Below are 142621 nucleotides of genomic sequence, written 5' to 3'. Positions count from 1 at the left end.
TTTAACTTAACCGGAAGAATGGTAGGCTCTGGCAATGCTGTGCTCACGTCTCCTCGCGGTGCTGGCTGTGGCTGCAGAGTAGCCTCTGTTCCCTGATACGCCGCACACCCTCCAGCTGTCACCGTCCCCGCTCCTCAGAACCCTCAGAATATGTGTGTGTGCTTGTGCTTCTCACGTGCATATTTTTGGTCTGGACGCTGTTGGCATTTTTGTGTTTGTAACTCCCGTTTTAAGTAAAACAATGATAATTTTAAAATGATAAATAGTTCACACACACACACACACACACACACACACACACAGAGTCTCCTAAACACAAAACAGACTAAAGCCCTGCCTAGAACACGACATTGCAGAGGGGGAGGGGAAGGCTGGCTCTTGATCTTCCGGTGAAGACCCCAGTGGCCCACCCTGGTTGGATCCCATCAGAACTTACACGGGCAGATAGTGAGGAATGAGGTGGGGGTGGGGGTGGGAGACGGAACACAAGGGTGATGCCCAGGTTTTTCATTTTGTAATTAGGCGAATGGAGTTGCCACTTACCAATACAGGGAAGAAAGTAAGAAAAAAGAGCTGGGAGGAAAATCCAGAGGTTGGTTTTGAGCCTGTTAAATGTGATGTCCTTATTAGACATCTTTTATGACTCGAATTTTGTTCCCAAGGAAGATATATTGACGTGCTAAACCCCACTACTTCACAGTGTGACCTTATTTGGAAATAGGGTCCTTGAAGATGTGTTTAATATGAGGGATCACGACTCCAACTTCCTTTCTCTCTGTGCAGAATTAGCTCTAAACCCTTCCCACTCAGGGCAAACGGGGGGCACCCCTCTTCTCCCACCGCCCTCCGGCATCCAGGGCTTTCCACAGCTGAAAGTCAGCGGGTTTGTTGTGAGCAGCCTCTTGGAAGGAGAAAATGTCACAGAAAGTCAATGAGCGGCCCGAGTGGGTCCTGAATGTGAGTGGGGGCTGGAGGCAGATGTTTCAGATGAAGACTTGGGGGTCAGGTCCTGGCCGGTGCGACTCAGTTGGTTGGACTGTTGTCCTGCAGCTGAAAGGTTGCAGGTTCCATCCCTAGTCCTAGTGCATGTGACCCTTGGTCTGGGCGCCTATGGGAGACAATCAATCAGTGCTTCTCATTTGTATCAATGTTTCTCTCTCTCCCTTCCTCTCTCTCTAAAAGCAATAAAAAATATCCTCAGGTGAGAATAAAAAAATAGATTTGGGTGTCCGGCGAGGTGTGGAGAGCAAGGCGGGGTCAGGCACTGCAGAGCCCCTAGCCCCCAAAAGCTCACGTTGCCCCCCTCTCCTATTTGTAATTCAAAATAATGACAAAGTAGAATCCAATGTAGTTGGAATTTTTAATGCTCTTTTCAAATTATAAAATAACAAATTCTTTAAAACTTTTCTCTGTGGGTTGATGGGGGGGTGGGAGCTACTTGTGAATGCCTGGGGTCTTATCACAGCCCTGGCCGACTCAACGAGTAGGGAGGGGCCACCTCCCTTCTCTGGTCGCAGTGTGCTTGTGTGTGACCCGGAGCAAGCCACATCTGCCTGAGTCCAGCACCTCATTTACGAAACGAGGGGTTTGGCATAAAGGTTCTCTACAGATGTTTCATAAAACTGACATTTTGCTATTTCATAAATAGAGCTGGTGCTCGGGTTTGTTTTTGCAAGTTTCTCTACCCAGGAGCCTGTGTTAGTTCTTGCTGAAGACAAGCTAACAGACACGAACTGAAAAACCTTATAGTGTTTGCACGGGAAACAAACAGGCGAGCCCATCAGATCTGTCCACATCTGGTGGACTGCGGGCCAGGAAGGGTAGTGAACCATAGTGCCCTTGGATGGCTTTCCCCCTCCGCAAATGGATACACTTTAGGGGCAGAAATGTGTGAGAATGTATGGAACATTCCATTCTGGTATCATCTGGCTCCTGTCCCAATATTATTAGAGGGATCTTATAACAGTTGAAGCATTGTTCCAAGAGGCTTTTTGTTGCTTTCTTCTGCTGTTCAAAAAGTCCCCTTTTAATCTCCAAAGCTGGTGGTAGAGAGGAGGGGGCCTGGGGGAGATCTCAACAGGTTCGGCTTGTTCCCTTGCCTCCCTTCAGCCAGCCCTCTCCCTGCCCGCCCCCTCCTCCTCAAGGCCGAAAGAGAGGAAGGTCTGCGTTGACTTCAAACAGAAAAGCTCTTTCCAGGGGTGTGTGGGAGGGCAGAGGAAGTTCAGGGCGAAAGTGGCCATTTTCCAACTTCTGAAATAGCCTCTGGTGTTGTATGAAAACATGAGAGACTGGAAGGAGGGAAATGGGATTTTTCTCTGATTTATAAAAGCGGTGGAGAGGTGGGGGGCGGCGCAAAGGTTGGGGTGATGGAACTGAGTGACGACCTTGGCTGGCTAGAGAGCCTCCTGTATGCTGGCTGCTTCTCCATTCTCAGGGAGGTGGCAAGAGACTGAAAGAAGCAGGAGTTGTGGCGTTGGTTCAGCAGCAGGCATGTTGTCCTCGGGGACAGTCCCATGGGCTGGCAAGGGTGACACCTTCTCATTTCTCACAGTTACACCATCCTGAGGTAGCGCCTGGATAAACCCTGCTGCCTATGGGAAGCCGGCGCCCTCCCTGGGGTGGTAAACTCCAGGGCTTTGAAACGTCCAGGGAGAAGAGTCTCTTTCCTTCTCTTTCAGTTAGAAATAAGACAAAATAATTTTTCCTTTCTTTTTTTTTAAAGATTTTATTTGTTTATTTTTAGAGGGGAAGGGAGGGAGATAGACAGAGAGAGAGAGAAACATCAATGTGCGGTTGCTGGGGGTTATGGCCTGCAACCCAGGCATGTACTCTGGCTGGGAATCGAACCTGGGACACTTTGGTTCACAGCCCACGCTCAATCCACTGAGCTACGCCAGCCAAGGCCAATTTTTCCTTTCTAAAAGCAGTGTATGCCTGGATATTCCCAGAGGCCTTTGCGAAGGCATAGATGGGAATGGGTGCCTGCTTGCCCCTAGCCCCACAGCGTGGGCCCAGGTCTCCATGCCCCTCTGGGACCTTCGGCAAGGACCCCCCTCTGGGTCTGGGGGGGGAGGGGCAGACCGCCCTTTGGGTCTGTGACTGGCTAGCCTGGACTCCAGGGGAGGGCCTGGTTGTCAAATTTGGCCCGAAGCTTCCAGTGAAATGCTTCGCCAGGTCCCAACGAGTAAAGGATAGAATTCTGGTGAGGCTCTTGGTGTGACTTGCATGTAAGTCCGCTCCTGGAATGTTGCTTGAACTTGTTCCTGCTTTCCAGAATAGTGGAAGTATCCGTCCTCGTCCAGGGTCTCATGGGTTGCGACCACATTGGGAAAGTTGGGGATTAAACAGGCAAATACGCTTCCATCAAGTCACTTCAAAGCGCTACTACTCGCAGGACATGGTTTGAGGCACTTAGTGGCATCACCCCATTAATTTTTCAAAGCAATCCAGGGAGTACAATAGTACCCCCATCATCCCCACGTCTCAGATGAAGAGACTAAGGCTCCGTAGTTCCAGCTGGCGAGTGGTAGAGCTGGGAGTATGGGCTCAGACAAGGCTGGCTTCAAATCCTCCGCTTTTACCATTGTGTCTTCCCTAGTGACAGAATGGATTACATGCCACGTTGGCAGGGACTGTAGAGACCAGCGGGCCCCAAAGACTCCTGTTGTTGATGAAGCAGCTGTGCCTGGGTCAGATTTTATGGCGGTGAGGAGGATGCCTGGGCTCTGCCCTTGCCCTTCCCACTGAGGACACAGTGAGAAGACGGCTGGCTGCGAACCATCACCCGACATCGAAGCTGCTGGCACCTGGATCTTGGACTTCCTACCTCCAGACCTGTCAGGCTCGGCTGAGGGATGGTGGTGAAGCTGTCCAGATCCTCTCTGCCCGGACACACAGACAGTGGACGCTTCTCTGGAGCCTGGCGCCGTTCCCAGCATTGTAAGCTGATCCGGGGTCACTGGATTGCATGCAGGTCTTCTGACGCTCTTCTCCCCCCAGCAGCCCCCTTTTCTGGCTCACTGTAGTGGAAAGAGCAGAGGCTTGGTCCCAAGTCACAGGATTAAATTCAGGTTCTACCAGCCCAGCCGTGCTCTCGGACACTCCTCTGCCTCTCCTGGGCCTCGCTTTCCTTATCTGCAGCGTTATGAGGTTGAAGACAGAGAATGCATGTGTCCCTCACAAGTCCACCGGCCCTCTTGTTTCTGCGGGCTGGGCCACGGCCAGCCTCCACACAAAAGCGAGCTAAGCAGTTCGTTCTTTGAGTCATCACCACGTGTTTCTGCTCTCAGCCCCTCCTCACTCCTTCCACTCCAGCCTCGTGGCCAGCTCGATGCTTCCCTGACATGCTGAGCTTATTCCCACTCCGGAAACTTGGCATTTTCTGTTTTCCTGCCTGGAGTGCTCTTCTCTTAGATACCTGCAGGGCTAGCTCCCTCACTTCTCTCAGTTTTGGATGGAAACTTGCCTCCTCCATGAAGCCTTCCCTAGCCTACCCAAACACGAGTCCTGCTCCCCTCTCACACACCACCCACTCCACGTGTCTCCTTCCCGGACTTAGGTTTCCTTCCAACACGTATCACGTCCTAAGCTCGATGTCCTTCTTCATTGTCTGTTTTCCCCACCACCACATCAGCTACATGAGAACAGATTTTGACCTGTTGAGTTTGCTATTATATCCCAGTGTTTTTTAAATGAATGAATGAATGACTGATGGGGGTACTATATTGTCCAGCTCATCATATTCATTGTCTGCCTTCCGGGCTCCACCCTGGAGGGAATTTCCTACCTGGGGACTTTCCAGCCTCTGAGTATCCAGTTTCCCCTGCACCCCTTCACCTCTTTCCTGCCCCCGGATTTCTAGATATCTCATCATTGACTTCTGCACAGAAATTTCGTTCCTTTGAGTCTGCCAAACATGAGGAAGTTGGTCAAATAGGGGCTAGAGTTCATGAGAAAGCAACTTTTCAAAAATCTTTTTTTCCTCCTGTCCTGTATAAAGTACTTCTCAGAGGCCCAAAGGGAAGTGCCTATGGATAAGTATGCTGTGCGGATGGCAGTGCCTGCACACAGTAGGTGCTCAGGTGCCACTGAGGGGTGCTCGAGATTCAGAGGGGCTCCCTCACCTCATAGCTGGAGATCTCAGGAGCAAGGTCAAGTCTCCAGATGCCAAGTCTCAAATCTGACCACGCCCTGCTCCACCTTCTCTTAGTTGCTGAAAGCTAGCCAAGAAAGTGTGGTGTAGGGTCGGGAGGAGCCGGGATGCACAGAAATGTCATGGGTCACTGCCCAGCCATCTACACTGTAGGCCACACATGGAGGCTTGTTGGTCACGTGGAAGGGGACTGACCAGAGGTGCCGGCCAACACTTAGAGGGTGGAGGCTATGTCATTTTCCCTACACTGGAAGCCATGGCTATGGTGATAAAACTTAAGGTGCTTGATCTACCTGGAGCCTGAGCAGCAAGTGGTCTACTTAATTGGGCCTGCTTTGGTCCAACTCTCTACTCACCTCCAACTTGCTGTGTGTCCTTGAATTACACCCTCAGCCTCTCTGAGCCTTTGGGTTATCCTCTACAAAGATGTCACCCTGGCAAATTTAAACACCAAGTGGTTTTCAGAAATTGAGCTTGCCTTGGATGCAGAAGCCTTTGTGTACAATCTGCTGAGACCTAAAGCAGAAGTGAGAAACAGCTGCGTGTCTGGTGGGTCGAGTTCTCAGTAAAGACGTGGCCATCTTTTGGCAAAGCTTCAGGCACTGATGGGCTTCCTGTGGGTGTTTTGGATGTGAGTGCGTGGCTCAGCGGGGCTCGCCGGTTTTCATTTCTCTCTTGTCAGTGGGAGGATCTGGGGACTCATGTGAGGAAGCTGGAGCCCGTTCTTGACTCTCTTCTCTACCCTCAGGTCTTGTCACCACTTTTGAGCAATTCCACATCCTAGGTTGCCTCCAAGCCACCCACTTGCCTTCATTCCCCTGGACAGCACCCTAGTGCATTGTCCCCATCCCCACAGGCTTCTGCAGCAGCCGCTTGCGTCCTCCCTGGTTTGCAGAGCAGCTCAGAGTGGTGTCTGGAGCCAGACTAGGGTCACTCCCGTCCCCTGCATTAGCCCTTCGAAGCCTCCGCACTGCTGTCACATAAAGTTCAAACTCTTCCCAGGGCTCCCATTGCCCTCTAGGGTCACCTCTCCAGTCCCTTCTGCCTTCCAGTCCCTGAATAACTCTGGCCATATGGCATCACTCGCCCCACCTTTTCCTCTGGTCCTTCGCACATGCTGTTCTTCTGGCTGGAACCACTGTCTTCTGCCTCTTCACTTTGGTGACTCCTGCGTGATCTTTTGGTCTCTCAAGTGCCCTGGCCCACTGTCTCTGTCTGCAGCTGAGATTGCCCCTCCTGGGCTGACTCTGATCAACTGGAGGCATCTGGCTGGAATGCTAGTTAGAGAAGGTTTATGAGACGAAGGCCAGTGGGAAAGAGCTGAGTTTGCAATGGAAGGAGTGGGTGTGTGCCGCCTACCCGGGGCCATCCTGATGTGATCCTTCCCCTCTTCTGGGTCCGGCCCTCCCTTCCCCATAAAATCCTTTGGCCGCTTCTGCTCACACTGACCTCACCGTCTCCAAATGCCTTTCTTTGTGCAAAAATCAGAGCCGCACAGCTCAGCCCTGGATTTGTGGTACTTGTGTTGGGCCTGGCTCCTGTCTCCTGGCCTGACTGGACGCTTCTAGGAAATAAGATTATAGTCAAATCCTCTATGCTCCCATCCAGCAGGGCTGGGAACTGGTTGCCAGTGGCTGGCTGGCTGCTTGCACCCTGCGCTCCGGCTCCCCAGCACCCTGTTGAAGGCCACCTGTTCTCCCCACTGTAGCCCCTAGGACCCCATGCTTCTAGGCTCTGACCTCGGCTCCTGCCGCGGCCTGTCCTGTCGAGCCCATGCTCCAGCTTCTCACTGCTCTCTGCTTCCCATCATTCATGTCTCAGTTCAAATGCCACCTCCTGGAGGACCCTTTCCTGACTACCCCCCTGCTCCTTTGTGACTTTCTAGAACCTCACCCTGGTTTACATTTTTTGTGCCACGTGCCCACTTTCTGAAAGTACCGTATTTTGTCATGTATAATGCGCACCCGTGTTTTTGGCCCAAACTTTCAGGAAAAAAAAAACTTTTGTTTCAATTCAATTTTTTAATTTATTTATATTTAGATACTTTTTGTATGATGAAGAAATTTTAGCATTTATTTTTTTAACATATTATAGTACAAGAAATTTTACATAACAATTACAAAATACAAGGACAGATCCAACGTATTTTAGGTACTACCCATGTAAGTGCATTGTTATTTTTCCCTCAAAAATTTGGAGGAAAAATGTGCACATTTTACACCATAAAATACAGTATTTATTATTAATGCATTTCCTTTTCTTCTTATTCTCTGACTACCCACCCCCAGGTCCCCCCAGGTTTAAGTTCCCTGAAGGCTGCATTTTGCCTCTTATTCTCACTGTATCCCCAGGCTACGCACTGTTGCTGAATGAATGGATGAGTGAGAAAATGAATGAATGAATGAATGAATGCATGCCTAATGACTGGGCAGTCTCTCTTTGAGATTTATCTAGGAGAAAAATAGATAATCACAGGATTGTGCATTCCCCAGGCCTTTGGGATTCTAGTCTCTGGTTCTGTAAGTTCAGGAATACTATACAAGGCCTCTTGCTTTCTGGGAGAAAGCAAAGTGTTTACTAGAAATAAATAGAACAAACACACCAAAAAGAGAGGGGAAAGGGCTGCTGGGTGGCATGGGGGCCGGCACCTGAAAGGCGGAGGAACCCCCCAGCCGTCTTTTGCTGGAAGGAAAGAAGGCGGCTAAAGGCCGTTCAGGGGCTGTATCTGCTGGGGAAACAGTGAGCCCCGTTGGCAGCTGACTCACCAGAAAGGAACAAAAACCCCTCTATGGGGCTGGGAGCCTCGGGCTGGAGAATCCCCTGAAGAATGTTAAGGGGGTTTAACGTTTCTCAGCTCTTAGGGAAAGGAAATGGGGAGTGTGGGGAGCATTTTCCCGTACTCTTTTTGGTCCTAACAAACAAGGCCTGTTCCTCCGTAGAACGGCCCCCCTTTCCTTTGTCTGCAATTTTTATCCTCAGAGCCTGTTGTTCAGCTTATGCTGAAAAGCTGCCTGTCCTTCAGGTCCAGGCAGAAAACTGCTTAACCCGTGATGGCGGTTTATTTCTAATTTTTTCCACCCTGCGATCAGTTTAGAAAATACGAAGTAGTAGAAGGAAGAAAAGTAAAACAACCTACATTCTGAGCGCGCAGAGGCAACTCTTCAAGCTTTTATTTCTCTCGTACATATATCGTTTGCTTCTCTCATGTATGTGTATGAAAATGGGGACCATGACATATATACTGCTTTTTCATTTGACAATAAATTATAAATCATCATGAACATTCTTATTTAAGAATAATTTTTTTGTTTTCTTATTACAAAATGATACATTTTTGTTATTGAAAACTAGAAAACAAAATGAAATGGACAAAAAATAACACAAAGAAATAAAAATATCTGTAATTTCACCAGAGATAATCACTGTAAAATTTTATCTAATTATTCTTTAAAAACATATTCTTAAAATAGAATTATATTTAAAAGCATTTTTATTGAAAAGTAAAAATGCAGTCACATTATTCATTTAGTGAGGACAGGGAAATAGTATCTTATTGACCATTTAAAATCACACATATTTTATATATTACTATGTGATAAGTATATGGCGGATGCTATTGGTCCAGTGAAATTTATTAAGTCAACTTTCCCTTTCCTTTCTCTACTATGAGCCCTATAAAATAAAAGATACCCAGCTTCCCTTGCACGCCCTTCCCAGGGCATGGTCATGTGATTTGTTCTGGTCAATGAGGTGAAGGCAGATACCTGACAAAAGCTTCTCTTCCCAAATAAAAATACAACAACTAAAAAAGAGAAGACTTTTGCTGTTCTCACTTCCTTTTTTTTCATCATGGGATGTGAACATGATGACTGGAGTACAGCAGTCATTTTGGAAACATGAGGACCATATCCATAAGCAGAGGATGGTGTAGCAGAAAAATAGTAGCAACTGTTGATGATTTTCATGATAATCTCTTCAGCTCTGAGCCGTCTGCCTTTGGAATTCATACTGAGTGAGAAAAATATGCCCCATACTTGTTTAAACCACTATTTGTAGGTTTTCTCTTACTTGTAGCTGAATGCTCTCTTCACTGACTCAAGATGCACGATGTTTTATAACATCCAGAATCATTCATGTCTGTCCTTCACCTCTTCATGCTCCATATAAAATTATTAACTCATATCGGACCTTGATGGGGCCATGCACACAGTAACATGCCTAATCCAGCTTTGCGCTTTTGTGTCTCAGCCCATAGCACAGTGCTTTGTGAATGGTAAGTAATAAATATTAGTGCTTTTAACTGTCTGAGTTTCTGGTTACAGAATGTGTACACATTTATGACACTATTGATTCAGACATCTTTACAGAAACCACCAACATAAAAAGTCTTTTTCTTAAAATACTAAGTAGAGCGGTCAAAATGACACCCTTGTACTCTTTGGTTTAAGGGATATTTCCAGCTGCCCAGCTCCCTTCACTTAATTATTGTTACTAGCAACATATCTCAGTCCATGGGCAAAATAACACTTTTGAAAGAGAGGTTGTATTTAGAAAGACCTGGAAATGATGAGCAAGGAGCTATGACTCTGCTCCTGTCATCTTACTGTTATTGCAGATGGAACGTGGCCAATGAGTTGAAATATTCTGTGCGTCCCTGACCTTTGTAACTAAGGGGCTGGTGTTCTTGCCTGCCTGAGCAGGTGGTGGTCAGCAGGCAGCCTCATGGCCAGGCAGACAAAGAGGAAAGAGGGCAGTGTGGTTGCCCAATGAGCCTTTGGGATAAATTGATTCAGGCTGTTCATAGCCCCAAAGCCACTATTTGCCAGGCAGTTCTCCTTGTTGCACAATTGGGCAATGGTTAGGGGTGGTGGCGGAAGCCTTGACCTCAGCCTGTCCACTTGCAGCAGTAGGATAAGAGGCAATTGCTCAATAAGTGACTTCGGCTCATGCATGCATTGGTTGGTTCAATCCCTCTTCTTTAGCCAAGGAGACCAGTGTGATTGGGGAAAAAGTCACTTGAGAAGATAGTCTTGCTGGCTCCTGCCTTATGGAAGGCCAGACGACCAGAAGCCCGAGCCTTTGGTGATTTTAGGAGACATTTGGGTTTTGGCCTCACAGCTAATCAGGTGATTCACTTGAGCAAGAGAAGAACCAGGACAGCCAATGGTAGGGCTCTAGGTTGGAGACGTGCCAGAGGGGAGGGTGGAGCTGGAGACAAGGCTCTAAGGGTAGTTGAAAAGACTAGAATAGAGAAAGCACTGAGCTCCGTTATGTCCCTTCATCCTTCAAACTAATTCTCTTGAAGAGGTTCAGGTTAAATGGGTCATCCTCTATCTAAAGACCACATGTATGGAAACACTGTAGTAATTTTCTATACGGGCAGGTCTACAGAAGTAAAGGAGGAAGATGTGGAGTGAATTAGAAAGGATCACAGAAGTTTGCACATGAAGAGATTCGGAGGTGGTTTAGGCCATGCACTGCCTTTTCTGACACAGAAACTTCCAAGAGAAAGAAAGTGCTGTTCCTAAGGTCACACAGGTTAGGGAAAAACACCTGGCTTCTTTACTCCAGGCCCGGTGCTCCTTCCTACATCGTTTCTGAGCTTCCTTTTGTGTTTCCAATGGGAAATGGCTCCCCACGCCCCTACAATCTCTGAGTTGGGCTCCCATGCTCTGGAAGTCCCTTCTCCATCCCCTCCCAACCTCCATTCATTGATGACTTTCTGTGACTCACTTGGTTACAGACGAGCACATATCACATGGCGGGGCAAGTTCATATGATGTGACAATGTCAAAGTGATATGAGCATGTATCACCAGGTGATCAGGCAATGTCAGCCTGCCCTCTTCCTCAGCAAGGCCTCGCTCTTTGTGGGGAAAAAAAAACTAACATCAGGAAGCAACTTGAAACCCAAACGGGGTGCTTTGTGTGTGCTAAATTACATTGTGAGCTATCTGAAGGCAAGGACTTTCCTTAGTGTCTTCCTTAAGTCCAGGGCCTTGTTGGGGATCTGGCACACACTAGGTGCTCAATACAAACTTGCGGAAAAAAAATAAGTGAGTGCCACAAAAAAATGGTGTGATTCTCAACACACATAGAGGAGACTCCTAGAAGAGGTAGAGCCTGAACCAGGCTCCCAAAACATGGCTGTTTTTGATTCCTCTTTTCATTCGTTAAGTGCATTTAACAAATATTTATTGGGCCTGGCATTCTTCCAGGTGGTGGTGGTGGGGGGTGAGTTGCCACTGTGTATGTAAAGGTCAGAGAGGGTTCACATATGACTAGGGAACTGGTGTCCTGTTCTGCAAGAGATCATAATGCCAGGGGGATCCTACTCAGGGCCCTTTCATCCCTGACCCATTGCTCCCTGGAACATTCTTTTTCCTTTACCTCTCCACACAAACATCCTTGTAGTGAAATTAGACTGGTGGGCTTGTGCAGCTGGGGGTAGGGGGACTTGGGGAGTGGAAAGGTGGACAGTGACACCTGAGTCAGGTGGCTTAGTGTCCCAAAGCTTTGAACCCTAGGCTCTGGCTTTCACGAAGTGGCCCCACCCTCAGCAGTCTTTTCTCCAGGGGCTGAGAACCCCCAGATGGGTTGGTAGCGGGGTCGATCTGCTGCTGGGCTCTCCTGTGGGATTCTGAAACTGTGGGTAATCCGTGCCTATGTGCAGGGGTGGACTCTGGATTGTGCCGTGTTGTGAAGATGTAGCACATTCCACATTCTAGACCGGAAGCTGAAATCTGCTCCGGGGAAGCACTCACTTGTTTGGGAGGGACACTCGGGGGACTCCTTGCTGGGCAGCTGCAAGGCTGGCACCCAGGTGGGATCCCCAGGAAGTCGTGCTAAGTACGTGTTTCAAACTGAGCTGTTAAGTGTTCTGCTTAACAGAAAGCTGTTTGCATTCTGCAGAAACGATTGTGCAACTAACTATTCTGGGGTAACTGTGGTTTAGATACAAATCAAGAGGTAATCCTGGAGGCTGGAAAGATTTGGGGTGATCACAGTACATGAAGAAGGTCATGGCTATCATCAGATTCCAAAAGTGTTAGTTGCTACCAGATGGCAAAGATTCACTTATTTAATATCTGTAAGGAAACTTGGTTTCGTAGGGGCAGAGATGCTTGGGGATTGGCTGACCAGATATACCTGCATTTCTGGTCAGGCAGAGAACATTTACAAGGAAATTAAAGTTATCTAAGATTTGCTTTGCTGATGTGGCACCCCAAGCAGGGATATCTCCATCTTGGGACTGGAAATTTATTTCAACATAGGAAGATCTTATTTGCCTTATTTTAAAAATGAAGAAGATAAGGCGCTTTGAGGGAAAGTGCTTTGTTCAAGGTCACCATGTCATGTACAGCTGTGCAGATCCCCCAGGGGCCCTGATTCACCCACGACAACCTGTGGCTTCAGCACAGAACAGAGCATTCTAGTTTGGTACCGACATTGTTTAGTTGACTCTAGGAGAGAATTTTACAGCAAGTCTTTCAATGTGAACTGAGAGGTCAATGGAATTTATTCCCTGTGCAAGAACATAAGCATAGAAGTGATCTCAGCTTATTAGTGGAGATCAGGAACTTCAACTGTTCAACTACAGTTTGGGTCCTCCAGGAGGCTGGTACTAAAACAGGAGTGGTCCTGGAAGAGCGTCATCAGGAGACCTGTTTCTGAAAGATAGAGTGGGAGGGAGCAGAGGTAGGCAGGCCTTGGACCGTGCTGCAGGTGGGAGCCCTGTGGAAGGGGGACGGTAGGAAGGACTGGGTAGGAAGAGCCTTGGACCACAGTGCAGCTCCCAGGACGTCTCTGCTGGACTGATGGAGGAATGCTGCACAGGCCAGGAGGGGATGGGCTCTGCTGCCCACATCATGCCCAGCCATTGAGCAGAAGTGGCCTGGGGGAAGGGTGGCCTTGCTGGGAAAGTGCGGTAGCCCCAAAGGGGCCGGACCTAGAGGCTGACAGTCAACCATTCCCCTGCAGCTGGTCGTCTTGAAGGGGAAGCGAGCCGTGCCTTTCTGTGGCTGCATGCAATGCACTGTTTGCCTGTGCACCTCGTGCCGGGCACCGCGCTAGGCCTGCAGCCTACAGAGACCTGAGGAACATGGTTCCCACCCCCAGGGAGTTCATGGTCCAGCTGGGAAGACCAAACATGTACACATGAACAAGCAAATATGGGTTTAATGATGGCAAAAGCAATAATAAAAGGAGAGTGGATGGAGCAGTCTGAGATTGCCAGGAACAACGTGTGCCAGACTTTCAAAGAGGGTCCCTGGAGGAACGCTTGGGATGTTCCCATTAAGCACTACGATGGGCGGGTGTACCGGGTGTTCTGCATCATTTCAGCCTTCCCCACTCCCACGTGTCGCCTCCGCCCACTCGGCATTCTCTGAGTACATGCCAGGCACTAGGCTCTCTGGCAGGAAGTGATTCTGTGGGTCCCTGGCTTATGATATTGAGGGGCCTTACAGACTGACGAATCATTTAAAAAAACACAAATCTATAGAAGTACGTGTGGGTTTGTGTGGGGCTCTGATTGGCTGGGATCTTGCCAATATTCACGGGGAGGCACAAACGATGGGCCGCGTCGTTCATTTAGCTCCCATGTATTTGTTAAGCTCTGAAATTCACAATGCAGTAGTAGCGAGGAAGTCTTGTCATTCCATTCATTATGAAAAATAGAACAGATTATAGAAAACATAAGGAAAAAGGGAATAATGCATCACATAATGGACCATGAATACACTCATCACCAAGCTTCAAAAATTCTTGACTTATGGAAAATGTTGTTACATCCGTAGCCTACTCCGCTTCCCCACTCATGCGTGATTCTGGATCCCCACTTCTATAATGCCAGGGACTTAAAAATCCTGACATTATTTCACTTCACTGGTGAATATTTTAGTACCTATCTCTGAAAGAGAAGGGTGCTACTTTTCTTTTAAAGCATATCCACGATACTACTGCCACACATCTGAACTTCCTGAGCCTCGGTCACTTTTCTTATCTATAAACTGGGCACAATGACATCTATTATGCAAGGTGATTAGCTACATTTTACGTATAGTGCTTAGCTCAGCAGCTAGTCCCAGCCACGACCACATTACAATGCCTATGATCTGTGCTAGGAACTGTGGGGGAAAGTAAAAAAACAAAACAAAACAAAACAAACCCAAAGCATGAGTTCTGCCCCCAAACTTTTCAGTCTAACTGAGCAATGTCATTAGCTGTGTGTTGTCTGCTTTCACAGAACACTTTGCATGGAAAACAATATTTGGTGAATTGAGTATTCTCCATAAAACAGAGTGACATTTTCATATGTTCAGAATCTACATCCAAGCAGAAAAATTTAGTTAAATAATTAGCCTTGAAAACAAAGGACTAAAGAGAATCTTAATTCTCAAATTGTTTAATTGTTCTTATGTTGGATAGAAATCAATTACTACCTGAATTTTTAACACCCACACACATACATTCATTTTTCTTATACACATCTACACATAAACATCACACAAGTATACAAAATCTGTCTCTCACACACGTCTTGCATCTTTTATATGAGCTTTTGGTTTGGAGAGAGTTATGACTTTTATATGTTCCAGTGATTGGCTTGTTGAGTGTAATCTTGACAGTCTCATCAGTTCATATTATTACTAATGATTGTAGGTCTCAAGATCTGTGCTCATTCCCTCAGAGTATTAGCTATTTGTATGAAATTCCTGGGACACCTATTCATCAATTAGGAGTGTTTTTATTTCTGGTAGTAACACAGTGTCACGTTAAACCCCTGGTCTCTCAGGGTTTACACAAGTGTGCACCCTCTGCCCTTGTTGAAAGACGATCATTCCTTGGGGTTCTGAGGGCCTTGGGAAGGCCACCTCCCTAACGAGGCTGGAAAAGTGAGGCGCTCATCACTGGCATCCTCCCTCCCAGCCTTGGGAGGTGATGTCACAGAGTTCTGGCCAATGAGATGTAAGCAGAAACCTGCTGGGGGTGGGTCTTTAGGAATGCTTTTGCTGATGAGAGGGACAGAAGCCTGGCGCTGACTCTGCTTACCCCTATTCAGTGTTTTATTATTCTTGAACGTGAGCGTGCTTTGTGAAATGGTGGCAGCTGTCTTGCAAGCAGGAGACAACGTGGTAATCATTAGTGCTATTTGCCAAATATTTCCAATGGTCCTTCTTGGGGGTGCGTCACAGAACTGTCTTTTCCTGCCGCTTTTGAAAATAGGTTTGGTCATGTGACCTCTTTTGGCCAATGAGCTTGGTGTATCCATTCAGGCAAAATTCACACCTTCTTTAGGTGCATCACTCACAGACGTTTCTTCTCCTGCCTCAGCGACTGTGGAAGCATGTGGCAAGCTGGGGCCTGCTCACGCTAGGTCTCTGAGGAACTGTCAGTGAGCAGAGGTCTTCTGCAAATATGTGGTAAACATGTGGCATGTATGGGAATTTTTTTTTTTACTCTCTGACACTTGGCTGTTGATACTGCAGCAAAACTGAGCTTGTCTTGACTGTAAAGGCAACACATAAGGACAGAAGAGCAAGGTGTTGGGTAGCTAACACAATGCCAATAACTGCCTACCTCAAGGCTCTTTGTTATGTGAGAAAAAAATAACTGTCATTATTTTTATAATTATTTATATAATTTATAGAATTTTAATTATAAATTTAAGATCATGAATTTATTATTAGGAATTTATAATCCATAATTTTAAATTTAATTTATATTTATTTTATATTAAATCAAACATAATTTATAATTTAATTATAATTTATAAATTGATTATTATAAAATTATAATAATCAATTTATATAATTTATAACTATTTGTATAATTACTTAAGCCAGTTGTTGAAAGTGCTTGCAATGAGAGTGTTCTTCAATAATATGAAGGCCAGTAAAAAGCAATTCTGGTTTCTTTCTACTCTCAATACTTCTGACATTCGATGTGTGGGATGCTTTTTCCCCACACCCAACAGTTCTCCAGCACCAGCAGGGTGTCCTACAATTCAGTTCAACTCTGACACTGGAGTTAGCATCCAGCAGGACAGGTTAAGGGTTCGGTCCCACGAGACTGCTCCTCACTTCCAATGCCAATGGCAAGTCCAGGCCTCTGGTACTTGGGACTGATCAGCTATAAACTGGGGGTTCCCATAACCCCCTCTTTGGGTTTGATAATTTGCTAGAGAGGCTCACAGATCTCGGGAAAACAGTTTACCCATTAGATTACCAGTTTATTATAAAGGACCTGATTCAAGAACAGATGGAGGGGATGCCTAGGTATGGCAAGGGGAGGGGGAGGGACATAGAGCATCCATGCCGCTCTGGGCACATCACCCTCCCGACACCTCCATGTGTCTGGCACCCAGGAAGCTCTCCAAATCCTTCTGGGTAGGGTTGTTTTCTTTTTTAAATGGAAGCTTCATTACTTAGGTGTGATTGATCAAACCATTGGCCACTAATGATTAACAACCTCTGAGGCGGGGTTGTGCAGCTGAAATTTCCAACCCTCTGATCACTTTGTTGATTCCAGCGGCAACCAGCCCCATCCAGGCTCTTGTCCTCTCACTAACGTACAACAAGAGACTCGGCCTGGCGAGGTGGCTTGGTTGGCTGGTGCACTGTGAGTTCGATTCCCAGTCAGGGCACATACCTAGGTTTCCATCCCCGGGTTTCATCCCCAGTCAGGGTGTGCGTACAGGAGGCAACCGATTGATGTTTCTCTCTCACATTGATGCTTCTCTCTCCCTCTCTAAAAAGAAAAAAGACGTGTTATTTAAGAAGTGCAAGCATTTTAGAAGCTGTGTGCCAGGAAAGTGGGGGCAAAAACCAAGTACATATTTCTTATTATGTCACAGCTTTCGGTACTGTGAGTCTTCCACGTTCCCGTGTTCGGATTTCCCTTTATTAAATTTCAATTTTTATTATATTCACCATTTGTGATAGAAAGATGCATTTGTTGCTGTACTTGCATAAATACTTCTCTCTTCGTTTTGATTTGCAGAATTCAACAGGCACAAAAAGACTTAGTTTTACTCAATTCCTTCAAGCTCACTTGTCCCAACAAGAAAATCATCTTTTTTTTTTTAGGATTTTATTTATTTATTTTTAGAGAGGGAAGGGAGGGAGATAGAGAGAGAGAGAGAAACATCAATGTGTGGTTGCTGGGGGTTATGGCCTGCAACCCAGGAATGTACCCTGGCTGGGAATCGAACCTGGGACACTTTGGTTCCCAGCCCGCACTCAATCCACTGAGCTACACCAGCCAGGGCTGGAAAATCATCTTTAGCAACAAGAAAATGAAAGTCAAGAGAGAAGCTCTTCCTAAGACGAAACCAATGAGAAGATGTATGGTCTTATCTTGCATCTTAGAATTATTTGGAAGTCCTGTTAAAATGCAGATTCCTGGGTTCTGTCCCTAGGGCTTCTGGGGTATTGTCTAGACATCTGTGTGCTTAATAAGTACCTGCAGACTTCTAACATAGGGGTCCTCTGACCTCACTTTGTCTCTAAACTTGGGGAACAGGAGAGAGAAACCCACAAGCCACTTGGAGGACTGGCCCTTATACATGCTATTGAGACCCTTTGGTCACCGTGCAGGAGTTAGTAAGTGCATGTATGTCAAAGCATATTTTGCCTACCTTAGGGGACACACACTGACTGCCCATGGACTGAATTTATCTTGAAATCTGTGTGGATTTTTGGACTGAACAGTATTTAATTCCTTCGAACAGTTGCACATTAAATTTTTTTGAAGATTTCATGTTAAAATCCGTATTTCTAGTCTCTCCTGAAGACAACAAGGTCTGACAACCCTCAGCCTACATTTCTCCAGGACACGACATGGCTGGGGTGGGAGATGTCCTTGGAAGGGGTATGTACCCTGCATCTGACCTCAGCCCCCAGCATTCCCATTAATTACCCCTAACCCGTTTTCCCCGTTTACATTACTTGCTGGCACTAAGACGCTTTTGAATTTGTGATACATTAAGACAGTCTTTCTGCTCAATTGACAAATGTGTGTGTATGTGTGTGTGTGTGTGTGTCTATTTTCTGTCCTTGGGCAGGGCAGATCGAATAGAGTTTTGGTTTATTATGATGGATGTCCATGGTCTCCCGGGCAGTGGGCACCGTCATTCATAGAAGTCGTACAGCTCTCCTGTAGGCTGAAATACCCGTCCTGAGGCCGGGGACTCAGAGGATGACCGCAGTGGGAAAACCACCTGGTCGCAGGAGCCAGTTTCTCCGCTCAGGAGCTGACGTACCACAGGGAGCCTGCCACACATCGGAGATCTCAGGACAAACTTTTACACCGACATGAGGAAATGAAAACCAAAGCCACTTGCACACTTCTCTGAAGGCAGCAGGACACGTGTGGCTAAAATCAAGGAGATACACGTATGCATGTAAACAGATAGGTACTCTCACAGTTAGGTATGTGTATGGATCTCGATGCATGTATGTTGCATATTATTACACATGAATAAGAAAGAAAAATCTTGGAAGGGTTAAAGGGACTAAGAGGCAGCTCGTGAGAGACATAGAAAAATGAATCTAAAACTATCATGCGTGGCAGCATGAAATAATAGAAAGATCACAGGTTTCAGAGTCGGGTGGCCAGAGGCTCATACCCTTACTCCAGTATATGTCAACGGAATGGTCGTGAGCAAGTCAGTCCATCTCTCTGAGCTCCGCTCTTTCCTCTGTGAAATGGGTGTGAATATTCCCACCCTATAGGGTTTTTGTGAAGAGGGAGTGTGACAGGGACAGCACCTACCCAGGACTTGGTCCATGGTAAGTGCCACTAGGTAGTTTTTCATCTCACCAGTCGAACCTACTGATGGGGCTTGTCCTGCTTTGCACTCTGACGGCCAGCACTCCGGGTGCTCTGGCATGTGGGCAGGCCTAACAGTCCTCTTCCACTTCCCAGAAGTGGATCTTGTAGGTAGTGCAGGGATCCAAGGGGCCAGGAACTACTCTTCCTACTTTCTAAGAGTAGGAAGGGGACCGCTCCCTACTCTTAGAGAGCTTTCCCAACAGACGCTTCCCAGCAGCGGTGTGCCTGATGTGTACTGAATTCTGTAAGTAACGGGCCCGAGGAAACCAAATGAAATTGGCCCGACCTTGACACCACGAGTCAAGATCCAAGAGCCTTGAGATGCCTGGATGGATGGTTCCAGACCTCGTTACTTCCACGTCCCTGCTGTCTGGTCTGTGATTCCCGCTGACGGGTAAGGAGCACTTGGTGTTGCGCGTGGGTCACCGGCCAGCAGTGACCACGGAACGCTGTGGATGGCTCGCTGAAAAACACGCGAGAAACAAACACACATGCACAGAGACAAGAGTAGTTTCTGTGGGGAAGTAGGGACAGAATGGCCACCCCCCCTAGTGGGGAGGGCCCTGATTTACCGTCCACACATGCTTTTATTGGGCTCATTTTGCATAATAATTCAGGTAAAGTACAGTACTTATCAGGGGGAAGTAAGGAACTATAGAAAACAAGGAACTCTGCTGGTCTATTGAGTGGGGGTCAAAGAGCTGTAAGACTTTGAGGAACAAACTTCCTCCTTGGACCCCTCTCATTCAACTGAGAGCATTTTAAACAAAGAAGGTTTCATAGTAATTTACATGTTCTTTCTTAGGCCTGATCACCCAGGGAATCTGCCCCTTTTCAGCACAGAGCTGCACCACCCTGTCATTGTTTCAGGCTTAGGTGGGAACTAAGGCAATAAGGAGATTTTCTCCCAGACGATGAGAACTCAGGCTATGTCAAAGCCGAGGAGCGAGGGTCTGTCACCCGTCACCCTCTTTTGCTGCAGCCCCCAAAGTCCTTCTTTTGGGGGGCCTCCCAAAGTGATCGTGCCTGCCTTAGGTCGTTCCCCCCATGGGGAATCTTACCCATCTTTGGCTAACCGACCAAGCTTTTTGGGGTTCAGCAGCAGAAGCAGCATTCCTGCCAGGGAGACAAGCCCTTGTCTCCTTGCTGGCTTATGGTTCCAAGGGCATTCCCTTAGCCTTAGCTTAGGTGGGGGTTTCAGCTTCTGATACCAGTCAGGGTGGTTCCCAACAACTTGGGACTGGAATCTCCAGCTCAGAGGTGACCTGTGGCCTGCCTATCATCTGTGCTCACCTGGCCTGCCGGGCCTCATCTCTCCCTATGGCGACCTTTGCCCTCCTGCTTCCAGGAGATCCCTCTCTGGTGCTGCTCTGCCAGGGCTGCATTCTTGGGGTTGGGACCAGGTGTTGGGAACCGCCCTGCCTGGTATCAGAAGCTGTAACACCCCCCGCGAAGGCTAAGGCTGAGGGAGTGGCCTTGGACCATAAGCCAGCAAGGAGACAAAAGCTTATCTCCCTGGCAGGAGCGCTGCTTCTGCTGCTTCATTCATAACTGAACCCCAATGATTGGTCAGTTAGCCAATGACAGGTAAGATTCCACAAGGGGGGAACCATCTAAGACAGGCACCATCACGTGGGAGGCCCCCAAGAAAGGATTTGGGGGGCTGCAGCAAAAGGGGGTGATGGACCCTCTCCCCTTGGCTTTCACATAGCCTGAGTCCTCACCCTCTGGGAGAAAATCTCCTTATCTCTTGGTTGCCTTAGTTCCCTTGCTCCACCTAAGCCTGAAACAATGACAGGGTGGTGCAGCTCTGTGCTGAAAAGGGTGGGTTCCCTGGGTGATCAGGCCTAAGAAAAAATTTGTAAAATCCTGTGAAACCTACTTTGTTTAGAAAGCTCTCAGTTGAATGATAAGGATCCAAGGAAGAAGTAAGTTTGTTCTTTAAAGTTTTACAGCTCTTTGACCCTGACTCAAAATAGGCCCTCAGACTTCCTTGTTATCTACTGTTTGACCCTTACTTTCTAGCAATGAGTAATGAGCTTTACTTGAATTCTTATGCAAACAAAACCCATAAAAAGCCTCTCCGGAGGGGGAACGGGGCGCGCTCTCCCACCAGAGAGAGTGGCCATTCCGTCCCTACTTCCCCACAGGACCTGGTTGTCTCTGTGCATGTTTTTCTCGCGTGTTGAGGAGCCATCTGCAGCGTTCTGAGGTCACTGCCGGCCGGTGATCACGCATCAGCCAGGCAGGGGACGAGAAGCTCGAGCTCTGTCACCCCACTCGCTCTCCCTGGCTGAAGTTCTCCCCACACCACTCGGTCCAGAACACGTGTCTCTGTTGTTTATCTAGTGAGTGTGCATGTTGTTGCCCAAGTGGCCTCAAGGATTTTGATGGAACGTTCCTGGCCCTGCGACAGACTGGGAAGTGGGCCAGCCTTTAAAGTGAACTCTCCCCACCTTCTCTTCACAGGCTTCTTTTCTCTGCATCTTCAGACTTTCATGTCTCCTCATCCCCTCCTACACCTCCCTGCTGCGGCTTCTTCATCCGGACCCACCCTGACCTGCAGTGGCCCCCTCGAAGTTAAGCTCCCTCTGGGCTGAACCACCAAGACCTCTGCCGCCCCCAGTTAGGCCTTAGGGAGGAAGCAAGCTGGTCTGGCCTGTGTTTGGGAATCACGTGTCTGTCTGCAAATGGTCGAGGCTGCGTTACTGCTTTGCTAGCTCGATATGCCTTTATTGTGTTTTAAATTTTATTTCTCAATTGCAGTTTACATTCTGTGTTATTTTGTATTAGTTTCAGGTCTATAGCAGTAGTCAGATAGTTATACACTTTACAAAATGTTTGCTCTGGTATTTCTAGTATTCATGTGGCACTGTGCATATTTACTACAAAATCATTGACTGTGTTCTCTGCCATTAGATAAGATACTTATCCTGAGCCTTATGCACAGTTTTTAAAAATGTAGCCAATAAAAACTATTTGTTGCCCCGTTACCATTTTTCTCCATAAATAATAGTGAAGCTCTTTTTTTAAAATGTCTTTCTTTTTTTTTTCCCCTCTCCTTAAACTATGCATCTTGGAGGCCAAGATGTAGAACATAAGGGAAGAAGAGACCTGTTTAGTGGGCAAAGAGCTGGAGTGGAAAGAACATGGGACTTAATTCTGACTTCAATTCTTGGCTGGCTGACTTTTGGCAAGTTACTCACACTTCCTTACCCCTTGTGATCGTGTCTTTAAAACGGCAATAAAAAGAATGCTTCCCTTATGCCTAGGGTTCAGGGAGGGTCACGTGAGAGGGGACTGTGGGGGGACTTTGAACATTGGGAAAGCCTGCAAATACGATGCTGGGCTGCTGCTCTGATGTTCTAACCTCGGGCTGGAAAGAAGCCCTTCGAAGGTGAGTTCTTTCACCTGCCGTGCTTCCTTCCTGTTTTCTTGCAGGGGGCTGTGAGTCTGTGTAGGAAAGGGGTTGGACATTTGCACGCAAATGTTCACGGCAGCATCATGTATAACAGCAAAGAGTGGAAGTGAACCCAACTTCCACCAATGGGTGAATGGATCAGCACATTGTGGTGGATGCATGCAAAAGGGAATATTAATCAGCCATAAAAAGGAGTAAAGTGAACCTTGAAAACATTATGCTGAGTGAAAGAAGCAAGTCACAAAGGCCACAAAGCACGTGATTCTATTTGCACAACCTATTCAGAATGGGCAAATGCATAGGAGACACGGAGTGGATTGGTGGTTGCCTGGGGTGGGCAGGGGTGGGGGAGAGTGGGGGTGAAGAATGATGGGAAGGGGTTTCTTTTGGAGGCAATGAAATGTCCTAAACTTGGTCCTGCTGATGGCTAAGTGTTATTCACACAACAAAAGTGTTCTCCTTAAGTTCCTTTAAATATTGACCCCTAATATATCCATACCGTGAAAGGATTTGTTTACGTTTACTCTGGGCCTATAAGAACCTTATAGGGACCTGGCAGAGTTCTTCCTTTTAATCCTTGTAACATCTCTGCAAGGAGGGGGCTAAGTGACATGTTCAAAGTCATGAGGCTAGACACACACAAGGCCATTATTCACTGCCAGACCCGTATAGCCCCTGGAACCCATCCTTTTTATGATACTGCTGTGGCTGAACAGCAATGATAGCATTGGAAGGTGAGGACAGCTGGAAAGGATGCAGAATGCAGATAAGTTGAAAGTCACTGCCAATTAAGGACCCATAGGAAATGTGTGTTAAGCATCTGCAACGTGTGAAAGCAAGTCACTAGGGTCTAAACAAGCTCTTCAGGGTCAAAGTCAATGATTGGCATTGTGGATGTCAAACGTGCTCTCCCCTTGGTGACCCAGCCCTGCTCAGTCCCCTCAGGCCTGGCTTCTCAGCAGCAGCAGGAACTCTGGGCAACATGGAAGAAGCATCCAGGCAGGACGCTGGGTGCCCCATAGGATCCCTCAGGGTACTCAGCTCCAGCCGCTGGGCCAGGTGCCACTGTAAATGAGATTCCTGAGCTCAGAGCTTCAGTCCACAGATAGAAAATCCCCACCAGGCACGGCCAAGAAGACACTACCCGCAGCATCATTAAATTATAACAAGCACTGAAACTCACTCCAGAAGCCTGGGTCTGTTTGTCCTTGCGGTCAGAAGGAAGCCTGTGATTGGCTGGCGGAGATCAGCCTAGCAGGCCTTATCTCTGGCTGGTTATTATTTGATTAAAGAGGCTTCCTCCTGCTGGGGTGTTTCAAAACTGTGCTGGGAGAGTTTGCTGCTGCCTAGGGGATTTTTCTGAGGTTACTGCCGAGCACCCAAAGTCCTCCAGCCTCTGGCCATACAAACAGGCACCCCGTGGAGCTTTTGATTCACTCCCACACAGACTGGGCTGTCTTCTCCAGAGTTTCAATCAGCTCTGCCGAGCACCTGGTTGGAAATAGTCCCTCAGACACCACAGAGACGAGGATACAGGTATTAAAAAAGGTTTTCGCTGGGGGAGGAGGAACCAATTTCTTAGGATGTTATGGCATTAGTGATGGGGTGGTGTGGGGGGTGGGAAGGCTGGACTAGCAATGTGGAAAGCAGGAGAGGCAGAGAATGTGGAGGGAAGAAGTGGAAGGACAGAGAACTCAGAATCCTGGAATCCTTCGGGAAGACCAAGTGAAGGCATGAGTTGCTTGCAGCTGCAGAGGGGCATGGGCTCGGGTGGGGGTGCGCCATTCAGGTCTGCGTGCTTTTGCTCCCCATAAAGTCCTTCCTCATAGCCAGCGGGTCTCTTGGCCACCTTGTCATCCTTCCCTCGGGCTCAGAACCCCAAAATCCTCAGGGGGTTTTGGTTTTGGACACTTTATGAGGAATTGAATTGCTTTAGCTTGAAGCATCATTAAGCCTGGTTTGCAGATGGAACCTGGCCTTCAAAGCCACGTGAGGTTGGCACCGAGCCTCGGGAGGTGGGCTGCAGAGAGAAAAGAGTGGGGCCGGGCACCTCGTTTGTGAGAATGTTTCCCCCTTTCAGATTGGGGCTCGCTGTGCGCTGTCTGTTCCCAGCTCCATCATGCACCCGGCTCAGCGGTGTGGTCTGACAGAGGCCGATGTCAAAGGCTTCATCACTACAGGTGGAGGCTGGAACCTTGTGGTACCAGCAGGACTCTCACCACCTAGAACGATGGTGAAAGAGATGAAAGGATGACCTTTGTCCTCTCTAGTTGTTAGGTTTGGCTGGAGGTGGCCGAGGAAGGAAGGATGTGGTGCAAACATGAGGAAAACAATTTTATTTTGACATTGAACAGAAAAGAATGCTTTCCTGGTAAATGGATATTCTTCAAACTGATTTTTCCCTATGCATTTCAGGTTAAGAAATAACCACACCAACTGTATTTCCTTTCTCTGGTCTTGGTGGCAGTGTTAATTCTGGTGGTCCCTGCTTCTCATGCTGGGTGGGAGGTTACCAGGGCTTTGTCCTCACAGCTTCTCGATGGGATAAAGGATTCTCCTTCCTGCTGATTCCCCAGAGAGCTCCCTCTGTGGAGGCCCCATAGGATTTCTAGAGTAATTAGTCTGAGAAGTTTGTTACAGTGAATCTTGCTCCCCGCTCTCATTTTAAGGGACATGTTAAGAGGTGCAGGACAAGCCCTGTGCCGGCAGTTTTACCTCCTGGCCTGATCCTTCTCTGCTCTTTGGGAAGAACACCCTTCCCTGTCCACCGTCTGGGTGAACGGCCTGGGTCCTGCTTGTCTCTCCAAGTCTCCTTTCTCATCACTGTCCGCCTGTGTCCTGCCCTGGGGACACCTTTTCTTTCGCCCACCATGGTCGACCTTGTTTCATGTTAGTCTCTCTGCTTGGAGCGCTCTCCACCCTGCCCTGGCCGCTGGTCTGGCCAAGTCAACAGATTAGTCAGGTCTCTGAGCAAAGCCACGTCCTCGGGTATTGGAATTCACCCTACTGGGGCAGGAATCACGTTGTCTTACGATTGCATGTTTCCTGATCCATTGCCCCCACGAGACTGGTGGGTCTGTGAAGGCAGGGACCTGCTCCCAGGGAGGTCTCCAGAGCCCAGCAGCGTCTGATGGCCAGCAGACTCACTGGGAATAACGGCTAACATTGACAGAGTGCCTCGTACGTGCCTGGCATGGTTCTAAGTGCTTTCCACTTGTTCACTCAATTCTCACAACCCATTGAACCTGTGAGTAAACTGTGAGTTAAGGCACAACAGTGAATGGTGGACCTGGGAGCCCACACTTTGACTCCCGTGCCTCGCGTGGTGCTTCTCGGAGTCAATGATACACTGATGAAGGCTAGTGGGCTAATGACGAGAACGTGGCAGCTCTCCCACCTGCTCTGCGGGGCCTGTTCACTCAACCGACCTACTGCTCATGAGCCACAGTGCAGGATGCGAGCAAGGCCTTGAGGATAACGTAGTAAGTGGGCACAGATTGGCCTGGGATGCTTTCAGAGCTGCGTTCTGTTCTCTCTGTTAGAATCTGCTTTCCCCATCGGCCTCCCACCTAGCTTTGTAGCCAGGTTTAATCACGCATAGGTTCCCACCTATAGCCTGAAAGGGGCTCCAATCAGGAATCCAGTGGAGCCTTGAAGGAAGTCCTTGAAGAGACTGCATTGGCTAGAGATTCGCAGCGGGTCAGGCCCCGTGCTGGGGGCTTTCCCTGGTGTATCTCCTTTACTCCTTGTGAGACAGTGTGGTTAGCATCATCCTATGTTTTAGAAGTACTAAGGCTAAGAGACCACAAGTAACATGCCCACGATGGTCAGTGCATGAGCTGAAATTCAATTTCCAAAGTATCTAGGCTCAGAGCCTGCCCTTCCCAATCCCAGGCCTTGGAATCACTGCTCCCTGGGGATGGATCCCCTCTAATATTCCTGCCAGGCAGGCATTCCTGTTTCTCTGTTTGCCTCCCCAGTTGCTGAGTGGTCGTCAGCTTCTCATCTTCCCTGAGTAGACCCTGGTCTAGCACCTGGCTTGGCAAGATTGGGCGCCAGCCTGGGCACCCCAGCTCTGAGCTTCCCCCAGTCCCAGAGTGACCCTGCCCCTCTCCTCCTCTCTTGAGGAGTGATCTTGAGGCCTCTGGTGCCAGGGCATCACCATCGGGAAAATCCAGCCCAAGGCCTCCAGCGGAGGGGACTGTCCCAAGTCTGATCACCGTTGTTTGAAGAGGAGTGTAGCATGCATGGGGGGAAGGCTCATTCACATCTCCTGCTGGATTTTGCTTCTTCCACTTATCATTAAAATGACCCAGGCCCCACTTTCCTCATCTGTAAAATAGGCATAACGCTTCTCTTACCAGGTTACTTTGAGAATTGAGGCTCTGAATTTAATCCGTCTCCTTGTGTGCCTACTGTGTGCGAGGCACTGGGGTGCAGTGGGGAACAAGGCAGAGAAAGAAAGATCCCGGCCCTTGTAGAATGGGGGCGGGGGCAGGCATTAAAAAGGGTCACATAAATTAATAGGTCATTGCCATCTGTGACGGGAAAAAGGACAAAGGATCTAATTGAGATGGAGGTGGGGAGCTAGTCAAGAAAGGCCTCTTTGACGAGCCAGCAGCTCTGAGCACCTACCTGACGGGCCACCTCAGCCAGAGTGCGGTAGGTGCTCAGCATGTGAGGCCCTGGTGGCTCAAGCACCTGCCACTCTCCAGGTCCCAGTCTGTGAGTACGGAGTGAGGGGGTTGGACTGAATGGCTCCTGGAGCTGAGTTGCTCATCTCTGGCATTTCCGTTTCGATTCTCCCGACTCGAAACAGGATGGAGCCAGGTTGAACAAGGCTCCCCCGATTCCCTGTCTAGTGCTCTCCTTCCCCAGCTGTCTCCGCTGGTGGGAAGAGGCTGGGTTCAGACTGACAGAGGGCAAAAGGAGGGATTGGCTGAGGCTGTGTCTTAGAATCCTTTTCCCCCAGCACCTCCTTCCTACTCTTCAGCAGGAGCCCAGCATCCTCACTGCCCTGGGGCCACTCCCCCAGGTGAAAACCCCTAAGTCAGGGACTGGGGCCAGACACCAGGTTCTCCATGTCCTCTGCCCCAAGTTCATTCATGTCTAACCTGTGTGACTAACCCTCTTGGGGCAGTGTTCTCCGGCGGTGAGAGTCCACGCACAGGCAGGCCGAGAGGGGAGCGGGGAGCTGAGGGTCTGGAGACGAGCCCGCAGTCTTCCTTGGCTGCCCATGAATGCTCCCAGCCGCCCCCTCCCCCACCCACACGGCCTCCCGCCGGGAGCACAGTGTTCCTTTTGCACCGCACACAGCGCCTTTGTGAGCTCTCTGGGCCTTCGTGGCAGCTCTTCTGAAGGGCTGCTTAGCATTTTTCCCAGACAAAGCCGGGGGCTCTGGGCGGTGATAAGAAGGCTAAGTGGAGGACGAGGAGGAAAGGCAATGGTCAGCGTCAGGCTCCTGAGAGAGTGGTGATGTCAGCACCTGCAATTCTCTCCCACCTTCCCCGGTGCGCCACCCTGTCCCCTTGACCTCCATCACCATCTCTTCATCTTCTCTTCCCCACCTGGGGCTCGCTCTCGCCTCGGGCCCATCCCTACCCATTGCTTGCTGGCCAGGGTGCCAGGTAGAAACTCCTGGGGACATCACTGTTTTAGCCAGTGATTCCCAAGGGGAGCAATTGGGTGGGGGGGTGCAGGGGAACAGGCATTAAGATTGACACTTCAAGGCACACAACTGTCTTCACATGAACCCAGGATTCAAAAACCTCTGTTTGGTGGGAGAACCATAGAGGTTTGATGTTGAGAAGGAAACACAGGTTCCATGTCATAAATGATACAGGAGACCAAGAGCATTTCCAAAGAGACTTGGAAGAGCAAGTATCACCCAAGGCAGATCTCCCCAACAGGTCCTAAGAGGAAAAAATGACAGGATATTGGCAACAGGAAGCCCACCCTCACCATTCGGTTCCCAGAACCCACAGCCTTGCTAATCCCACTAATGTGGAGCTGGTTGAGTAGCATTTTAGATACATTATGGGGCTCCCAGTTGCATGCTGAGCCAGTGCTAATGAAAACACTCCATCACAGCTCCTGGGCTCTCAAGCAGCCTGGGGGGCAGGAGCCCCGTCCCTGCTCGTCCACCCCCTGCCTCTTGCTTAGTGAGCTTTGCCTTTGGCCTCTTCCCAGTGCTGCCGAGGCTGGTGGGAAGCTCAACGGAGGCTGCCTCTGTGCATTGGGCTTTAGCATCCTGGCAGAAATCAAGGTGGCTAAAAACACCGCCCAAAATGAGTCTTGAAAGAAAGCGCCATCCATCTCCCCGTGGGCTGGACTTTCTCTCTGCTGGGAAGGGGTGGTTGCTGTGGAACTTAACCCGGGGCTGCTGCTAATAGTGTGCATGATGTTTTCTTTGAGTCAATTCCAAGAAGTGACTATGAGAAAGAAGGGCCTGGGACAATGGGAAACCTTGGGACTGAGAGCTCTTTTCAGAGTTGGCGATGGGAAAACCAAGGGGATCAATCAGTAGGCAGGCAGGAGGCGGCTGCTCCCCACCCCAGCCCTGCTCCCGCTCAGACAGCTCCAGGAGGAGCCACGGGGGAGGAGCTGAGCCTTTGCTCAGCAGTCCCTTGGTGCCTCCCGGGGTCAGCAGCAGTCCTGACCCCCTCCTGCTCTCTTTGGGGCACATTTTAATTGTCTTGTGGGATGATGCTCAGGGTGAGTCTGCCGGATAGGGTGGAGGGAGGGGGGCCCTCCACTACATCAGCCAGAAACGGTGCACACCATTAAATCACAGAATGCGTGTCCTCTACTCCTCAGGTTTTGCGGGTTCGTGAAGCAGTGCTGTGTGTCCCTGGTGCGTCGCCATCTCTCCTTTGAGTGTCTGCTTGCCACACTGCCGTCCCCACCCCTCATCTAATTAGCTGCCTGACTCAGGGCAACGAGGCACCACTCTCGAGGAACTCAAAGCCCAGGGGAAGAGACGGGTAATTAAATAAGCCACTTAGTGTAGCGTTACAGCGTGGAGAGGGCCACCACGGAGCAGAGGCTTCTTCTCAGGGCAAACGCTGTCCCCCCTGTTCCAGCCCCTCACCCCTCCCGGTCCTTGCCCTGGAATACCTTCTGGGTCCCGAACCCAGTTCTTCTCCAGGATGCTCCCGTGGCTACTCCCAGTGCCTGCCTTCCAGACATCAGACGGGTGCTGGTCTAGGATATTTTTCCTTCCAGCCTAGGGCGATGGGAGAACTAAGGACAAAGTAGCAAAGTCTTGAATGCAGCTATCCGCATTCAATTGGAAGAACTTCCCTTTGTCCTGAGAGTCTCTCCTTCCTGCTGCTTGCAACATTCAAACATTCTTTCTTTGATCAAATGATGGTGTTTTTGGGTGGGCAGTGAACGTGTAGTTTGATTTTAATAATTACGGCTGGGCAGAACCGAAAAGCTCGCATCCCGTCGTGTACTGCCCCGTGAGAGCTCCGAGTAGGGGAAGCATTGTTCAACAAGCGGCTTGTCACCGAGGTTAACACCCGTGTCCAAACCCAGGCACGGGAGCCCCGGGGTGTCTCTCTGAGTGTCTGATTTCAGGTCTGTGGCAGAGACTGGCAGAGCTGATACATTCAAGTTCTACTCACTTCCCCAAGACACTAAGCTGTGTGTGGCCGCCAAATCCTTAAAGAGACACTCCTCTTTTCTTGGCGCCCCAGGCTCCTGTATGTTTAATGCCTCGAGTATCTGATTTCTGGGCCAAACTCATGAAAATCTAAAGGGGAATTATCCGTCTCAGAAAGCAGTTGCAATGGAAATAAAAAACCCTTAGGACCCAGTGTTATCAGGATGTTTAATTTTTCATTGAAATTTCAAGATAAAAGTCAATCTTCAGAGTTGTGTTAATCCAGATCTCCTGCTTCCATGTAGGTGCGGCTTGGAGGCCGCTGGAAAAGATGCCCAGGGTAGCCTTTTGGGGTCCCCTCCATCTACCAGCTTAAGTGAAGGGATCTGGGGATCAAATGAGCTGCTATAACTCAATGATGTCTGCTATTGCATCTCCTTATCCTGTCATTTTGGATATGGTACAGGGCACTGGAGTTCCCCCAGGAGCTTAATGGACTCTTCCTCCCCGCCCAAAATCACCCATCAGGCAGGCCAAGTCCCAATAACACCACAAGTGGGAAAGTCCAAATGCTTGGGCTGCAGGGGAGTGTCTCTGTGTTAAAAGTTGTTTAAAATAAGCGAGTCGTGCCGGGCTTAGCTGTGTAGCAGTGACGGGTACGCTTTACCCATTTTGCAGTATTGGCTTTGCCCTGTGACGGTGATGCCACGCAGACTCTCGTGTTCGAATTGAGTGCTTCTTGAGGTCAAGGGTACATCCTCCTCGTCTCCTTCTGCCTGTCTCCTCTCTGGGACCCAACACAGCTCTTGGCACACAGGAAACCAACAGGTCATTGATGACAACAATCGTGCAGGTGACTCCTATGCTGTGGAGAGACTCACTTGCTAGCCATTTCTACCTTGACTTTGACTTAATGTGACCACATAATCACTAATATTTTTAACTTGCCTGTTTAATTAGTAAAAGGAAATTCTTTCTTCAGTTTGATGATTGGGACCGTTAGTTTGCAGCCCTAAGAATAGGAAGGTGTTAGGTGAAGCTGGTGAGCAGCAAAGGCCTCTGGGTGAGCACTCCGTTCCAGAGCCTGGTCTCCTCGGGTTCCGGAGCCTCCCCTGCCTGCTCAGTGAAAAGATGACCCAGACTGAGGGCCACTTGAATTTGCCTCATGATGTGCGGTTTACCTGGGCTGTTAAGCCAACACGTCATTTCCCATTGAAACCATCTCCCCTGTGGCAGGTGACCCTCTGGCGAGTCAGCAGCTTGAGGTCTGGCAAGAACACTGTAGAAGGTGTCAGGGGACACTTCCCATCGTGACTTTGCCATCAGCGAGTAGCATGGACCTGGACAACTCTGTCTCTCTGAGTCATGGTTGCCTGCTTCGTTTGTAAGGCATGTTCAATTGTATCAGAATTTCTTAACCTCAGCAATCTTATTGAGATCAGGGGTCAAATCAGTTTTGTGTCCGTGAAGCTGTCCTGTGCCTTGTAAGATGTTTAGCAGCATCTTGGCCTCTACTTTCTAGATGCCAGTGGTACCCCTCCCTTCTATTGTGACAACTAAAAATATCTCCAGACATACTCAGATGTCCGCTGGGGGGCAAAATCGCTTCTAGTTGAGAACCGCTGGATCAGATGATATCAACTCCACTTTGATAAACAACATTACTAGTTGTTAATTCATCCTGTTTTATTGAACTTCTACTCTGTGCTAGGCACTGTATTAGGTTTAGCAGTCTAAATATTATTTTTTTACAAATATTCAATTGAGAAAATGCCATTTAAATCCTGGAAATATGAATTAGACTTAGGCTGATGTCTACACAGACATTGAAATAGAGTGAAAACAAAGAGGGGGAGAGAGAGAGAGAGAGAGAGAGAGGGAGGGAGAGAAAGAGAGAGAATATGAATCCCTGGTTAGGTTCTTATTGGCTTCATCTGTAAAATGTCAACATTACCTATTGCTCGCAGGACCTAATGCTTGGTGTACATAAAATCACCTAGATCATAGCAGACATTCAAAAATTAAACTAATTTCCCTCTCCCACACCCCGAGCGAATCAGATCTGTGCAAGACATCAACCTTATCAGCCTCGCTCTGCTGTCTGTAGGAATCTACCCTTATCCCACCACAGGTCTCCAGGCCTCTCTGATCAGGCCAGTGCTGATTTGCCTTCTGGAAAATCTTGGTTTGTTTGAGGAGAGCCCCCAGCTCCTTTGAATCTTCAGATTGTTGATTTGGTCCAACCTTAAAGGGATTGCCTCTCCCTAGCAAAGAAAAAAGGTTCTCCAATAATCAGAGATTTCAGACACCATGGTTTAATGTTTGCTGAAGCACAAGAATGACATCGAGGGAAAATCAAGGATGAGGGGACTCCTGCTTTGTGAGTTATCAGCACTGCTTGCTCCTCTGGAGCCCCCTGATTTCGCCATGGGTTTGAGTGTCTCTCTTGGGTTCGCAAGGGCAAAGGCCATGCGTTGGACATCCGTGGCAACTCCTGCACCGTCTCCTGCAGGAAAACATCTTGGTGTTTCATAGCCTGACATGGTGAGTGGCATCATGGAGTTCAGGGGAAGGGAGTTCGAATCTGCAGTTTTTTTCTTGGGTCAGATGTTGACCAGGGGCTACAGGGCACACAAAGACAGTGTAGTTCTTAAAAAGAAAAGAAAAGGAGGAAGGAAGGGAGGAAGGAAGGAAGGGAGGAAGGAAGGAAGGAAGGAAGGAAAAAGAAAAGGTTCAAGCTCAAATCCCAGCTCTGCCACTTACTCTCTGACCTTGGGAACACCATAGCACCTTCCTGAACCTCAGCTCACATGTGTGTGAAGCGTGCAATCACAAGTGTCCCTCCTCATCGGGAGGTTGTGAGAATTAAGTACTAGGGCGGATTTAAAGCATGTGGCACAATCCTCGTCAATGCTAAATGCTCGGTAGAAAGCCACTTTTATTAATAACATAAATCATCTTAAATAGTACCTCTGAACAATAACAAATATAATAAATATTAAACAGGCAACAAAAAGATGAAAAAAGATGAACATCTGGGTGGATGAGAAGGTAGGAGACAGACTCATTCTGTTGCTAACAAGAAAACAGGCCCTTAAAGGGGAAGCCTGGGCCAGGGGTGCCCAGGACATCACTGTGGGGTAACGGCAGGGCTGGGATAGACCTAGTGTCTCTAGGGTCCCTGGTAGGTGCTGGGTGTTCTGTGCTGGGGCTGTTTTACTGTGTTAAAAAAAAAAAACATTCAGCAATACTTGTTAAAGATGGTCAGGCAGACTTTATTCAGGACCAGCGTGATAGGGTAGGGGCCACTGCCATGGGATTTCACAGTGCAGGAGAGAGGTTGGGCTCAAGTCCAAGTATGACATGAACAAGTGGGATTATAGCCAAGGAGCAGGGTGGAGGCGGTCAGTGGATGGAGAATTACTAAGAAGTAACATTACCGATAAGGGGACTCTGGCTGAACTGACCTAACAGGACAGTTTGCTGAAGATGGGCTAGGGGATCAGACATCACCTGGGGGGATGACAGAGGAGAGGTCAGAGCTCTGGCTACGCTAAAACTGGACTTTTACACATGCATGACCCAAGCACTTAGATGGGCCAAGGAAAAGGTTCAGAAGCCTGAAGGAAGTTTAATCTTTGTCATTTGCTCAAACATGTAAGGCCCATGTTTAGAAAATTGCATAGAAATCGAGGAAAATGTGCCTGTTGGTTTGAGAACCATATGTCGTTTCTTCCTTCTTCAGGGAACAAGAGAAGTGAGTATTTTGTCTCCTGTCTTTGTAATGAGCCAGGAGAGAAAAACAGAGCACTGAGAGGAGGCCTCGCCCTCCCCCACCCGCCCCGCTCTGGCCCGCACCAGCCTGTCACCCACACACAGCTCAGCACTGCAGACACCATTGCCTTTGCCCCTTGCTCCCCACCTTCCGAAATTCAGCCTTTGCCTCCCACCCCAAGCCCAAGAGACCGAGAGTTGGCCTTTTGCTTTAGTTCTCATATTCAGTGTCGCAAGCCACCGCTCTGAATGACTCAACAACTGAACCCAAGAGTGGTCGGTCACCTTCCCAAGGAGGCTGCAGAGCTTTCTCCGACCTGTGAGTCACATCTTACCTTTCACCTCTTGCCAATACCTCTTACGTTTGCTGGGGAAGGAAAGACCACTGTTCAGGCTCAACGTTTGAGAGAAGGAGAGTTTCAACCGCCAGTGACTCGGTGCACTTTGTCCTTCAGTAGTGAACATCTGGGGCTGCTTGGGGTGGAGGGTGGTGTGGGCCTGCTTGAGTGGTGGCATGGGAAATCACGTGATTACAATAGGAATGGAAACTTGGTTAAGATGGAACACCTTATTTAAATTAAACTCTACTATAGTCTTAAGGGATGGTTATAATTCAGTCGAGAAGCTGAATCAATAGAGTCATAAATCCTACCAGGACCTTATTGCTGATTTTGCCTTTTTTAGCTTAGTTTTATCCACCTGCTATTGTTCTTATTTCAAGAGGGCTCACCAAGCACCAAGCACACATGTTAATGCTTTTCTTTTACTCCTCTTCCTCCCTTTTCTCTTTGAAAACCCCTTTAGCACAGCATACAGAATATATATCTGCGAATTATGGCCCCTGGGCCAATGCCTGCTTACCATATTTTGTAAATAAAGTTTTATTAACACACAGCCACATGCAATTTATTTATGTATTGTCTATGGTGGCTTTCATAGCACAACAGAACTGAGTGGTTGCTACGTGTAGAACCATATGGCCTGCAAAGACTTACATATTTACCATCTGGTTCTTTCTAGAAAAAGTGTGCTGCCTCCTGATTTAGAGCATGAGCATCGAAGTCAAACATACCCGGGTTCGAATCAGGTCCTGGTTACTTGCTAGCTTGCAACATGTTAGCTTTAACATTGGAAAAACGGCATGACCCCTCAGCAACCTAATCTGTACCAAGAGAATAACAGATAAACACTTACTTCGGAGGGTCACTGTGAGAATTCAGTGAGATAGCTATAAAAACCTGCAGCCCTGTGCTGGGCACTGAGCAAGTGCTTGATAAATAGCAGCTATTATGATGATCATTCATTCTTGCATCCAACAAATGCATACAGGGAGCTTTCTTTGTGCTGAGCCTGGGGCCTGCATCAGTGATTGAGACACAGAAGGTGCCCGCTCGCATGGGGCCCACACTCTCATGGAGGATATTCACAATGTGGAGAAATAAATCAACAGTTATTTTCCCAGGGTGATAAGTGCCATCAATGAAACAGAGACATATGCAAGACAGTGACATGTTTCAGAAAGGACAGGAAGCTTTCTAACTGAGGAGAGGCCGGAATATAAGAACGGGTCAGCCATCACGTATGTAGAGGGGGAATGTCCCTGGCAGAGGGGACAATACATACACCAGGGATGAACTTGGGATTGTCTGAGAACAGAGAGATGCCTTGGAGATGGAGGCAGAGTGAGGCGGGGAAGAAGGGAGAGGGCGAGGGGGCAGAGCTCAGTGCGGGTGAGAGGAGGTCACCGCTGCAGCGCCTGAGAAGGCGTTTGACTCTTACAGGCAGGGGCGCAATCGGAGGCCATCACGGGGAGGCAATGTAGCCGGGTCCTTGGACTGATTCGGGGACATTTATTGGAAATCTATTATTCTTCCCCTTTGGGCTCTGGCACTGGTGACTGTCAGAAACAGGTGATGAGTGGGGGCCTGGTGAGCTCCAGTTGGATGACAGACAGCTCTTGGTGGCGGGAAGCCCACGACTCCGCCCAGCTGGTCACAGCCGCCTGCCTCACTTGGGCCTTTCTCCTTACAGTACCCCTGACTCACCCAAAAGATCTGGCTGATGTCATTACGCCTCTGAAATCATTCCTTATCAGGAGCCTTTAATGCTTCTCCAGGTGGAGCACTTAAGGTGAAAATCAGTTAATGTAACCTTAAAACCCCCTAAGAAATTTCCAGCAACATAAGACCACCAGATAATCATTTTGTCCCTAGGGTCACTCAGAATTCACAGCTCAGTTCCCATAATTAACATTTCTTTTGTGTCTGAATCCTCCACCAGGCGTGAAGAGCCCCACTGATAATATTTTCCCTGTTTGAGGTTTAAAAGAAAGTGCTAGATACAATCGGTTACTCAAACTGCCTCCAGAGTGGCTATAATAACCGCCATACAGGACTCCCAGTTTCAAAGCACGGCTGCATACTTGGCTCTCTCAAAGGTAAAAGTACACCGTTTGTTTCCCCACCTTTATCCATTCTGAGTGATGACTCCTCCTCTCACTCTTCTCTTCGTTTCCCTCCTCCTTTATCATCATCGGAACCCTTTCTTGGAAAGTACTTCGCTGGCTCAGAGAAGTTAATACTTCCTTCACGCTGTGCGAATACGTGTTTCATCTTGCTTTAGACTTTGTGAAAAGAACCAGATTCAATTTGGCGACCTTCCAGATCATGCTCTCCAACTACGATTCTTAATCTGGGGCCCATGAAGGACCTCAGAGGGGCATTATGAACCCTCGTAAATTGAATGCAAACGTTTATATGCACATCCCCCCCTCCACCCCCAATAGGGGAGAATCTAGATCATTTGATTCCTTGAATCCAAAAAGTTAGGAGCTCCTGCTTCAAAGATTTTACTGACTTAATCAAAGTACAGATGTTCCTCGAAAAACAATGGGGTTACATTCTGATAAACCTATGGTAAGTCAAAATTGTATCTAATACACCGAACCTGCTGAGCTTCATAGTTTAGCCCAGCGGATGTTAAACCTGTTCCGAATACGATATCCATAAACCTGCTGGCAACACAGCATGCTGTGCGGTATTGGTTGTTTACCCACGTGATCTCCTGATTAGGAGCTGCGGCTTCCTGCCACTGCTCAGCATCGTGGGAGAGCATCATGTCACATGTTGCTAGCCAAAGCAATATTGCTATATTGCTAGCACGGTTTCAGCTGAGTGCATATTGCTCTCACAGCACGGTCAAGTCAAAAAATTGTTGAGTTGAATCATCGGAAGTCTGGGACCATCTGTAGAGTTACCAGAAGAAAACCATATGCAAATGTGTAACCCGAGAAGGAAACCACGTTGGGGTTGGAGCTGGGGAAGCCCGTGGTTCTAAAATAACACATTGATTAATTATGGTCTGTGAAGGCAAGGGGGATCGATGCCTGGACCAATTAAGCCTTCCTTTTTGAGGTCGGGACATATTTGTGGACGATAGCCGCAAACATTGTATGGTGCCTACTGTGCATCGGGTACTGATTGTCCGTCGCCTTACATGTTTTAGCTCGCAGTCCTCACAGCAGCCCTACAAAGCAGGGATTATTATTAGCCTTGTTTTACAGATGAAGAAAAGGAGGCACAGAAAGATGAAAACCGTAGATTAAGTTTACAGGCAATATTTCATAGTTCTGGATGGTATAGTTTGTCAAGCTGTAATTAAGGGTTCAGAATAATTATCATTTTGGATGTGTCTGTACAGCACCCATAATTACGGCATGGTGGCCTAATTAATAACAGGATTCCTATGTGTGCCACCTCTGGTTTTGTAAACAGAAGCAGATTGCAGGCCACACTGAGAGGAGGCTATTCTGCTTAATTACAGTTTGGCTGAGTCACTGTGGTTTATGAAACGGGGTTACTGACCAAGTAGAAAATTTTACTATTTTAACTATTATCACCATTAAAACATTTACATGGTACACAAGGCATGCTATAACCCTGTAGGCTTCAACTGAACCTTATCTCTGGGGAGTTAAAATTCATTCTTTCCAGGATTTCATCAATTCATGGGACCTTTGATATAATTGATCTTCTACCTAGATTATATTTATTCAATCGTTAATGAGTAGTTGACCTAGAAATCTAGACAGACTATCTTCTAAAAACATAGTTTATAAATAACCTAGAGTAACACCAACATTGTGGATATGCAGGTTTATTGTAATCCCATCTATACGTATAGTGGTGACTTGGAATTCTACAATTCGTGTACATGTGTCAAATTTGCATGTGTGTTCCAGTGACTTATGTTGGATAATGCAGGAACCCTGGACCAGAACTGAGAGCCTCTGGAAAAAGTAACTAAAATAACTGGACAACTGGGGCAGATGTTTTTCCAACTAAGCAGGAAAGGATGTGCAACAAGAATGAGTGAAGCCCTGGCTGGTGTGGCTCAGTGGATTGGGCACCAGCCTGCGAACCAAAGGGTCTTCAGTTCGATTTCCAGTTGGGGAACAGGCCTGGATTGCAGGCCAGGTCCCCAGTAGGGGGCGCACAGGAGGCAACCACACATTCATATTTCTCTCCCTCTCTTTCTCCCTCCCTTACCCTCTGTCTACAAATAAAATAAGTAAAATCTTCCAAAAAAAAAATGAGCACAGTATAAGTCACCCTGGATGAGAGGTCAGGCTCCACTGACCACCCAGTCAGTTCTATAGCGAAGTAGGGGTAGATCAGGGGATTGTACTTTGTGACCCTACATTTTGAAGAGTCTATTGTTCAATATCTTGCTTTCATGTCCGAGGTCATCCTTGCAACAAATGTAAAGTGTTCTGTGGAACAATATGGTGATGATTATCAGAAAATATTTGCTTAAAGACACAGTCCATTGGCTTATGCTTACTGAGGTTTGCTTTGTACCAGGTAATTTAGACAACTGGAACCTGGGTGGATGATATTCTTTACTTTCGAAACCTTTTCTTTGGGGAAATCTGTTAAGTTATAGCTAAAGACAGTTGTAAGGGGTATGTTTAGAACTTCTAAGACAATAAATTTTCCAAAAGAAAATTTTGGAGCCTGTATGTCCCTGATATGCTAATTTTTTTTTTTTTTTTTTTTTTAAAGTACTCTGCCTGCCTGGCAGAGCTCAGTGGATTGAGTGCGGGCTGCGAACCAAAGTGTTGCAGGTTTGATTCCCAGTCAGGGCACATGCCTGGGTTGCAGGCCACAGCCCCCAGCAACTGCACATGGATGTTTTTCTCTCTCTCACTTTCTCCCTCCCTTCTCTCTCTAAAAATAAATAAAATCTTAAAAAAAAAGTATTCTAAAAATAGTCTTAGTTGAACTTAGATTGATCTTCCTCCCAACCAGACTTAGTTAGTAAGGTTCCAGCTTCCTTCAGACTCATTGGAAAAAGAACGGCCTACGTACAAAGTAGTTCTGCTTCTCCTTGTCCTTTCCATGTAATCATTTTTGTTGACAAAGGCCAATCCTGAGGGAGGGAAAATACAGTGAGTCCGTCTTCAGCCGTGTCTAGCTTTCCCCTGCAAATCCCTTCCTTCACATTCACTGGGCAGGTGTGCTTTGGCCTCCCAGCCTCTGCTCTGCCTTGGGCTCAATAGCAGCTTTCAGTTCCAAGCTGGGCCACAAGACATAATCATGTCTTGTATTTAGACATCTAACAAATAGATCTTGAATGTGTGGCTTGAATGTGCGGCTGGATCTTGAATGTGTGGCTGGATCTTGAATGAATAGGATCTTGAATGTGTGGCCCCTGTGTGGCTGGTCACCACCGGAGACCCGGGCCCCAGTCCTCCTTGGCAGTTATTTCGGTTGCCCCTCTGCTCTGGCCCAGGGAGTGGCCGGGGTGGGGGAAGGAAGTCTACTTTCTACTTCTCTGTCACGCTTGCACACAAGGTTCCCTAAGACCTACAGAGTCCTGAGCCCCCCAAACTCTGTGTTTCATGTGTTCTACTTCGAAGGCTTCTATTCCTAGAGCCAACCTTGTCCAGGACTATTTAATAGCCATTTACACACTCCTTTGTTGCATTGTTACCTAATCATGTCTTGTATTTAGACATCCGACAAATAGATCTTGAATGTCTGTTTTGAGCAAAGCGCTGCACATGTTAGAATACAGAGGAAGGAATAAGAAAAGTCAAGAGTGATACTTAAGAGAGAGAGGTAGATATTAGGTGATGATTCTATAGTTAAGTATTCAGTTATAATTGTTGTCACAATTGACCCCCCAAGTTCCCATGGGGGGTAAAACATAAGACAGGGGGGTCTGACTTAGTCTGAGGGTCAATAAAGGTTTTTATGAGGAGGTGAGATTTAATTACGAAGCATGACCTGGAGAGAAAGCAGGGGGCTCTGTGGGAGACCGCCACTGGCAGAAGAAGCACTTTGTGTCAGGGAAGCCCAGAATCCGTCTTTCTTTTCTTTTTTTTTTTTTTTAAAGATTTTATTTATTTACTTTTAGAGAGAGAGGAAGGAAGGGAGAAAGAGAGGGAGAGAAACATCAGTGTGTGGTTGCCTCTTGTGTGCCCCCTGCTGGGGGCCTGGCCTGCAACCCAGGCATGTGCCCTGACTGGGAATCGAACCGGCAACCCTTTGGTTCACAGGCCCGTGCTGAATCCACTCAGCCACACCAGCCAGGGCCCAAAATCCGTCTTTCCTGAACTGAAAGAATGCCAGGGTGGCCAAAGTCAGAGAAATAAAGGGCGAGTGGGAGGGGATGAGGGTGGTGAAGTTAGCAGGAGTGGCCAGGCATTCAAAGCCGTGTTGAAGACTTGAGTCTTTGTCCTAAAAGCTTAAGGAATGATTGACAGGATTTTAGCCAGTTGGCGTGGGGTCAGGCAGGGATAGGGGCATGTTCGACACTGTCAGTGTTGCATTTTCAAGTCTTCATTCTGGCCAAGGTGTGGGCTATTGGGGAGCGCGGTGAGACGGAAGCAGACACAAGGATTCCAGGTGCTAAGTTGCTATGCCTCCCAGGTAAGATGGTAATGACCTGGACTAGGACAGTGCAAATAAAGAGGGAGATGAAAAGAATGATGGGTTTCAAGCTAATAAGGTAAAATTGTTAGAAGTGTGTGTTGGATTGGATTAAGAAGAAGTTAAGAAAAACTCCTAGGTTCTTGATCTGCTAAGGAGAAAGTATGGAGTAAAAACAAAAGAGGGTCTTGAACCAGCAAAAGAGGTCAAGAAAAACCTTCCAGGTAAATGGAGAGAAACCCAGGAGGGCATGGGGTTGTGAAAGCTGAGAAAAGGCCTCGCTTCTTAACCCCTAGAGCCTGAACTTGCCCCACGAGCCATCGGTACCCACAAGTCTGACATCAGGTTACACAACAGTTGAAAGGTTCTGGGAAAGACCTGCCCGAACCGTGGACTAGATTGTACACGTTCACATGCAGTCTAGTCCACGTTAGGCCCCCGCTTCCAGAAGATGAGATGCTTTGCTCCCAGCCAGCCTCTCAGCTCCACAAAGCACACTGGACAATACCTCCCCAGAACCACCAGTGACTTTCAGGGAAGTGGTCTTAAGCAGTATTCAGGAATGAAAGTTTTTCCTAAAAGACAAGTTGTCTTCAGACATACAATTCTGGGCATGACAAAGACACATTTTTATGATGCTCTGTAGGGTAGTCTGGCCTGTTAGAAGTAACTAAATCGCTTCATTCCGGATTGGGGCCTTAGCTTTACCCAACCCAACGAGAAGGTCCACTGAGGTTGTTCTGAGAGTCATGGGGGTTGTTCATAAACGTGTAGTTATCTTGTTTGGGGTACTTGGAGGGATTGCACTTCTTCACCCACTTGGTTTAGGTAATGAAATGGGCGTAGAAGTGATGCATGGGTTCATAGCCGGTGCGTGGTTCACTGTTCTCCCTGTTCCCAGGCTCAGCAATCACGGGAGCGGGGGGCATGAGGGAGACCCCTCAGCGACCTGAATGAACAGAGCCCCTAAATAACCTGCAGCTGATTTGCACCACAGAGAGAAACAAACTTTGTGTCTTAAGACAATGTGACATTTGTTACTGTGTCATAACTTAGCCCCCACTGACTGACACAGAAATACTCTTCCCAGAACAAAGTAACTTTAAGGGCTCACGTGATTTCCAAAGATTTTAGAACAAGTTCTATACCAGGATTCCATCTCAAAGGCATAAGATCTCTCTTTTTGTCCTCGGAGCCTCTGCAAGAAGGGATGAACAACAATTCTAACAGCTACTGCTTAGTAAACCTTACCGTGTGGCAGGCACTGTGCGAATTACTTTTTATACGTTATTCTATTTTACTTCAAAATAATGCAATAAGTAAGTGGACGTTGGCTTTTCTACTTTAAAAATGAGAGAATTAGACCTTAGAGAGGTTAAATAACTGGCCCAGGGTCACATAGCTGGAATGTGAGAGAGTCAAGGTCGGAATGCAGGGCAGAGCCCTCAGACATTCTTCTAAAAAGACTCAGGGCGAGCTACTGATGTCCCGACGAGCGACTCAGTTTGTAAGCCGACCCTCTGTGAGTACTTTATGGAGTGGGGTTAACATTAAGAAATGCTTTCCAACCCAGGATCTGGAGGCCCAGTCCTAACTACTAGGCTCTCACTTACGCTGCCTGAAAATATACTATTTACGTGTTTGGACTCCAGAGTCAGCCAGAGGTGAACTCACACTGGAGTTCTGCCTCTTCTTTACCACCCCCTCTCCCTGCACCTCAATTTCCCCATAGGAAAAGTGGGAGTGGTAATAGTTCCCAGCTCTGGGAGCTGTGAAAGGATGGGCCCCTCTTTTGCCTGCGGACCCTCAGACCCACTCCCCATCCTTCTCTACCCTACTCTGTGCTTGAGGGATGGGGAGGCTTAACCCATTCTTCAGGCTGCCTTGCTGTTGGCTCCAGCCAATCAAATCAGAGGGGCTGGCAGCTCACAGAGGGGCAGAAAGAGGGAAAGGCCTGGGAGGGTATCTTCTTATTTCTCACGTGACATCTCCAGCCATGACAGACAGTTCTGTGGACTCGGCGCCTTCTAGGCAGCCCCTGTGTCCTTAGTCCCAGCTGTCACCTACAGGGCTCTGGCCTCTGGCTCTGTGAACAACCTGGATAGCCACTCTGGCCCTGCTGGAGGGTCGTGACCCCACTACTCCAGGGAGGGCAGTAATCTTCTGCTGTTGCTGATCTCCGGGCTGCCTCACCCTTCCCTTTCACTCTTTCTGCTCTCCCAAGACCTTTCTAAGTAGGTCTCATTTACTCACTTTACTTATTAAGTCTGGCGTGGGCTGTCAGGCGTGGGCTACATTTTCCAGATTGTACCAGGGCTAGTACAGAGGGTTGCTGGACATAATGCCTATGAAGTACTTAGGACAATGCTTGGCATATAGTAAGTGCTTAGTGAATGGCAGCTTATGAAACGGCTTGCTTACCTCTTCCCTACATTCTGTGCTGCCAGTTTGTCTCGGACAGGTGCCTGCCTACCTCCATCGTAGCTCTTGGGTCACTGCCCATCCCTCCTCCTAGTCCCTAGGCCTGACCTTCTGTTTAGGTTCACCCTTCTCTAATATTTGCAGGGGAAAGGGCGTGTGAATTCCTTCACTACATTTATGACACATGTCACAATTTTATTTTATTTTATTTTATTTTATTTTATTTTATTTTATAAGACGTGTTACCCTTGCCTGAGAACATTTTTTTTCATTGTTTTTAGAGAGAGAGAGGATGGAAGAGAGGAAGGGAGAGAGGGAAACATCTGTGTGAGAGAAAAGCATCAATTGGTTGCCTCCTGTATGTGCCTGGACCAGGGCCTGAACCCACAACCTAGGCATATGCCCTGGCCTGGAGTCAAACCTACCACCTTTCGGTTGTGGGATGATGCTCCAACCAACTGAGCCACACCAGCCAGGGCCGCAGTTTTACTTTCAATTTTCCAAACTTCTTACTGTGGCTTCTGCCCTGCCTGGCCCGTCTGGCTTCCCAACCCGTCTCTCTGCCACCTGCCCCTTGTGCCCCTGCCACTTCAGCCCACAGTGCTCCGTCCTCTCTTTCCCTCAGCCGCTGCCCTCCCTCAGGCTTTGGCAGGGATCATCTCCTTATTTTGGAAAGCTCTCCTCTGGCTTCTTCCAGGCTGTCCACACCCCGGCCTCCACGTAGCTGCTTCCTCCTTAGTGAGGCCCTGCCTGGCCCTTATCCAATGCCGGTCCCCTCTGTTATTCTCTGTGACAGGTGATGTTTGGATTGTCCCTGAACTTCTACATTTCGCTGTGATTTCATTTGTTTACTTGTCTGGTACTTTCTGCCTCTTGTCTCCCCCCCAACATGCCGTAGGCCACTGGGTGATTCATTCCACAAAGGCAGGCTCTCGGTGTGATGGCTTCATCTGGGCACGCTTAGTGCCTGACAGGGTGCTTGGCACAGAGCCGGCTGTCAGTCGGTGTGTCATGAATGAATGGGTGTTCAAACCATCTGTCTCCAAGCTGCTCATGTCAAGGAACCCTGGAAGTCCAAGGGTCGTCATTTTTGGGGTTCCCCTTGCCTCCCTTTCTCTGGCACCGTGTCATGCAGGAAGCCCGGAAACAGAGGCTCCAGCTTGGTTCGGAGTGGTCTCCCTCGTCCCCGCTCCTGGCCCAGGCCCTGTGTGGCGCGCGAAGCGCCATTCCCTCCACCACGTGATCAGCCAGTGAGACCTTTGCTGAAGGTTCCCCAGACTCCAGGTTCTTCACCGTCCTTCACCCTCCTTCTGAGACTTGCCACCCCCAAGGCCCCGCCGTGGAGGACTTCCAGACAGGGACCATGACCAGAACTTCGGCCCCCTGCCCCTTCGCAGTGCCTGGGCCACTCCGGCCTCTATGGCCTTCTCCAACACTCCAGCTCGATTCCGCACAAAGACAACAGGGGCCCGTGTAGCCTCTGCCTTCTTGGCAACCATCCCCAGCCAACAATTTCTCTCTCTCTCTCTCTCTCTCTCCCCCTCCCTCTTTTTTTTTTTTTTTTTGACTTTTAGTAACAAAAAAAAAGACTGTTAATTGAAATTACCCAACATGCCTTAAGGGCTCAGGGAACCTCAGAACTTAAGCCACAGAACCTGGCTACATTTCTAGGAGAAGGAAAAAAAACCCCACAAAACCTTTCACTTCTTAAGAATAGACTAAAAATGGTTAAAAAAAAAAAAAGAAAAGAAGATGGACTTTAATTTCCCTGCTCTACTAGCCAGCAGATCCAGTGCTCAGACCCCCTTCCAGCACTGGTGTGTTCCCCGAGGCCCAGCTCAGGCCGGGCGTCTGGAGGCCCCCCAGCAGGGCTGTGCTTGGGGACCCCTACCTGGTTCCTGCTGGCCTTCCTCCACAGAGCCGGGGGCGGGGCCTGGGGTGGGGGCTGGGGTGGGGTTGAGCCTCGACTTGTAGCCCATCCCGATGGACTTGCCAAGACAGTTCCCCCTGGAAGTCTGACTGCGTGCTGCTTGGCTGATTTGAAATGTCTAGCTTATTCTACTTGGTAAGGCCGCTTTCAGTCCAGCTGAAGTCCTTGTTCTGCCGCGAATGTGGTGGAAGCAAGCCAGCCAGATTCCATTTTCTTCTGGCCTAAGGCTCTTGCAAAACAGCAGGCTCTCAAGTCACTTCCACTGCCATCCACTGGCAGGACACTCGGGCAGGGACTGTCCCTTCACCCTCTCTGTTTGCCTACACATGTTCACGTTAGTCCAGAGGCCAGAACGGTGCCCAGGATTACACGCGAGTCGGGAGTGTGTTTTCCTGGGAGCAGCACCAAACAAGACCGCAGTGGCTTAAACACAGATGCGCAATGAAATCTAGAGTCATGTGCTTGGAGGGGTTGGGTTTGGGAATTAGGTAAGTTACAGCGCAAATAGGTAAAAGAAAAAAAAAAAAAGAAGAAGGAGCAGTGCCAAATGTGTCTGTCTCCGTTTACCAGGAAAGAAAGACTTCCAGAAGTCCTCCCGTCTGACATTCTCTTAGGTCCCATCGCCCAGAACCGGGTCATAGTGACCATCTTGGATACAAGGGCCGTTAGACTGTTAGAGCACAAAATGATTATAATTGCCTTAGATATTCAATTCATTTTTTTTTTCTCAGGGCCGGGTGAAAGGTCACCTAAACAAAACTAGGATTCCGATAGCCGGGAAGTGGGAGGGAATGACATTGGACAGACAGGTCTCAGCGCCATCCCCAAATTGACTAAGTGAATTCTAGAAACCACGGGCAAAGAACTTGATGCTGATTTTTGCAACTCTTTGGAGACAATTATTAAACAAGAGTTGTGGAAGTCTCCTTGACTGTCAGCTCTAACAGAGAAGGTACCACGCCATCTCCTTCGTTGCTCTATTTACAACAGGGTGGCCGGCACACAGTGGGTCCTCTATGTGTATTTATTGAATAAATGAATGAACAAAGGAATCTGGAGGAAAGAAGATGATGAGAAGAGCATGGATTCAATACAAATAAGTCAGGCCAAACTTACTTTATTCCATTTAAGAGTCTTTGATAGCATGATTGCCGTCTTTGAGATGACGGCATGTCATGGGATTTCAGCAAGTCAGTTCCTAACGTTCCTCATAATATTCTCAGAAAGAAATCCTCTATACACAGGCCGAACTGTAGCAACTTGGATAAATGGATCCAGGTACGTTTTGACCAATGAATCTGGGTCAGTTGAAGGGAAGCCTGTTCACACAGGTTAGTAAAAAGGCAGCATCAGTTCTTAGCAGAAAATAGGTTAATATGTGAAATAATATAATGAGAGACAGACTTGGCTCCAATTCTTTTTTTGTAATTTATCATTTTAATAATAACTTTTTAATGTCGAAGGGTTTCTGAAACATGAGACAGGAATTAATTTCCAGCAAGCTTCCTCGAGTTATTTACATTTTTCTTTCTGTTTGGTGGGGGCTTTCCATGTAAGGGTAGGGGTCAGTGGAAGTCTTTTCCATGTTCATGACATTCAGGAGGTATGATCCAGTGGGCACGTTGTACCTTTGGGAGAAGTAGGAGTGACTGAAGGTTTTCCCACCTTCTTCACATTGATATGGTTTCTCTGCAGTCTGCACCCTTCACTTTGTGATTTTGAAACATTTTGTTACAAGTGAAGGCTTTCCTCCAGCATGAATTCTGTGTAGGCTTTTCTGCATTGTCTGCATCTGCAAGTGTTCTCACCCGTGCGAGTTGTTTCATGGTTGTGATGTGAACTGTGGTAAATGAAAGTTTCCCCTCATCCCTCACACTGATACAGTGTATTTCAGGTGTGCATTTCCATGCGTCTTTGAATGCTTCTGCAAGAAAGGAAGGCTTTACCCCAATGCTCACATGCATAGGGTTTCTCTCCACGACTTGGAGCACCTGAATGCTTTCCCACACTTTTTACATCTGCAGGGTTTGCATTTACATTGTGCATTTGTAACACACCAGAACGTCTGAAGGTTTTCCCACATTCCTTGAAGTCTTCCACCTCTCTGCAGTGGGAGTCTTTCAGGTTTTGGAAGATGACTGGGAACACTAAATGCTTTACTACGTTTTTTGTTTTTTCACATTCATAGAGTTTTCCTTCTATAAATTTCTCACTAAGTATTGCTTTAGCTATAGCCCTCAATTGATGACGTGTTGGGTTTTCAATGTCATTCTGTTCAAAATAATTTCTAATTTCTATTGTTATTTCTTTTAAACCATGTTATTTTTAGAAGCATGTTTCCAAATGTATGGGTTTTTTTTTTTTTTTTTTCTGGATACCTATAAGCTATTGATTTCCAGTGTCTATTGTGGTTAGGATATGTTTTTTTTTTTGTATGATTTGAATTCTTCTAAATCTACTGAGACTTGTTTTATGGCTCACAACATAGTGCATCGTGGGAAATGTTCTCGGTGCACTTGGAAAGAAAGAGACTCTCCTACTGTTGAGTGCAATGTACAGTCATAGTGTCTGGTGCAGTGTTCTTAATGTCAATCAGGCCAAATCGGGTGATAGCATTGCACAAGCCATGCACATCTTTTCTGATTTGCTGCCTCCTTGCTCTGTCAGGTACTGAGAGAGGGGTATTAAAATTGCTGTTTATAATCATTAATTTTTTTCTATTTCTCCTTGCAATTCTGCCAGTTTTTCATCCATATGTAATGGAAGCTCTTTATTAGATGCATTTTTAAAATTTAGTGGGGTAACACTGGTTAATAAAATTATACAGGTTTCAGGGGCACAACTGTACAACAGAGCATCTGTGCACTGAATTGTGTGTTCAGCACCCCAAAGTAGTTTCCGTCCATCACCACTTAGCACCCCACACCCTCCTCCCTCTCCTCGGCCCCCTCCTCCTGGTGATCATCACACTGTGGTCCGTGCCCATGAGTTTTTTTTTCTTTTAGATGAATAAATGTTCAGAATTGGTTTTCCTCCTATGGACAGACTCCTTTGTCCTCATGGAACGATCGTCTTTATTTCCGGTAACATTCTTTCCACCAAAATCACTTTGTCTGACATTAACATAACCAACTGTGTTTCTTTTGATTGTCATTAGCATGGTACATTGCTTTTCAGTCTTTGACTTTTATTTGATGTGATCACCGGCGACAGTGACCAAAGAATGCTACGGATGGCTCGTCAACACACGAGAAAAACATACACAGAGACAACCAGGTTCTGTGGGGAAGTAGGAACGGAATGGCCACTCTCTCTGGTGGGGAGAGCGTGCCTGTTCCCCCTCCAGAGAGGCTTTTTATTGGTTTTGTTTGCATAAGAATTCAGGTAAAGCTCATTACTCATTGCTAGGAAGTAAGGATCAAACAATAGGTAACAAGGAAGTCTGAGGGCCTATTTTGAGTCAGGGTCAAAGAGCTGAAAAACTTTGAGGAACAAACTTACTTCTTCCTTGGACCCTTATCATTCAACTGAGAGCATTCCAAACAAAGCAGGTTTCACAGGATTTTACAAATTCTTTCTTAGGCCTGATCACCGGGCAACCCGCCCTTTTCAGCACAGAGGTGCACCACCCTCTGTCATTGTTTCAGGCTTAGGTGGAGCAAGGGAACTAAGGCAACCAAGAAATAAGGAGATTTTCTCGCAGACAATGAGGACTCAGGCTTTGTCAAAGCGGAGGGGCGAGGGTCCATCACCCCCTTTTGCTGTAGCCCCCAAAATCCTTTCTTGGGGGCCTCCCACGTGACCGTGCCTGTCTTAGGTGATTCCCCCCTTGCGGAATCTTACCCATCATTGGCTAACTGACCAAGCACTGGGGTTCAGTTATGAATGAAGCAGCAGAAGCAGCGCTCTTGCCAGGGAGATAAGCTTTTGTCTCCTTGCTGGCTTATGGTCCAAGGCCACTCCCTCAGCCTTAGCCTTGGCGGGGGTTACAGCTTCTGATACCAGGCAGGGCGGTCCCCAACATTTATTTGCCTTTATTTTAAAGTGATTTTTTTTTTAATACTCAGCAGTTGTTTTTTGCTTTTTTTCCTAAAGTCTGACAATCTGCCTTTCAGTTGGAGGTAAGTATTACTTACATGTTTGGTTTTAAATCTAACATCTTGCTGTGTTTCTCTGTATCCCATCCATTCCTTCTTTACCCTCATTTACTGATTTCTTTTAAACTCATGCGAGTTTTCTTTTAATGATTCTACTTTACTCTCTTCATTGATGGATCAGCTATAGGAGTTAGAGTATCCATGTTATCGCAATTTACCTTCAAATATATTGGACCACTTAAGGCTTAGTATGAGAATGTTACAACAGAATACTTGCCCCTTTCTGAGTGTTGTGCTGTTGTCATATGTTTTACTTCGACATATGTTACAAGCTGCCCAACATACTGTTGATTTTTGCATTAGGCAATTATCTTTGAACAGAATCTTGTTAAAGGAGAAAACCTTTTATTTACCTACATATGATTTCTTGAGATCTTAATTCTTTTGTGCAGGCCCAGCTTTCTGTTTGATTGTATTTTCTTTCTACCTGAAGGATTTTAACATTTCTCATACTGAATGTCTGCTGGTGAGATATATATATATATATTCTTTCCGATTTTGTATGTCACAACATGTCTTTATAGACTGACCTTTTTTATCAGTACTTTAAAGATGCTGCTTCACCGTCTGCTTGTTTGCAGATTTCTGATGAGAAGTCCAGTGTCATTTTTACCTTTGTTCTTTTGCACGGCAATGCCTCTTTGCTCCTCTATGACTGCTTAACAATTTTTCACTTTTCCACTGGTTTTAAGGAATGCAATCGAGATGTTTCTTGGTGTAGTTTCCTTCATGTTTCCACTTAGAGTTTGTTGAGCTTCTTGGATTTGTGAGTTTACAGTTTTCATTGAAATTTGGAAAGTTTTCAGCCATTATTTCTACAAATATTTTCTGTCCTCCCTGACCTCTCCTATCATATTTCTCCTTTACTTTAGGGAATCCAATTGCTTGTTTATTAAGCTCACTGATACTCTGTTTATTTTTATCTCCATTCTTTTTTTCTCCCTGATAGACAAGTGCCCTGCGCTGCCGCCTGCTATATTTATTTTGCCTGGTGTGTTTTAGGAGGAGAGTAAACTCAGTCCTGGTTGCTCCATCCTGGCTGGCTGGACTAGATCATTTTAGGTTATTGTGGTTCTGTTGATAAGAAAGTTTGCCAAGGGTGTCACTTGTTTCCAAAACAACTCCATTAAGCAACCTGGAGATGTGCAATCCACATCTCCTATAAGTACAATATACTCTTGTGCAATGGGTGTTACGAGTCCCACAAATGAACTTCACGTAAAACAATCTCCTTTTCCCGCGCGGTTTACCTTTTAATTCCTATAATGTTTTATCTGCTTCATTTTGCCTTACTTTCTGTTGAGCAGTGACTCAAATCCTGAGGCTTTTTTTTTGTTTTTGTTTTCTCCCCTCTCCCTTCTTTTTTTCTTTTCCTTTTTTGGTCAGGTACCAGTGATCTGTACATAAAATTTTATGATGTTTTGGCATTAGAATTTATCTGATTCTGGTTAGCAGAGTCCTTGAGTACTTAGGTGTGTGCTTGGAGCTAAGGAGCATGGAGGTTGATAAAAACAGGGCCTTAAACTTCAAGATATAAATGTGTATGTGTGTGTGTGTGTGTGTGTGTGTCTCCATGATTGTTTTCAAAGGGGCACACCTGCATTTTGGGATCAATTTAAAATGGAAGTAGAAAGTTCAAGAGAAGGAATTCCTGTTTTTCTTCTTGTTCCCCAGCTCCAACAAGTGTGTACTGAGTGCTTAATGCTACAAAGCACTACAGTCTTACCTAAGAGACTGAGGCAAGTCCCTGACAGTGATGAGGAGTTCATTATCTTGTGGCAGAATGACACAATGGATAGAGACCCAAGGTGTGGCACCACAGTAAATCTGTGCGGCTTCCCAGGAGAGGATCATTAGTGAGGGCTGGGGAGATTAAGAAAGGCTTGGAGACCTAGTTCCAGAAGGAACAAAAGAAGGCAGGGAAAAGTGTTGGCATGAGCACAGTTAGGAGTAGGACTGTTGCTGTGGTGCCTGAGGACAGTCAGAGAGGTTGGAGCAAGGGGCTCCTGCGGGAGAATAGTGGGGAAAGTGGAAGCCTGCCTGTGATTGCCTTCTGTGCCAGGCCCAGGCACGTGGGCTGTCGGAAAGCTCTGGATGGTTTTTGATGGGCGGGCATGACCCAAAGGCGTGTTCTGAAGAGACGCTTAGGGTTAATGTGTGCCAGGGAGTTGAGGACTGGTGGCAGAGGTGTGAAGGTAGGGACTATTTCTTAATCATCTTTGTATTCTCAACTGCTAGTTCAAATGTAATGATTGCGGCTTGAGTGCATGCAAGCGGTAATCGATTTCTTCCTAATTTACTGATGCTCTGGGTAAGCAGTGGCCTTGTCTACAGCAGGAAAAATATTGTGAAAGAACCATTCTGTCCCCAGCGTTACTTTGAAGGGTTGAAGGTAGGCGAATTTGGGTCAGATCTTTCACGACTTACTTGCTTTATTTTTTTTTTTCATTCCTCATTTTCTTCCTTTAAGGAAAACACACTCAGCCACTGTTACAGAAATTACACAACAGGGCCATCCCCAGTCCCCACCTACCCCATCCCTAATAAATTCTACAGTCTTACAAAGCTCTTAACAAGGCGGAACACACATGTGCACAGAAATTCACGGCGCTTGGATATACAAGCTCCCAGCTGAGCAGTTTGCACAATGCAAACTTAGGCACACACGCTCACGTGAGTCAGCGCCGAGGCAGAATAGCCACTCCTTTGGGCACGCACACACCCTGCTGAGCCACCGAGGCGCACACTCCTGTGCACCCACTCTCCCCCGAGACCCGCACGCCGTGTGCGAGGCCCCGGGCCACCCCAGCCCAACGGCCTCGCGGCTGGCCCGTCATTCCCGGGCGCCCGTTGCGTCACCGGAGCGCGACACTGCAGCGAGCCCCGGCGGAGACTTGAAGGGCCGGCAGCTGCAGCCCGTGAAGCCGGCGGAGCTGCGAGCGCCTGCGGCCAGGGCGGCGGCGGGCTGCGGGGGGCTGCAGGGGCCGGGAGCGCCGGGACAGGTGCGTGTCGCCTCTGCGCCGGAGCCCCTGTGACTCCTGCAAGTTGCCGGACGGTCTGTGTCCCCCGACCTCTCCTCCGAGTTCGGGGGTCCCCCTGGGAAATGGGTTCCGGCTAGTGCCGGAGTGGGGGGTCGGGACTGTGCTTTTCCGGGGGATCAGGTTGGGGCCGGGCTTCTTCTGTGGACTCGGTGCCCTGCGCGCTCGGACGGGACGCGGGGCGCTGGCTCCGGCGTTGCGGCGGCAGGGATGCTCCGGGACGGCCGGTGCTGGGACTTTGCGCGGACAGGCGCTCGCTGAGAGTTAGACGCAGTGCGAGGCTCTTTATAGGTATTTTCCAGTCCTCCCAGCATCCCAGGAGGAAAGAGCTATCATATTATGCACATTTTCCAGATGGGGAAACCAGGGCATCGGAGTTAACCGGTGTGTCTGAAGCCCCGCTTGTGGTAAGACGGGGATTTGAACTTGGGGACGTTTGACTTCAGAGTTGCCCTCCTGCCTCTGTGTGTTCCAGAGCCCACAGTTGGCTCCCCTCAGTCCGTAGTCTGGCACCTGCGATTTTCTTTTCCTTTTTTTTTTTTTTTTTTTAAACTTCTCGACCTTGGATAAACGCTGGAGGGAGGGAGGGAGGAGCGAAGCGTGGATTTTCCATTGGCACCAGACGCTTTCTCTTCCCCTCCTCTGGTCGCTGGGGCCAGCGCATCTTCAGTTTCTCTGGCAGCACCGGGCTCCCCCTGTTGTGGCTCCGTGAAACCGAGAGCCGAGTTGTACTTTATACAACAGAAGAGCTTTCATGCCACGTGCATCGCCTTACTATCCTCTTCCTCCCGCCTGTCGTGTTCGATTGTGAACTTACGTCAAAAGTCAAGGACGCATATGGTAGTTATGCCAGGACACGTTGTTGCAGCAAACCCATGTGGCGATTGAGAAGGAGTCAGTATGACCTCGAAGGAACACTGTTAAGCTGGGATTGACCTTTTAGAGTTTCAAAGGAATGCCAGGTGAAAAATAGCCAAAAGCCGTCTTAAAAATAATTCTAAACTTATTGATAGAAGTTTTTATGTTTTAGGTTCATATCTGAAAGTTTCATGAACTTTCTTTAGCTGTTCATTGTTCGTGAACATTTTCCTGTAGGGTAGGCAAAGACTTGTTGAAAAGGGTGAAAACTTATCAAACAGATATTTCATAAAGGGTGGTTTTGTTTTAGGGCTTTGCAGATGCCCTAAAAGTGCAAATATCACGTTTAAGGCATCACAAGAAAATTGAGAGCTTAATTCCACTTAAGTGGGAAACTAGCGGTGCCCTCATCACCTGTACCCTCTTTGCATTATTGTATAGTATGTCCGACCTAAAATTCCCAGCGCAGAACTTAAAAAGTTATCTAATTATGTGTGTACCTAATGACTTATATTTAATTAAATAAACACATGCCTTCATTTCTTCCAGAAATTATTCAGTTAACACAAACGAAGTCATTTTTTGTCATGTACCTGAAATAAGCTATTATTTACTCTTACAAATTCATAGCTGTTTTGTTTAGGAAATCTAAAGGTACAAAGATTGATTATTTTGAAATCAACTCTGCCTAACTGAATTCATAATAAACACATCAAAGTCCATTTTTACACTTTGACTGGACCTGGTGGAAGTCGGTCAGTAGTTCATCTGACACCCTCTTACGGAGCAAAATCATGTGGAAGTCAGAATTTTGAGTTCTGGTATTTACCCTCTGGAGTCCTCAGTAACTTAAATGGTATATGTATTTTTTACAGCACATGGTTTAGGAGTCACACTTTATGTCATGGATGAATCCGCACTGACCCTTGGCACGATAGATGTTTCTTATCTGCCAAATTCAGCAGAATGCAGTGTTGGCCAATGTAAACATGCAAGTGAGGAGTGGGTAAGTTTCCGATTAAAATGTGGATTAAAGTGGTCAGCCTAAAGACGTTCATTGCAATATTGTTTTTTTCTCCTAGATTTAATTTCTTTTTTAAATTTTTAAAAATTTTTTTAAAATTTTAATTATTGTTCAAGTACAATTTTTTTATGAAGGTGGAAATGCTGGAGCCGACTGTATATCGTAACTGGGAGGAAAAACTGAGTAAGAAATTTAACTACAGACATATTAAAAAACAAAATACTTTTGAATAGAAAAAAACCTACTAATATTTGTTTAGGGTGGTGTCATTATAAAGGTATTTTAAAAATGTTTCTGCATCTATTTTCCATACTTATATCTAATGAGTATAATTTTTTAATGAAAATGAAGTTTACTTAAAAAAATTAAAAATAGGAAATAAATTTTAGCATGAACCCAATCCAAAGGGCAAATGTTATCTCATGTTATTTTCTCTAGTTAACATAATGTGGCATGTTTAAAATATTTCTTGAACACTATCTGCTTTATATAAAAAATGATTTTTTTTTTTGCTTATTTTTGAGACTGCAGTATCAGTAGAATTTGAGCAACTGAGGAACTCAAAGTTAGGAAAAAAATGTTTAGAATGGAAGAGCAGAGTTTGGCCCTAATTGTACAATACAGCTATAATTTCAATTTCAGCCTTTACACTTTCTTGTTAGGATAAAGGAATGTTCTGTAAGTGTATCTTGTTTTTCATTTCAAGCAAAATAGTTTAAGCTGTATTGTAACAACTTGCTCATTATGTAAGGCCTTGGTAAATCGTTCTTCTGTGGGAGTGTATGCTTTAGGAGAGAGTAAGATTAACTCTTAACATAGGGATCCAGGAGTTTGATTTTATTCATCTCGCTATCGTGCAAGGCTGTTTGAGCTTTGCCAACGTTGTTTGAAAATCCTGAATGCTGCTTTGAGTGTTCAGTGTGTTTTGCCAGCTTTTGCTATTCTTAGGTCCTCAGCTTTTGCTCTTGTTCAAAGAGCTGACCTCAGAGGGAGTACTTTGAATGGAAACCACTCTGAGAAACACATAATTATACCAACACCCAAAGAAAATGTCTCATACGTTTCTCCTTCAGCTGGAATACCCTAGTTTTAGAGATCATGTGGACATGTATCATTTTCTTGCCATTTAGTGACCACTTTTTCCTTGGTATCTTTTAGGATGAGTGTGGTTTCAGACCTACAGTCTTCAGGTCTGCAACCTTAAAATGGAAAGAAAGCCTACTGAGCCGGAAGAGGCCATTCGTGGGAAGGTGTTGTTACTCCTGTACCCCCCAGAGCTGGGTAAGAATGTTACTGCTCATCGATCAACCTGTAATAACCCTTGAAATGCATGACACAGATTTCCAACTTTGTGTGAATTTGGTATTGGGCAAATGCCAAATAGAGTTCATTCACTTTTAGAATTTTTTTATTCTTTTTTTTCTAATTTCTGTTTTTAGAATTTGGAGCTATATTTATAAACTGAATATTCCAAGTCAAGATGCTGACTCAGTCTTTCATTCATGCAGTCAGTAAATGTTGGTCCAGGAGTTGATGCTCAGTGAGATTTGGGTTTTTCAGCAGTTTTGGTATGACATCACGGGGAGAGCAGATCTTGCTTTCGGTTAACTCTTCCGAAACGTTGGTGGGAACCTTCACGTGACTTCTAGGTGTTGAACTTGAGCTCTGCGGCTTTGTCCTGTGTGAACCTCAGTTTCTGGGGTGAGTGGGGCAGGTGTCCGCTGACCCTGATAGTGAAGACTGGTCACGGAAAGCTTAGGCGAAGACTTTAAATGCAGTGTGTTTGGGTTTGTTGTTTGTATTTTGGTGAAAAAAACCCCAAAACAAAACCCACAAGCCATGCAGAATCTTCCACATTAGGGTGTCGGTGCTGACATTTGGGAAGAGGTGGTTAGACGAGAGGCTTGCTTCTGGTGGCAGGTTGCCAAGGGGATGCGCGAGCACAGGATGGTGGACTCGGATGTGGCCGTGTCCTAAAGCCGCAGGGTTACCCATGAAAAGGTGCGCCTGGATGCTAAGCTCTCTTTGAAGTGGGTCCGTTATCACGACATAGAATTTCTTCCCATAAAGGGCCTGTCATTCGTAGAGGTTGCTCGTAATGTGTGTGACTAGGTAACTGTATTGAGTGAATGCTTTACTCAGGGTTGGCTTGGCAGCAAGTAGAATTCTGAGTCTGGGATAAAGGGATTTCCTAACCTGGCAGAGATTCGTGTGGGACCCAAGCAGTTTATGTTAAATATGCCTGAGTGTGTTGATAGAAATATTTTCCTTTATTTTATTTTATTGTTGTATCCTTATCTGAGGATATGTTTATTGATTTTAGAGAGAGTGGAAGGTGGGAGGGGGAGGGAAAGAAACCGGGGGTGCGGTGAGAGAAAGGGAGACAGAGGGAGAGAGAGAAAAATCAATTGGTTGCCTCCCACACCTGCCCCACCCAGGGACTGAACCTGCAGCCTAGGTATGTGCCCTGACCAGGAATCAAACCTTTCTATGTATGAGACAATGCTCCAATGAACAGAGCCACCCGGCCAGGGCTAAATATTGTCCCTTTTAAATCACAAGTGCTTTGCTGCAAGAGCTTAAGAATTTGGGAGCATTGAAGGATCGCGGAAATTTCTAGTGTAGGAGTAAGGCCAGTTCAAGTTAATAGGCCAATAGAAATAGAGATTTAAATAGAAGATCATGTGGCTTTTCTTTTTTTTTTTTTCAGATCTGTCATCTCATCTAATTGTAATTTCGAATGCTTAAAAAACTGAAGTAATACCTTAACTCTAACGTGTTATTAAGTCAGGAGAGAGAATAGGGAATTATTTGTGGTGGTGATGGTTTGGGGCAGGGATTGGTGAGTAATACAGATAATTGATTCTTGCCTAAATATAGTACCCGAACTGTAGGTACTATAGTACCTAAATATAGGAGCCGAACTTCATCTTAAATTCTTCCATGGCATGTTTATTTAACATATTTGTTTGGCAATATTTTTACTGTAATTTTTTGATATTTGTTACCCTTTCTTTGAAATCTTATTTCCCTTTTCTCTAAGAAGATTTCATGTAGTATTTTTACATGTTTTTTTTTTAAGATTTTATTAATTTATTTAGAGAGAGGGAAAGGGAAGGAGAAAGAGAGGGAGAGAAACATCAGCGTGTGGTGGTCCCTCATGTGTCCCCAACTGGGGATCTGGCCCGAAACCCAGGCATGTGCCCTGACTGGGGATCGAACCGGCAACCTTTTGGTGCACAGGCCCACGCTCAGTCCACTGAGCCACACCAGCCAGGGCTATTTTTACAGCTTTTGTTGATAATACATTATCTCAGCATTTATTTGTGCCAAGTTTACCTTTTGTTCACATTATGTTACAGGCTTTTTCTTTTCAGCAGGTATTGCTGGATTATCTTTTAAGGTTACCTGTAAAGAGAATGACCTTTAACCACATGTTATCTCACTAAGTGGAACCCTTGTTTTAAAGGAATAGCAAGACCATGCTCTTTGGAGCAAGATCCAGGATTGAATCTTAAACTCATGTCAGCCTCAGTTTTCCTGTTTCTAAAATGGGGATAATAATTCTTATGTATCAGGACTATTGGGAGGTTTAATTATCTAATTATAAGTGCATGTCCCTTCTTTTTGTTAGTAATGCAACTTTATTTGCAGAACAATCACACTTTTATTTCAGTGACAGAGCGTGCCACCAGTAGTATTGATTGTAGCCTAACGCCTAGCGTCAGTGCCACGATACAAAGTATCTCCTTGGTATATTGTGGGAACTGGCCGTGAATCCCTTCCCTTGAACTTCAAAGATTAAGTCCACATTTACCCCCGAAAGTATGCACTCACTTGGAAGTTTTCAAATAGTAGTGATTCTCCTGTTCAGTTTGGAACGTCTGGTATGTTGGTACTCACGTGAAAATAACCACTCATTTCTCTACATTGGTTTTGTTTTTTAAAAAATGTGCATGTCACTTTTAGCATAATCGTTTTCTATTTTGGCAACACTGAAATCTCCAGCATCTCTGCCAATGACTGAAGCACGCTGTAGCTCCGATTCTGTGGGGTGGGAGTGTGGGTGGGGAGTGGGGCAGGAAAGGGGGAGGCACATTTCCTTTGCAAGCTGTTAAGGGTTAATTTTGAGTTTGTGACCTTCTCTAAAGGCTAAAAGGCCCTTTTCAATAAAACATAATCTTTCGTCATCACTTTGACGCCTGAGGTCATGCTTGAATTCTGGAAGTTGGCGAGGACCGGCCATGTGGGCTCGCCAGCAGCACTCCAGTTGTGTGTTTACCTCTGTGTTTGTTTTGTCTGCCGCAGGATAAGTTTTTCAACCCCAGCATCCCGTCTCTGGGTTTGCGGAATGTTATTTATATCAACGAAACGCACACAAGGTAAAAAGAAATTTCTTACACTTCTAGTACACCTCAGAAGAAAAACTCCATTGTAACTAGTGCACTTTAAGATGAGTCTCATGTTTTTGAGAGTGAATAGAATATGAGCTTCTGACACAAGCGGCTTTATCTAAAATTTGGAAACAATATAACCACCCAAGAGACCTATTGTTATTACCACTGCTGTAGTTATATAATAAACATTTTCTGGAGAGTGCAGATATCACTAACAGCTTTCTCTAACATATTCATGTATCGATTTTGCATCCGAAGTATTCTAAATTGTGTTAAAGATCTGTCTGAGGACAGGTGTAGGTTTGAATGTCTTACGCTTTGTTACGACCAGTTTATACTTAAATAAAGGATAGCTATTTTGTGCTTAAAAAAAGTAAAGCTAATCTAGAGTTTTAGAGAATATGTTCCTCTGTTGAGCAAACGTTCTTTAAGAAATTATTAGCTTAAGACTTTTCTTAGGATTCTTACTTCCAAATTCCAGGCAAATGGGGAGAGGCTGTGAGGCCCCGGAGCGGAGAAAAGAGGCTTTGTTCCTGTGAATCTAGGCTAGGGGAGGAGACCGGAGGGTGGGGAGGTGGTGTGAGTGTCTCCGAGGCAGGGAGCAACGGCAGCCAAAACTGCTGCCAGTGCTTCTGAGCCTGAGAGTGAGTGAGCAAGCGCCTGGCATCAGTAAGCAGTAAGCTCAGGTGATGAGAAATGCTTTTGAATTCTTATGAAAAACGGGTCCAAGAAATGAAATGCTTAAATGTTGAATCTTTCTGATGTGATGGTCTGTATTTTGATGACGAGGTCACATGAGCATGACAATATCCACATGTATGTTAGTTAAGATTTTTTTTTTTAAATTCAGCCAAACTGAAGGGATGTATTTTTCCCATTTTCATGCTCCCCTGTCTTCTTTCTTCCTCCCTCCCACCTCCCCCTCTCTTAAGTTTAAAGGTGACAGGAGAGATTTTGGTTCATTGATACTTCTTTCCCTTGCTTGACATGGTTAAGACCCTAAGAAAAGAGATCTCATAGGGTCTCCTCATCATGTAAGTTCACATTTAATGTAAAAAGGCAAAGGGTCCACGTATTGCCCTCAGTTGGAGGCAGTCAAGAGAAAAAAGCTATGTTGACAAGACAAAGTGAAATTATTCAGAGTAACAAGCTGCCTGTGCAGTTGAGTTGGCTTTTTAGCTCTTCTGCGTGCTACAGGAAGCAAAGCCTGAATGTCTTTACACATATACACAGCTTTCAGTCAGTTGCAAAGGGGTCTCATAGAGAGTCTGGACTTTGTGCATTCCAGTCATAATTCTGAAACTTTTCACTGAGGAAGGAGGTTAGAGTTAAACACCGGACATACTGGGCCAAGTTTTCAGAGAATGCAGAGAAAGGCAAGGAGGAAGGAAGAGAGAACGTCGGAAAGGAAAGATGAAGGAGCATGTGAGTCATAAACAGTTCTCCCTCAGATTACTTTTCCTTGCTCCAGGGCTTTTCAGAGCTGATGCATTTATAATTGAAATCTGTTTATGTGCACATCGTTATGGTGGGAATGGTAATGAGGTGTTATATAATCAGTATGAATGGTATCAGAGCATTGCATAATGGTTTGTAGCATTCTTATTCCGGGAGGCCTGTCCCCAGCCTCCTCATCCAGATGACACAGAGTCGCTGGGAGGAGTGTGTCCCATCCCTTAGCCACGTTGAATGTGTGTGTGTGTTTTATTTTTTAAGAGCAAGAACTTTTCTGGCTTTGTGAGCCCACAATAGAACCTTAGAATTACAATGACAGCAACTACAAAATTAGCCCTGGATGGTAGGAAGAGACTTCCAAATCATCTTTTATAGCACATAGCTATAGCTATAAGATGTATTGTGCATGCATATATATATATATATATATATATAATGATATATATATATATATCATTAAATATATTCACTTCTTTTTTATGGCATTATAAAGTATGATTTTTTATTTCTTTGTTTTTGTATTTGGGTTATTATTTTGCAAAATAATGCTATTCCAGCATCGATACACAGATTCCAAGTTTAAGTTTTAGCTGAGAATACATGAAAGGCATTGGGAATGAAATTGTTTGAGCTCCTAAGGAGAATTTGCTGCATGAGAAGCCCAGTCTCGGGGGTAGACGAAACGAGGCCTTGTTTTTACTGGAGAGCAACCCCTGTATGACATAAGCAACTCATTTAAAATGTACTAAAGTACTTCTCTGTTGAATGGCTTTCACATTGTAGGCACCGAGGATGGCTTGCGAGGCGTCTTTCTTACGTGCTTTTTGTTCAAGAGCGAGATGTCCATAAAGGCATGTTTGCGACCAATGTGACAGAAAATGTGCTGAACAGCAGTCGGTAAGGGTGATAGGGGAGAGGCGGGGATGGTGATAGGGCGGGAATGAGGAAGTCATTTCCTCTGTTAACTTGGAGTGCAGAGTGTTCGACCTTTTGGTGTCTCTGGGCCACACTGGAAGAAGCAGCGTTGTTTTGGGTCACACATTAAATACATTGCGACATGTAATCACAAAAACAAATCTCATGATGTTTTAAGTGAATTTATGACTTTGGCTTGGGCCGCACTCACAGCCATCCAGGCTTGGACACCCCTGCTTCCGTGTCTCTGGGACTCTGTCTCCAGAAGCATCCGCGTTGCCAAGTTAAATATTAAGCTCCAGAGGGGAACCGAGGAAAGGCAGGACAGGTGGCTTGGGTGAGCAGTGCCCTGTGAGAACAGCAGTCTTGTTTCATGGGTGAACACATCAGTGGGTTTCTGATACATGCACAGATTTCCCGAGTTCTCTGTTACATGTTTTGTGAGATGAATGTTAAAGACATTGCATTTTCTATTTTATAGCCAAACGAGATGTGAGTTTGGTCAAACAGTTATTGAGCACCTAGGCACAAATTTTTATGCTGGAAAGTCATTGTTAGGAGTTTTCAGAGAATAAGATGTTGTCCTAGCTCTTTGAGGAGCTTGCTTACAAATTGAAGAGACTGGCCTGAGCTCCGATGGAGTGGGGATATGAATCATCCTAAAGACCAGGCGCGAGAATACGGCCAGTTGGGGGGGGTGTGCTGGAAGAAGGTTGGTCTCTATTCCACCTCATGGGTGTGGCCTGTGCTCCACATCTGCCTGGACTTGGGCAGCTGGAGGTGGGTGGATTGACAGATGCCCAGCAATGCAGGCCCTGTGTGGTGGTCGTTAAGGCCTGAACAGTGGTGGCACATGATAGGTACTCAAATATTTATTGAGTGAATGAATGACTATTTGATAGTGGAGGTGTCATAATCACGTCAATTGCTGGTGAAAACATCACTGGCCAGATTGAAATAAACGCTACCCAAAGGATAGACTTAGGGTGATCCGTGTCCTGTGGGGCTGGTCTTTTCGTGTAAAGGGATTGTGGGGCTGTGTGGAGTTTTGCTGTACAGTTGTCTAATAGTAGCAACAGCAGGAGAAAACACAATTCTTGAAACTCCTTGGATTATCACATATTCTGTTTTCTAGGTAAAAACCTTCCCATGTGTTTTATGCTACCCAGGTATTTTCACTAGAGACCAGAATGTTAGAAGTGATTCAAGGAGGCTTAACCGCATGCATTCTTCCCTGCTTCACGTGGAGGGTTTATCAAACGGGACAGAGTCTTCCCTTTGCCCTCGCTGCTACTGTTCTGTGCCGATTTCCTCCTCTTCAGCTCTGCCTTTGAAAAATCATTGGTTTGATTAGAAAACACTTGTAAATATATTTATGTCCCCCTTGTATCCCTCCTAGGGAGTTTCACATACAGTTCTAAAGGTCAGAATACAAATGACTAATTAGGTCTTCAGAAGTAAAATTAGATACTACTTTGGCAGTGGGTTTTGGATGCCTCTGAAATACAAGCCTAAATGGATTATCTTCCTTTCCTCTCTTCTGCTAGAGTGCAGCTTTGTGTCTCTCACAGAGTAACCGGAACATTGAAATTCACAGAGCATTCAAATTAAATTCCTAAATTGGTCTTCCAGAGTCCTCAGGGGTTCATTGCTTTAGGAATATGATATCTTTAATATTTAACGGGCAGGCAATGAAAAGACTTTTCAGTTGGGCTTACTCTCTCATGTTACCACGTATTAGAGAGAAGGTACATTTCATTTTGTGATTTGTAGCTATGGTTTACAAAACACTGAATACAGAATGTAGCATGCAGCCAGCTGACTTGCCTGTCTTTCCATTTTCAAATCAGGGTGCAAGATGCCATTGCCCAGGTGGCTGCTGAATTAAACCCTGACGGTTCGGCTCAGCAGCAGTCCAAAGCCATCAATAAAGTGAGAAAGAAAGCCAGAAGGATCCTGCAAGAAATGGTTGCCACTGTCTCACCAGCAATGATCAGGTACCACCAGGCAAGGCAGAAGTTTTCAACAAGAGCCGTCTGTGTTGAGCAGACAGGACTGAACCATTGGTCTTCCTTCCCCAGCCCGGGGCGCTTGGTCCCAGATGTTTTAACACATTCTGTTGTTAAACCCGACTCCTCCCTATGTTCTTACTCAGCTGCTGTGGGAGGGGGCGCTGTGGGAGGCTTTCAGGGGTCTTATCCTCTGCTGAATGATAGCAGTCGTATTACTGCTGATATTTGTGCTCTAGACTAGTTGTGAGCCGGCTTTCGCATACCCGTGTCTTAAAGGAGGGGTTTCCTGTCATTTCTGCTCACCGAAATATTCGCCAGTCTAAAATGTGCTATTAGAGTGAAATATAAGATTTTTGCCCATAATAAATGGATACTTTCATAAGTAGTGTACATGTAAAGTTGGCTGTTTGATTCCACAATTCAGTTATACACATGCATGTACACACAGAGTTGCTTGCAAGCACTACACACACACACACACGCACACTCACATTCTTCTTTCTTTTGTTTTTGTTTTTACTTTCAGGCTGACTGGATGGGTGCTGCTAAAACTGTTCAACAGCTTCTTCTGGAACATTCAGATTCACAAGGGTCAACTCGAGATGGTTAAAGCTGCAACTGAGGCAAGACATATGTGGATCTGTCATTCCATCTTCCCCACGCTTGTAGAGTGATTGTAGAATTCTTTCAGAAATGTTCTCTCGTCTACCACTGTGCATTGCAACCCACCCGGGAGCTGTGTTTGTGAGGAGGGGCAGTGGGGTAGGGGGACCTCCCAGCCGTATGCAGGATTGCTGTAGTGAGTTACCTTGCGACAATTCTGGAAATCAGGTAGAACGGTCCCTACTTTATAAATGAGGAAAGAAAGGCTCCAATAGATGAAGAAATGTTTACCAGTCATGGCTAACACGTGACTTGCCCAGGATTTCAAACTGAACCAGGCTTGAGTCTAAAACCTAAGCTGCCTCTCAGGGATACAGACTCACCCTGAACGCATCGTTACTCTTCTTCGTTGATGTTTTTTCTGTAGTGTTTTTTAGCTAGATAAATATTAAATTGAAAGAATTCAATTGAATTCTTTCATGTGGAGGCTTTCAATTGGGAAAGAATTCGTGTTATTGGGAAACATTTTTAAAGACTGAGTCACTGGTTAGCTAGTGTTTGAGTGACTAACCAAATCTGAGATTGTAAAGTGTGATTGAACTTGACCTTGGGCATTTTTCCTTCCACTAGACGAACCTGCCCCTTCTATTTCTTCCGGTCCATCGGTCCCACATTGACTACCTGCTGCTCACGTTCGTTCTCTTCTGCCACAACATCAAAGCTCCGTACATCGCCTCCGGCAACAATCTCAACATCCCCATCTTCAGGTGAGGCTGGCTTCTCTTGTCGTTGGATGTATGGGAAAGGTTATAGTCTGAACTTGTGTGTGTGTGTGTTTTGTTTTTTTAATTAAACCTTTTAAAAAAATTTTTTTTAAAGATTTTATTTATTTATTTTTTAGAGAGGGAAGTGAGGCGGGGAGAGAGAGAGAGAGAGAGAGAGAGCAGAGAGAGAGAGAGAGAAAGAAACATCAATGTGCGGTTGCTGGGGGCCATGGCCTGCAACCCAGGCATGTGGCCCGACTGGGAATCGAACCTGCGACACTTTGGTTTGCAGCCCACGCTCAATCCACTGAGCTACGCTAATTAAACCTTTTAACATATGATTGTAAAGATGTTAGGGTTTTTTTTTAATTTTCATTGTAAAAGTAATGCATGTTCATGGTGAAAAATTTGAAAAATACAAAAAAGCATGAGGACATTCACCATTAATTTTGTGTGTTATATGGGACACTTGGTGAGCTGTGAGTCTCTAAACTTTATGGGCAATATGTACCAAATCGATACGAGGCCACTGGAAAGACAAGATAGCAAGTTACTGTATCAGGCTTGGCAGTAGGGGGGTAAGAGTGGAGAGCTGGGGTGGTGCTGATGGTATAAAGGTAGCTAAGAAGAACCATACCTGATAACATCCATCTTGTCATTTCGAAGAGCTAGAAACCTGCAATGACTACAGTGTCACATGAAGCTGTGTATTGACTGGTTTAGAGGTTTTCGGGAGGATGAAGTGCATTCCATTCAGAGGAAGTAGTATGTGAAGAGGCAGAGAGACTCAACAGCGTGGTTTGCTTAGGCCACAGCGGCTGACTCAGTAGGTCTGGGATGCCGGATGCATCGGGAAGGGTGGAGGCTGGGGGAGGTGACTGCAGACTCACTGAGGACTAGCTCAGAACAGTTTCTCAGCCCAGAGTTCAGAGTGTATCCTGTACTTGAGAAGGGACACGGTCAGATTTGCATCTGTAAGCTCATTGGGGATTAGAAGGAGTGAGAACAATTCTGACTCTGTCGCAGTAGTTCGAGCAGAAGGGAATGGAGGCTTCAATTACAAGCACAGCAGTGCCATCAGACAGGTGGGTGTCGATTGGAAAAGTGTTTAGCAAGCTGAATGCACAAGAGCAAATGCTCGTCCAGATGCAGGGCTCACCAGAGAGGGACAGGGGAGTGGAGGGAGGAATACTCCCGGGTGTTCCCCACCAGGGACCTGGGTAGGCGGGACAGCTGACCGCCCACCGATGGGGAACTGGTGAGGAAGGAGTAGGTGTAGCTGGTTAGGGAAATTGCAGTTTCAAACTTCAAAGCATAAAGCATCAGTGAAATCATCTCTGTGAGTGGTGGGGAGTAAGGGGCTGAATGGAGAGAGAAACTGGAAGGGAGGTGGGCTGGCAGGTTGTGCAGGTCGGGCGCAGGTGGGGCCTCGCAGAGTGGCAGCCGTTACCTTTGCGAGCTTCAAGGTCTGATCCTCAGCCCCCCAGTCCGAGGAGCTCATTCCTAATCGCATAGCTCAGCGTTCTGAGGCTGAGCAGGCCACGGGAACCACTGACAAGAAGCCGCCCACTCGTGAGGTCAGCCGACACTCAGCCATGCCATGGGCAAGAGCGAACACGATCTTAGACCTTGCCCTCAGATGGCTCCTCATCTAACGGGGAACACAGGCAGGCAGCTGGCTGTCACCCAGCGCGTGTGACCCCCCAGGGCAGACATGCTTTCCCAGGGAGTGATGTCTGTGTCCTCCCAGTACTGAGGGGCCCACGAAGCTGAATTAGAACGTTATCAGAGAGTCGCTGGTAGGCTTAGATTTGGTGCAACATTGGGGTTCTAGGGAAGTCTTGCCCCGTAATGGTTTGCCTCCTTTGTCATCAGAATAACTCACATACTCGTTCTCTCCAGGTCCTCCACCTGTCTCTTGGCAGTACTTGCAAACACTGACAGTTTCTCGTAACCCAACGGTCCTCAGCATACAGCCCCCCCAGTCACCGTTTAGCCCGCTGTTCCTTCAGACGGGACAGACTGTGGGTGGCCAGGCCTGTTCGCCAGCACCTTCCTCTTGTCACGTGCCAGCCGGCACGCTCACAACCCACTCTTCAGCCAGGGTTACTTCTGTGGCTGGTTCGCCTCCTTCATTATGAACTTACTTTGCATAGTTTTACTCCCAAAGAGCAATATTAAGCTCTAGGACCGTCTTCCTGTTGCCTTTGTATGCTGACTGTAGAAGACCTCGAATATATGTGTACACATACTCGCATTTATAGTTATATCGACGTCCCTCTCTTTGGAAAGAATAGGAGGAGTCTCTGAGTTTGGAGAGGTCGACATAAGTACTAGAACATTTCAAGTTCATATCCAAAGTCAATCCGTGTTGCAGAAGGAGACGTGGGGCTGTGGAAAACAATGGTTTCACTCCGGTGTGTAGGCGCACGGAGCAGATTCTTGCTCCGTGTTTCGACAGACGGTTGTGCCCGGTCGCAGTGTGAGGACGCTGTCCTCCCTGCACGGAGCCGCTCTCGGAGCAGTGCTTCCTTGAGAACGTTTCTCCGAAGCGGCCTCTGTGGCAGCACGCTCACTTGGTGGCACATGTGCCACAGGCACCTTTGGGGACGTCTGACCGTCAGTGTCTTGAGACCCTGGACAGGGTTTTAAATGTAACAGAGTTTCATAGCCCACATAAACCTGTAGCGTCGAAGTTGCAGGGTGCTGCATCAGACGGGCTTCTCTGGGCTCGGGGTGGACGGGGTAGAGCCTCAGCCCGCGGAGCGACCTTCTAAAGACCGATGAATGGTGTCAATGACCGAAACGTCAACATCACGGAGAATGGAAACATGTCCGCATTCTCACCATCAGCAGCTTCAACAACGCATGTGATTTATGTTCGCGTGGCAGATGTCTTGAAGTGACTCGGGATTTGAGTGTCCCCTTTACGTTTTCTTGGTGAATACTTAACGCATCTTTGACTTTCTAGTACCTTGATCCATAAGCTCGGGGGCTTCTTCATCAGACGGCGGATGGATGAGACGCCGGACGGACGGAAGGACGTTCTGTACAGAGCTCTGCTGCACGGGGTACGTGTCCCCGCCGACTCCCCCTACAGCCGTGCGGCGGTTGTCACCGCGGGAGGAAACGGGGGCTGGACTGAGATTTTCAGTAACAGTTGTCTGAGGAACTATTTGATTGGTCATTGCTTGGGTATGGCTTTGGTGATTACTTTTTGTGATCATCAAAATATAGCATTAGAGGAGCTATCTTGTTATTATTTATGGGAGTAAACTATTTTGTCAGTAGTGAAATTGTGTGTGTGTGCTTTTTTAAGATTCAACTCTGCCGACCCTTTTCTAAGACCGGTGGTCTCGAATTCATGTTTTCCTTTCTTCTCTATCCCAGCACGTAGTTGAGCTGCTGCGACAGCAACAGTTCTTGGAGATTTTTCTGGAAGGCACACGCTCTAGGAGTGGAAAGACCTCCTGCGCGCGGGCAGGGCTTTTGTCCGTGGTGGTAGACACTGTGCGCACCAACACCATCCCCGACATCCTGGTGATACCTGTGGGGATCTCCTACGATCGCATTATCGAAGGGCACTACAATGGCGAACAGCTGGTAAGAGGACTTCCTGTCCAAAATCTTCTTTGCTTTCAAGTCCGTTGCCTTTCCCATTAATTAGGAATGTGTTTGGTGCCACCCTGTTGCAAAGCATTGTAGGAAACACGGCGTGGGTGGGTGTGGTGAGTGGCTTCCATCTCCTGTGTCAGCGGACGGTGGTGCTGCTGGGGTGCCTGCCTGCACCAGGGGAGGTGACAGGGTCCGGTGTGCCAGTGTTGTCTCTGTCGTGGGACTGGGGAGTGGAGGAACACTCGGCGCTGAGTTGCCCTCTCCAGTGGGGGGTGGGGGGGGCATTGCGGGGCTTGTTTTCCCCGGGGCTTACTCTGTGTGTGCGGATTTAAGTTAAGCCTGAAGGACTGGTGGGCTATGGTGACAAAGCGGCTATAAATTAAATTAAGAAATGGCATTAATGTTTTTGTAAACTCTTAATTGAAGTAAGTATAATAGCTTTAGAAAAATGAACGCACAAATCATAAGCACGTCCCTTGAATTTTCACAAAGTGAACACACCCATGTAACCAGCACTGAACTCACGAAAATATGATCAGGACCCTGGGGAGTCCCCTTGTGCCCCTCCCATAGCTGTCCCCCCAAGGGTCACCACTTATCTTGGCTTCTTAAGGAATAGACTAGTTCTGCCTGTTTTTGAACTCCATGGAAACGGCATTGTGCCCTGCTCGGTCTTTCTGCATCCGGTTTCCTTCGTTCAAGCCGGCGTCTATGCAGTCAGTTCATCCCTGTCGTTGCCTTTCCTTGGAGCTTGTTTATCCTCACAGCTGCACAGTGTCCCGTGCATGAGTGTACCACAGTTACCTGCGCTGCTGCGGAAAAACAGTTTGGTTTCCAGTTTGTGACTGTGATCACTCGTGTACACTTCTCTCGATGGCCACGTGTGTGCCTCCCGTTGGGCACGTCCCTCAGAGTGGAATTGCTGGGTCCTAAAGCCTGCGTGCACCCAGCTTTAGCGAATACTGCCAAACAGTCTTCCAGAATGCTTTTACCAGCTCACCATTCCTGCCGGCATTGTGCGAGGTCCAGAGGAATTTAGTTTTGTTCTTATTTAGTGTGGAAGACTTGGGCAAGGTACCTGTTTCAAGCCTACTGCCCCAAATGCATCAGAAGCTCAAGGGCACTTGATAATTGTAGCTTTTAAAAGTTAAGTGATAGGCCTGGATTATTATCTGTCTCTCTGTTTTGAAATTCCACCTCGTGTTTGTAGGTGTCTGTTCTGAGTGTGTATTCCACTCACCTGACTGTCTCGTGGGGTCATATCTGAGTCTTGTGTCCATTATGTATGGCTGTCACTGTGCCTTATGCATCTTAAATACTCAGTAAATGTTTACTAAATGAATGAGCTTAAAGGTCGCTCTGGGGCTGGATCTGACACTCAGCTGTCTGATGTGAAGTCTCTGGACTCTGGTGATCCTCAGACCTTAGATAAGCGACCTCTTTGACATCTTGTTTTTATCTGAGAACTACAGAATATGTGTAACTCTTCAACCTAGGTCCTTTGTGTCCTTCATTAGCTCGCAGTAGTATTTTTGTGAATGACATTATTGAATGAGTGTTAAATGATTTGTTTTTCATTGACCAAATGACCTCTCCCAATGACATGAGTACGGCTTTTATAACCTTTGCATGCTAAATATTTTCTGGCAGGTCTTCATCAATGAATACTTATTTTCCTTGTTCATACATGCTTTTTTTTTGTTTGTTTGTTTGTTTGTTTGTTTTTAAACACAGCCTCTAGTTTCCATAAAAACAAAAGGAAACAAAAACCCTGTTCTTTGGCTAACAGAACGTTTGTGTATGTGTGAGCTTTATTTCTTACCCTGTTATTCTTCCAAAATTGGAATTTAGGGGAAACCGAAGAAGAACGAGAGCCTGTGGAGCATCGCGAGAGGCGTGATCAGAATGCTGCGGAAAAACTACGGGTGCGTCCGCGTGGATTTTGCGCAGCCGTTTTCCTTGAAGGTGAGCGTGTGTCGCACGACGCTGCTTCAGGGCGCTGGCGCGGCGGCATCGGTGGGTCTGGGCTCTCGCCTGCCTCTGCTCCCGCTTCTCTCGCCTCAGCTCCTTCTGTAAAGTGAGGGCTGTGCCAAGAGTGGCCTTTTCTACATGTTTCTACCTGTCTGACGCTTGTTAACCAAGGCCAGTACATACCTGGCTTTGGGAGATTTTGGGTTCAACACTTATTGCTATTTTTTTTTAATTCGTGAGAATTTTGCATGTTGTTATATAATATACCAGTGTTTTATATTGTGTTTTAAAATGGCTTTTTGGGGGACATTTGTCAAGACATGACCCCTAAAAGCTGGGCACAGGTGACAGTGTGGGATGATGCTGTGACCGACCAAGTGGAACCTAGGACTCGTACATGCTGGGGGGTGGGGTCGCCCTCATGGGGAAGCCTGGGCCCCCTGCGTCCCCTGCGTCCCCAAAGTTGTGAATTCCGGAGGTTTTTGAGTTGGTTAAAGAGAAAGAGAAGAATGGGTAATGGTCCTGCTTCTCCTCCTGTTCCGTTTCCTGGTTTCATTTTAAAAGATTCTGATTGCTGTGCTAGATGCTCTCTGGCCTTACGGGCTTTTGGCTTAGGAGTGTCCACATTTCTCACCATCTTTAAAACTACTGTGCAGCATCTCTGTCTCACCGTGATTGGCCTTGGGGTTGAGGTTCTTTTGACTGTTACGTGACCCTCGGGTTGTCCGGTTTCCTCTAAAAAGCCTGGTTATGCCCGTTATCACTAATAATAATATTGGGAATGTTAAATAATTTTTTGAAGATAGGAGAAAAGTTCACTTTTCTCCTTTAATGTATAAAGGGGATTTTGCTGAGGCATCATCCTGTTCGTTGTATTTTCAACCCTTAGACTTGGTGCGGGACGACGCCCTGTGGTTGTACTGGGCTCCTGGAGGTAGTTTGGGCTGGGAGGGTACCCCTCCGGCTCTGCAGCACGGCGCGTGTTATGCAACAACCCCCTCTTTGCTTTTTGACTATTGAGTATGTTTTACATATGTTTATGTAAATGAGACAATGAGAGCGAATGTTTTCCTTCCCCAGGAATATTTAGAAAGCCAGAGTCAGAAACCTGCGTCCGCCCCACTCTCTCTGGAACAGGCGTTGCTACCAGCCATACTTCCTTCAAGGTGAGGTTTGTGGGAATTTGCATATTCACTAAACTTTCCAGTGTCTATTATTTTTATGTATCAGCACTGAAAGAGCTTCTGCTGTCCTCAGTGCGGTGGCTGCACCCAGGTGACTGGAGTACAGCGGGTGGAGCATGGAAGCAGCCTTCCCTCAGGTCCAGGGCAGCTTGAAGAGGAGCATGCGTGTGCTGGTCTTCACTTTCTAGCTCAAGTGGCTTTTATGAAGGCTGTTGAAGTGGTGTGCTTTCATAGTTTGGAGGCTTTCGATTTATTCGCATTATAAATCTACTTGATTTTGTGAATCAGGCAGGAGTTCTTGTTTGACTTGTGCTTTTTACCTGAATTCTTTTTGATAGTAACCTAGATAGTAACCTAGATAGTAACATTGTACATAAGTGCACAGTGCCAGAGGTCTTCTGTGTGAATTTTTCAGAATTCAAAATGAATCATACCTTAGAGGAGTTGAATGTGAAACCTTTCCTTTAATGTGTTAGAGAAACTGAATATTAAACCTTTCCTTTAATGCAATCAAATGTCAAATTTTCATAAACATTTAAAAATAAGGTATCTTGCTTCATGCGCGTTGTTAGCCAGTGGGTTTTAGAATTGATGTACTAATAGACTGTTTAGTTATAACCGAAGGGTGTGTTTTGGCCGGGAGAGTGTACTACACATAACAGTATATCATGAAGGAAAAGAACCCACGGAACTAATTATTTGTGGTTTAAATTTAGAATCTGTAGTAGTTTACAGTGTCTGATACATTTACACCTCAGGCCCACGTAGTTTGCTCTGTAAGAGAGTGTGACTGCGGAAGTCTGACTTTTAAGAGGCCTTTTCAGACCCAGCGATGCTGCTGACGAAGGTGCAGACACGTCCACCAACGAGTCCGGAAACGCCGATGAGGAGTCGCTCCGGAGGCGGCTGATCGCCAACCTGGCCGAGCACATTCTTTTCAGTAAGTGCTGGAGGCGCCCTGCCGTCCTGTCCTGCGGTCCGGGTCGGGCACGTGCGCTGCGGACCCTGCAGGAGCTGGGTCCGCCCGGTTCGGTTCCACGTCAGGCTGCAGCACCTGGTCCTAGGTGGCGGGGGGTGCATCGCTAGCAGGAAGGCGGCACTGTGAGGTCCGAGGTAACTGAGGGCAACGTCTCACCATTGCCTTCACAAAGCATTTCGTATCGCCGACATGACTGGGTTGCTCTTCTGCTCTTGAATTTGTTTCCTTGAACTAACCTGTAGTCAGCATCTAGGTTTACAGTTGCCTGTCCCTTTCCTCTCTGACCCCGGGATTGGTTATCAGCAAATACCGAGGAGCTGCCACGAGTAAAGCCTTGTTTTTAGCCAGGGGGATACAAACTGTGGGATGAATGGTTCGGCACTTAAAGAGCTTCTGCTGTTCTCAGTGGGGTAGCTGTACACAGACTATTTACGTGGAGCGAGTTGAACGCAGACGCAGCCTTCCTTAAGTTCCAGATGGCAGTGTCGTGTCCGGCTGGAGAGGCTGCTTTGTCGGCCACGGCAGCCTCGTGGTCCCGTGGTGTGCAGGCCACATCGGACCTTCCCTCTGTTTCCTGGGCCCCCCTGCCCGCCAGGTCAGAGTTGCAGCTCGGCCTGCCAGCACTGGGTGGAGGCTTCCTCGCCTCCTGCGGCTCCTCCCGCCCTCGCCGCTCTCACCTGCTTGCTGCTGGACCAGAGCTTTCCCCCCCAGCACATCTGACGCGTCTCTCTCCCGCGCCTGAATTCCAGATGCTACTACAAACACTACATCCTTAATGTTGGGAAATTGGGAAATAGGGATAAAACCCACTACCAAGTAACCAGGGCGTTGCCGTTTAGTCTCTGAAAATCTTTTTCACAGTTTTATAATTGTGTTCTTTTCCATTTATAACACAAATATTTACTTATTTATTTTTAACAAAAGCTTTACAAACATTTTTAATGGCTATAAATATAATTCTGGGTACTGTTTTATTTTTTAAACACTAGAGACAGTATCAATGCGAGTGAAGTATTCGTGAGTTCATTATCATCTCAGAAAACTCACAAATGGTGTGTTTATTTCGGATTATCCCACAGGCATTGTCCTATTTGGTTTTTATGATCATAATGGCCTACAAATTCAGAGTATGGGGTTATGGACTAGCGTCATTCTCAGATTTATTTCTGTCCCCATCTTCCCCGCCTCAGAGCCGGCGGGAAAGAGGACACGGAAATGCACTGAGCACCGTGACGGTGGGGCCCGCGGCGGGCCAGCCCCTTCCCAGCTCACTCGGCCTGGCGGACTAGCCGGTGTTGCCATTTACGGAGGGGAGGGGAGGCTGAGGCTGGGAATTTAAGATACCTCCCCCAAGTCATGGCATTGGTCAGTGTAGAGGTTGGGCTTTGAACCCAGTTTCTCTGACTTTGAGCCGCCCCTCCCCCGCACCTCCGTGAATACCTGCGGGAGGGGTGTAGACTTACGGTGCAGCAGACTGCGGCCAGGGGCAAGCCCAGGGGCACGACAGCAGGGTATCCTTGTGGAGCTTGCAGGACAGGCTTATGCTTTCGGTCTTGGTGTTTCCATAAAGGTGTCTCTCGGTCGTTCAGTAACTGAATTCCACTATCCTGCATGCAAGGTGGGCCTGCCTCAGACTGAATGCTGTTATACAATGAACAATGATCTCTAATGGCCCAGAACACGCTATAATGTGGTCACTTCCTCCTGATAAATCACCTTTATGGGCAATGTGGTAGAAGGCTTGTAAGTTGTAAACACTCCTGTTTAAGACTTAGGGACTTTGAAAATGTTTAGTTATATTTAAAAAAAAAAAATGCAGATGGCCCTGGCTGGCGTAGCTCAGTGGATTGAACGTGGGCTGCGAACCAAAGTGTCACAGGTTCGATTCCCAGTCAGGGCACATGCCTGGGTTGTAGGCCATGACCCCCAGCAACCACACATTGTTGTTTCTCTCTCTCTCTATCTCCCTCCCTTCTCTCTCTATAAATAAATTTAAAACAAGAAATCTTTAAAAAAAAAAGCACAGCTGAAGCTCTGTGTTTGCCTTCCAGCGGCGAGCAAGTCCTGTGCCATCATGTCCACGCACATCGTGGCCTGCCTGCTGCTGTACAGACACAGGCAGGTGCGTCCGCGGGGCGGGGCGGGGTGGGGTGGCATGAGCCGGCGGGGGTGGCTGTGCTCTGTTGGGCGTTTGAACGCCGGGTGTGGGGTATCGGTTTCTTGACATTCTGGGGGACCAGCGTTTCCACCAGTTTTTTTCTCTGCTTTGGTGTTTTGGCCCTTTGTCTGTGTGTGCCTACAGGTGGCTGCAGAAAGGCCAAGGCAAGGAAAAAAAAAATCCTCGGACAGCCCCCCGGCCTTTTGGGAAGCAGGTTTTCCACTGTCGTGAGACCGTTTCTGCCTGTTTCTGTAGGGAGTCGATCTCTCCACGTTGGTGGAGGACTTCTTCGTGATGAAGGAGGAAGTCTTGGCTCGTGATTTCGACCTGGGGTTCTCGGGAAATTCAGAAGACGTGGTCATACATGCCATCCAGCTGCTGGGCAATTGCGTCACCATCACCCACACCAGCCGGAACGATGAGTTTTTCATTACTCCCAGCACGACCGTCCCATGCGTCTTTGAGCTGAACTTCTACAGCAACGGGGTGCTGCACGTCTTCCTCCTGGAGGCCATCGTAGGTGCGGTGGGCCCCGAGGCGTGTTCCCAGAACATACACGGGCCCAAGGCGCAGAGTGGCGCCTGCCTCTGCTTGGGTGGCGGCCCCTTGTGTGAGGGAGTGCGTTGCTGTGTTTTTAGCTTTCAAATAAAAATATAGTCTGCTGTATTACTACTTATAGCTCATTTTCACATCTACTATCCAACAAGTAGTTCCTGAGTTAGTGCGTAGTGTGATAGCGATGACTCAGGGAGAGAGGTGCGGCGGCGTCTTGCTCTCCAGGAGCTGACAAACCGGGTGAGAGGAGCCATTCCCACGGCAGTGACGCGAGTGGTGGGGGCTCACTCGTGACCAAGGGGGACAGTGGAGAAGGAGAGCGGAGGGGACCGAAGGCCCCGGGGAAGGCATTTGGCAGAGCTGGGATCACATGGACTCATGGGAAGTGAATCCTGAAGGGGGTTTACTGAAATTCCTCCAGGGAAATGCAGATAATTCTTTTTTTAAAGATGTTATTTGTTTAGAGAGAGGGGAAGGGAGGGGGAAAGAGAGGGAGAAAAACATCAATGTGTGGTTGCCTCTCACGTATCCCCTACTGAGGACCTGGCCCGCAACCCAGGCACATGCCCTGACTGGGAATCGAACCGGTGACCCTTTGGTTCACAGGCCGTTGCTCAATCCACTGAGCTGCACCAGCCAGGGTGCAGATCATTATTTCTGACGTAACAACCTGGTGAGGTTATCCAAGTTATCCGAGCCAGTTGAAGTTTTTCTTGGCGCACTAAGGCAGCTGGTTTCACCGATGCTTTCCTTTCCTCAGCCTGCAGCCTTTACGCAGTCCAGAACAAGAGGGGCGCGGGCGGGCCTGCTGGCGGGCCTGCTGGCGGGCCTGCTGGCGGGTCCCCCAGCCTGATCAGCCAGGAGCAGCTGGTGCGGAAGGCGGCCAGCCTGTGCTACCTGCTGTCCAATGAAGGCACCATCGCTCTTGTAAGTACCAGATTTTCGCGTTGCCTGTTCTCTTTTTCCTAAGCATTTTTACGGACATCAGCCACCTTTGTTTTTTCTCTTAGAGAATTTTCTCCCTGTGGCCGAGGCTTCCCGTTCATTCTCCTGCCGGTCCCACTGCTCTCCAAAGCAGTCTGTTGTTTGCTGCCCAGGTGTGGGGTGTGCTGTCAAAGTCACTGCCCCGGTGACCCTGTCGTGCACCCGCGATTGCGCCACATTCTGCCTCGGTCGGACCCAAGGTTGCCGAGCTCTTATCTCGCAGAAGGCACTGGGTCAGAGGCTTGTAAATAATTAACGCGTCCGCTCGTAGATGGTGGAAACATAGGAGATAAGAGGCAGGAACAGCCTTGAAAAGCAGATGTGCTCAACCCTTTCTTACTTCCCACGTGGGGAAACTAAGGCCCAGTAGGACTCAGGAGCATTTTATGTTATTTTCAAGCACTCGTTGGCATTTATAATGAGGCACACGTATTAAGCAGTAGAGAGAGATTTTTTCCTCAAAGCAACCCAACAGATAGAATTCGTGTTTTATTTAAAGTCTAGTGTTCTCTCCCATCCACTTGTACGGATGTGTCGTGGGACATTTGTGAGTGAGTATGAGTGTTATGAGCACAGCCCTCCTGTCCTGCATGGTGGCCTTTGCAGGTGGCATATTGGTGGCCCTCGGGGGATGGGGAGCAGGGAGGGTGGGTAAGTCTGCCAGGGTTGCCTTCGTCCTTCTCCTGGGTCTGGTGGAGTTATTTTACTATTGTGTTTCCTCGTGCACCACCGTTATGTACCACATTTACTCCACGAGAGTCCTGGGGAGAAAACGTCTTGCAAAGGGAAAGAAGTAGGTGGCGGGGCCTGACAGGCAGCCCTGTGAGGCCTGGCTCTGCCAGGGGAGGGGGCGAGACTGGGCTGGGAGCGCCTTCGCAGGTGGTGCCACGGTGGGGGCTCTGCCGTGCAGGTGAGTGAGGTCTCTGCGGGGCTTTTCCCACAACCACACGTATTTATCAGGAGGGGCGGGCATTGGAAGTCTTAGGACGTGCCCCGTGGAGCGAGGTAGCTCGTATCATGGAAGTACATGGCAGCAACCTTGTACAGTGTTTTTCTGTTCTGAACAAAAGAAGTGTAGGACTCTGACATTGACATTTATTTTTATTTATATTTTTGATTTGATCTTTGTATTTTTTAAGAGATTTTATTTATTTATTTTTAGAGAGGGAAGGGAGGGAGATAGAGAGAGAGAGAGACATCAATGTGCGGTTGCTGGGGGCCATGGCCTGCAACCCAGGCATGTACCCTGACTGGGAATCGAACCTGCAACACTTTGGTTCGCAGCCTGTGCTCAATCCACTGAGCTACGCCAGCCAGGGCGATCTTTGTATTTTTTCCCATCACTATTTAGTCCCCTTACTCCCCCTCCCTCCAGCAATCCCCACACGGTTGTCCATGTCCATGGGTCTATTTTCCTCTTTGCTCTATCCCTCTACCTCCTCACCCCCCCAACCTGTGCTGTCATCTGTTCTCCATCTGTGAGTCTGTCCCCGTTTTCCTTATCAGTTCAGTGTGTTCGTTAGATTCCACATGTGAGTGACACCATATGGTATTTGTCTTTTACTGACTGGCTTATTTCACTTAGCACAATGTTTCCCAGGTCCATCTGTGCTGTCGCAAAGGGTAATATTTTTCTTGTTTATGGCCGAGTAGTATTCCATTGTGTAAACATCCCGTAGTTGTTTTATTCACTCATCCATTGATGGACCCTTGGCCTGCTTCCATGTCTTGGCGATTGTAAAGAACAGTGCAGTACGTTGGCGTTGACATTTAAATGTCTTTCCTTTTCAGCCCTGCCAGACATTTTACCAAATTTGCCATGAGGCAGTAGGAAGGTTTATCCAGTATGGCATTCTTACAGTGGCGGAGGTAAGAGAAGTAGCTTTTCTTTGTCTGTCTTTGTTTAATTTCTCACTCTTCATTTCCTTGTCTTTTCTACCAATTATTTTAACCAATATAACAACCAATTCTATTAGCCAATAATTACCTTTGATATACAGTCAAGTCCAGATGAAGAGGAGAGAAAATCCAGAATGAGGAGAATAAATGTTCTTTGGGATCGTTTAATATTTTGGTTCCTTTTGTGTGACTGCTGTTGTGTAAAATGTGCCTGGACTCAATTCCAGGCATCATCCCGAAGTTGCTGTGTGAGGAGATGTTTTCTCAATGTGCTTGTCGCTCGCAAGTGTGCATTTTTCTCTTTTGAGGTTTTGTTTTCATTGTGGTAAATTTAGCAGCATGGTTATGACCTGGGGAAGCAGATCTCAGTTTAGAAAGGGTGCAGGTATCTGTAGTTGATGTGTCTGGTAGCTTTCCCCCAACCCCTTCTTTCCTCCTTCCTTCCCTCGCCGTTTCCTGAGTGGTTCTGCGGTTGGAAGGGGAGGTGGATTGGCCTGTGACGGGCCAGACGGAGAAGGGCAGGGGAGGGAATGCGTGCAAACTGCGTGGCCGGGGCCCTGTCGGCGGGGTGTGTGCCGTGCACGTTGGTTCACTGCTGGTCATCTCGTTGGCACAGCAGGACGATCAGGAGGATATTAGCCCCGGTCTTGCTGAGCAGCAGTGGGACAAGAAGCTTCCCGAACGTTTGTCTTGGAGGAGTGACGAAGAAGATGAAGACAGTGATTTCGGTGAGGAGCAGCGAGATTGCTACCTGAAGGTACTTGGGTGAGGAATGCTGGTGGACGTTACACTGATGGGTGGAGGCCGAGGCTGCCACTAGTTAATGAGGCTCCAAGAGAGTGGGATTCTGGTGGCTTGGTCACACCTACAGTACCCACAAAGCACTGCAGCTCTTTCGACCTACTGAATAAAGGCATGCAAGCTGTTTGGGTTGAATTAGTACATTGAATTGTGAGTATAATTAAATGGAAAAGGAAACAAGCGCAACTTCAGGAAAGCGAATGTCCTGGTTGATGCCTTCATGACCCTCTCGCCAGAATAGACAGGTGCAACCTGCACGCACACCTGCATACACACCTGCGTGCACACCTGCTTGCACACCTGCTTGCACACCTGCCCTCATTCCTAAGGGGGCGGTGTTTTTGTTCGGTCACTGCCAAAGCAAGGCAGTGCCATCCAGCTACGGTGGAGAAGTCAGCAGTCAGCTGCCACTGGCTGGCTGCTCTTGCTGAGCATTCTCGGTCTTGCCATCCCTTCTAAAATTTTATGCTTCCATCTCTTTGCCTTGATTAATACAAGTCCTATCACAGGAGGAAATTCAGACTTTTAAGTTTGATTGTCCCTGATTTAGAGAAATCAGTTTTGTCTAATTTGTAATTTTAGAGATGAATAATGATGACTGATCTTTCTGAACACCTGAAGTGGATTACTTTCTCTGGAGTGGGATGACTCCCCTCGTTTACACACACACGGAGTCGGGAGGTGTAGCTTCTGGAGATCCCCAGTGACATTTAGAAGATTTTTCCATTTGGGCTTTATTAGTTCCAGGATGGGGCAGTGACCTAGCCTGGCACACACCCGAGGAGCTTGTCTGAATATGCCTGTTTTGGGGGGACAGTGAGAGCCCCCCATCACCACCGCCACTTCCCTTCCTCTGCTGGATTGTGGGCTGGACAGCTGAGGGCGGCAGGAAGTGGGGACAGGGAGGGACTGAACTGATCTTGTGGTCTTGTCATGCGACCTTGCTGTGCCCTTGAGTGACTGTCAGCCAGGCTTCCAGCCCTGTGGAGTCTAACCCTAGGACTGGCTATTGTCAGTGATGACAATACGTCATAATTATGTCGTTCAAGTATGACGGTTTCTTCTAGCCAGATGCTCAGTGAACACAAACCTCACAGACTGTAAAAGTCAATGATTATGAAAAAGAATGCTTTTCAAAACCGACAGTCATTTCCGACAGGGGCTCTGTGCACACGCAGCATCAGGCTGGTCCTGGGCAGTGACAGTGCGAGCCGCCTTCTGAAGTTACTGGGCCCCCAGGAAGTCCCTCTGTCCATGAGTCGTTTCTTCGGTCCCTTCCCCATGACCTGGTCTCCGCTCTTGCCCAGGTGAGCCAGTCCAAGGAGCACCAGCAGTTCATCGCCTTCCTGCAGAGGCTCCTGGGCCCCCTGCTGGAGGCCTACAGCTCCGCCGCCGTCTTCATCCATAACTTCTGCGGCCCCGTGCCCGAGCCGGAGTACCTGCAGACGGTGCACAGATACCTCATCACCAGAGCGGAGAGGAGCATCGCCGTCTACGGTGCGTGGGCCGCTCGTCGGGCTCCTTGCAAACCGAGGATCGTTCGATTGCCGGAATCGGCTCATTGTAGGAAACCGTGGGGGGAAACATTTGCAAAATCGTCCTGACCCCTCACTCCGTAGTCCCATCTTTTGTGGGACCCATGGACGGCGCTGCACGTTGTTGTTGGCTCGTTCTTGTTGCGCTGTAGTAGCCCACTGTGTGAACACCGAGTCCTGCTGGTGCGTTGTGATCTCCGTGGGTACTTGGGTTGTTTGCCGTTCAGAGCTACTGCGAATAGTGCCGCTCCGCACGAGTGTACGTGCGTGCGTCTCTGGGTGAACGTACGCACGCATTAAGTTGGGTGCATATCTAGGGGTAGAATTGCCTGCTCGCGGGGCGCGGTGGGTCCTGAGGATGCTTCGCAGGTGGGTGGCGCTTGGTCTGCACCTCCACCAGCGGTGCCTGTTCGGCTGCTCCCCATCCTGGCCAGCACTCGGTGTTGCCCGCTGAATGAGAGACGTGATGGGCCTGGGGGTAGCACTTTATACAGTTATGGCTTAGAACTGAAACCACCTTGCATCGTGTTTAGAGACAGAGCTCTCTAGAGATGGCATTCTGTCTGGAGACGTGTTGGTCTGATCCAGATCCGTATCTGGAGAGATCTCTCTCTGAAGACACAGATGGATCTGGTCTGGATCTCCATCTAGCGACAGTGTCCCTTTGCTCTATAGATGAGGAGACCGTTCAGGTCACAGAGCTAGTTAGTGGGCCCGCCTGGCTTTCGAGCTCTCTGGCCTCTGGCCTGTGCTCTTTCGGGCTCCACCGCTGTGGGGACCATCTGCGCCGTTTCAAAGGGTTCCCACACACCCCATTTGCCTCTCACAACACCCCTGCCAGATGGATGTTTTAGGTATTTCTCCTTCCCTTTCCTTCCTTCCTTCCTCCCTCCCTCCCTCCCTCCCTTCCCCTCCCTCCCTCCCTCCCTTCCCCTCCCTCCCTTCCTTCTTTCCTTCCTCCCTTCCCCTCCCTCCCTCCCTTCCTCCCCCCTCCTTCCTTCTTTCCTTCCTCCCTTCCCCTCCCTCCCTCCCTTCCTCCCCCCTCCTTCCTTCCTCCCTCCCTCCCTCCCTTCCCCTCCCTTCCTTCCTTCTTTCCTTCCTCCCTTCCCCTCCCTCCCTCCCTTCCTCCCCCCTCCTCCCTCCCTCCCTCCCTCCCTTCCTTCCTTCCTTCCTCTTTCTCCTCATTCTTCTCTCTCCTTCTTTTTCTTAAAAGATGACCCAGAAGGTTTAAAGCAGCAGCAAACCACCGGAGACCTCATGGGTCACCAGCCGCAGCCACAAAGTCTGACCTCAGCTTGCAGACTTGCCCTCATCCTCTTTGTAGCCTCCCCGCTTTCTTGGGTGGGTCTGGGGGCTTGCTGGGCCTGAACGTTTGACAGATCTTATTCTTCTCCACAGCTGAGAGTGCCACATACTGTCTTGTGAAGAACGCTCTGAAAATGTTTAAGGATATTGGGGTAAGTGTCCACCACTCACAGCGTGAAAGCTCGTGCCAGCTTCTGTTCCCCCTCTGTGTAGATCGAGTCTGTCTGCGCCCCCTGTGTGCTGGGGTGGGGCACCCTCAGAGGAGCAGTTTCTGCTGGGCTAGTCATGGAGGCATTCCTGGGGACGGGTGGGGGCATGTTGAAGGTGAGACCCATCAGGACAGGTTTCTTTGGAAGTTGCAGAATTTTGCTGGTTCTCAGCTTCATTCCAAAACTGTTTATACATAATGTGTCAGTGTGTTTGGAGATGGTTCTGCAGCCTGGCGGGGATGTTCACTGTGCCTCACGACTCCCAGTTATTTCCTTGTGTTCACCAGTGGTGCGAGAAGTGTCTGCAGCTGTCCTTGACTTTCACACGGGGCGCGTGTCCTGTGGAGCTGCAGTGGCCTTTAGGGCTGTGGGCGACTTTAAGACCAATTGTGGAGTGCACGCACTGGCTGCACCCACTGAACCCAGCACCGCCCGCGACTGCCCCCCACCCCCCACTCGCAGACACGTGCAGTGCGTGCTCTTAAAGCCAGGGTATGGGTTACATGCCTTCCTGCCTTGGGGAGGTCTAGGACACAGGTCAGAGTTGGTGACGGAAATGTCGCCTGTTTTGCTGTGTGTTTAATGCAATCTAAACTTCCTCTCCAGGTTTTCAAAGAAACCAAACAAAAGCGGGTGTCCATTTTAGAACTCAGCAGCACTTTCCTACCTCAGTGCAACCGGCAAAGACTCCTAGAATACCTTCTGAGTTTCGTGGTGCTGTAGGCGATGCTGGCACCTCTGGCAGGTGAGGGGCGTGGACGCCCCGGCGCGGCGCGGGCTCCGGCCCTGCTGGAAAGCGGGGGGTGCCCTCGTGTGGCCTGGCTGCCCTGTCGCGACGTGACCTCCTGGAAGACAAGTGCCTTCTCCCCCCAGGGATCCAGGGGCTCCCCGGCCCGAGGCGGCACGGCAGCCCGCAGGCGACGCTGCGCGGCCCTCTGCCTGCGCGTGCGGTTCCTAATCAGTAGGTTACAAAGTGAAATCTCAAAAATGATTCTGGAGTTTATGAAACTCTCACGTTTTAAGTGTAACTGTTAAGGACTAATTACTGTGAAGGACAAAAAAATGTAGCTGTATTCTGAACGGAATCTAGCGTGGTGTACTTAATGCTGTCAGGCAATCCACTGGTATATTTTCTCATTAACCGCTCATCTTCTTTTACAAGTAATTAAGTCACCCACTTACTGTTTTTTTTCCCCCCAGTTTTATCTTTGTCAATAGAAGGTACCTTTTACACAGGAACACCCTGCACCCCCAAGCGCTTCACGAAAGAACGGGCCGGCACACCTCACACCCAGGCACCATGCTGCACTGTCCTGCACAGTCAGATTCAGACAGTGTGTGACGAACTACATGAAAACACAGTGTTCGATGAGGTCAGGGACAGAGGTGATGTGATCGACAGCTAACACCAGGAAGCACAATTTGGCTGGCATGATTCAAGGTGAACCTGGCCAGAAAACTGACTTTGTACAATTTTGCTCATGGGAAAAAAGTGCCACTGAGTTTTCATTGACCAGCAAGTATTTAGGAATGACTTCTGTGTCATGTCTGTTTCCTCTCCCACCCCTCAGGGGTGCCTGCCTCTCACGGGGGCGGCTGCTCTTTGGAGATCCTCCAGCCAAGGAGCAGCTGTCTGGACCTTACTAGTTCCGCCCGACGGGCCGTGGGCAGGACTGTGCACGGAGCCCGGTCCAGGCGACTGGTGCCCATGCGAGGTGTGCGGTGTGCAGTGCGGGCAGCACTGGTGGGGGCCCTGCTGACCGGTGGATTGCCGGAGGCATTTATTGTGGATCTTAGCTTTGAGGAAAAGTCGTGGCCCTTTAAAAATTTAGAGGCATTGTATGCCCCAACTCCGACACCATGTAGTGGCGGATCGTTGTGTCAGCCTGTCTGTCTGTCCCTAGTAGGCGGAGCCTTCCTTTTTGGGAGCGGGGAGCACACGTGTTGGCTAAGTGTGGTAATTGTGGTGATTTCTTGAGGATCATGTGATAGTGAAACGTTTTCCAGCAGCTCACTTCCTCCTCTCCGTGGTCTCATGGAGCGAGGAACTTTTCCTAATGAATACTGCATCTAGTCTTTGCATTTAATATAAAAGTACTGAGAATGAAGTTTGTACTTTCATAAGCTTGTATTGTAAACACTAATCGTATTTCATGAATACTCTGTGTGTGGGGGAGAGAGCAGGACACTGATTGATACTTCACTTTGTCTAAAATAATCTCATAGCAATAACGGGGCCGTGGTGGCCCCCCACCCCCCTCGGGTCCCCCGCTGGGGGTATGTTCCTTTCTGACAGGGACGCCTGCACCATGTAAGCCATGGTCGTCATCGTTGCGGCTCTGGCGTGGAGCGGGGCCTCCACCTTGTAGCATTTCATTTCCCTCACTGGGGGTCCTGGGTCCGGGGATGCACAGGGAGGCTTACCCGTCCCCGAGTGCATTCCTCCTCTAGGCCAGCACACCTTGCACTAGCCTCTTCTCTTCACCCCCTGAATGAAAGACCCAGGAGTCCTCAGACCAGCCCTCGGCTCTCTGGGATGTCAGGGTTGGGACTGACTTCCTCGTGGGCACCGCGGCCCTGCTTGCCACTGCTGCTGAAAGCTGCCGCCTCCTGGCCGGGCTGAGCAGGGCGCGGCAGCTTCTCCGGCTGCATTTCCCCTCGCGGTAGGTCTGTTTTCTGGAAATCTAACCAGATGCTTCGAGGAATGCAACCTGTGATCCCCTAGCTCTCTCGCCACTCAACTCACTGTGAGACTAAATATGCATGCTTTTTTTGTAAGTAACTGGTGCTTTGAGAACCTTTTTTAAGGAAGAAAAATCCCAACCAAAGGCACGCCCCCTCCAGACCAGCTGTCCCCCCGAGCGAATGTCTCCACAACTCATCCTCAGTGCCTCGTTGCCGAGAACACACGTGGCGTCCCAGTCCGGCTTCCAGGTAGCAGTTTTGCTTCAGAGATTTATTTTCACTGTTTTCCAAAAGCGAATGGCTTCCATGTAAGATTCAACAAACAAATTAGGTGCTTGTAAATAATGTACTACAGTTTACTCTCTTGCATTTCTCTGAAACCGAAATGCATGCCTTCTAGGGAAAGACTGTGAGTCAAATTAAAAACACAAATAAAAAAAAACCCGATAGTAAACAGTGGGGAACAGCACTCCTTCCAGATGAGAGTGTCCCAAGTAATTCAGAAGAGGGGAAGGAATTTTTTGCTCTCTTAAATTTTATGGGAAACACAGGGGAAGAGCTAGTGTGGAGCCATCCCGCCGGGAAAGAACCCCACGAGCCAGCCTCCTCCGCTCAGGGGGTCTCCGGGAACCCTGAGGGGGAAGGAGGAGCTGCGTGGGGGATCGCCCTGAGTGTCAGCCCGGAGGTGGGATTTGCCGTCCCCTGGGCGGGTGGGGGGAGCATCTCCCATAGTTCCCGGTGCAGTTCGAGTGCCCCGTGCGGCGTCTGCAGCGGTCCGGGGGAAGAAAGTGTCACTGGTGACGTCAGCGTGGACGGGGATCCTCTTCCTGAGACCCCACGCGCGGCAGCGCAGCCAGGCTCAGACCTGCGAGTACCGAGCCCGTGTAACCACCCGGCGTTCCCGCACGTGGCTCCCCAGGGCCTCTTCCCCCCTCTGGGACTTCCGGGAACCGGAACTCTCATTGGGTTCCCTCCGGAGACACCAGGCCGGGCAGTCACTAAGGTGGCACGAAGGCCGAATCCGTGTGGATTCTGCACAAAAGTCACGTTGGACGGCTGTGCGTTTCCTCCCCTCGGGACAGGGAGCACGGAGAACCGCAGGACGGGGGTTCGAGCCTCTCCTTTGACGGGAAGGTCGGCTCTTGGCCATCCCGGGCTTTTTCACTACAAGTAGCAAAACTAACACAGAGATTAACTGGGGTAAGTGATTACGATTTTTATTCCAATTTAGATACAAATATTGCACAATTGAATGTACAGTAGATTTTTATCCACGGGTGGTTCTAGTGTTCAGCAGCGACAGGACCTATTCCTGAAGTTTATAAGACTTAATTTGGAACGTACATCTGTTTTTTAAAACACTCTTTTTTGGAACTTGAGACTTGGCAGCTGGCATTTGAGTTTAATACAAACTAATGACTGCATTTTGACTTTATTTCTGAATACGTAAAGCCCAGAAATGCCTTGATGGGAGGTGTTGAACTATTTGCCTGTTGCACAGAGAAACATTAAAATTGTGTGAAAAGTTGCTTTTACTGTGAAATTACATGGCGTGATTTTGTGAGCGGCACTCATTTGGAAACCTTGATCGATTTTTATGAGTGTTCATGTATTATAAGAAGCACAGAATTGTAGTTTTGTTTTAATAAACCAAAAAAAAAGTGAATATCTTCTTGATGTCTTACCTTTGTCATTAAGTTTCCTACCTAAGTCATTATACAAACAATTGTTCTTCTTTGACTTGACACAGAACTGTATTACAATGCTTGTGGGGAATCATCTGACACAAATCTACGTGAGAACGTGCGGAGTGTGACTTTGTCATCGACTCGGAGCTCCCGGGATGGCACCGGGCACTCACAGAGGCAGGCGGGTGCGTGTGGGCTCCCGCGCTCCGTAGCGCGTGTGCACGTCGCAGAGATCCTTTGGGTGTCTGTGAGACTTCCTGTCCACTGGGTGCCTCTGTCGAATCTCTGTACATTCAGTTTATGAAGATATGTACTGAAGGGTTTGATTTTCCCTACTAACACATAATAACTGCTCAGAAACAGTGGTTGACTTTTCGGTAAGCAAGGCGAGTGTGAGAGCACTGTTATCTGCAGATCCTTCAGAAGCACCCAGATGCAGCCTTCGCTCAAGCGCGCGCCCCGTGCAAGGGCTGCCCCCCGCCTGCCCGGTGATGCCCTCTGGGGCCTCTGGGTGCAGGGCAGCCTGACACCCGAGGCCACCCCGTCCGTTCTCCGCTGGCCTCTCCCCCTGAGCTTTATACCTGAACCTCCGGTTTTCCCTGGGAGCTGCCGTTGCCAAGACCGTGCCCTCGACGTTTGGGGCAGTCGTGTTTTCTTTCGCTTGAGCAGCTTTTGCTGCCCCTGAGCATGACCTTCACTTATCACAGCAAAATTACAATTTTACAACCACTCTCTCTAAGTAGAATGAATTTTGAAGACTCATTTCTCTATTTAAAAAAATATAGTTATTGATTGATTTCAGAGAGACACGTTGATGGGTTGCCTCCTGATGTGCACCCCAACTGGGACTGAACCCACGCCTCGGCGTGTGCCCTGAGCTGGCCCCGAAGCCGAGACCTCTCGGTTCACAGGGTGACGCTCCGCCAACTGGGCCACACCAGCCAGAGCTGGAGCCTAACCTCTCAGGGGCTCACTGGTTTTAGTCTTTCCTTGTTTAGTACTTTGCAGCCTGTCTTGTGCACGTGCATTCAGTCACATTCTGATGTTCCCCTGTGACACACACAAAGGCATCTTCTTGACTGTGGTCCCCCCACCCCGGTGGTGTCCGGGCCACGGCCGGGCCTCACCCAAAGGCTCCGGCTCCCTCTCCTTCCCCCAGGACTCCATTCTGCTCCCCACCTCCTCGCCTCCTGGCCCTTACCAGGCGGCTCTGGTGGTGTCACTGGATCCTGTGTTTTTTTAAGTAAGTTTTTGTCTGGAATTTGTATTTCGTATATGAAAACTTCCAATTTTTGCATACTGGTGCAACAAACTGTGGATCATGTACACTGGTTCTCTGGGCCATTTCTGTCTAGTCAGCTGCCCGCTCCCGTCTTCTGACCCAGGACAAGGCGGTTCATGAAAGGGTCCAGGTGCTCCTCCCAGGAGCCAGAGGCCACCCAGTGTTGGGGGCAGGTTGACCTTGACCCCGCTCCTGTGAGTGAAGCCAGTTTTAGGAGGACCCTGGGTGATGCTGGACCGTGCAACACTCGTCTGAGTCAGCCCTTGATGCCCGGCTTGTGGCCGTCCCTGCCACGCCAGGAAAGCGTGTGTCAAAACACGCCAGGGTCGCCACGCCAGTGGGCTTGTACCAGAGTAAAAGCTACGTAGGACTTGGAGTGATTAGAATACGTGAGTGAGCAAAGTCAGTTTCCGGCCTTCTGGGAAAACACCTGGCCACTTCCTGTGGCAAGTTAGTTGAAAATTAGAAGGAATAGAACCCGCCCTCAAACACCTGAGGAAAGTCCTCAACTCACAAAGCCAAGATCAAGACCTTGGTGTGAGGTGGCCGAGTAAGAGCAGGTGTAGACACCTTTCTCCTCGCTTCTCTCTGGGGTCTTCGTTAGCCGGCTGGTCCTACACCTAGGTCCTTGTTTGCCTGCAACGGTCCCTTCACAATGAATACAAAAGCCCCCTTTAGCTGTGGAAAGAGTCTAGGTTTGGATAATAGAACACACACACACACACACACACACGCACCCTTGTGTTTATGACCTGAGAACTTCAACCGTCGTCCAACTTACTTGTAAGGAAATGTTTACAAACATCTAATTGTGGCTTCTTCAATCTTTGCACTTCTTGGTGGGGGGGGGGACATCAGAGAAACAGCCCAGGGGTTCCCCCCCAAGGACAGTCCCCACTGTACAGAGTCCCAGAAAGCCCACCTCCTCCGGTACTGTTGGAAGAGTTGAGGCCAAATTCACATGCTTCGTTATTTTTCCGTTGTTGCAATGGTGAGCAAAACATCCCCACTCCTGTTTGGGTGACTGCTGTGCGTGGTGGGGGAGAGCTGCCGTCTCCCTCATCAGGGGACGGCGGGACAGCCATCGTGAGGGATCCCATGTGGCTGCCCTTGGTAGCCCAGAGGCTCCCAAGCCTGTTCGCCAGAGCAGCAGCATCTGCACCACCTGGGAACGTGCCAAAAGAGCAAGCACTTTAGGCCCCGCCTCAGTGGCCAGCACACTGCTGTCGTGGGCCCCTGGTGATACAATGCACAAGCGGTTTGAGAGCCCCTGCTCGGGGCACGCGCCTTGGCGAACACTGGGGCTCCACAGTTCTGCACGGCGTGCCCAGGAAGGGAAAACGCGGCGGGGGTGGGGGTGGGCAACCAACGCCTCTTCCAAACTGGCTGCTTCTCAGAGAAGCATTGACGCCACCAAGTGAACTGGACCGGACGGGGCTCTGAGATAAGGGTGCTTGGACCCTCTAGGAATGTCCAGATGCTTCCACACTGGAACATGGAAGTCCTGACCCTTGTCATGGCCTAGCCATCAGTGTAGATGACAGCGCAGCCTCTGAACTGTGTGACTTGTCCTACGGGCGCTTCTCAGCCCTCGATCCAGGAAAAGCAACACTGGCCCAAGTTTTATTCTGTGCGTGTTTTATGTAGTCTTCTTTAAAAAAAATTAAAGGGCTATATAAAGGAACAAAGCAGGGAGAGCCTGGAGTTTGGGGGCTGGGGGAGGGCCAGCACACCTAGGACAGAGTCTGGCCCCCTCGCACATGTGCGGGAAGACTCTGAACTAGTCACACCACCTCCGTGAACTCCTCTGTGCTGTGTGGAGAGGGTCTCACAAGGGATTTTTGAAGGAGCAATTAGGTGGAACGAGCGTGTTTTGCAAGTGTGAGTTACAAGCACAGGGTATTTAGTTTTCACTGTTTCCTATTCAGGACAGAGCATTTAGCTCTGAGAGTGGCATTAAGAGTCTCCTAGTAGCCAGCCCTCAGGTTTTACAGAGGAGAAGACCCCCCCCCCCCCCCCCCACCAACACCCATGCACACACTCGGTGATAACAGTCTGGACCAGAAGCACCACCGTTTGGCTTTTGGTCCCAGGACCACCAGCCAAACAGAATGTGAACAAATACGTACAATGTTGGGCTCCTGTCCAGTGAGGCAGAGATCATCCATGTGTTTGGAGTAGGAACTTGGAAAGTGACAGAATGTGGTGCAACTCGAGGGGAGTTCACCAGCTCCAGCAAAACACCGTGCTAGGCATGCTCCTACCTGGGATGCATTTGTGCGTATAGAGTGAGGCATTCATCGGATGATTCTTGTATGTGCCCTGACCAGGGATCGAACCCACAACCTTGTCATGTGGGGAAGACGCTGTAACCCACTGGACACCTGGCCAGGGCTGCTACAAAATAATTTCAAAGTCTGAAATGCATTATTATTTAACGTAAGAGCCTGGCCAAGTCTTTAGTAATATGAGATTTATAAAGTATGCAAATTAGAGTTAGTAACTGGTTATGTGACTTTGGCCAATCCCTTGATTTTTCCCATTTGTAGATTGGGACAAAAAAATAAAAAAGGATCCCATATCTATCACTGGAGTGCTGAGAAACCCAACCGAACCCGTGGGTGGTGCTTTGAAAGTATAATTTGTTCTCTAAACATAAAGACAACTCCAGTCATGGTGCTGAGTTTCTCGGGCTGGGCGCTTGCAGGAGATTCTGCAGGACCCAGGGTGTTCCCACACCCCTTGTCTGCCTGTTTCCAACCCGTGCTCCTGGGTGAACTTGAGGCTTACTTCAGACCACACACCTGCCTAGTCTGGGAACTTCGAATCATCCAAGAAATGAAGTCAACCCACAAGATGTCAGAGGATCTTTCTAAACTCCACAATTGTAGTAACATTCTAACTTTTGTTAAGACTAGGCGAGCATTTTACATGGAACAATGGGTTTGGTAACAAATAAAGGTCCTTCCCTCAGGGCTGGGACCTGGTAGTTTGCTACAGTTTCCTCTGCCCCACGCTCCCCGGCACTGAGGTCACAGGGTCATGGAAACATTGGGCTTGCGCTGTTTTATTTTGTTATTTTGTTTCAAAATAGAGAGCAATGTTTTAAAACGCATGTCTTTGTTACAAACGGACAAGAAAGCCGTCTGAGGCTGCAGATGGGCAGGCTGTCGTTTGCGGGGACAGTGAAGCAGCACACACGGAGCGTGAACTAATGGCCTGCTGCGGAGCCAGCAGCCATGCAGACCAGCCAGCCACTGTCCACGTCACAGAGGAGGTGGCGGGGGTGTGCAAGTCTGGGCAAACATCTCTGGTTTCTTAAGAGAAGCACGACCAGCTTGGCCCTCAAACACCTGCACTTTCCATAGGACCCTGGGGTTTCCTTGACCTTGGGCTTCTTTCAGAGTGTTTGAGTTCAGGATCTGGGTGTGGTAAGTCCCCACAGGCACCACATTTGGGGGTGGGATAGGGATGAGGGTGGAGGGAGAAATAAGAAGGGGGGTGATGCCCTAGGCAGTGGGGCTTTCCAGTTACCGCCATTGTTTAAAGCCCACCTCCCAGGACCCACGTGTCTGCCCCAGGAGCTAAACCTGCCCAATGGGGACAAAGAAGCCACAGCTGCTGGGGGAGGGGAAGCCAGTGCTGGCGCGGAGGGTGTTGGATGGGACTGGGACTTCGGGATGAGGAATGGAGGGCCGTGCCCTGGAAGTCAGGGGTGAGTTTATTTTCATGGCTTTCTTAGGGCACAGAGCCCTAAACTGCCAACAGACTGGAGTGTGGACAGGTAGGTCCCACGCCGGAGACTGGGGTCTTTGGGTTAACTGCCTTGGTGACAAGACTGCCGCTGAGGGGCTTTTGCTTTGTGATTCGGTGCCTAAAATCCGGCTGAGGCTGCCTGGGTTCAAGTCCCATCTCTGCACTCGCCAGCTCTGTGTCTTGATGAGCTGCCTCCGTATAACAAGGGGATGTACACTGAAGTAATGAATGCCCACGACACACTCAGCACCAAGCCTGGGACACAGTGAGCACGTTGTAAATGTTATGCTGTTCCGTGGGAGCCTGCGTCTTTCCCCCAACTCCGAGAAGTTTCGGCAGGACCCTGTGCTTTTTCTGCCTCCACCTGCCCACTCGCTCCCTCGGCCAGGGTTTCTGGAATTCTCTGACAGATGCCGCTGCGGAGACGGGCAGCCGAGTTCAGAAGGGGTGCTTTGTGCCTCTCGGCCTCCTCAGCCTTCCTGAGGTCTTGACATTTCAGAGCGAGATTGCTTGAATCTGGCCCCGCCTGCCCCAGGACGCAGGGTGTGGCCACGCCGCACATTCCAGATGTGCCCACCAGGTGGCGCTAGAACTCCATCCAGGGCTCCTAGACCCAGAGCTGATGAAAAGTTTGGCCACCGCCCAAACCAGGGGACTCAAGTGTGCTTCCTGGGAGGGCCTCGGGGTGCTCCTTAACAATGGGGCTTCTTACAGACACTTGGGACCTCAGGATGGAGTCTCCGAGTGGAGGAAAGGGAAGGGAAGAGACAGGAGTGGGGACGGTGGGAATGAAGGGCAGCCGTGGAGCCCCAGGTCCCTGATCCTCCCAGTCTGTGTTTCCTGTCTGCTGTGCGGCTGGAGCAGAGACAGGAGGTGACAGGGCCTGGGGAGGCCTCTGTCTCGGTCTCATTTCTGTGAACTTGCCTCTGCCCGTGGCCGTGTGCTGGTCCAGGCCTGGCCGCTCTGTCCCTCCCCCTGGGGTGACGAGGTGAGCTCCCCTCAGGTCCCCACAGCACCCTCCACCTTCCAGTCCTGAGCCCTCCAAGACGACCTGTCCTTTCTTTGCCGTCACTGTTCGCCGCCATCAAACCCGACCACTCAGGGTGTCCCAGACCCACCCTCCTTCCCTCCGCTGTGCCTCTGCTTCTGCTGTTTGTCACCTGGAAGTGGTTGTCCCTTCTCCTGAACTCTCGTTCCACAGTCCTGTTCGTTCACGCGTGGCCGTGTTTGCTGAGTGCCCACCGACTGCGGCCAGGGGCTGGAGGCACGAGGAAGAGCATTGCTGACACCCTGCCCCTCCTGCAGCTGGTGTTCCAGGTGGTGAGGCGGGCTCAGGGGGTGCACAGGCGTGTGCACAGAATGCTGGTTGGGGTGGGCGCAGCGCCCAGCACCAGTGGGGGCTGTGGGTGCGTGACTGTGGGGTGTGGGCTGGGGCAGCCTTCTCCCAGGAAGCTGATTTCAGCTAAGAGCCTGAAGGTGGAGGTACAGCCAGCTTTGCGAAGGAGGCCAGGAACTGTGGACGTCCCTGCAGAGGCAACGGTCTCTTTCCCTCCTGGCCTGTAGAGAAGCTGGAAAAAGGCTGAAGCCCGGCAGCCGGGCCCAGAGGGTGCAGGGGGCACGAGCAAGGGAGCCATGACGGGGAGATCACCCAGGGGTCCGCCCTTTGAAGGGCGTTGCTGCTGGTCTGTGGGCAGCGGCCTGGAGGGAAGGGGAAGGGAGGAAGCTGCAGTGCAGAGAGAGCCACTGGTGTCTGGGACGCAGGTGGGGAGGTGGGTGGATTTGGGTCTGTTCTGGAGATGGATGGGCCGGTCTTTTTTATCACAAAGGGGCGGGGTCCAGAGTCACAACGAACACCAATGTCAATGGCAAAGGGGCGGGACTGAGCAAGCCAGTTCTGTGTGGGTGCAGGAGGGCCAGTGTGGCATGGACAACTGATTTGGCATTTAATTGATGCACTCACAGCTCCTTGAGGGCAGGGACCGTGCTTGGCTAACAAAGCATCCCTGACATACATTTCCTGGGGTGGCCTCCCTTGGGCAAAACGTGCACAAGGATGTGACACCGTTGGAGATATGGGCAGTTATGGGACTGAAGCAGACCCCCTCGCTGCCTGCCACCTGCTGTCCCAGGAGCCCTTCGGGAGGCTGGCAGTGGTTGCAGAGCGTCCTGGGGTAGGGGGAGGTGGGCCATGGCTCTTCTTCTATCGGCTCTCCTCCTTTGCTCTGCTCCGCGCCCAGGGCTCCACACCCCACTGGCCCCAGTGCTATTACTGCAGCAGTGAGCTCAGATCCTTCTTCCTCCCCTTTATGGCTCCTCGGCCTCCTCTTCCCCTGCAAAGTGGGGTGCTGATGGTTCCAAGAGTCCTACAGTTGGGGCTACCTTGCACAAGGGGAGAGTGGGTGCCTCCCAGAAGTGCCCCCCCGGCAGCCTCTGTCACATCTGTACGCCACTCCTAGCAAACTTTGCCAGCGGTAACGTGACTCCCTCCTGGTCAGGCCACCCTATTAAGTCTTCCTTACGGTGTCACCTTGTGCCTTAGTAAAGCTGAGGTCCCTGGGCGAGCTGGGAAAGGCTGTGGGGAGAATGTGTAACTTTGTGTCTGGATCTGTGGGAAGATGGGGAATGGCTGAGGAGGGGCGGGGGGGGGGGGTTGGGGGGAGGCGGGAGGGATCCCCACCCCCCATGCACGCTCAGGGAAGCAGGTCCCAAAGCTGGAGGGTGCAGGTGGAGCCCAAGACCCAAGGCTGTTCCATCCACTAGAGGGCGCCTGCACCCTCCCGTGAGCCTGCAGGGCTGGTGCCTGCTTCCTAGGTGCTGATAGTGGGAAACAGCCGTGGTGTCTTGGAAACTTCAGAAATACTGCAGTGCCTGGAACCGGTGCCTCACCCCCGCCCTGCCCCCCGCCCCTGCACCATTGCACCCCTCTCCTCCCCTCTGCTGCTCAAATGGGGCTGCTGTTTCCTTGAACATCTCACAGCTCTGGCCCCACCACTGCCGGCGTGACCTTGGGGAGTGGGGACCCCAAGCCAGGGCCCCTGGGACTTCGGTCTGCCATGATGGACATCAGAGGGCTCCCGGAGCCGGCCCCGGTGTGTGTAGTTGGGTCCGCCTGCCCCGGAGGCTGTCGGTACCCACGGCCTCCTCTCTGGGTGGTGAGTTTCCCGGGAATGGGAACCCCCTCTTCAGGGCCCAGCTGGATCCTGCACTCAGAGCTCATGACATCCCCTGCACCCGGGCGCCTACTGCGAGTCAGCTCCTGGGGAGCTGCTGGATGAGGCTGGGGTTCCCCGGGGCGGGACAGTGAGTGGGTGAGAAGGCGGTGCAGGCCAGGGCTCAGCTGCTCTGCAGAATGGGCTCTGCAGCTGGGGACACTGAGTGAGCAGCAGGAAGGGGAGGGAGGGGAGGGGAAGGGAGGGGGAGGCAGGGGAGGGCGGTGAGCCGCTCTTGGGAGCACGGAGGGGGATTCTGACGGGGCAGAGAGGCCCTGCTTCCAGCGGAGGGTTTGGTGCTGTTGCAGGACCCAAACACCCACCCGCGGTGACCGCTCTGCTCCTGGCAGGCACAGCCCACTCTCCCAGGCTGCTTCGGGCCAAGGAAGGTTTTCCTTATTCCGCCCCGACCTTCAGCCACGGGGCCAAGCTCTCTGGAAGGGCCATGGAGACTGGGCATTCCGGGCCGCAGGGGCCTGTGCGCTCCCTGAGGTCGGAAGTGCCTGACAGCTGGAGGAACAGGGCGCCCTTCCGCAGGGCCTTGGCTGGCGTGATTCTCCCCGCCAGCACCTCTGGACGTTGCCCTCCTGGGTATGGAGCCCCCTGCAGGTCTGGTCTGGGTTTGCCGCCCACCCGACTAACGGGGGTACAGGCACGTGGGCCCGTCGACGTTTTCTGCTCCAGCAGATTCAGCGTCTGTTCCGGCCGCGGGGGACGCTCGTTTGCGGGCCTCCAGCAGCCGTTTCTCCTGTCTGAAACAGTCCCTCACTCAGTTCTCTGTGTAATGGGCTGGTCTGAGTGTTAAAATATCTGGTTGTAATGCCACTAGCAGATGATTCCCATCATCCCAAGGGCCTCAGTGCCGGGCCCCGTGCGGGGCCCAAGGGCGTGGAAAGGAGGGCGAGGCCAGAGCGCTGGAGGTGGCGAAGGCTCTGGTGGTGCGGGTGGATAGAGGGGTCGTGTTGCAAACATGGGTACCCCAGAAACCGGGAGGTCGTGGGCAACAGCCAGACTTCCGTCCCCTGTGTTTGACAGTGTGACTGTTAGCGCCACTTAGTGCGTCAAATAATTGTTTGAGTGCTGAGGACAGCTCGGAGTCTTGATGGGAGGTGCAGAAAAGGCAACGGGCCATTACGACATAAGGGTGATGGGGCACCAGAGCCGTGCGCCGGGGGAGGGGTTCAGAGTGACTCAGAGGAAGGACTCCCTTGGCCGAGTGGGGTGGCCCAGCAAGCCTTCTTGGGCGTGAAAAATAGTTGAGTCCTGGGGGAGCATGATTCAGTAATTTGATGCCCTGTGAGATTATCCCAAGAGAAACACACCAAATGCAAACAAACAAACAAACAAACAAACAAAGAGCAGGAGCCCCTGACAGTGGCGGAGCTCTGGCAGAACACCAGTCCCTGCAAGGCAGCCGTCCTCACCCCAGGGGGGCACTGGCTCCAGGCACTGGCTGGGGGGCCCCACTGGTCAGTGGCAGAGCTGGGGGTCTGCTGGCCACAGGTCTTTTTTTTTTTTAATTCTGTTCATCATGGACCACTCCAAACGCATGCAGCAGGGGAAAGAAGCACGTCACCCAGCCCCAGCTCCCTCATCCAGTTTCGACAATGGCCACCTTCAACAGGGCCAGCCGGCCACTCCTCCTCTGTGCTCTCTGCCCCCGGCTCTGGGCGACTTTTGGGGGGGTCCCCAACACCCCAGCATTCTGTCCAGGAAGATGGATGGCATCAGGCAGCTCTCACGGATATTGGCTCTTTTTAAAAACATAATCACGACATCGTCATCCCCCGTGAAAACATCAGCCATCGTTCTCGTCAGGGTTCGATGTTCAGTTGCCTCAGCTGCTTTTTTTTTTTTTTTTTTAAACAGTTGGTTTGCTCAGGTCGCGGCCCCAGTGAGAGCCATACCTTGCAAGCAGTCAAGTGTCTGATGTCTCTTTTGAGCTGTGGGTTTCCTCCCCTTCTTCTTCGCCCCTGTGCAACGTACTGGTTTCAGCCACCGGGCCGGTTATTCTGCGGTCCCCACCAGGCTCCTGCTGTTGGCACCCTCCGGCTTCTGCGTGTCGCGTTCCTCCGTCCCTGTAGTTCTTGTCAGCCGGAACCTGGGTCTGGAGGTGCGACCTGATTCAGGTTCTGTGTTTGCAGAGCTCTTATTCTCACAGCACACGGCCGACAGGCAGCAGCCTGCCGAGCAGTGTGCGCACGTGTGTGTCCCCGTGTGCACACGCATGCATGCAAGCCTATGGGCTATTCCCTCCCCTCTTTGCCCGCTTCCCAGAAGCCACTGCTCTCCAATGGCCACAAGCCCCTCCCGAGTTGACAAAGCTGCTTCAGGGCTACTTGTGGAGGAGTGGGCAAGGGGAAAACAGGAACGTCCCCTTCTCTGCCCTGGCTGGTGTGGCTCAGTGGACTGAGTGCCGGCCTGTGGACCAAAGGGTCGCCGGTTCGATTCCCAATTAGGGCACATGCCTGGGTTGTGGGCCGGGTCCCCAGTTGGGGGCACGTGAGAGGCAATCACATAATGATGTTTCTCTCCCTGTCTTTTTCCCTCCCTTTCTCTAAAAATAAATAAATAAAACATTTGGAAAAAAAAGTGCCCCCTTCTCCAACCCAGTCCCCTGGGATGCTGCCTCAAAGACTTCGTCTGCAGTGGGGACAGAGTTCTTTTTGAGGTCTGCACTCCAGTTTCTCCCCTGCCTCCTTCTGTTACCTGTATTTTGACTTGGGCTCTTCCTTGTCGGGGACCCTAGAAGGTCTGAGGACCCAGCACGCCCTTCCTGCTGCCCGGATACTCGGCCCTACCTCTCTGTCTAAGCCGAGAGGTTAGACGTGAGCTCTGCTCCTGTCCGAAGGTCTCGTGGGCTGGGCTGATGGGGAGGTCTGAGGTGCAGCCTGCCGCAACAGCGATCCCGCCAAGCGCCCCCTAGCGGTCCCCATGGATGCCCCTGAGACGCAGGAGGGGGGCCCGGGAGGGCCAGGGAGCCGGGTCTGCTCTCGCCCCTCCTGCTGGATGGGAACCACTCGCCAAGCCAAAGGCTGAGCCTGGAGCTGCCAGCTGCAGAGTGGGGACGGGGGCCTTGTGCTCACGGCTCAGATCCCTGCCCTGGGAACAGAGCCCTCTGCTGTGCAAGCCGCCCATCGACGCGGGGATTAGGGAGGAATATCGGTGGGGTCGTTTCATTCCCTGGAACTGTGTGTGGTCAGTGACCAGCCACCCGGGTGTCCAAACAACAGGAGGCATTCTTGACCCCTCTCCTTTGTCACTCACATCCAGTCCGTGACCAACCGTGTCAACCCCACTTCCCAAACAAGTTCTGAGTCTGTCTCCTTCTCTCCACCTCCCCCACCCTGCCCCTGCCAAGCCCCATCCGGCCAAAGCCCCGCCCCGCCAAGCCCCGCCCTCCATCACCTCCCCAGGGCCCTCCCCCTCTCCTCTTCCTCACCCCAGTCCATTCCGGACACTGCAGATTTCTGAACACTGACTTCGGACACCGGTCAGACTTTTGAAACATAAATTCTATCACACCCGCCCCTACCTGAGTCCTGTAGCGGGCTGAATCACAGCCCCCAAATTCCTATCTGCCTGGGACCTCAGGATGTGAGCCAATCCGGACATAGATTCTCAGTATTTGTGATAAAAAAACGAGGTCGTACCGGATTCAGCTGAGCTTTCAGCCCAGCGATGGGCGGTCTCACGAGGAGAGGAGAGGACTCGGCGGGGACAGACCAGAGCGACGCCGACCAGCCGAGGGGCCCCGAGGACTGAGGCACCGGGCCCGGGGGGAATCCCAGAGGGCTCCTTCCCGAGACCCTCCAGAGGGAGCCCGGCCCGCCAGCACCTTGGGCTCAGGTTCGACCCTCTAGGACTGTGAGAGAACACAGTTTTGGTGTTTGAAGCCACCCCGTTTTGGCACTTGGTGGTAACCATCCTAGAAAATTAGTACACGCCCTTAGTAGTAAATAAGAGGCATTGCCAAGTACACCTGGACGTCCGCCCACAGGCACTAGCGTGCGCCCCCAGCGCCACCGTGGTCTGGCCTCGTGGCTCCCGTCACCCGGCCTGTGCCCTCCCCACGCCTCACCTTCCCGCTGTCCTCCTGGTCACCCCAAGGTCTCGGTCAAGTGCCGGCTCCCCAGAGCACCGCTCCGCCCCCCGCCCTGCTCTGCTGCAACTTGGGTCATGCCATCCTCCTATCATCCTGCGTTTAGCTTCCTTCGTGGCACGAACTATCAGTGAAAACTTGAAACAGATGGCATGGCCGTTCCCTTACCGGCTCGGGGGCTCCTGGTGGGCACGCGTGGCTGTCTTGTTTGTGCCGCACGCCCGGCTACCCCGCGGCGCCACAGACTGTGTCTGGCACCTCATGGCTGCTTCACAGATAATTGTGAGTAAGTGGACCCAGTGGGCTCCCGGGAAAATACGTCATGAGATGAGGTTGGACACGAGGGGGGGGGGGTGGCAAACCATAGTGAGTAGGGCGCGGAGAGGAGGGGAGGCCTGGGGTGCAGAGAGGTCAGAGGTGACCCAGCCCACAGTCCCTGGGGGTGGGGGGGACAGATGGACGTTGGAGAGTCAGTGCCAGCTCTCTGTGTTACATTAGGGTGACAAATGCTTGTCACCATGTGCCTGTCTCCTCTGCCCAATGGACAGAGCTTGGCGCTGCTTGCTGGTGACGCGTGCCCTGCGTTTGGCAGGGAGGGCCTTTCAGCTCCCTGCGCCGTGATTTGTGGCTTCCAGACAGAGGGCTGGGGACCAGGACCTACAGGAGCCACGGACCCTTGGGGCAGGGACTGTGGTGACTTCCGTCCCGAGCACAGCAGATTGACGGCACAGGCGAGGCGCTGGGGCCTTAGGGAGCACCCGCCCCAGCTCCAGGGTTGCAGATGACCCCCAGGCCCTGGCTGGGCAGGCGACTCGCCCAGGCTCCGGCGTGGCACCCTCTCTGGGGCAGCGCGGGACCAGAACCCAGGCCTCCTGGGCTGTCCTCGCCTCCCCCAGGCCTTTCCTCTTAGCAAAAGAGCAAAAACTGAGCAGAGAACCCCTCACGGGCTCTGGCAGGCTGGCGCTCGAATCACTTGATCTGACCCCACGTTTACTGACTGGTAGTAAAGGCGACAGTTCTATTTTAAAATTAAACTTTTCCAAACTTCCTGGCTTTTCTGCCATCCTAGCCGGTGCTGGCGGGTCCCTCTGTCCTTCTGCAGCCCCCGCCTCCACCTCCATGGCCCTTTGGTGCTCTCCTGGGTGGGCACCTGAGGGACGGGGGTGGGGGAGGCAGCGCAGGGCGGCGTGGGGCAGAGGGGACCTGGGACCTCACGCACCTGGCCCCATGTCTCCTTAGACTGCCGCTCCGCCCAGGTGAGGCCTGATATACCCTGGCTTTGTGCTGGGCAGCACACAGTTGGTGCCTAATGGAGGCTGACTGTGGCAAACACAGCCGGGGCTGTGTGAGTGCCTGTAGTTCGTTCGGATGGTTCTTTGGGTAACTTACCCACATGCTACCTCACTGTGGTCTCCCTCACTTGCTGAGGGGTAGCACCTCAGAGCCAGGAGGACCCTGGAGCCCTGCCCTGCCCCCCACCCACTCATGGGGGGAGCCCGAGACCATCTTCGAGTCTTCTCTTTCCTCTCCTCCACCTGCGGTCCATCTCCGAGAGCTGAGGGCTTGATCTCTGCCGTCCGTCCGTCCGTCCGTCTGAAAGCCCCTCGGCTCTCCCTGGCCTTGGCCGCTGCCTCAGCGTGGGCCCCACCGATGCCCAGCTCCTCAGGGAAGCCTCTTTATGGGTCCCGGATGCCACCCTGGTCTCCCATAGAGTCCCTGTCTCACAAAGCAACTTGAACAGGGGTGGTGCCTTTAAGATGAAGTCTCTCAGATCTTGCCACGTCTCTGCTTAAAACTGCCCGTGGCTTTCCACTGCCCTTGGAGTGGAATTCCAACTCCTTCCATGGCCCACAGGCAGGGCCCACCTGTGTGGGTAGGTTGAGAAATGGGTTCCGGGTCAGTGAGTCTTTCTGAATCACCTGTGACCTGCTGGCCCCCCTCACACGCCCCCTGGGTGGGGCAGAGGGGCGTTAGCATCACCTCTCGCTCGTGGCAGTCCCCCTGGGCACAGGCATGGGTGTTTCTCTCCCCACCCTGTTGGCCTCCAGGATGACTTGGGGAATACATTGGTTAGAAATGGCAAAAAAAAAAAAAAAAAAAAAAAAAAGGAATAACACTTTTCCTTTGCTGGGAGTAGACAGGATGGAGGAGAGACAAGGGGCTGGTTTCTGGAAGCAGGAACCTGAGCCGGCCATGACATTCTGGCCTCGGTGTCCCGCACTTGTTAGCAGTGACCGCAGAGGTCGTGGGGAGGTTGGTGGATTGCACATTACAGCTCGCTGTGGGGGTGTGTACTCTCTGGGCCTCAGTTTCTCCATCTGGAAAATGGTTTCCAAAGGGCACAGAATCACTCCTAAATTCCCCCGAGTTCGTGGTCACGTCAGCTGTCCCACGAGGCCAGGGGATTCGGACTCCCAGATGAGCCCACGGGGTGGAAGGTGTCGGGATCCGCTCCCGTCCCTGCCCTGGCTTCCTGTCACTCGTTTCCGGTGCAGGCTCTTCCACAAGCACTTGCTCCGTGTCTTTGGGCAAGATGCCACACGCCTCTGAGCCCATCGCTCACTTACCCTGTGGCAGGATCCTATGTTTAAAATATTAGCTGATTGTTATGTTTTTTTTCCCCCTCTTGGTCCTTCCTTCCGTCTGTCAGCGGGAGTCCTGCCTTTCTCCACAGGCCTCCCTGTGATGGCACACGGGAGATGAAGAAGGAGCTCTCTTCCTGGCTTTGGAGTTTCCGTAGTCTAGACCCTCGGGGAGCCACAGAAAGGACTCAGGTCAGAGGGAAAATACTTAAAGGAAACAAGACACAGGAGAGCAAGTCCCCCTTCCACCCCTATCCCCAAGCAGCGCTGCAGGCGGTGAGGCACCTGGAGGGGATGCAGGGGAGGGGTAGGCAGGGAGAGCCCCCGAGGGGCCTGGCTTTGTGCTCCCCAGGCCGCGCCCGGACAAGGGTCGGTGTTGCCAGGTGTGTCTGTGGGCCAGAGCACAGGGGAGACTCGCGGCCGTCTTCCAGGGCAGCACCAGGGCCTTGGGGAGAACGGCTTCCTAAGGAGCAGCCTGGGTAGCCTCACTGCATCCTCCGCCCAAAACGCAAAAGGAGCAGGAGGTGTTTCTAGAAGGGTCCTGAGAACGACAGAGGCCGCAGGGGCAGGAATGGGGATGGCTGGGCAGTGACCTGCATGCAGATGAGCTCAACATCCAGGTGCCTTTTCTTCCTCCCCCTCCGTCCCCGCTCCACCAAACCTCAGCATTGCACCGGCCTTCCAGAACCTTCTGTGCACCCTGAAGGAAAAAGGAGGGTGGGCCCGAGGTTCATCCACCACCCTCGTTACATAAAAAAGAGTATTTTTCACACCCCTGGCCGATGCAAATTGGAGATTGGGCTTAAAAATTGGGGACAAAAATGCAACATAGGGTTTAGAACTGGTGAGAAATTTGGCTTGGAATAAAAATGCAGAGAGGGAGAAGGAGGGAGAAAGAGAGAAAGATTGGAAATCATCCCCCAGCCAGGGGCAGCCCAGCTGGTGGGCAGCAGGTGGGAAAATGGTGGTCCGCAGAAGACCAGCCCTGTAAACAAGGCTGATGGCAACCATGAGAAACCATCTGCAAGTTTGCCGAAATGCTGGCACCCGAGCGTGGGGCTCTGAGTAATCCATCTCGGGAAACACGGAGCCATGAACTTGTTAAACGGTATCCGCTGGAGACCTGTGCAGCTTACACGCAGCCATGAGCGGCAGGGTCTCTGCCACTGGAATGCCAGATGGCGCGAGCGGTGGCGGCGGTCCCGTGGTCCCAGTGCAGCGAACAGGGCCTACGGCAGATGCCAGGTTGGCAGCTCCCGGGTCAGCAGCACCCACGTGGCTGGCGCGCGAGAGCATTCGAGAGATGCATCTGTTCCCGTTCAGTCTGCGGGAGCCGCTTTCTTCCTTCCAACGTCCACTCGCCTCGGAGCAGCATCTGCTCGTCAGCCCCCGGGGAGCCCGGTGCCCCTGCTTTTCCCCACCTGCAAGCCCCAGGCTGGTCCTGGCTGGGATCGAGGCTGTTGCAGCCACAAGTTACATGAGACAGTGGGGCATGATGGATGCGCGAGCTCTGGGCTCTGAGGGACTTGAAGCCCAGTCCTGGCTCCATCTCTCTGTGTGGGACTACGGACAAGTCACTGAAAGCACTTTCAGACTCAGTGTCCTCCTCTGTCAAAGGGGGTACCTACCTCATGGAACGGATGCAAGGATTCAGTGGAGTAACATAAGCCGTACTTAGTTCAGTACCTGCTACCTAGTACTTAATACCTAGTCATGAGTGTAACTTCAAGACCACATCCAACCATGCCCATGAGGGCTTTACCTAGCCCTTGACGTAGTGACAGCCTCTGAGGCACAGACACAGCCTTGAGTCCCCACAGCACGAGAGCCCAGCATGTGGCTTTGCTGGGGTGGTGGAGGGGCCCATACTCTCTCAGACCACGGTGACCTTGTCCTTTACGCCTGTTTCCCCCACTGCTCTCGGGCATGCTCTTTCTTCCTTTCCCCAGAGCAAACCTGAGCGAGTCCCAGCCGCCCCTGACGGTGGGAGGAGCAGACTCTTCCCAGGCAGAATTGTATTAGAAGTTTCCGCTTCCTGAAACCCTGTCCGTCGGGTAGAGCCTGTTTCCAATTACTTACCTACCCATAATTAGATGAGGGCCAGTGGAGAAAACGGCTTTCAGGGGAGCCCCTGGCACTGGATTGGCTTTGGAGCTTTTAACCTCGTTATTAGTAATAACTGTCTCGGGATGAACTTTTGACCATGCGCTCAGCAAACATCATGTGCCCGTCTTCACCGGAGTGGCGGGGCGTGCGGGGTCAGGGGCTGTCCAGAAATAGGGAGGGTGGAGTTCACGGCCTCGGTGATGCTTGAAAACCCAGTTCTTCTCCGCATGCCTCAGTTTCCTCATCTGTAAAATGAGACAGTTAAATCCTATGACCTCTGGGGTCCTTTTTACTGCTTTTTTGAACTCAAAGGCTTTAGGGAGAAAACTAAACCACCATGATCTAGAGTAAGTTGCTCAGAGAGGCAATGACCAAGCAGCGCCCTTTGGCTTTTAAAATCTCTTCTCCAGAACGGACCTTGGACGGGGCCTGCTGGGAGGGAGGGGCTGAGAAATGACTCCCTAGGTGGACACAGTTTTCATGAGAATATCCATTCGTTCTGAGGGTGCTCCAGATTGGACTTAATCATGTCTTCCTAAGTAGTTCTTAACCTTGGGGCTTTTCATGAGAGTTACCTGGGGAGCTTTTCAACATTTTGATGACCAGACCACACCCAGGAACAATTGTAACAAAATCACTGGACGTGAGATGAGGCGTAAATTAATAGTCTGTAAAGACTGCCCACTGATTCCATCACGTGAGCTGGTCTGAGAACCACCACGGGAGAACAGCACGTGGTGCGTTTTCACGTGGATGTGGGATCACTGGGGATTTTGCTCAGATTCGGACCCCGATTCAGTGGGGCTGCCGTGGGACCCGAGAGTGGGGCCTGACAAGCTCCCAGGGGGTGCTGCTGTTGGCCACTTGGAGGAGTAAGACTCGGCTCCGCCATCTGGCCTGCCGTCAGAAACTCAGGTGCAGATGTCCGTCCATCCGGGACACTGACCTGCTCACCTGCATCAGCAGACGAAACCGGAAGAGTGGGTGCACCTCATCAGGTTCACCGTTTGCCCCTCTTCAAATGGACAGTCTTCAGGGGCTTGTGGTTTAAGAAGGCGGCATGGCTATTGGCCGGTGGATTTTTAAACTTTGGGACTTGAATGTCCTGCCCGCCTCAGAGATTGTGGGGATTCACCACTTTAAGGCTGGACAGCATCGGAAGCTCCTTCCTGTGGTGTGGGAACCGCCCACTGTGCATCTCACCAGGCAGCCTTGTTACCAGTCGTGGGAGCTGGCGTGGCCAGATGATATGCTGCCCCAGGGCAGCCTGGGAAGGGCCTTGGCCTGAGCTTGGAAAATGGAATGCTTCTGTCCAAGACTTGGACAGAACACTCTGAGTCGACTCATCATCCAGCCTTGCTTGGTTCCAGGTGCACCAATGAATCTGTGAGTTACTCTATACCCTTCCAATAAATGTGTCATCTGTTCAAATGGGCTTGATTTCTATTGTGTGAAACCAAGATTCCTGATTGGTATCTAAGGTTGTTGCTGGATCAAGTGAGATAACCCATGTAGTGACTTTAGCGTTCCACCCAACATAGAGGAAACACCCAGTCAGTGTTAGCTGTATTGATGGAGAAGAAGAGGACGTGGGAGGCATAGGGTGGGGAGAAGAAGGAGAAAATGGGCAGGAAGCCGAGAAAGGCAGCACTGAAGGGACTTGCTTTCAACAGCGAGATCAAGAAGAGTCCTCTAGGGATATGCCACCAAAGCCCAGGTCTGAAAAACGGAAAGGAGACAGCCATGTGAAGGTCACATTAGAGGGGACAGCATGTGAATGAGCTCTGGGGAAGTGATGAGACTAGAACATTCCAGGAATCGTTAGAAGGTCACTGGGGTGGGTGCGTGGTGACTGAGGGAGCTAGGCATGAGTTCTGAGTTAGATGGTTTTTCTGGGTCAGAGCAAGGAACTGTTGTGTGACGTGCAATTCTAAGAACACTGTCCCAGCATTGCCAACCCCTGCCCCTCCTCCCAGCCAGGGATCCCCTCTGGTAGACCCCCAAGGTGGGCCGGCCATCGCACTTCAGAAATTTGAGACAGAGCCTGGGGGCCTGGGTGGCTCCTCTGCAAAATGGGGGCACGTGTGGTGTTCGTCTTGGGGGTGCATCCTCCACCCCCTCGGATGGGTTCCCCTTCGTGCAGGCTCAGATGCTCACGACATTCATGTGCCTGGCTGTGGAAGTCTTTCTTCAGAAGCTCCCTCTGTCAGTCGGTATGGGACAGGCAAAGCTGCGTTCACAAATCCTCCCCAAGCTCAGAAGCTTAACACAGCAGATGCGGCCTCGCAGCTCTCCAAGGCAGCTGTCCTCTGGGCAGTGTCCTCTGGCTGCTTTGATCTTGCAGTGCCACCATCTCTTCATGATCATCCTTGGTCACCATGGCAAGAGATGAGAGAGATGGAGGGTCAAACACCAGCTCTTTAAGGTTGGCCACAGTCCCTTGGCCAGGACTGGCCATGTAGCCTTACTGAGATGCCAAAGGGGTTGGGACTACCTAGCGGATGACATGAAATGTGTCATGTGTGTGGTCATTTCTACCACAGCCTCAAATCAAATCCAGCGGAGTTTTTTTACTTTAAGAGAAACTGACATTAAAGGCCAACACTTTATACTTGCTGCTTTATCGTGATTAATCCTTACCACAACCATATGAGATTCAAAACTAAAATCATCTCCACTGTCATATGAAGAAACAGGGTTTTGGAGCGTGTATTACTTAGAGCTTGTGGTGGTTAATGTCAAGAATCCAGGTCCAACGGGTGTGGGCAAACAGAGGGAGATTTATTCATATCAGTAGAATTCCTAGGGACTTGGGCACAGCTGGATCTAGGATCTAAATGATGTCATCAGGGCTCCAATTTCTGCTGCGTTGGTGGGCTTGCTTGGTGTGGCAGCCCCAGCAGCTTTAGGTTTATGTCTTCTCAGTTTTAATTAGAAAATAAAGAAAGCTTTCCCTTCTCAGAGACCTCCATTCCAAATCCCAGGACCAAGCAAGCTCCCCTGGTCTAACTTGGGTCGTGGACTCTGCTGACTCAGCTGCTGTGGCTGGGGGTCGGAATGTTCTGACTGATCTCCTGGGCCACGGGCCCACCTCTGGAGCTAAGGATGCGGGGGTAGTCGGGTACCTTCAATCTCAAGGGAAGTCATGGCCTCATTACATGGAGAAGAAGCCATGTATGCTCATAGGCCAACCAAGAACCCAAGTGAGTAGGCAACTCCTTCCGTGGATGTCAATAACTTGCATATGTTTTTGCAGCTCTTGAGTGGCAGCGAAAGACTTTAAGTCAGACTCTGTTTGACTCTGAAGCTCATGGCTTTCCCTATTGCTCCTCTAGCACCATGTGACCTGCCACGTGACCTCCTGGGCACACGGCTCACCCGATGGAGCCACGGTCTCTCCAGCCTAGTCCGTTTTTACAGAATGTTCATGTGATGTGAGAGGCACCTTCTTGCCTTTAGGGGAACACGTGTCAGTCCGGATGTTCCCTCGCATGAGGGTGATTACAGTGGAGTTCTGGCTCTGGTCGTGGCGTGCCAGGAAGACCCATCCCCTCCCCATTAGGAATTTGGGGCACAGGTGTGGGTAAGGGCAGAGAATTTGAGAATACTTGAGGCCCTGAGATTTACCGTGTGTCAGCGTGTCCTTACTGTGCCTGGCATAGGAAGCTCTGATGGCCTTGTCAGCTGGAGTCCCCTCAGGCCTTCGGACTATGCAGGAGCCACTGCTGCCTTGAGATGATGGGACAGGGGCTCACCGCTTACCGGCTGGGAGGTTGGAGCCGGCACCTCTCCTCTGGCCACCTCCTCTCTCATTACTGCAGAATGCACCTCCTTACCTCCCCACCTCCTTCCAGCCAGCCTTTCCTCCCCCACTTCCTTTTTATAGGATTTTGATTAAGATGGAAACGAACAGAAAAAATAACAGTGACCAACGCTGGAATTTTACCAAGCATGGATTTTCTTTCTCTTAATGATGTCAGTTTCCTCCCTGTGAAAAGAAAGGTTTGGACTGAGTGACCTCACCGGTCCCTTCCGGTGTTCAGGGTCCCCTCCCCCGACTCACCACCCCTTTCCCCCTCAGTGCACAGTCTGGGGCGTGGCAGAGAGCCGTGTTGGTCCCTAAAGCAGCTTCCAGGGTTCGTTCTCTGCAATTCCCAGCCCAGACAGAGGACCGCGAGAGGGAAGGAGGGTGTGGGTGGGTCTGGAGAGGTCCTGGGAAGGCCACTTTCCAAATCACGGTATGTGGGAGGACTCCTGTTAAACCACCGTCGGTCCCCCTGAGAATCAGCAGGGAGCCCCCGAGAGCCTAGCTTAGTAGGTCTGGGGTTCAGCTCCAGCATGTGCATTTCTAACTCGTGCCCCAAGCTCATGCTGGTGCAGGCAGCCCCAAAACCAAACCTCAAGAGAAGTAGCCATAGACCAGAGTGATGTGGCCTCAGTGTCGTTGACATTTGATTCAGATGGTTTTTCGTTGTGGGGAATCTGTCCCGTGCATTGTAGGGTGTTCACCTGCATCCCTGGCCTCCACACACTAGGTGGCAGTAGCATAACCCCCCCCCCCCCCCGTTGGTATAATCAAAACTACTTCCAGACACTGTTAGTTGTGCCTGGGGGATAAAATCGCCCCTCTTTGAGAACCACCGCTGCAGACAGCAGGACTTCTACCTGGGACCCGCCGTTGTATGTTCTGATCAACCCACGGATAGGCTGCTGGAGGAGAGGGATTCACATCATTGATGAGGAACAGATCACCTTCAAGGGAAGCCCGGGCCAGCCCACGTGGGGGGCGTGTTTTTATCCCGGTGACAGCCCGAGGAAGAGAAACGGATGTCCTCTGAGGCATCCCTCGGGTGTGATCTGCTGTGTTACCACCTAAGCCACACACTCGTGGGACAGGGGGGACCACCGACGTCCCCCAGCTTCCGAGAGGCCATCTGGACTCCACGAGCTCTTGGGTCCACCAGGCTTCTTCCCCGTCTTGGGCAGTCAGCACCCCAGCAGTAAACGTGCGACCAGACTTGCTTTGGGCCCAGCGCTGGGCTGAGTGCCTTTTGCGCATGTAATCATTTTCGGTCTTCCCAGCAAACCAACCTTGTAATATGGCCTTTATTATCATCCCCATTAAATGAGAGCAGTGTGTTAACCAGCATGTCCAGATGGCTGACCTGCAGTTTAAACTTGGACAGTCTGACTCCAGAGATCACATGAAACTAAACTAAAATCACCTTTGACGGGGAAGAGATTTCAGACCGTCGATGAGATTCAGGGAAATACGACAGGGCAGCTGATGGTGACTCCCAATAAAAGGGTGTTGCAGAGTGTTTTGAACAGTGGAAGAGATGCTGGGAGAACTGGGTGAGGTCCCAAGCTGCCTGCTTTGAAGGGGACTGAGGTGTCACTGCCCTACGTACAATGTTTCTTGTATCTTCTTCAGTAAATGTCTCTCTTTTTCATAGCGCAAGGCTGGGTACTTTCTGGACAGTCCCTGTATGTATATTTACATGTCTCCTACCCATAGCCTGGGAAATACACCTCAGTCTTGCCCAAACCCCAGGAAAATATGATTTTAAATGAAAACACATTATAATAAAAATTAAGGGATTCCTTTTTTAAAAAAAATCATTACCCAAGGATATGTTTATTGATTTTTTTAGAGAGAAAGAAAGGGAGAGAAAGAGACATCAATCAATTAACTGCTTCCTGTATGTGCTGTGACTGGGGATTGAACCTGCAACCTTTAGGTGTATAGGATGACACTTCAACCACCTGAGCCACCTGGCCAGAGCAAGTGATGCTTTTTGAACTAAGCTTCCCTGATTGGGGACCAAGATACAGCAGACCTGAGCAGCTTTCTGCCCCCTCAGGGAGTGGTGTGGTGGGGGCACGGCGGGGGGGGCATAGGTATGAAATCCCACCCAGGGCGTGTGACCAGGTACCTGCTTTTCCCATGTTCCTGTCTACCCGGAGTTTTGGGGTGTCTGGGAGTGAAGGGGAGCAGCACAGGAGGACAAGCAGGACACCGAGCGGGTCCAGGATGTCTGTCTACATTAACCTTCTCCGCAGGGGGGTTTAGGCAGCTCTGGGTTGGATGGGGCTGTGAGGGTTCCCACCGGGGCCTGGGCTTATTCCCTGAAGATTGGTGAGTGGGGGAAGTGAAGGCAGCGACTCTCCTCCCCAGAGTCAGAAACAGCGGCCTGTTTGGTTGGACATGGGTCTCTTCCAGGACCCTTAGCAGTTCTCAGCTCTGCTTACCTGTAAACAAAATACAAACAAAAGGACCCCACCCTCTATTCATTTTCTGATGGAGCTGTACATTTAATCAGGAAAAGACAAACTGCTCCGTGGTCTGGAAATTAAGGTGTATACCTTCTGTACATGTCACCTGCATCTGTCTTTGAGTCCAGAGGCACGTGTACGGAAGGCGATGCAGCCCGTGCATTGCGCATCTCGCAGAAACCCGTAACCGCGTGGCTTTCCCCAGATCGGTGCTCTATGTCACAGTGTGTCTGTCGTACACACCAACAGGCCTTGCGTGTCACTCGGTGCTCGTCAGGGAATTGACTGGTAAGAAATAATAGAGAAACTCTTCCTATGAAATACTTGTTATAATTTCCCCTGCAGGGAGACAATTTTATTATTTAGTTTGTGATGTCATCATCTACGATCCTAATAGTGATTTCACCCTTGTCACCCCTCAGTGTGTCATTTGAGTGGAGAAGATGGGCTGTGATGGGCAGTGACACTTATTTCACCGGAAGAGTGTGGTGTATGAGTGAGTGCAGATCCCTGGATTACTGAAAGGATGACCGTTTTTTATTTTACAAACCGTTGGAATAAAAAAATAAGCATCAGTTTTTCTCTTGGCGAAAATATTCCAGATTTCTTTGTGTGTTTATTACCCGGGCACTATCTTTTGCCGTGTTTCTCTTAATGTTTTATGTCTGGTGTTGTGGAATCTTAAAATGTTAGCTCTGCAAAGTACTTTGAGATCACCCTCAATGGGAAGCTTCTGGAAAGATTTATAGTCTCTTATGATTTGCTATGTTCAAAGTTGGAGGTACTTGACCCTAACTTTGACCCAAGAAGCCAAATGCATTCTTTCTTTCCTTTTTTTTGCCCCTCCCTTACCTCCCTCATGTAAGCTATACTAAAGAAGTCACTGGCCACCTCTCTCTCATTTCGCCTGTGGCCTTGAGCAGGAGCCCCAGCCGTGAATGCTGCTGACATCTGTCCTGGGCTTCAGGCATCCCTAGAAAATGGCACTCAGTGTGTGCGGTGAATCAAGGCTGGCATAAGCACACGACCCCAGACTAGTTCTGTTTTATCAAAGTATCTCTACTACTCGGCATAATAAGTTGTATTGAAATACTTCCCAATTCTTTGACGGCCTTTTATTTTTCGTTTAAAATTTGAGTCTTTTTTTTTCTTATTGTTGGTGCTTAGATAATGTGCTGTGCAATTATCTCTCTGTCGCGTTCATTTTGGTTTCATTGCCTATTTTGTACCGTAATGGAGCAAGTCGGCAGAAGACTACGTGCTTTGTTTGGGAGTGTTGTGTTAAGCCATCTCTCATAACTTCATAAATTATTTGTATTCCAGGCAATACTGCGGATACAGTCTTCAGGCACTAACTCCTTCCCGATTCCCCTGGAAATTACTTAAAAACCTAACTCCATCCACCCAGGACTGGAGGGCCCTCTGTTTGGTTCAATTTCCCTTTCCTTTGTCTCGATGAGTGCTTTGCTGTGTTGCATAAGTTTTATGTTTGCCTCAGCGTTGCCATCTTCCAAGTACTCTCCGAGTACTTCCAGGAAATCTGCAAATCCTTGACACTCGCAGGTTTCTGAGCTCTTGCTGTTGACGGGATTCTAGACGCCCCGAAGCGACTGCTTTGCGAAGACAAGACCTAGAACTGTGTGTCCCGGAGGCTGGTGTCGTAGAGGGAGGTTCTTTGCCGATACAGGTGCCTGAGCGACTCCAGGTCTTGGCGTGGACTCCCTTCCCCAGCAGTGGAAGATTCTAGAGACCTCTGGGCAACTTGATTTTCACTCATCTTTAGGCATATATTTATGGAGTAAATAATAGTTGATAGCGCAATATGTGAATTCCTGGGTTGGTGGTGGTTTAGGTCACTGATTCCCGGGAAATGCCCTCAGAAACTGATTCCTTTGGCTGAGGCTGGGGCCTGAAGAGGTATGTTCTTAAAAAGCTCCCCAGCCAGTGCTCCTGTGTAAACAGGGTTGGAAGCCAATGCAGCAGGACAGCGATTTTCAACCTTTTTTATCTCATGGCACATAGAAATCCATTACTAAAATTCTGCAGCACACCAAACAATACATTTTTTGCTGATCTGACAAAAAATAGGTATAATTTTAATTCATTTACATCGAATGGCTATTGTGTTGGCTGTTGTCTTTTTTTTTTTTTTTAATTTAATGATCTAAGGGGAAAGCTGTCAGTACCCCTGACGAAATAGTCAGGTATCGCATGTTTTAAGAATTCTTATGCCACTCTGGTTGAAAGTTGCTTGACCAGGAGAGGCGTCAATCCTTCATAAACACCCAGTGCAGGTTAAAAGACTTGAATGACTCCCCACTGCTATTAAGAGAAAGACGAACCCTTTTGACATCCCCAAACCAACACCTCTCACAACCAGGACTCCGCATTCCCACTTCAGCCTCTTCTGGTGCCGCTCTCCTTTCCTTTGTACCTATTTCGGCCTCTGGTGTGAACCGCACTCCTCCCTTCCATGACCTGGGGATTCGCTGTTCCCTTGGCCGGAAGCTCTTTTCCCCTCCCTTGCCCCAGTGAACTCCTACGCATCCCGCAGCTCTTAGCCCAGCCATGGTTTCCTCAGGGAAACTCTTGATACCACCCGCTTCGCTCTGGACACACACACACACACACACACAACTAGATGAAATCCCACCATTACTCACTCTTATGGTTTCTATAGTTCCATCTCTCCCTGATTTAGGTGACTCTTTGCCTAGTGCCCACCCCTCCAACAATGCTGTGATGAGCTCCGTGATGGCGGGACCCTGTCTTCTTTGTGCTGAACCCCTCCTTGCAGCGTGATGCTGGCAGGTGGTCGGTACTGGAGGAAGTCGTTGGGTGAGTGGGTGAAGGAGAGGCTTGCCACATCGTGTGTCTGTCACATTGACTGCTCCGCCATCAGCATGGGGAAGAGCCTTTACTGAGTTAGAATTAAATGAAGTGTATTCATTCCTGACCAAATGCTGTGCAGAATACTCTTCCACGCCAGGGTTTCTCAACCTGTACATGACTGACATCGTGGGTGGACAAGTCTTTGTTGTGGGGTCTTTCCTGTGTGTTGGAAGATGCCGAGCAGCACCCCTGACCTCTGCCTGCTAGATGCGAGGATAGCCCCAGTTTATGCAAAACAGAAGTGTCTCTAGGCTCTGCCAGATGTCCCCTGGGGTCAAAGTCAACCTTGGCTGTTCAAGGCCACGTGGGGAGAGAGACCAGGGTCAGAAGTAACCGTGGCTACTCATGGTGGTGGTAGGGCTCCATCACAGCGAGCTGCTCTGCTTTGGGCTGCAGGGGGAGGAGGAGCCTGGCCATTGCTCAGTTTATCACAGACTAATTTCTGGAGAAATAAAAGAACAATTAGAAACTGTTGTGTCCTATCCGGAGGGCTTTCTACTCTGGGCCCCTGACGATTTAGGGTATGAGATAACAAAGAAGCGTGGTGGCAGCGGCAATCGCTACAGACTGGGTTTTGTGGGCCACTTCATGAAGAGGTCTGGGGCAGCCACAGGTGCCTGGGGAAGGTGCGTGCCTCAGAGCCCTCCCGAGTCACAGTCCAGTTTTGTGTCATCTTGGCAATGTCTGGCTCCTCAAAGGTGTTCTGCTTAACTTGTCTCCAAAGTTGGCCAATCGTCAAAAGTATAAGGAGAGCCTTTTAAGAGGCCTCGGATGGGTCAGGATAGGAATCTGAATGTGTGAGGGACCCCTCAGCAATGTGACAACCCTCCGCACTTTGGAGACACGGACCTGAACCACCGACACTGCCTGAGAGCCTTTAGCCAGTCCTTCAAGGGCCACCCCAATAACATCAGTGAGGGATTAGGAGGTGAGCTCTGTGCTGAACAGTCAGTGTTTGGGGTCTATGCGTGTGGGGCTACCTGAGGGCTGTGGAATGGGCCAGTGTTTGCTAAAAAGGCATTTAGACATTTAAATGTTTAAATGATATTCAGCCCTGGCTGGTGTGGCTCAGCGGATTGAGTGCCTGCCTGTGAACCAAAGGGTCGCCAGTTTGATTCCCAGTCAGGACACATGCCTAGTTTGTGGGCCAGGTCCCCAGTAGGGGGCCTGTGAGAGGCAACCACACATTGATGTTTCTCTCCCCCTCTTTCTCCCTCCTTTTCCCTCCCTAAAAATAAAATATTTTTAAAAAATAAATGATATTTAGATCAGGGACAATGCCTATACTACCAAAGACCTTTATTATCACAGTCCATTGAAATTTTTTCAGCTGCCATGGGGAGTTCTCAGTTTTACTCTCTCTCTCTCTCTCAAACACACACACACACACACACACATTTTCTTAATATTTTTATTTGGGGAAAAAAGGGGAAGATGTGAGAAGGATAATCTAGGTGTTTTATACCAGGCAAAATTTCCCTCTACACTGAAGTCTTTGAAGAGTCGAGGAACAGCTCTCCAACAACGTTCTGCTGGCATCTGGCCCACCTGCGGCCCTGATGGGGGTGTGTGTGGGATCCGGGTATGTCCAGCTTTGCCCTGGAATCTCAGGATGGTCCAAGAGGGAAGAAGCAGAGAGAAGAAGGCGAGAATTCATGTTCCCAGTGAGCTACTGGGTTTATGCAGCAACATTTCTTCCCACCTTCCAACTAGCACTTCCTGACGGTGTAGCGAGGTCCGTTTGTAAGAGTCTGTTTAAAAGATGTCCACACGGGTCCAAAAAATCATTCTCCCAGGGAAGGAGGTAGTCATGTTTCTTACTGCAGACAAATTGGAGGAAGGGGGCTTAGATTACGGGGCACGAGTGTGGCACAGATGTAATTGTTTGGAGGTGATTGGAACAAAACTAAAGTGCACTTTCCTGGGAGCTCAAGGGCATCAAACGGCCTTTCTATGGCGGAGCGTCCGGCGAGTGCTCCCTTGGACACGAGAGTCCGAGTCCTGAGCTGTTAGTCCGGGAACTGGGTCCTTCATTCGGGTGAGCTGCCAGCACCGCGGGGGCAAAGCAGCTGTTCTAAAAACCCTTCACCCTCCAGAAGGTCTCGTCCAGCTTTATGGAAATGGGTACTTTATATCTTAACGCTTCATCTTACCACAGCACTTAGCCCTGTGGTTGTTGTTGCTGATCTCGCTGGTGCCTGAGGTTCCGACAATGACTGTGTTTCATCGGCAGGAATGCAGATTGGCTTTAAACGCATCTGGGTTTCCCCCTTCTGTCAGCTCCAGTGTTTGGAATGGTCGACTAAGGCGTAAATTATTGTGGATTGATGTGGCGTTGAGCATATGTTTGCCCGATGCCCGAGAAGATTAACTGGGAAAATACTTGGGGAGCTCAACCCAGGACCATGGGGCCTGGGTCTCTGGGCGTGTGAGAAGCTGCTTGACTATATAGTTTAGGTTGGTGTTTAGGGCTTGAGCCCACACTGCTGGGCTCCAATCCAGCTCCATCGCTTTTAGCTGTGGCAGATTGAGGGCCTTGCTCAAACCCATGCCTTGGCAGTGTGCCTTTGCTCCACTCTTGGAGGGGTGGACTCTGTTTTCCTACCTCACGAACATGGGCTAGCCAGGTGACCTGCTCCGCACGCAGGAGAAGTGACATTGTGTGAGTTCCAAGACGAGGCTTTAAGAGTTCTTACATGCTTCTTCCGCCTTCACCATGGACACTGCTTCTAACCTACGGACAGGCTGGGGCTAACCTGTGGGGGCCTAACAGACCGTAGCCAGCCAACCTTCGGAAACAGAGATGCCTAAAGCATCCAGAAGCATCGACCTGCTGTGGAAGGCAAAAGCCGAAGGAACCTGGCCCAGAGGAAGAAGAAATGCATGCCTGAGCCTTGCTTACATTTTCAGGGGTTTTTGTAACTGCAGTAGTGAACTGCTACATCAGTGACGTGATCATGGACACGTTGCTTCATTTTTCTGCTGAACCTCTTCCCTCAACTGTGAAATGAGTGTAACAATGTTATCTCAGAGCAATGCTTGTGAAGCTCAGTGCCTTGGGCGTAGCACTGGGTTGACCAAAAAGTTCATTTATTTTTTTCCTGTATGATGGCTCTAGTAGTGCTCAGTTGTCTTTAACTTCATTTGAAACACTTTTGTTGTATTGTGACAGCTGTCCTATTGGTGTGCATTAAAAAACTTACCAAAATTGGTGAATTTTTGTGCAGCCATTTTAATACTGAAGATGGAAGAAGATACATGACATTTTCGGCATATTATGCTTTATTTATTATTTCAAGAAAGGTAAAAACGCAACTGAAAGGTAAAAAATAAGATTTGTGCAGTGTATGGAGAAGGTGCTGGGACTGATCAAATGTGTAAAAAGTGGTTTGTGAAGTTTCTTGGTACTACTGACATTTTGCCCAAATAATACTTTGCTGTGGGGCTGTCTGATGCACTGGAAGGTGTTTAGCAGCTCCCCTGGCCTCTCCCCACTAGAAGCCAATAGCAGGAGATAGCTGCATACTCAAAATACCCAAATCAATAAAGTTACTGGTGGAAAATGAAAAAAAATGTTTTTGTTTTATGGGAAAAAACATAATGGACTTTTTGGCCCACCCAACAGAGTAGTGACTGTGCACCAGGCCTTATATTGGGCGCTTCCAGGACGTAAATGTCCAGAGGACACAGCTCCTGTGTCCGGGAAGCTGATGTTTGCGTGGTGATGTTTTGCACTGAGTGTGCATTTTAATCACCTAGAGCTTAAAAAAATAGTGCTGTTTGGGCTCCACCTCGGTCTGATTAAACCAGAATCTTGGGATCGAACAGGGGCACTGGCGTGTTTCAAATGTCCCCCGGCTTTGCCTAGTGCTCAGCCAGGGTTAAGAACCGCTGACTTGAATGGCAGATTCTTTTCACATCTCACGTAATACAACAGGCAGAGTGATTCCAGAGTTGGTTAATCTCTGGCTCAACTATTTCAGGAACCCCTGTTACTTCCACATTGTTTCTCTGCCATCTTCACTATGTTGGCTTCCGCCAGAGTCTCATGGTTGCAACATGGCTGCAGTGGCACCAAACATCATTTCCATATCAGATGAATCATGGGATGTAGAAGAAATAACTTCTCCATATACATATATATTTCTTCTTAAGAGTGACTAAAGCCTTTTCTAGAAGTTCCTTAGGAGATTTTCCCGATAACTTCTTGTCCAGAATAGTGTCACATGAGTAAACCTAAACCAGTTTTTGGTGAGGAAAATAAAACTATTGTGATCTGCTGAGATCAACTTATGACTCTCTATCCTGGGGCTGGAGAGGCAGACACTCTGAGGCTGTGGCCAAGCAGATACTGGGGACTTTTCCAGGAAGGAATGAGAGGGTAGACATGATGGATGGATAGCATCTGGCAGGAGAGGACGGGCTGTGCACTGGGAACAAGTGAACCTCAGCATCCCAGTGACTTCGCACAGCAGAAGTTGGCTCTGCCATCAGCAAGCCTGACGCAGGTTAGATGGCGTTGTTCACCTGGTGACTCGGGTCCACGTTCCCACGTTCCTCCATCTCGGCGGACTCCACCTCACCGCACGACAAGGGACAGAGTGACAGCAGAGGCACTTAGTCTAACTTCCTCAACCCAGAAGTGACACCTGTTACTTCGGCTCACTGTCCGTGCACCAGAGCTCCCCTGGCCCTGACTCCGTGGAAGCCTGGGAAGTGCTGGGGGGACGCACAGAGAGTTCACGAGCACGGACCGTCCCTGCCACGGCCGGCAGTATGCCCGAAGTGCAGGCCGAGGAAGAAGAGGGGCACGTTGTCTGCGTGTGCACTTTTTGCTTCCAGTCTTGCTGGAATCTCATTATCTCTGCTACAGAGATGGAAATACCAGTCACCACGTGCACGGATGCATGAGGGATGTTTTAAAAACAGCTTTTAAAATTTTGTAAAGAGCCTCTGAGCACCTTAGCGGCAGGAAATGCGTAAACATTTGGTGTCATTACCGTGCTGTTTGATGGCCCCGGAAGTCAGTCGTTACTCAGCGCCGCGCACACATCCGGACGAGACAAAAAGTGGTGATACTTACATGCAGAGAGAAAAAGGGCGCTCCACAGCTTTGCTCGGCTTCCTCACGCCTCGCTTCCGCAGCCCCAGAGACCCATTTCTCAACACAGTCAGTCCTCCTCCGAGCCCTTGAATGACTTTCAGAGAGCCATCATGCTGACTCACCTGCTTTTCCAGAGCAAGGTGGGCCGCGGTTATTCACAAACACAAGTGCGTTTGTACATCTGTAGGGCGGTGAATTGAGTCTTGTCATGGAGAGAGACTAGAAACGCTCCCAGAAGGAAAAAGTATGACTTCGCCTCTCTGTAGCACCTAGCCGGCGTGGTCCCCGGCTTACAATAAGAGCTTTGCAAATCCATTGACAGCCAAGGGATGGACTGTAGCATCTCTAGGGCTGGAATGTGTACAATTCCTGGAGGACTTTTAGTAATGCACCACAAAGGTCAAGTTTGCTTTGTCAGCGTGTGAGTTCTCTGGGGATTCAGGATGGCAACTTTCCCCCAGGCTGGCGTCAATAAATAGCAGTGTACAGATGCTCAGAAAATAGTAAGGATTTTGAAACAATGTTGCTTCCCTTAGCTGAAGGTCATGCATCTGGGGACATCAACTCTCCAAATGCAGCTAAGAGGCAGGAAGTGAGCAACAAAAGACTTTTGGAGCAGATGGAAGACATAAGAAAACTCTTGTGTTACATTTCCTCATGTCAGAGCTCCTTAGATTCTTATCCACGGCCGGAGGACAATAATTTTACCCAAAGTTCTCAAAGAAATGACCCTGTGGCCTCACAGGGTGTTAGAACAGCAGTCAGTACAAGCCTGGTTCAAGAAGCTAGGGTTCCTATGCAGTGACTGCACTCATTTTCAATGGCAATACGGCTCCAACTTGATTAACGCGGAAATAGGTCCACTCTCTGTCCTTGAGGACCAAGGCAGTTAGTTAGGGAGCCACACATGGAGTTGTCCCTGGGTTAGAGAGGCTCCCGTGCTCATGGAGTGTGCAGTATGGCAGAAGAAAGAGAAGAATCAACAGTAATTGCATGATGACAGGGTGAACAGTGCTGTGATTGGTACTGGGGAGGACCAACTGCCTTAGCCTGGGACAGTCCGCCAAGGCTTCCTGGAGGAAATTCGGTCCAATAATTATTGTATTGTATTGTGTGGTGTTGTAGCTACTTTTCTCAATTTTATTGTATGACATCACATCATCAATATCATTGATTAATAATTCATTATAATTAATAATAACAGTAGTAATGCATAAGCTAGGACCAAGGGAGGAGGTGGAAGGCAGGGGTTTGGGGGAAAGAGAAAACTCTTTGGGACAAAGGGATTGCTTTGGAAAAGGTTTCGGAGAGACTGCAAATGCAGAAAATGATGAGTGGTCAGCCTGGCCTGCAGTTTTTCAGAAGGGAACACCGGTGCTGCTGGGTGTTAGAATTTTGAGCTCTATTTATTTTTTTCTGTGTGCCTATCTATATTTTTTAATATATCTAATAAGCACATTTTATTTGCCAATGGAAAAAATTCTCTATACATTTTGTTTGCTTTGAAGATAAAGTAAGGCGTGTTTGTTGTTTGGATATTAACTTGGGTGATTCAGAGCTTGCGTTCTGAATATTGCATGCAAATCTCACTGAAGCACCATGAAATGAACACAGTGAGGGGATTACAAAATTATCCAAGGCTTTATTTAGATTGCCAAAGGAATATGACTCTCTGTATTGTGTGTTATTTTGGATTGTCTACAGGAATGCTCCATGCATTTTTAAAGATTTTATTTATTTATTTTTAGAGAGCGAGGAAGTGAGGGAGAGAGGGAGAGAAACATCAATGTATGATTGCCTCTCGTGCGCCCCCTATTGGGGCCTGGCTCCAGGCCAGGCACGTGCCCTGACTGGGAATCAAACCAGTGACCCTTTGTTTGTAAACTGGCACTCAATCTACTGAGTCACACCAGCCAGAGCAGGACTGCTCCATTTTAATATGAAGTGGGACCCTGGAAAGGACCTATGTCACAGACTTCCTCTGTCTTTTCTCTTTCATGAAAATACAAGATCTGTATTGTTCTTTGAAGATCTTTATCCCCTTACTTGGTGGAAGCTGATGGGTCCTAGAAATCCATGGGAGGCCTCTGGGCCCCAAGCCCTTAAAGGAAAAATGTAACTGAACATTGCTTTGGCTTCTTCCAAACAGCTCAGACAGCTCCAGTTCCTCGCTCCCTAAAGACTGGCCAGGCTGGTCTTGTCCTGCCCAAAGGATGGTGACAGTGGCAGCTGGGCAGAGCTGAGGAACTGGATGGTAGGTGCCTTTGTGTGCCCTGTGGTCTTGGCACTAGTAGATACATCCAAAAGGACCAGCCAAGAAGGAGACCATTACCTGGAGACCACAGTGTCTGCACCTCAGGTATGAGCGCGACTTACCTGAATCAATTTTTCCTGTCTTCTTGCTCTGCCGTGTATGTTGAAAATGAGCAAATACAACACGTTGTGGGTAAGTGCTATGGCTGGGGAATGATAAAGGGCTGTGGGAGCTTCCAGGAGGGAAACCCAATCCGGACCAGTGGTGGTCCCTCCCCCAGGGAGGGTCTCGGACCGCATTCTTCCCCACAGGAGCAGACAGCTAGGATGAGGAGCGAAGAGGAGCAAGAGCTGGCCAGGTGAAGGGGGTAGGGAAAGGCTGATGGTGATAGCTTCGAGGAACTGGAATTAGTCAGGTAGGATCCAGCTTGTTGCCACGAGACAGGGGGTCCTACCTAAGCGGAGGATGAGTGAGGCGAGGAGGGGACAGCTCACCACGCACCTCTGGTACTATGCTCAGGAATCTGGATTTCCCCAGGCCGGTGGGGAGCTGGGGAGGCTGCACTCAGACGTGCATTTTAGAACGTTCATTCTGACTGCAGGAGGCCGAGAGGCTGGAGGAGGCAGGGAGGTCCTTGGGGGCTGGGGATGCATTCGGAGAGTGACGGTATGATCTAGGCTCAAGTCACCCCACAAATACAAAAAAGCCAACCTTAATTCATTTAGTCTCTCTCTCAAGGAATTGCAATTAATGCAAACAGATTAGATTCCTTGTTTAAGACTGAGTCATTCAGCCTGGCTGGGTAGCTCAGAGGATTAAGAACATCGTCCTGATCTACCAAGGTTGTGGGTTTGAGCCCCAGTCAGGGCCCATACAAGAAGCAACCAATCAACCAGTGAACGTGTAAATAAGGGAACAACAAATCAACATCTTTCTCTCAAATCAATGAACTATACATTTTTAAAGATTTTATTTATTTATTTTTAGAGAGGGAAGGGAGGGAGATAGAAAGAGAGAGAGAGAAACATCAATGTGCGGTTGCTGGGGGTTATAGCCTGCAACCCAGGCATGTACCCTGGCTGGGAATCGAACCTGGGACACTTTGGTTCCCAGCCCGCGCTCAATCCACTGAGCTACACCAGCCAGGGCTAACATTTTTTAAAGAGAGTGGTGATTCAGAGAAATGTAGACACCGATCGAGGGGCCTTTCTAGAAACCACAGGGAAGCCTGGTGCTGGCTGAGCAGCTCTAGGTCTCGGGCTGGTGGTGGATGCAAGAGAATTGCGATATTTACCTGCAACAACCGGGCACAGAGGAGGAGCTCCGCACCTGTTACCTGCGGTGGGGCCCCTGCCTGGGAGGCGGTGGCGGCTCCGGGGCTGTAGAGTGACAGCAGCGGACCCTGGAACCCGTTTGAGCCTCAAGCATGGCCCCCAGGCCGAGTAAATACATGTTTATTTTATGTTTATATTTTATTGATTATGCTGGTACAGCTGTCCCAATTTTCCCCCCTTTCCCCTCCTCCACCCAATACCCCTGAGTACATAAATAGTGAATAGACAGGTAAGAGCTTTCAAAGTTGTGTGATAAAGACAATACTTATTTATTTATAAGAGTAATAAGTTCAGGGTAGTTTTCTTTGTGGATGTGCTCAAGTCAACAAAGTTAAAAGCATCCTTATCGTTAGGTGAGGCTCTGAGAAGTATTTCGTCCTGCAAACATCCTCATACTGAAAGGTTAAGAACCGCTGTTTTGAAGGGACCCTCAGTCCCAAGATGTCACCTGATCCTGATTGATCAGATTCAAGCAAACCCAAGCAGGCGGTTTTAAGGGGACTTCCATGAAGAACGGGAGCATGGTGGGTGGACAGAGCCAAGGTTCGAAGGTCTCAGTCCTTAGTTCTTCCTGCCCCTCCTTCTACTTTAGCGCCAGCATCTCTTTTCCTTGCAAGGTGCATGCATTCCTTACAGACAGCATACGTGATTCCACCTAATTAGGACTTCAGCTGGAGTGGCTGATATCCAGATACGATTTCACAGCAAGCCTGTACACTCTCCTGACTTGATTTGATGATGATATTAACAACTGTAACTAATGCAAATACACCGTGAATAACAAGAAGCTTGATGCTTATGGAGCCTTTGGAAGTGAGCTTCTGCCAGTTAGTCCTGCAGGGGTTGAGCATACAGATTAAGTGCAGAAGGGGCCACCCACGTGCAGGGAAGCAAGACAGGTGGGGAGGAGAAAGCGAGTGTAGCTCTGTCTCGAAGCAGGGCTTTGCACCAAGAGGCCATGCCTGTCCATAGTAGCTGACTGGTAGACTCACCTTGGGAACTTTTAAAATGCCGATGCCTGGGTGCCAGCTTGGCCAGGCCCAGTGAGAATCTTCAGATTGTGGAGTGAGCATCTGCATTTTTTAAAGCTCTCATTGCATTCACCTAAATAGGGTTGGTGTCCCTGGGAGGCTTGGTAAGACTCAGATGGAGGGGCTTCACTCCCAGAGTATCTGACTCAGCGGGTCTGGGTGGTGCCTGAGAATGTGCATTTCTGACACATTCTTCAGTGCTGCGGTGGCTGCTGCTGTTCCGGAGACCACACTTGGAGATCCACCCGCTGCTCTAAGCCGCTAGGATATCAGTGTCAGGTGGGTGTGAGTCTACAATCCCATCCTCTCGGGGCCTCGAGTCTTTCCTCCCACTAAAAGTGAAGACCAGAAAAAGATGCCCACGAACTCTCCTGGGACCCCTTGAGAAACGCAGGAACTGGAAACCTGGAGGACAGAATCTTAGCCCTGCATTGTCACTGGCAGGTGATGGGACTTTCAGTTGCTTACTCTGTAAGGTGAAGGGGTTGAAAAGCTAGATTTTTACCAATGCCGTTTCCAGGTCTAGTTAGTAAAGCTGTTTACCTTCCTTTTCTTTTTTTTTCTTTAAGGGATAGAGGGTGGAGTTTGCTTTCCATTGTATCATGGTCTGTAATCTTCCTTTTCTTGCCTCCGCCTCTAACATCTGGTACCTCTGGGGCTGTGACCTTCCAAACGGCCTGCCCAAGGGCATAGCTCAATTCACAAACCTGAGAGACATTCCATCAGCCTCAGAGAGTAGCTTCTGTGTCTAATCCACCCTCTTTCCAGCCTCATGGGGTTGCAGAGCAGCTGACGCCTTACTAATGATCTAATCTAACTCTTTTACTCAGATAGAACGGTCTTGCTTCAGAGAGCTTGCCTTCCCCTAACAGGTCAAGTCCACTCAACCCGGAGCCTTTGCTTCCATCGTCCCTTGCCCAGTACGCCTTCTTTTCACATCTGAGCTCTTGGAAGTAAGTACTATGGGTTCCCAAGGCTGTTAGGATGTCGAGAGCCACCTTCCATGTCCCAGGCTCCCTCAACCAGGCTGAACTGCTCTCTCCTCATGCCCCCCGTGCTCTGTGTCTCCCTGGGAGTCTGTATTTCGTTTTGCTCTGTGTTATGGGTTTGTCTCTTTTTCTTGAGCCCAGGGAGCTCCCTCGAGGGCAGAGGCCTGTGCCAGCCTTCTCTGACACCCGAGTGCCCAGCACAGTGCGCCGACGGAAAAAGCAATCGCTGGGGCAGAGCCCCCCAGTCTGGCACGGGCATTCATGAGCGCATCCCTGGCAAAGCGCCCCGGTCCTGATGCCTCATGCCTCCCCGCAGGAGTCCTCTTAAAAGCACAGCATAGTTGAGATGAGCTCTCCCGAGAATGCTGATGTTTTTGGCTCCTTTCGCCTCGTGCGATCAATATGTTTGAAACCCATCAAACCTTGGAAAGTACAGTATGTTAAAATTAGGTGACTTAATTAGCCTTCACAGGCTAATAAAATACATGCTGGTGACACACAGTTCATCTTCTGGACAGGTGGCTGGACGAGGGTGTGGAGTGGGGCGAGAGATGACTGATGCCCGAAGCCTGGATGCTCTCAGGGCTGTGTTATGTACATTAGAGGAGAAATCAAGGGCATGTTTCATGCTGTGTCTTTGCCTGCCTCTGAGCCAGACTTGGGCTGAAAGCAGTTATATTTGCCTTAACATTAAGCCACGGGTAGCTGAAACCAGAGGCTTGATTTCCCTAAAATGTGTTGGAGCGGTACCCCTTATCTGTGGGGCTTTCAAGGGGGCTGGGGGTGGCAGGCACGGGTCTCAGCCACCAGGGCTGTTCCGGCTCCCCATTAGACACCACTCACACTCCTAGTTCTTTCAGACCCCTGCACCCTGAGGTCGGCATTTTGAACACATGTCCCATCCCTGCCAAAGGGAGTATCGGTGAGACACATTTCTGGGCTACCGCACACGTCTTTGGTACCTAGGTGAAAGCTGGGTGCCTGAGTGTGAGAGATGCCTCTCACATGCACCCCTCTTGCCTCCTCCCACAAAGCCTACCCTGTACCCTAATCAGCCACCTGTTCCCCACGGGCATTGGTTCACAGGGTAGGAAAGAATCTGTGTTTTTGCTTTCCTTGTTGGGGCGCCCAAGGGGTGCCCGCCTAGGGAAGAGAGGTGGAAACAGAGGAGGGAGACAGGCAGGAGGATGAATGATGCCCCTGGGCGGCCGGGGGACCTGTAAGCTGGGGAGAGAGAGTGAAGAAGTAGGCTGCAGTGAGGACACACGTGAGAGGTTACCTGCAAGGTCATTTCTAACTTGGCGAAAGTCACGGGCCCAGAACTTCAAGGTGCCAGTGTTCCTGTTTTTTTTCATCATTACACAGAAACATTTCCACTTGAAATAAAATTGGCCAGGACATGAATCTCTTTTGGTCCGACAGATGCTCCCTCCTTCTTTATGGTCAAGGAAATTCCACGGGTCCTTTGGAGGATTGAGGGTTGAGTCGGATGGAAAAGGGAGTTTTCAATGTTTCTTTCAAAGATGTGCAATAGTTTGACTTTTTTAATTATTCCAGGTCTGCTCCATTAAGGGACCTCCCCACCAGCTCTATTCCCTTCTATGACACAAACCTACTTCCAACCTCTGCTCAGACGGGAACCCTGAACATTGAAACTTATAAATAATTATGTGGGAGCCCAGGCAGCCCCAACAACATGGGGGATGCGTGATCTTGTTACCGGGCACAAATGTGGAAGAATGAGCAGTTTCCTTCTATAAAAATTGAGGCAAGAGAGTTGATATTAGAGCAAGAAGGATCCACGTAAGGCATTTGGAATTCAAATTCAACTTGTTTTTACAAAATAGTGTCCAAAAAATCCAATTAGAAACTCAGGAAACTGCAGACTGGCAAAGCCAACCTTTTCTGCGTAAGGTTTCTAACAAAAAGAGGCAGCTGTGTATCATGCTTGTTTCTTCGTTAGTTCCCTATTGATTTCATGCCCCAATTACTTTCATATTTCTAATTACCACGTGTCTATACTGTTATTTTTATTTTTCAATGTTAGATATTATCTATTGACTTTCTACTAATGAAGAGAGTGATTTACTATCTTACCATGAGGTTTTCCTTCTACTTTCACTCTCAGTAGTTAAATTTTTTTGTTAATTCAATATCCAGTGTTTTTCTGATTGTAATTATATGTGTACAGTCCCAGTGGGTAAGTTGCACGTGCACGCACACCTGTGTACAGGTTCCGTCATTCTGGAGTCTCTTTCACCATTTTAGCGATTCCCTTTTCCTGTTGTCTGTATTGGAGTCCCTACTTCCTAACTGCTCTGTCTTTGCATTTGTTAATTTTTTTAATCCTCACTCCAGATTTGTTTATTGATTTTAGAGAAAGAGGAAGGGAGAGAATAGAGAGAGAGAGAAAGAGAAACATTGATCTCTCACATGCGTCCTGATGGGGGGTTGCACCCAAAACCTAGGTGTGTGCCCCGATCAGGAATTAAACCCACAGCCTTTTGGTGTGCAGGACGACACTCCAACTAACTGAGCCACCCAACAAGATCCTCGTTCGTTAATTAAAAAAGACAATCTGGGTGAGGATCTTTCCCCTGTTGCTTGGTGACAAAGGGTGCTTGGTAAACGTACCTTCGGAAAAATGTGTGACTGAAAATATATTATTCTAGCCTCACATTTGGTCAATAACTTGACTTGGGATAGAATTCTGAGTAGTAAATAATTTCTTCCAGGGTTTTGAAGACAAATTTTCTTTTTTCCTTCTTATCCCCTACCTTGCCACCACTGAGAGACGTGATTCAATTCTAATTCCCAGTCCTGTGATTGACGTGCTTTTCCTCTCCGGAAGCACTCCATTCACAGTGTCGTAAAACATCATGATGACGTGTCCTGGTATGAGTCATTTTTTTTTTGTTTGTTTGTATTGTACCTTGTGGGCCTTTTAATCTGGAACACAAACCTTTGGTTCTGGAACAGATCTTTTATTAATTTTTTGGTAATTTCTTCTTCCTGTCTTCCTGCTTCCTCTGTCTGGAGCTCCTATTAGTCAGTTTTCCTGGATCTTCGTGCTGATTTTCTTATCTTTTTTTCTCTCTTGTTTACCACTTTTTAAAGTTTCATCTTATGGAAGATTGTATTAACTTTGTTTTCCAGACCCTCACTAAGTTTTTCATTTCTGCTATCATCTTTTTAAATTTTCAATAATTTTCTCATATCTGCAAGTTTCTTTTACAAAAGATAATTTTCTGTTCTTGTTTCATGGTGGCAAAGACTTTTCTTATCACTCAGAATATTAACCATAGCTTACTTTCCCTGGATTTTTTCTTGCTCCCTAGACACTGTTTTCTCAGAGTGTTTTTTTTTTTTCTGTCTATTATTTTGATCTCTATTTTTCACAGCACTTCTCTCAGATGTTTGAGGATCTTTGGTTCTCAAGAGGGACTGAAAGCTGTGTGCATTGGCAGGGCTTGCCAATGACAGCCTTCTCTTTGGGGCACTGTGGAAGTCTGTCTTAATGAAGAACTTCTAACTGTGCCAGTATCCATAGGCTATTTTTCTTGGGTCTTTGATTTTTTTCCAGAGAAAAATTTCCCAGTTTCCTGCATGGAGGGTATAAGCTGGACTGAGCATTTGTAGAGTGGATGAGGGAAGGGGGGGCTCAGACAGTCACCTGTACTGTGTAGACTTTCACCGAGGGCCCGTTTCCAGTATTATACTCTCACCCACAGAGGGTGCCAGGCAACCCCGGGTTCAGAGTCCCTTTGGTCCTAACCGCCTAACTTCCCAGTCTTCTGCTGGAGTGGAATAGGGGAATTTGCTTGCCAGCATGGACTAGAGTGGGGTGGAGACTTGGGAGTCTAATTATTCCCTAGACCTCTCAGCCTCCCCACCCAACCCCCTCCCGCATGCCCTCATGGTCAGAGGAACTTTGGGTCTCCAATTGTTGAGGCTTCCTGATCGTCTACAGAATAAACGGGCTTAGTTTTGGGCGTCTCCTCTTCTAGCTTAGTTTAGAGGATCCCCCCCACCCCATCCACAAGTTTATTGCCTTAATTCCTTTTTCTTTTCTAAATTTTGTTACTGTCCCCTTCTCTCCCATCTCTTTATCTTATTGGATCATTAGCTTTCTTTATAATGTATCTGCTAAAACTTCAGAGGACTTTTTAAAAACAAAGCACAGGTAAAGGCATGCGTTTGGTCAGCCATGTTTAACAGAAGCCTCCTACCGGCCCTCATTTTACAACTGAGAAAAGAGCCCCAGAGAGATTATAGTGTTTGCCTAAGGTTATGTATATATTTAGGGGGAGGGTTCTCTTTACAAGTCTTTCAACTTAATTCAGGACTATTTTAATTTATTTCCTATGTTCAAAAACTTTTCCTCAAGTGACATTGAAACTGAGTCCAGTTTTAAAGGCCTTAGTGGAGGAATCATCAGAGTTGTCACCAACAAAATGTTTCTTGATTTCTTCCATTTAACAAGGTTTTATTGAGTGCTATGATGGGCCAATCAAATAATACATAGTCCCAAATGTGGATTCGCAGAACAGAGAGCCCAAAAGGTACTTCCTTTCCCTCGTACAGGTTACTGTTTGGTGGGGAAGATAGATGTTTGCCAAATAGTCCCAGTTAGTGAAATTACACCTTCCAGCTATGTGGCCATCTACACGTTACTAAATCTCTCCAAGTTCAAGTCTTCATCTATGGAATGGTTTTACTAAGATGTGAGAATTAAATAAGATGATTCATGGAAGGGTCTTAACATAATGAGTGAACCACTGTTAAGTTTTTAAGCGTTGCTATTATTATTTTCATGATTACTAGCTAGGAAGGAAAAACAAACAGCATTATGGGAGATTACAAAGGGTGCACATTTGCACACAGGTGTGGATATGTGTGAGTGCATGCACATGCATGCGGTGAGATTGTTCTAGTCACCTACTATCACCTACTATCTGTAGGACGCTATTAGTTTCTGGAGGCACTTCGTCAGATGTCTACCAAAGTCTTCAGTATAAAATTTTCCCACAGAGAAAATTTTACACTGATTCATTGGTCATATAAATTGATTTACAATGGAACATGTTTGTTTCTATCTGTATTCAGAAGTTGAGCAAGTGCCTCTGATGACGATGAGAAATATGGAATGTCAAGAGAGATGTTGTCAAGAGGGATGTAGGTGCATAACATAAAAATCCCCTGAGTTAGAGCAACGTGGCCTGTAGCAAAAGCACGTGGGGACTGAAGAAAGAGGAAAATGGAAGTTGTGGCGATGTGTGCAGCATTTGACATTGGTCAGACTTCTAGGTCCAATTCTGCAAACCGATTTGGGGCAGGAGGAAAGAGGGAGTATTTGTTCAGTAGATGGAAGGGGTTTACCTGATTTCTGAGTCTGCTACAATGAAAAAAATTTGAGGCTCTTGAGTAAGATCAGGAGAGAGTAGGCCAACCGTGGGACATGAATAAGGAAAAGGTCATGGAGAATTGATCAGGATCTTGGGGAATGACGACTTTGTGGGCAGCAGACAAGTTGAGTCAAAGGCATCATAGAAAGGGAAGGAAAGGATAAAGGAGATGCAAAGAATGCCTGTATGACAATCACGCACTTCACAAAGGGCTTCTCCTGATGAGCCAGTCTCCTATCTACCTGGCACCCACCATTTGTAGTTCTTACAGTATTGACTATATTCCCTGTGCTACCTGCCCACCATGCTATATCCCTGAAACTGATACAAAATAATATTGAATGTAAACTGTAAAAAAATAATTAATGAAAACATAAAACTCTTAAAACATAAAAAAAAGAATGCACTTCTGAATCCTGTTTTGTCTGCAAGGGATGGAGCTGTAAATAATTTAACATTTATAGAAACATTTCTGGCTTGTTAGGGGAAGAATTATAAATATGTAAACATGGAAATGTCTTTTAAATATCAAGTATAAACAAATAATCCTGAGAGATGGGTGTCTTATCTTTGCATGTCCCTAGAAGGAGAAATATGTGAGACTATAAAAGATCAGAAGGAACTTGCGAGAAGCAAGAAGTAAGGCATCACCAATTCCCACCCTTCCTCCCCATCCTCCTCCTCTGCGTAACTGGAAAGTGGCTGCGTGATTATTTTATATACGGCGTGGGCGAAAGTCGGTTTACAGTGCCAGTGCGTGAAACACAGAGTATAGTCTTGTAGCATTATAATCATAACTTGCGTGTCGTTTTCCATACCAACAACTGTGAATCTACTTTTGCCCACCCCTTTATATTTTAACTGGGCGTGTCATGGTCACTCCTCTTACACCGTCTACTGGGGCCACACTTCCTTTGGCGTATACTTTGGCAAGGCATCCGTCTATCAGAGAAAAGTGAATTTCTTGGCACATAAAGCGCTAAAACTTAAAAAGAAAAGCACAGGAAAAATTTGCACACCGTTCGGGATCATGGCCCCTGAGGGAAGGAGGGCGGGGGAGGGAGAGAAGGAGGAGTCTGCTTCGGGCCAGGAGCAGACAGGCTGGGCTCTACAGAGACGCCTCTGCTCCGTCTCAGCAAAGCTTTATTCCCCAGGGAGCTATTTTCTACTTATCGTAGAACATGCCTTGAGTTCCTTCAAAACTGTAAGGGAGGCACCACTGCTGTGCATTCCCAAGCGAGGCATTGCTTATTTATGTGTTGCCAGTCTTGCCTCACATGCAGTAGTTAAAGCGATCAAAGCCCAGCCCGGGACCTTCGGCCTCCAGCTCTCATGGCGATGCTCCAGGGTCCGGGATGTGTCTGGGGTGGAACCGGGAAGTCTCAGGTTTCCATTCCCTCATCTGCCAGCAACGAGGAAGACCATATGCGAGACCTGGGGCTTTGGAGTCGGAGAGTTTGGGGTTCAAGTACCAGCTGAGCTACTTCCTGAATTGTCACCGGGACAACTAACCTCTCAGATTCTGATTTAACGAATTGGTACAGTAGGCACAATGACACCTAGCTTGCAGGGTGGGGGTGGGGCAGTGTTCTGAGAACAAGGTGCAGGTGGTGCTCGGTTGTCTCTAGGAATGAGAATCATAATTAGTCCTGAAATCTGGCCCAGCTTGAGAAGCAGTAACTATTGTAAAGTAATCGATTCCTGATATGACTTGTCATGATTCATCGAACAGAGCTGCTGTTCTAAGAAGCAGCTCATTGATATGCACCATCTGCAATTCGGGGCGTCCACCCAGGGGACCTGTATTTAGGGTATTTCTCTTTCCACAGCAACCTAATGCTTACGGCTTCTCTCTCCCGAAGAACAGTCTGCATCTCCATTTCAGCTGTGACATTCAGAGTGAATTTCATTTACAGGTAATCGCCCGTGTTTTAGGTCACATTATCCCAAGCACATGCTACAAATTTGTGGAAAATCGGTCCAGCGATTTTTCATTTGATGCGATAACAGCTGTAGATAGAAATATAGTTCTATTCCTCTGGATGACATAGATTTGAACAATAACATCAGCATTCATCTGTGTCAGTCTCAGGACTTGGAGAGTCCCTTAATGCCAGGGGATTCTGTCTTACACAGTTTAGGTTCCCTCTGTCAGCATGGAGGTACCCTGGCTCGAACTATGTAGTCATTTTCAGCAAGATGTGTGCAGGGCTACTTAATGCTGGGTCTGTATGGGATGCCGGAATCTGGCCCTGAACAAGACAGATGATCGAAGGCGAGATGGACACTAAATGATGGTAAAATAATCGATTAGTGATATAGAGTGACGGAAAAGGATGCACTGCCATGGAAACTTACAATGAACACCTGGCCACAGCAGGCTGGTTCGGGTCCAGGGGTTTGGAGGCTAGGGGAGTTGCCAGGTGAGCCTGACCACAGCGTGTCCCCTGCTCTGAGCCGGATTCCTGGGGTCTCTGGTTACCTGCCTGGTCTAACACCCGAAGGCCAGAACTTCAGTAAACGTGCACATGCTAGACCACAGGTGGCAAACACGAGGCCCGCGGGCTGAATCCGGCCATCCATCTTGTTTTATCCATCCTGGCACCTTGTTTCTACCTGTCAGCAGTGCTGAGCTCTTGCTTAACTGTTAAGGAGTAGTCACACTTATACAGCCCTAAAATTACATTCAGCTCTTTGAAGGCAACCGCGAGGCTGATGTGGCCCGTGGTGAACATGAGTTTGACGTCCCTGCAGACTGGTGATGAGCTTGCTCTCGTCCCCTGTCCTATAGTTTAAATGCCTTCTCTGTGCCTTGGGCTTGTATTTGTGTTGCCTCACTGAGTCCTCGCAACAACCCAGTGGGTATTCTTACCTGAAGGTTAGAACGATTACAGTGTGTCTAGTTTCCCCCAGGCAATAATTGGCCGAGCCTGGAAAAGCCCTTGTCTTCCGATTCCAAGCCATCTTTTGTCTACAGGGCTCTTCTTTTCTCTTACACATGCTTTTAGTAACAGATCATTTTTCTCAAGCAAAGCCCAATATAGAAAGCTTCCTGAAGAGAGCCGCCCGGTTGATTTGGGGCTGGAGGATCACATTACCACTTGCTAGTCTACCCTTGGTCCCCCAGGCAGCCTCTAAGTTGCCTTGAAAGGACCTAAGAACTGCGCAAGGCTTGGCTTGGGAACTGTTAGTCTGCACCACATTGCTCTTGTCAGCACACACAACTCGCCGCTTAGTCACTATTGGATGAGCACAATTAAATGCCAGCGGTTATCGGAGCTCTGTGACCGCAAGGGAGACCTCACGAAAGCCAGTGAATGAGCCCTCCCTGCTAAATATTCATGAGCGTTAATATTGGCCAAGTCCTCCTAATCTCAGGCTTATGTGGATTTTCACCTACGGTGCTTTTATGTAAATGAGGAGACGGAGAGACGGTCAGGGAGCAGAACTTTGCCTCCAGCAGGTGCACAGTAAGTGTTTATTGATCGGATTTCCTAGGTTAGCACCGGGGGAGGAAATATTTGAGTGCCTACGATGCATGCCAGGCTCTTCCCTCTGGGACTAGCGAAGGTGTAGGCTACCTGAGCGATGGCCTTGAAGCCTCCACAGTCCACTCACAGACAGGACATGTGTGCTGAGACAATTAGATGGACTGGTACGCTAGCAAATCATCAAGCGCTGAATCATGTATCACATTAGCTGCTGGTGCTATGAGAGGTCAGAGAAGAAAGAGATTAATGAGAGGAAAATTGGGTAATGAAGGTTAACTGTAGAGCCAAGTGCTCCTTTTGCTACGTCTTGATAAATGGGTAGAAATTAAAGTGAAAGGGGAGGGCATCAAAGGCAGGGGCAGCTGCAGAAGTCAAGCCACAAGGCAGACATGGGCAGGGCTGTGCAGGGGAGCAAGGAAAGGGATGGGAGTGACTGGAGAACATGCTGGGAGTGGGGTAATGGGAAATCACACTGGGGGTTGGTTGAGGAGATAATAAACAAGATATACCCCTTAATGCAGGCCACAGTTACAGGAACACAGTTACAAGAACAAATGGGATCCAGTGACTTGGCTCCTGCTCCTGTGAGTATTCATAGTGGATGGGGTAGAACAAGGCATAGGAAAAGCAGCTGTTTCTTGAGCTTATGGACAATAGGGAGCCATGACAGGTTCTTGTGAGAGGGAGTCATGTTTTGGAAACATTGCCCTTCCAGCATGCTTTTGAAACATCTGCTGCCTCCCCTTTGCGAACGTGCCAGTCTTGAGTCTTCCGATGCTTGCAAGATCCCAACGATGACCCAGCTTGAGGCTGGTTGTGTAAAATTCTTGATCATTGCTTCTAGTTTTAGTTCCAAATAACCTATAAATGTTCATCAATCCAAATGCTCTTGTGAACAATAATTTGGCAAACAGACACAGTTAATTAAGTGCTAACAGTGAAACATGAAGAGCTTCACGTAGGTAAACTATTAGATAATGCAATGTCCTCTGACAATATTCCAGCATTGACGTTTTGCAAACACAGAAAGTGCGTTCAATAGGTAGACAGTTAGTTATGTTACAGGAGTAACAAGCCTGATCTCTATAATGATGATGTCATTTGTGTGTTGATTTTTGTGAGGCAAGTGCTAAAGTATTGCCTCTCTCTTTAAATTTATTTTATGACCTGAATGCTGGGTCTCCACAATTCAGAGGGAAGAGAAGATTGGGTCCCTCAAAGTACAGAGAATGATTTGAAACTAGATGGTTATTTGGTGTCTCAGAGTTAACCAATCACTGTGTTTTAACGATGATGATATATATATACATCATTTATCAAATGCCCATGTTATAAAAGCATGTTATATTATTTGTTAAATCTTCAAAGTATTTCATTCGTGTATGCCTTTTTGTTACTTCTATTTTCTCGGAGTGGCAACCAGGGCTTGGAGATTATACAACCCACTAGTACACAGAGGGAATGGTGGAGCTAGGGGTATGAACATACATCTTCCTGACTAGATTCAGCTTTTTTAACTACCTCATTATCCTCCTTCTCCATGATGATGATGATGAAGCTGGAGATTGTAATTTTTGTGGAAGACATTCTAGTCACCTACCCAACAGCTAATTTTGCTTGCTTCGTTACCAATAGATTTTGTTCGAATAGTCAGTTTACCTGCCCGATCAGATAAAAAGATTTACTGAGGTTCCCTTGCACCTAAGAGTTGCCATGTGATAGAATTCTGACCAATGAGGGATGAGCTGAAGGTTCTCACTGATTTCCCAGAATAGGCGCAGATCCTTCACGTAATGTCCTTACTTCGATTCCTGTCTTGAGTGTGGACACAATACCTTGAGCTGTAACAGCTCTCTCACGACCACATGGGCAAAAGCCAGATGCTGAGGTGGTAGAGCAAGAACACAGAGATACCTGAGTCTTTGATTACTCTCTTAAGCAGCTAAATGGGATGTAAGCAACTGCTTGCCTCCTAACTACTTGTTGTGTAATAAAAACAAATCTTTTACTATTTAATCCACTTCTATTACTTGCAGCTTAATGTGATCCTAACCAATAAAGTTATTATGCTTTTAGCCCTTGCCATATTAGAGTTTTTCAATTGTGATATTTATTGACAATTTGGGGCTGAATAATTCTTTGTGGTTGGGGCCGTTTTGTGCATTGTAGGATGATTAGCAGCATTCCTGGCCTCTCCATCCACCAGCTGTGACAACCAAAAATGTCTCCAGCCATTGCCAAGTGTCCCCTGAGGGGCAAAGTAGCCAAATTGAGAAATTTTGTCATACAGCATATTATTTGACCTTGCCAATGCTTTTGGACAAAGGTAGAAATGTTTAATTGATTTAAAAGATGAGGCAACTAGAGTCTAAGACATTTAATGACCTGTCACGAGTTACAACATCCATCAGTGGAGTGGAACTCAGGACTTTTGGCTCCAGGTTCAGTGAATTTCCCATTGAGATGCTTGAGTTATTTATTTTGTTTAAGGCCACTGATCTAATTAGCTGAATGGACTTTAGATACTGCTTGATTGTTGTAAAGAAGTATTGCAGCTGGATAAGGCAAAATGTCTTCATGAGCAGAAGACAATAAGTGTAATTTCCCCCCTTGTTCTCCTAAACAGAAATGTGTTACTTAGTATTTCAAAAGGGAATCCACACATCCAGGACTTCCAATGGTGCTAACACCATTTTCCTGGCTGTAGTTGGATTGCCTTCTCTTCTTTTCCAAATGAAAAAAAAAAAGTACTGGTATGAGCAAGCAGATTCTAAATATTCCCTCATCCTTTCTAATGCCCCTGAGAACAAGACATCTTGTTCTCAGCCAGCTTTTGGGGAAGTTAGAAAAAAGTTGAAAAGATCTGATTTGATTTGATTCTCTCTGCCCCCTCCTTCATTTGCTCTGAAAGCAATCTGCAGCAAACACCAGCCACATACCTACTCAGGCCTCTCGTTGAGTCAGAAGCCTCATCCGGCTTCTCTAACGTTTCCGGCTTTCTCAAATGGGACTGCCCACTGGGGTGTGATCTCAGCAGCATCATCATGAGTTCAGTTCTGAGCCTGGAGGCAAAGGAACACAGACTCTCTAAGTCCATGAATAGCTGCCCAGTCATCTGTTCTTCAGTGGAATGCAAGGAACAGGCAGTGCCTCTTGAGGGAAGAGAGCATCTGCAAGGGAACAGTGCTTTTGTTGACCCCCTGCAGCTTTGACCTTGGGCGTCTCCTCCTTCTCTTCTTCTTCTTCCTCTCTTTCTTCTTCCTTAATACTTTCAGACTAAAAGCTGGTTTATTTTTAGTACACCTCTGGCTGGTGTCTTCAGTGAATCCCTGTGAAGTCTGCTGGACTTGCTAATAGCTACCAAGGCTGAATCATGGTACCTTACTTACGACTAGCCTCTGCCATCATTGTCTGAGATTGTTACGAGAAGTTATTGGGTTGTTTATGAACAAACTGTGATATGTTCTTCTTGAAAAGTGGTTCACCATGCTATCTTGACACCAGAGAGATGAGCACTATCCGTAAGAATATTAAGCAAAGTAAAAAAATTATTGGTGGCTTTGCCTACTTTTTCTTACTTAATTTTAATAGATTTTTATTTTACTATATGGTATGCTCTCTTAAGTTCTTTTTCTTTTTTTTGAGTAAGCATAATTAAATAAATAGCAAATTTATGAACCCAGTTTTATGAAACAGGAACACATCACATCAATAGGGAAATAAAAAGCGATTTAAGGAGCCCTGGACAGGCTGCTCAGTTGGGTGGATGGTTCTGCTGTGCACCAGAAGGTTGTGGGTTTGATTCCTGGTCAGGGCACATGCCTAGGTTGTGGGTTTGGTCTCTGGTCCGGGCATATGTGGGAAGGAATCGACCGATGTTTCTCTCTCACATTGATGTGTTTCTTTCCTCTTCCTAAAATCAGTAAACATATCCTTAGGTGAGGATTAGAAATACTAAACAAAATGTTTTAAAGACACAGTTATGGATCTAGTGTAACTGGTTGGTAGGTGGGTGCACAGAGAAGATGGGACAAAATGGAAAATGATGCATCAGCATGAATATGCTTTGTAATTGGAAGCATATTATCAATTCCACGGAGCGTTGACATTCATATACCATTTATTGACTGAGAAGGTATTTACTTCATGCCTACTATGTGATAAGACAATATAATATAAAACTGTGCAATGGAAACCGTAATAAAAAGGATATAAATTGGTATTAAACATTCGTATGGCACTCCCATCTTATAATTTCCTTATTGCAGGGCACTCTGGTTTTCCCTCCTCATGGTTCTGCCGGGGGAGCTGTCTTGCTCCTTCTCCGTCCTGAGGGAGAGCGAGCATCCAGCGGATTGCCGACAGCCTGATTTCCATTGGGTCAAATTTGTATCCTCAGAGTTCACAGTCACTGCATTGAAAATGTAACGAAGTTCCATCTCCAATTCTCTCAGGGTCTCATTCTTCTGCTCTCTGGGTTTTAGAGAAAGGCTGGTGTGGCTTTTGATATGAACTCAGAGTATATTTGCAGAGTTTGCCATGGGCAGATCCCTAGCCTAGATTTAGGGAGGGACATTAGGAAGAACCCTCATTTTGACCTTGGGTCCAAGTGACACGCTGCAGTGCCTTTTTTTCTTGGGGACCCTAGTTATCAGGAGATGGTAAACAAAGCTGATCCATTGACCTCCATTTGACTTTGGATACTAATCTCTACTGGTTAGAACTCAGACAGCAGGAGAGCTGAGTTATTAGCACCCCTTATATTCAACAATCTCACTTGATAATTGTAACAACCTTATGAGAAGGTTATATGGGGATTATTTTTCTTGTTCTGCATGTGAAGAAGCAGGCAGAGATGGAGGTACAGGGAATGATAGATGGCTGGCATCTATTGAACCCACAGACGTGGGTTTAAATCCTGGTGCTGCCACCTGTGAGTGGCCTGACCTAGGGATACATTCCTTAATTTGAGGAGCCTCAGTTTCTCCCTCTGTAAAATAGAGGTGGCATCATCGCCTTTGTAAGTTGTTGTGAAAACTGGACACTGTATACAGAACATTAAGCATAATGCCTGATGCATGGCAGGTACTCAATGGATATTTGACCTGAGTTGGTGTGGAGTTATGAAGTCAAAGCAGAGAACTGGGGGATCCAGGAAAGCTGAGACCAAGAATTAATTGAATGATCCAATGACAAGGTCGTCTGAAGGAATTCCAGAATGGAGTGCAAATATCTAGGGCAACCTTATGGGGGTAGCAACATTATCTAATGTAACAACATGAATTTCATTTATAGAACTTGAGGCACATCTACTTTCTCAGGAGAGGTTCGAATTTTTCGTCCTCGTTTTCTTTGTTGGTAGTTGGGTGGTGAATTGTGTGGTACGGACACAATGTGCTCCAGGAGGGCAGGGACCAGGCTGTCTGGATCTCCACGCTAATGTCACTGCCTCAAACAGAGCTGTGCATGTTTCATGGCTCAATAAGTATTTGGTGAGCCAATGAATAAGTGAACTTAGAGGTAGCAGAGTACCGTGGGTTTAAATCAATGGAGAAGTCTTCTTGTGAAAGGTGGCACTTGAGAAACACCTGCAATAATGAGTAGACCTTGTAGGGAAAGGTTAAGACTTTAGAAAATATTTCTTTTGTATACGGAAGGACTAGGAAAGGGCTAAGAATTCACATGGGTCATCTTATGGACCACTATGAACTACAACGTGACATAGTTAGCTATGGCATTTATATCTCTTAGGAAAACGGTGGAGATAACCGACGGCTCAGCAATTTGTTGATTGGCCACATAAAGTCACATTTTGTATTTGAGAGTTTCCAGGTTGCTGGGGGCAGTACTTCTTTAACGCAGGCAATTCAGAATGACTTCACCCTTCCTCAGGAAGGATGGTGGGTGCAAGTGGGAGGAAAACTGACACAATAAAAGACATTGGGTGCACACAACCCCTTCCACAAATGCATCCGAGTCATAACCGAGCCATTGTGACACCCTCCATTAACTTAAGAAAATTAATTTTTTTCTTACACCACTTTCAACATACAGAGTGCTTTGCAGTGAGAGGCAAAACGAGATAATGAGATAATGTTTTACGGAACCATGGAGCAGCAAGTTTCCCATCATTAGAAAGACAGAGGAATATATTAACAATGGCATGGAGAGAAGAAAACTCCAAAATAGCAACCAGAGAAGAAAGGGCAGAAGTGACATGTGGCTCACAAAGCTCTTAATCCTTTGCTGTGAAAATAGCTCACTGTACGGGCGGGATTCAGAATGAGCCTCGGGACTGAGCACTCTCCCTTTCTGTAGCAGTCAGTCCCAAGGAAATGTATTCGTCACTCCTAGCTGCTCATTCACGACATACGCTGGTGTGGTAGAAAGAGTATGATATTTGGAGTCAATCAAATCTTCCCGTTTGTCCACTGTATGACTCAGTTTTGTCGTCCACAAAATGGGTATAAACTCTGCCTCCTAGGGTTTCCTGAAAATTGGTTTTGTAAATTGCTTCAGCATATGGGTCAGCACATAGTAGATGCTCAGTGAGTACCACTTCCATCTCTGTTTTTGTTAGCAACAATAATACTAGGGCTGACTATCACGTGATTTGGATAGTCCTTATAGCAGCTGTGTGTGTGTGTTGGTGGAAGTGAGGACTGTTCACCAGATGGTGTATATTGCTCATCCAACACCTATTGCTCCCATGTTTCATGTTGGCAGAGCTCCAGTTTTATCCCATCTCCTCCAAGGGACTTGGACAAATTTGGATTGTTCTAAGCCAATAATAACGGTTCCATTTTCTTGACAACTATTGGTTCAAGTTCTGGTCAATTTGACAAAAGGGTAATTTTGCTGGGAGACTTTTGGGGAAATTTATTTGCTCTTTAAAAGCCACGTGTATAGAAGTGGTCCTTTTTCTACTCTTGGATGTTGTCATATCTACAAAGATACATGGAACTACAGCTGCCATCTTGGACCAGGAGTAAAATTAGTCCCAAGTCTTATTCCAGGAGAACCTGCTAGTGAAAGAGGCAAGAAATCTTGCTGTTGCGTTGTGGTGTTGTCTGCTAAATTCACAGCTCTCTGGTGGCCTTACCGCTAGACATTTATTGGGAAGTTAGTTAATACACCCCTCATCATGCTAGCGATGTTTGTGTGGGTTTTCTGTTGTTGGTAGCTGAAGGCATCCTATCTGACACAAGAGGTTGTTGGGCGGGAATCTAGAGTTGAAACTTGAGTTTAACTTCTTTTTAAGCATCGAGGAAGACTCTTGTGTTCTTGAGACTGGATAGTGAGAAGTTAGGAAAATTCCGTGGCCAGTGGAATAGGGAAACTGAGACAGAAATCTGAACATGATGGCCAAGCAATTCACAGCCAGTTACAAAGGGTCACCTCCTACAGATGACATCTGGGCCTCAGTTGTGTTTTGGCTCCGGGCCCAGAAAAGCAGCAAACCAGGCGGGCGATGCCAGAAGCAACCGCAGTGACTGAAGACCCCCTGCCCTCTCCCTGACCACTCAGCGGAGACCATGACCCTGAAAGGGCTCCCCTGGAGAACTGGTGAACATTCTACTGAACCTTCCCCTGAGACTTCCCCTAAGATTTCCACCTGCAAGGAAGAGAAAAAAGAAACCTTCAAGGACGCGGCGCACATGCTCTGGGGAGCAATCAGCACCATTTCCTTGTCCTCCTTCTCCCCCGTCCCCTTCTTCCCCGCAGGCACAGGGCTCCTAAACTCTAAGACAATGGGCAGCTGGCAGCGTGTCCCAGGCTGATCCCCTAGACTTGTCCCCAAAGCCCAGCTTCTCTTTGACTTCCCCTTAGGCTCAGCCCAGGCTCTCCCGTTGCTGCTTCTATGCTAAGCCCTTCCTTGTTTTACTGCCCCCCCCCCCCCCCCTTTAATAAATGCGTCCTCATAGTCACCTGGACACATTCTGTGACATCTTTGCTACATGAAGGTGAGAGCCCACATACTTTAGCTGGCCCCAGGCAGATCCACGCAGGGCCAGGCCCCTGCCGGGTGACAAGTTCACTGGTGATACCTGAAGTGGAATGAAGACATAGGTTTCCATGCCAGCCTGTCCTAAGCCACTGCCTGGGGGGACACAATGAAGGCTACATTCACCCTGTTTATTCACAGAGAGCTATTTGACTGGGCCTAGTGGAATCATGAGCTGTTCAAACTAGGGAAGAAAAAGGTGGCTACAAACTCATTCCGTATGCCACGTTCTGTGTGTTCACTCTTCCATATGCTTTGCATTCCCCTTAACGCCCGTAATGGGAGTTTAAAAAGATGTTTGTTGTGCCATCATCATTTAGAGATGGGGAAACTGAGGCTCAGGAAGGTTAAACAATTTGCCAAGATCTGTCTGCTATTAAGTGGTAGAAGCCAAGATGGAAGTTCAGAGAAGTCAAAGGATTTATATACAAGTGAATTGCCAAGACTGGTTTAGAATCCAGGTTTTCTTTATGTCTTATCTTGAATTTCTTGTTTTTAAGATTTTATTTATTTACTTTCTCCCTTTTTTAGAGGGAGAAAGAGAGGGAGAGAAACATCAATGTGTGGTTGCCTCTCACATGCCCCCTACCAGGCCCCACAACTCAAGGCATGTGCCCTGAGGGAATCAACCAGCGACCTTTGCTTCACAAGCCAGCACTCAATCCACTGAGCCACACCAGCCAGGGCTTGAATTTCTTAAATGATTATCCCTAACCAAGATTTCCAGCAATGAGTAGATTATCAGAGATTTTCCTATTGAGTTGATTCAAAAAGTATTTATCGTGTACCCACTAAATGCCAGGTGTTGGGTATACAGTGGTGGGCAGAAAGGCCAGGTTCCGGCTGCTCACTTCCTTAGTTGGCGCTGCTCCTCTGGGTATGTCACCAGTGGGGCTCTGGGTATGTCACCAGTGGGGCTGAGGCTGCCCCAGGGGCCAGAGCCTGCTTTGCAGGGGGCACAGAGAAGACCAGGACTTGGCAGGAAAACCAGGGCTTGTGGCACGGGGCCGAAGAGACACTCACCGGTGGTGAGAGTGATGTCTTGGGACCTCGGACCATGCTGCCTCTGTATGAGCCAACACTTGTGCTTCAGGGCAGAGTGGGGGCCGGACAGGCAAGGGCTGAAGATTAGGGAACTCGGGTTCCCGGGAGTAGTCTGCTGGGCGGGTCTGCTTTACCCAGACTCCCCCGGAGAGCATTTAGGCATGCCCTGGTGTCTAGACAGCCTCGTGTCTCCGTTAGTGGGAAGCTCTCTGGAAGGTGGCAACTGCCTTTTATTCTTCCACTGGGAATGAGCTTTGGCGATGCCCCACAGGCCCGGACGTTTCCCACGGCGAGCCGCAGGAAGACTGGAAAAGAGGCTGTGGTGTGCTGCCGGAGCCTTAACCACTGGCTCCCTGGAGGAGAAAGTCCTGATTTCTTGCATTTGCTACTTTCTTTGATTTCTTTTTTCAATCCAGAAGCTACTTTCTTTGTAAATACTCCTTCTCTCCCACCCACGGCTGATTTTAAGCTACCACCTCAGTGTCAACCAATTCTGAAAATTTTAAAAAATGGAACTGTAGACATTTGGGAACCAGGGTGAGGTGGCTGCTGGACACCCTGGTGTTAGCACAGCCCTGGAAGGAGGCCAGCTGGGCCACCCACGAGGCTGCCAACTCCTTAACTTACCTGGATGGGAGAGTCTGAGTGCACAGGTGACTTCCAGGTGATGGGACTGGTTTCTCCTTAAATGCTTCCCCGCCCCCTGAGACGCCTTTCTTTGCCTTTCAGATACAGGTCGATTTCTGGCCATTCCCCGTATCATACACTCCCCCTTGGTTTTGTTTGTTTGTTTGTTTTACCTGTGACTTGAAAAAAATTAAGAAAGAATGTGGAACAAAAATTTTCCTCTCTGTTTAAACAAGAGATACATTTCAGGCTTGTTATTTACGTAATGAATCAAGTTAGAGAGAAGAGGTTGGTTTTATTTTTTTCCTGCAAGGAAAAAACAAACATCTTATGGGCTTTTCCTAATGGTGCAAACCCGTGCCTTCAGAAGTGCATTTAGAATGTAATACTGTATACCATCTCTACTTAAATAAAACAATAAAAATAAATAAAGCGAAGTGTCGTGCACCAGGATCGCGGGGCTATCTGATGGAGGTCTCCGATTTCTAGCAGGCTCTAATTGTCAGAGTGGCTCCTGTCCTCCACCTGATTTAGAATTTCATTTGTTCAGCCTGTAAAGTAGAGCCGAGGATATTACGAACATAAGATGTAAATCCTATTAATGAAACAGCCTTTAGAGGAGAGAGCATTGCCGTTCCTGCTCTGACATTGCCTGTAGATCAGCTGTAATGTTCTGAGGACACTGTCTGATCAGAAGCTTCTTTTACATAGCAGATTTCACTTAGCAAGAGAAAGCAATTATTGGTTGCTATCTTAAGAGGACCAGTGACAGGGCAGATTAAAAAAAGGATATTTTTTAAAGCAATTAAATGAGTGGGAGACAAATTCTGAAGATGGAAGGAGGCAAAGAAAAGAATAGTGAATGGAAATAGAATAGGATTTGAAAATTAAAAAGCAAGCGCATGCGTCATCGCTGGGGAGAAAAGTCCCCAGGGCTGAGGTGATTACTTGGGCTGAACTTGGGATGTTTTGAGGCCACGCATTGTAGACGGGGGTCTTTTTGGTCCTGTCTGAATACACGGGAAACATTTATTGGAAATCAGAACAATGAAGGGTGAGGAGCTGCCTCCTTCACAGCTGTCAGAAATCTTTGCTGACAACCACACTTGGTTAAAAGCTGTTGGCAAAATACATCTCGAGAAGCATGGCAAGGATAAGCTGCTTTTTCGAATGAACGGGAAAGAGGGGGAGAGGACAGGTGAGGAAATATTCATCTCCCGAAAAAGGCTCTCCAGCGGGTCTAGCACTGGGATCCCAGGTGTGGAGT

At 48.6% G+C, this 142621-nt stretch overlaps 1 protein-coding gene and 1 long non-coding RNA gene across 4 annotated transcripts; both read left to right on the top strand.

Annotated features, from left to right (window-relative positions):
• Positions 1–23614: 23614 nt before the first annotated feature.
• On the top strand, positions 23615–85846 carry GPAM (glycerol-3-phosphate acyltransferase, mitochondrial). 3 transcript variants are annotated; one of them, XM_028513855.2, is made up of 21 exons: positions 23615–23944; positions 54003–54133; positions 55310–55432; positions 58460–58533; positions 60787–60900; positions 62769–62915; positions 63457–63553; positions 64164–64300; positions 67269–67368; positions 67688–67900; positions 69764–69877; positions 70964–71049; positions 71892–72007; positions 74098–74168; positions 74460–74724; positions 75520–75686; positions 77535–77612; positions 78259–78399; positions 79751–79940; positions 81377–81435; positions 82099–85846. In XM_028513855.2, the coding sequence occupies exons 2-21, from the start codon at positions 54032–54034 to the stop codon at positions 82213–82215; spliced, it is 2511 nt and encodes an 836-aa protein (XP_028369656.1). In that variant the 5' UTR covers positions 23615–23944; positions 54003–54031; the 3' UTR covers positions 82216–85846. The 3 variants fall into 3 exon arrangements, with proteins under 3 accessions (XP_028369656.1, XP_028369657.1, XP_035883181.1); XM_028513856.2 differs by lacking the exon at positions 23615–23944 and adding an exon at positions 51830–52233; XM_036027288.1 differs by lacking the exon at positions 23615–23944 and adding an exon at positions 52567–52591 and having other exon boundaries at positions 82099–84620.
• A 7628-nt stretch (positions 85847–93474) lies between these two features.
• On the top strand, positions 93475–130538 carry LOC118500479. The gene is made up of 4 exons (XR_004903037.1): positions 93475–93488; positions 112684–112696; positions 123573–123578; positions 130523–130538. It is a non-coding gene; the product is annotated as an uncharacterized LOC118500479 (long non-coding RNA).
• Positions 130539–142621: the final 12083 nt, after the last annotated feature.

Source organism: Phyllostomus discolor, chromosome 5, assembly GCF_004126475.2.
Source record: "Phyllostomus discolor isolate MPI-MPIP mPhyDis1 chromosome 5, mPhyDis1.pri.v3, whole genome shotgun sequence".
NCBI classification, from domain to species: Eukaryota; Metazoa; Chordata; class Mammalia; order Chiroptera; family Phyllostomidae; genus Phyllostomus; species Phyllostomus discolor.
The sequence above is the reverse complement of the archived record's forward strand: the minus strand, read 5'-3'. Positions and strand labels throughout refer to the sequence as shown.

Excerpts from the sequence above, each read along its gene's own strand:
- GPAM (XM_028513855.2), top strand. The coding sequence starts at position 54,032 with ATGGATGAATCCGCACTGACCCTTGGCACGATAGATGTTTCTTATCTG. Across the intron at positions 71,050-71,891 it reads CCAGCCATACTTCCTTCAAG|ACCCAGCGATGCTGCTGACG; the intron begins GTGAGGTTTGTG and ends AGGCCTTTTCAG. Across the intron at positions 79,941-81,376 it reads GAGGAGCATCGCCGTCTACG|CTGAGAGTGCCACATACTGT; the intron begins GTGCGTGGGCCG and ends TCTTCTCCACAG.